Source organism: Schistocerca gregaria, chromosome 5 (genome assembly GCF_023897955.1).
Source record: "Schistocerca gregaria isolate iqSchGreg1 chromosome 5, iqSchGreg1.2, whole genome shotgun sequence".
Lineage (NCBI taxonomy): Eukaryota > Metazoa > Arthropoda > Insecta > Orthoptera > Acrididae > Schistocerca > Schistocerca gregaria.
The window spans coordinates 385,765,063-385,909,241 of NC_064924.1; the positions used below are offsets into that span (position 1 = coordinate 385,765,063).

General features: G+C 41.4%; 1 protein-coding gene across 1 annotated transcript; it reads left to right on the forward strand.

Annotated features, from left to right (window-relative positions):
* The first annotated feature begins 38,772 nt into the window (after positions 1 to 38,772).
* Positions 38,773 to 101,233, forward strand: LOC126272950 (uncharacterized). The gene is made up of 5 exons (XM_049976249.1): positions 38,773 to 39,038; positions 39,800 to 39,890; positions 46,533 to 47,185; positions 69,699 to 69,750; positions 100,991 to 101,233. Exons 1-5 carry the CDS (start codon positions 38,957 to 38,959, stop codon positions 101,151 to 101,153), a joined length of 1,041 nt encoding a protein of 346 aa, XP_049832206.1. The 5' UTR covers positions 38,773 to 38,956; the 3' UTR covers positions 101,154 to 101,233.
* Positions 101,234 to 144,179: the final 42,946 nt, after the last annotated feature.

Consider the following 144,179-nt stretch of genomic DNA (forward strand, 5'->3'; position numbering starts at 1 on the left):
ATGAATAACACACATGTAACTGCCAGAGGATCGGTAGTCCAGATGGCCAAAAGTCTACTTTCGGCACGAAAGGTTGAGAGAAGTCTATGACATAAAATTTATGCAAACAACATCAAATCCTAATTTGGACTAAATGGGAATGTCCTGACCTGTAAAAGTGAAAGATGTTATGTCAACGACAAAGCTAATACATACAGAGAAAGACTGTGTCAATGTGCACTTTTGTCAGTTTAAACAGAATAAGACTCTGAAATCTGAATATGAAGATGGCATAATAATTTGTTTTGTTCTTGTAAAAAAATTGATATTTAGTGTCTTAAGATTACGGCTGTGCAGCAAAGATGACTTCACGGAATCATATGAATATTAATATCATGTGAAGCTAAAATATGTTACAGCTAGCGGACACTGATCACTACAGTGAGTGTGAACAAATGTAAATCTGCCTTTGGACACTAACCGTAGTGACTCATTAAATGTTTTACAACTATGTACGCACGTGTTGTGAATAACGCTACAGAGTTAGAATTTTATGTAAAGTGACTACAGGAGTTTACAGGCCACTCTAAGAGTGCTTAATTTTGATAGTTACGAACCAATAGACTGTGTAATTCTCAAAGGAATTAAACAGAGTATACATCGTGTTCCGAAAACTGGACTAAAGGTTGCTCGGAAAATTAAATACATTACAGAACATTAAAACGAATATTTATGTGCGAATATCGGATGAATGGCCCACTAATAATTCTCTTTTCCCACTAGCCAGTAACTTCTGTTACGTAAATAGTTAAAAGTTCTTAGTTATAGGGGACAGGTGACCTCACAAGTTAAGTCCCATAGTGCTCGGAGCCATTTGAAGTATCATTCGAAATGTGTGTTCCAAAGCGGAAAGTGCTCAGGTTGTCACCTAGAAGACTGTCTTATTTCTATTTGTGTTATCATAATTTCACTGTTTTCTCGTGTTGTATTCTTTGATGTGGTTCGCTTGGAAAAGTAATGATAGCGTGGGTTATTTCATGTTCAAGCGTCAGCAACGCACGCGATGCTGAGACGGCGCGAGAGAAGAGGCGAATCAGCCGATCGGAGAGCCAACGGCCGCCCAACAATAGCCTGTAAGCTCGTGGGAAAGGCGCCTGCCAGCTACGTCACTTTCTGTATAGTGATAACAAGCTTCCGTAGTATCATACGAGCCGTCCGGGGTGGACGAGCCGTTCTAGGCGCTACAGTCTGGAAACGCGCGACCGCTACGATCGCAGGTTCGAATCCTGCCTCGGGCATGGATGTGTGTGATGTCCTTAGGTTAGTTAGGTTTAAGAAGTACTTAGTTCTAGGGGACATGTGACCTCAGAAGTTAAGTCCCATAGTGCTCGGAGCCATTTGAAGTATCATTCGAAATGTATGTTCCAAAGCGGAAAGTGCACCTAGAAGACTGTCTTATTTCTATTTGTGTTATCATAATTTCACTGTTTTCTCGTATTGTATTCTTTGATGTGGTTCTCTTGGAAAACATTCGATCAACATATTACTGACTAGAAGCAAAATGTAAATTAGGTCCTAAGACCCTTGGCCGGTTTTTAACTCCCGGTTTTCCCACGCCCGTGAACCTAAATATGAGGGTTATCTCAAGTCATTTACGGGTGAGATTTGTTAATACCTTTCCAGACTGAAACTTCAGCCACATGGGTAGGGAAGTATTGTAGTTACCCACCCTTAGAATTAGACAAACCAATTGTGTTACTTATTATTGTGTGCAACCTATATTTGCAAAAGTCATCTAAGACACACACGTACAATGTTGCGAAAATTGAAACTATAATCGAACAGTACTGTGGTCTGACTGGTACGCATAAATAATTATGTCCCAGCCATCCCAGGGGGCAATTGTACTGAATTACCTGGGGTGGTCATGAATTTGAAATTTATAAGTGCCATGTAGTGATAATCATTGTGTGAACTGGCGACTGTCAGAGATTAAACAAATGCATTGTGTTGCAATATATTCCAGAATCTGACTGAACTTTTATTGTTTTCTTCTGTTCTGGGAATAGAGGGAAAAAAAGGATTGTCTGAGGTTCATCTTGCTGTAACAAGCAATGTAAGTTGTAAACGAAACTAAAATATAGCTCTTCATGACTTAAAATTTGTGTACAATATGTAATGATTTGTAATGCTAAACCATTAGTGTCCTGAGTAGACGTGGCCCTAACGTAGCATTGCCCATTTTCAGGCGGCATACTAGAAAATAATTAGTAACTGATGAGTCAGCACAGCATGGAATTCAACTTTTAGACAGCGACACAAGCTGAGCACAATAGGCTGTGGGGTGTAGGACTGGACCAATTGACACATCAGGCAATCACCATCGACAGTCGCAATGAACATTTATTTGGCACATTTAAACAAGACAAATAACAAATAAAACCATCAACACATTTTTAAAATTACCGTTTAGGTGAGAGCAAGTTACTTCAAAATTTAAACATTCATAAACCACGGCATTTATGGTTTATTACACAATTAGTGAAATGAGTTAAAAATTATTTACTCAGAAACTATGATCAACTTGAAGAACAATTTATTAAAATTAACGAGGAAATGTAATCTGTCGTTACTGCACTGATTGGTATTACCAAAGTAATTCAGAGTATAGGCAACAACAAATCAGATACCATGGCACACAACCACGTTACTTAAATGGCAGGCACGCAACAATGTGGGATATAAAATTTCCACATATTGTCATTGAAGGAATTCTTGTTCTTTCATTAATAGAATCAGTTTCAAACTATTTAAACACACAATAACAACTGGCTTCTCAGTAACTAGTAAGAATTTATGAAACTACTCATTTAGAATTAGACACGTGTCTGTCAGACACACTGTCACTTCAGATAAAAACGTAACAGTAATGTTATTGCAATTCGCAGCAAGATATATATCCAGTGAAAATTTTATCCACGTATATCTATAGCAATTGTTCGCTTAACTCCGCCGTGTGATATAAATACAATAATCAAGCGTCACTTAGACAAGGACCAGCCAAACTGTTTTCATTGGCGGTTAACACTAATAGAAGTAATATACAAACAAAATGTATCAGCACTCCAGGCCCTAGTAAATGTTAATCATCACATCACATACAGCTCTCACTAGAACCTTGCGTGCTAAGCAAGTTGAAATTAACACATTCGGATAAGAAAATGAAGTAAACAGCACTTAACCTATTAGTCGATTCCGGCCAAAATTTAACTGCACAAGCAAAGCCCTTACCCTCTTGCTTGTTCGACGAAGCCAGCCGCGGCAGATCCCGGAGCTAGGAGATATGCAGGAAGCGAAATACACCAACGACTTCCTAGTAACGTGACTGCTTCGACGCCGGCGATATTTGCTACGGCGCCGTCACCCCGAGTAAACAGCCGCCTTTAGATGTGCTCTTCCTGCTGCCTCGCACTGCGCCTGTACTGTCCGCCAGACTTACTGCTAGGCATCCCTCGCAGCTTACCCCTCGCTCCCCCAGCGCCACCGCGTGCTTTGCGCTCACCACCGGAAAGATGACCCACAACGGTGGCGGGAATATCGCTGATCGAGCCACACGGCTCAGCAATTATCTTTTAGCTCATCTTCCGGATATGCCGCCGGTTGAACCCTAACCTTTCTTTCAGATCCACACGCTATGCGGCTGCTACGGATAATTTAATATATTTCATTTAAGGTTTTCTCAAGGTTGCAAGATAACATCCCAGGCAAAAAAGGGCTGGGCACAGGATTCTAGTTCTAGTATAAGGTTTCATCTGCAAAAGATAACGCTTCTTATCTTATGTTGGTATTCGAAACGAAACCACGATCTGAAGTTACGGGTTTTATTACTTCACATTGAACTGATCTACGAAATATTATCTGGTGCTATAAATACATGAGTTATAACTATACTTTTGATATATGCTGAGGAATATCTGTTATGACTCAAGAAAGAGACAATTAATTGTTTATAATCCCGTAACCACCCTGATTACTAAGCTGGTTCGTTGATTGTTGATCCGTGTGAGGGTAAATTAAATTACATTGCACTTTTCACAGCATTATTAGAGTTTATTCTCTTTTGTTTTGGCGTCAATTTGTTAAAAGCTATCAAATTAATTACACTGTAACTGATGTAAGTAAGGTGGTGATATCGAAGACCCAATTGCAATCGCTGCACGTGACTCATCACGTGTCGGATGGCACATTATCCCCAGCTAGCCGTAACAAGGCCAGTCCAGATGATAAGGAGAGAGTTATAAAAGTTTCACACGAAAAAAACCATTGTTTGGTTTCACGTGAAAAAAAACTCTTCGCTTACAGTTTAAAGTATAAACATTATACGGGGTGGTCTGAAAAGCTTGTAGGGATGTTGCAGTATAGAATCTGATGAGAAATAGTTGCTTAGAAAGAAATTCTATACGTCGCACCGTTGCCGAGATAATTAGCATCGAAGTTGGCCAATCAGACTGTTGCGCGCGAAAATTCAAGAGGGGCCGACAAATAAAATTAGTGTCAATTGTTCTCGTAGCGTAGATTATAGCACACGAGACTGCCCCGCCTTTTGCTCGAATTCAGTCCTTACTGCCGTTCCATATCCAATTTTTGTAACGCTGTCTTGCTCGATTCTATCATTTGGCGACACCGTCTTTGGCGGGCCTCTTGAATTTGCTCGCGTGACTACATAATTTCAGTGTCAATTAATTCGTAGACGGGGCAACGCATCGAATTTTTATCTTAATTATTTCTCAGCACAACCTACCATGCAACATCCGTACAAGTCTTTAGACTATTTCTGGCCGCCCTGTATATGCTGTCGGTAAACTGTGAAATCAGCATTTTATGGAACGTGTAGGCAATATACAGAATACGAAAAACCATTAGGCAGGGAATGAAATGCATCATATTTAATAGTTTATCTAGGCATTTAATGGACTGACGCTTAGGTTTATGGCAAAGTATGCAAAAAAACAATTTAACAATTTTGACAGGCACAAGATCCACAGACACCACCGTTGTAACAGTTTCAGTCCAGTTCGGTTAGAGTTCAGTTGTGTTAGAGTCTCTGCTATAATAGCGGCTGCACGCGTCATGATTGTTAAAATGTTGTGGTTGATTAAAGTGCAAATGCAATGAAACACAGATTTTTACAGAGAGTTACAGATGATGGGCAGTCGTTCTTCAAAAAACAGTGTTTTTGTAACAGACGATCACTGTAAGAAAACAATAAGGGACGTGAATGCGGCTGAGACTGCGGAAAAGAACCAACATGGTTAGTACTGCTTAACGAAGAAGTAATGAAAGTCCATGTGAAACAGAAGAAATTGATGGAACCGCTGAATGAAATATGTGGTGCAGTCAAATTCTACGTCCCAGATGGTCAGTTGTTTAACATACTTTATGAAACCTATTCTGCTGCTGGCCATGGTGGGCGAGATGGGATGGTGAAGGAGATGTCTACTAGATACGTGAACACAAATAAACAGTGATCAGCCAGAACATTATGACTACCGACCTACTATCGATATAAGCCCGTCCAGACGATAGCGGCGTCACCTGGCGAGAAATGCAGCTAGTCAGGTACATGTACGGTGCATGTCGTATCAGTGAGCGCTCTATCCGTGTGTAGAATGGTGAACGCTCGCAAATCTATCTGAGTTTGACCCAGGGCAGACTGTAATGGCCTGGAGGCTCGGCACCAGGACTTCGGAAACTGCACAACTTTTCGAGTATTCGTTTCGTGCTGTGGGAGTGCCTTCAATAGGTGGTAAAACCAAGGTGAAACCACGTCTAGACGTCGTCGAGTTGGGCGGTCACCGATAATTACAGATGTCGGACGTCGTAGGTTGAGCGGACTGGTAAAACAGGACAGTTGGAGGAACTAACATCAGAGTGCAAGTGTATTTGAACACACGATGCACCGAACAGTCCTAAGATAGGACTCCACAGCCGATGACCCACACATGTGCCAATGTTAACACCACGACATCGGTAACTACGACTGAAATGGACACGTGGCCATTGGCACTGAGCATGGCTACAGTGGCAGAGCGTTTCCTGTTCTGATGAACCTCGGTAGCTTCTTCCTCATGGCTATGGGAGGGTGTAAATCCGTCGTCTTCCATAGGAACAGCTCCTTGACACCTTTACTGCGGTACGAAGACAATCTGGCGGCGGCTCCGTTATGCTCGGCGGAAAGTTCACATGTACGTCCATGGGTCCAGTGGAGCTCATGTAAGACACCGTAACGGCCAAGGAGTATCGTACACTGTTTGGAGACTACGTATACCCCTTCATGATGATCGTGTTTCCCGACGGCAGTGGCATTTTTCAACAAGATAACGCGCCATGTCACTTGGCGAGAAGTGTGATGGAATGTTTCGAGGAACAGAGTGGCGAGTTCCAATTGATGTGCTTGCCCCTCAACTCGCCAGATATGAACCCGATCGAGCACATCTTGGCTGTTATTGAACGTGGCGACAGAGCCGATAGCCCTCACCCCCCACCCCACCCCCTCCCCGGAATGTACAGGAATTATGACTTATGTGCACATGTAGTGCCAACTCCCTCCAACGACCTACCAAGGTTGCTTCCATGCAACAACGCAGCACCGCCGCTGTTATCCGTGCTGAAGGTGGACATGTCCGCTATTAGGTAGGTGGTCATAATGTTCTAGGTGATCAGTGTTACTCGTGACACAACTGCGTGAATCCTGCTGTAGAAAAGAGATGGTAATAAAACCACTGATTTCCTCTGAATTTGCTTATCGATGCCGAGTTGACCTAAATTATTTTCAAACTCATCCAGATGGTTAATGTAAATTATTTCTAGCATATCACGATACCTGGCTAAGTTTGTTGTACTTAAAGTCCTTAAAACAAAGACAGCTTACGACGGAAGAGAGTTTGCCAACAAACTTCTTTCTAACTTAGAGAGTACTGGTCCCAACAGAAAACCATACATGAGAAACCTTGTCATAGCTAGTCCAGAAAGCGTTGAAAGAGAAAACCAGGATGTGGAGAGTATGATGACAACATGATGCAGATCGAACAAAATCATCATTGTAGCATGGTTTCATTAAATACATAAAATTTTAATTTGAACCAGCTATTTCCTTGTAATTTGATACACTATCCGTGCTAATCTCTCATTTTACGGAATACACTACTGGCCATTAAAATTGCTACACCACGAATATGACGTGGTACAGACGCGAAATTTAACCGACAGGAAGAAGATGCTGGGATATGCAAATGATTAGCTTTCCAGAGCATTCACACAAGATTGGCGCCGGTGGAGACATCTACAACGTGCTGACATGAGGAAAGTTTCCAACCGATTTCTTATACACAATCAGCAGTTGACCGAAGTTGCCTGGTGAAACGTTGGTGTGATACCTTGTGTAAGGAGGAGGAATGAGTACCATCATGTTTCGGACTTTGATAAAGGTCGGATTGTAGCCTATCGCGATTGCGGTTTATCGTTTCGCGACATTGCTGCTCGCGTTGGTCGAGATCCAATGACTGTCAGCAGAATATGGGATCGGTGGGTTCAGGAGGGTAATAGGCAACGCCGTTCTGGATCCCAATGGCCTCGTATCACTAGCAGTCGAGATGACAGGCATCTTATCCGCATGACTGTAACGGATCGTGCAGCCACGTCTCGATCCCTGAGTCAACAGATGGAGACGTTTACAAGACAACAACCATTTGCACGAACAGTTCGACGACGTTTGCAGCAGCATGGACTATCAGCTCGGAGACCATGGCTGCGGTTACCTTTTACGCTGCATCATAGATAGGAGCGCCTGTGATGGTGTAGTCAACGACGAACCTGGGTGCACGAATGGCAAAACGTCATTTTTTCGGATTAATCCAGGTTCTGTTTACAACATCATGATATTCGCATCCGTGTTTGGCGACATCGCGATGAACGGACATTGGAAGCGTGTATTCGTCATCGCCATACTGGCGTATAACCCGGCGTGATGGTATGGGGTGCCATTTGTTACACGTCTCGGTCACCTCTTGTTCGCATTGACGGCACTTTGATCAGTGGACGTTACATTTCAGATGTGTTACGACCCCTAGTTCTACCCTTCATTCGATCCCTGCGAAACCCTACACTTCAGCAGGATAATGCACGACCGCATGTTGCAGGTCCTGTACGGGCCTTTCTGGATACAGAAAATATTCTACTGCTGCCCTGGCCAGCACATTCTCCAGATCTTTCACCATTTGAAAACGTCTGGTCAATGGTGGCCGAGCAACTGGCTCGTCACAATACGCCAGTCACTACTCTTGATGAACTGTGGTATCGTTTTGAAGCTGCATGGGCATCTGTACCTGTACACGCCATCCAAGCTCTGTTTGACTCAATGCCCAGGCGTATCAAGGCCGTTATTGCTGCCAGAGGTAGTTGTTTTGGGTAGTGATTTCTCAGGATCTGTGCACCCAAATTACGTGAAAATGTAATCACATGTCAGTTCTGGAATAATATATTTGTCCAATGATCACCCGTTTATCATCTGCATTTCTTTTTGGTGTAGCAATTTTAATGGCCAGTAGTGTACCATGGATCTTATACATTTCCTGGGAAAAGTTTTAAATTTGAACAAAAAGTTCTAGGAATTCTATATACTGCCTTGTCATTCTATACAATGCCTTGATTTGACACTTTACCAGTAGCACATAAACTTCCAATACCTGTCATGAAACATGAGCCTCTTTTTATCATCATTGGCAATAAAAATAATTCAGTGGTATTGTTTCTTCGCCATGCCTTTACCTGTTGTAGTTGTTTCAAAACACGCAATCTCAGAGATATCTGATAGCTGCCGAAGAAGTAATATTCTTGTGCTTATGAAGATAGATAGAGGAACGTATAGCAACGTCCTGCAATTCAAACGTTCGCAATGTCTTTATACGTGTTGATTCTCCAATTATTTCCAAGAAAAAAGGGAGAAGCATTGTTTTCCACGACTTCTGTGAACACTTCACATTCTGTAATTGGCGTTAGAAAAAGATCCCCTAATTCTGAATTACGGAAATAATCCTTAAATGCACTATTAGTCTCCATGTTGTTGACTACTACATGTTGTTTACGACTCGTTACGTCACCGTGGTGTTTGCGACCACAAATGTTTTAACCGATGCTTTTCCGAGCGCCAAAAAAGCCACTACAGTGGGGAAGGCTCTGGTCGAAAATGCCATGGTTAAAAATTGTTTGCTATTGCCCGTAGCTTTCCCGGCCGTTCTGTGCAAAGAAAATCCCTTCGTATTTTATCCACGCTTAGGGTTGGCTACACACGTTTAAACTTGCTATAAGGGATATCAAGCAGCAACGATACGTATTCTTGTTGGTCAGAAATACTTAACCGCTTTCTTATTGAACTTCACGTAGCGTAATGAATAATCCATTAAATTTCGGGTATGCAACCGCGAAAATACTGCTTCTTCAATTGATATTTCGGCCGAGTATCGTCCTGCCATCGTCATAGAGTGTCGCGACTCACTCTGAGGGTGGCCAGACGATACGCGGGTGAAATACCAGTTGAAAAAGCAATATCGCGCGCCGACATGCCCGAAATTTATTGGATTTAACCGTTCATTTCTGAATATGACGCGATTTCCGAGGGTCTGGTGAGGCAGGACCCTACAAGTAAGGCTTAAATTACTGCGAGAGAAACGAGAGGCAACGGAATTTGTCTTCTTGCTGATCAGAGATATTTGCCTGTTTATTGCAGAATATGTAGCAATTTCCGGGCGTGTGGATGGGCAGGAACCTATGAACACGACTTACGAGCAGCAAAAGCATATATGGTATATTCGTGCTGATCACAAATACTTGGCTATTTATTCCCGAGTATGTCGCGATTACCGAGGGTGTGTTTGGCAGAGACCTAAGAGACATATTAGTTTTCTATGACTGAAAAATATAGTTACGACATTAATATTCTTGATGGTCAGAAATATTTGGCTGTTTATTTACGACGTTGTCTCGATTTCCGATGATGTAGGTAAGCAGAAAACTAAAGGTAAATCTTAAATTAATCCGAGGGAAAAATCAGCAACGCCATTTATACACTCCCTGGTCACAAACATTTGACTGTTTGTTATCGAATATGTCGCGATTTCCGAGGGTGCAGTCAGGCAGGAACCTAGGAGTTCTGCTTAAATTGCTGTGAGTGAAACAAGCAGCAATTACAATCATATTCATGCTGGTTGGAAAAATTTGGTCGTTTCCTCAGATTATTTTGTGATTTCCGAGGGGGCGCTTAGGCAGGAACCTAAGCGTACAACATTTTTTTTTTAAGTGAAGCGAGTAGCGACTCACTGAGGTGACAAAAGTCATGGGGTACCTCCTAATATCGTGTCTGACCTCCTTTTGCCTGTGCTGGGCAGCAATTCTACGTGGCATGGGCTCAACAAGTCGTCGGAAATCTCCTGCAGTGCTGCCTCCATAGCCATCCATAGGTGTGATCCCTGTGTGCTTCTGGTAAAAAGCGTCCAATATACGGAGTACATAAGTTTCACTATCGTTACTTGGATATGGATGTAATAAGAAACATTATACTACGTACATGTGGACATCGCATTTCCACTGCAAGCTAGAAACAATCGAGAAATCCTCACTAATAACTATGTTTTAATTGTTCGTCGAAATAATGGTTGCATACACATTATCAGCATTAATAAACTAATTACACAACAGGCTACACAAATGAAAAATATGGTCGGTATTATTACGAAAGTACGAGTATCGTGAAAGAGTGTGGTGGTTAGTATATTTAATTTGTTGAAACATATTGCTGAAAAAGGCAGATCTACTTTGATGATAATGTTTTTCGAATGACGTGAACTCCCGCTCACAAGGCAAGCTTCCGCATTCCTGTCGCTCGGTATTCTCAGCTGCTGATAATACACTGACCATTGTGTTGTGCGACAGAACAATTGTTTATTTTTCTCAATAACAACTATGCTATTCGCAAATCACACATTGTCAGTTTGGTAAGCCGTAGGTGAGGAACCATCATCTGGCATGTGCCTATCATTACGCTGAAGGGAACGCTCGTCATTATTTTAATACATCTCAGATCAAGAAAAGGAATAAAATATTTCGGTAAGTTTCCATTCCAGTCGTTCAGCGTTAAAAATACGATGGGTTAAGGGGATTCAACCAAAATTCCAACAGAATTGGCAATTTATTTTTGTGTGAATTGTTAACCTTTGTAAGATAGCAAGAACTATGCCCCTTACATGAAGTCATTAAAGATCACCTAACTCACGTTGAGCGAACAGTAGGGCTGAACAAAAATTACTGACAAGACACAATGCATCTTGTAGAGGGTATAGTATGGACGTATTGGAATAATTAATGTCGGGTGATGCTTTTAAAGTAATTCACAACACATGAAAACTTTGTGGAAATGCGTCGATTTACTGGAGGCTAGTTTATCCCAGGGAAGTATTCGAGTTGACCATGGCCGGCTGGGGAGCGCCGATGGGAAGCGACAATAGGCAGCTTAGGGCGGCTCAAGCTCTGAGAAAGCCGTAACGGGGCGCGGCCTCCAGCTGCCTTAAGATGAGTGACAGTGAGCGGGTGGTTGACCCCATGCTGGTGTACTGGGAAGCAGACAGAGAACTTGTACGCCTGTTGATAAATGTCCGTCGTCCCATTTTCAGTGAAACATACGAGTAAGCCGCACAAAGCTACAGTGGAGCGGTCAACAGAGGCCAAAATATGTGTGATCGTGACTATAGCAACTTCGCACTGAATTCACGGTCCACAGAGTCTGAAGTAAATCAGGTGAAGAGCGACAGAATGAAATACGCCGGCCTCCAATGGGAACGTAGGACCGAGGAATTTGAAGTACTCTCCTGGGAGTCAGAATCCCGGAAAAATTGGACTTTTGTGCAGACGCTAACCTTCACGGGTGGCCTGGGAGGAGCTAAAGAACAGAAGTTGAGAGAAAGGGAAATTTTGTGGGAAATTGTTCACTTCCCAGAGCAGGTATTGGTCGGCACTGGGAAGCGACGCATAATTAACGCGACTTGCGCTGCAATTGGTGTAAGTGATTTTGCTGGAGGGGGAAACCGAGGCGAAGAGCGGACTGGGAGAAGTCCCCGTAGTGGTCTTCCGTTCCCAGCTTGCCTAGAGTGCGGACGTGGCGTTCTTTACTCAGCTTGCCTGAGAAAGAGTGAGCATCTCTGCAGTTTAGGACTTCGAAAATGGAATGATTGAGCTTGTGGATAGGAAGTTTTGGTTCAGCTATGTACTGAGCAAGATAGCTAGGAGTGAATAGATGAGCGCAGCCTTGCAGCACCACGAGGTCGGCCGACGTCCACACAATGATGCCACTCCTCCATGCTGTATTCGGTGATACTGCGCCCGCTCCGGCCACTGATTAATTTATTGGATGACGTCGGCAAAATTTCCACGAGGGTTTCATGAGCCATGTATTGTAGAATTCTTCTCGCACTTCGCATTACGCCTGGGTCAGTCGATAAGAATTACTTTTGAGTTATCGCGCTTTACTCCACGCAAACGCAATTTATTACCACTGCCTGGTAGGAGAGTCATGTAATGTGATGATTGAAGGTCGTGCGTTAAAATAAATTTGTGCTAATCGACTGCATCTTTTTTGAATCAAGTAGTTGAAATCCCAAGTCACTTCCTTAATTAATTTTATGTTCAACATTTGAATCTGGTGTTCAATAGCTGAATATAACATCAATGTGCACCCCTTTTTAATTAAAAGGGGTCAATTCTGAATCAATTAATGTCAACGCTGCCACCGCAGTTCAATCAGGAGTCACAGGGCCTTATTACTTCCTTTGCGTTATCCGATATTGCGGCAGTTTTTCACTCTCTGTTGATCTGTTAGTCAATAAGTTGGGGTGAACACACGCCAAAACCAGATAAGTGATGGGTGGGGTGGTGTTAAACCTTTTCTCATTCGAATTTTGTTGACAGGTTTAACTGTACTTCCTTTGCCAAAACACAGTATAATTTGCACAAACTCATCTTACAGCAGCTATTGCAACAAAATTCTGGAACAGAGTGCGTCTTTAAACGAGGAACTGGCAATCAGAGAGCTCAATAGCTTACGAAAAACCTCGTAGTGTCGGTTAGCAGTAACATAGAGAAGAAATTTCGCGTTTATTTTCATACTAGGAAACGCTTGTTTCACTAGCTGTCGATAACTCTTAAGAAGTTACAGTCGCTGGAATGAAAAAAAGAAATAAAAAAGGAAATGTAACTACTGATATATTGCCATAGATAATAAAGTTCCATCTGTTTACGAATTGGCAAAACACTCTCCTCCTTGTGTGCTATCATTCGCTAAAATCTTGTTTCGATGTCTCAAGCTGTTAGGAGATATGAGAGAATATCTCATTATCGCGGGCGTGAGATCGGAATGAGCACGATACTTAGGATCCATTTTCTTGAGGTCGGAAGCAGATAGATACCTCCTCCCAATTTCAACATGTTAGCTAAATTTCATATGCAGCAACATATGGTGTAATACGCACCAAAAGCAAAATCGTAGAGACCCCTATTTTTCATTGCAAACGTTTCGAATTTTGCGTAGCTTCTTGCTAAAATGTGTATATCACAATAAATATGACGACTAGCAGGGCGATGGGCACTTCTCCACGAAGCTGACATGCAACGCTACAGACAAGGCAAAAATCAAATATTTTTACTGAATAGTTTCCGTAAAATCGCTTGAGAAAGATTACAGGGTGCGCAAAGCGTCTCCAACAGGCGCGTGCGAAGTATCTGTACGCGTATGAATATGCGACACGAGCGGAACGTCGCCGTTGTGCCGTAATGTCGCGTCGCGTCGCGTCACTCAAGCTGTACGCGTCTCAATTTGCGCTTAGCCTAGATCGGCTCATATTCGTGTTGGCAGCTGGAAGAGCTTGAAAGGAGCATGTGGAGGGCCAATTTCACACCATGCTCCACAGATGGGGTTGCATCTGAACTTGCACCGGCCCCCAAGGTAACAGCGTGACCGGGAAAACCCAGTCTTGGACAGCACAAGGGCTGCCCATTTCTCATGGCCGGTTTTCGCGTCCAGTGCAAGATTAAAGCTTATCCCAAAATTAATGAATATCGAACTATATGTGTCACTGAGAAGCCAATAAGCTCATTTGAAGGCGTATGCGCCTTCGATATCCGCAGTAGTTCATACGTTATTCTAAGTTTAAAGTTATTCCCAAAATTTAAAAGTGAATATCTCGGTAACGCACTACCCGACTGCAACAAACGCGGTGTCTAGGTATACATCTCGTAGAACTGAATCGGACTGTGATTGTAGATATACTGAAATTGTTTAGATATTTAAATGAGAGACCGAAAAGTGGATTTCGCACAAGCAAAAAATACCCTTTCTTACTAAATAAGTAGAAAAATATTAAAACGTAACGGCAGTACTGTAAACTTTAGACATATAGACAATTATTTAATGTATGATTTAATTTGTTTGTCAATATTTATTTACACTTATAAATCCGAAAACGGAGGAAAACCATAGAAATTGTTGTTTAAAAATAAACTATAGTAGTTGAAAGAACACTTATAACAGCATAATATTTACCGGAAAATTTCCGTGTGATATCACGTATCATACTGGTATAAAAGGTTTATAATTAAGAATTTAAGCAATTTTCAAGTTCAGTAGTTTAACCGACTTCAGTGGTGCTTGACCGTGGTTTCCTGGCTGAACAGCGGCAATTTGGAGGGAAGTCTAGGTTCTGACGCCGTTGGAAGCGATCAGACGACGTTAGTCTGTGTTAGGAGAAAGTTTTATATGAGGAGCAGTGAAATAGCCGCTAGTTCGCATGTGCGAATTATTCAGGGTTCCTACTTTCGGACATAAATATTTTTCGGCATCTGATGAACCTGTTACTTCTTGGGTTACGTGTAATACAACCCGCACTTACAAGGTTTCAGTGTGTGTCCCTTGTGGAATTTATAGCTTGATATACTGTGTAATTTTAACGGTTTCCTAAACATAACACACACAGTTAATCGTGGTTTATTCAACCGCCTCCAAGATCGTCAGAAACTCGGTCAGGTTCTGAAATTAATTTATTGTGAACTGAGATTTTCGATTTTTCTGTCTTCTTATTGGAAACAAACTCGAATTTGTACAACTTTAAAAAATACATTAATTCGTACATGATTTTGCATATCAAATCCTGCCTGAATTTATATTAAATACTTCTGTGGAACATTGACGAACGTGAGACGGCGCCCCATAGACGAAATGCAGCAAACTTGTAAGTCCAACAACATTCATGGGGCCGCATTGAAGTGCTTGTGCTGTGTAATGTGAGGGTAAGACTTTTAGTGCAGTAGCAGGTGGCGGCTCTGAGCGGGTATAAAACTTGTGACCAATTTAGAACTTTGATTTTTCGTCGAGTTGATGCCAGAGATTGTATTTTATTTCGTCACCAACACCAAATGCACATTCCCATACAACCTGTGCGGTCGCAAACCTAAGAGCAGTGCTTAAATTCCTGCAAATGAAATCAGCAGCTATGTCATACATATTCTCGGTGGTCAGTTGTTCATTTACGACTATATCATTATCTTCGAGCGCTATATATGGTAAGGCAGAAAGTTAAAAGTACGGAATAAAAATTTTTTCTTGTGAAACGAGCAGGCTTGACGTTTCTACTCTCACTGGTCACAAATTTTTCGCTCTTTCTTTCCGAATAATGAATAAGAAAATAGGAATGTGGGTAAGCTACTATGATCAGCATAGTGAATGCATTATTGTAGCGAAGACAGGCATGAAGCCCGCACCCACCACAGCAGTCCAAGGTTAATATGCCAAATAGCTCCGCAGAAGATGATGAGACTGAAGAACTGTATGACTAGATAAAAGAAATCATTCACATGGTTAAGGGACAGGAAAATTTAGTTGAGATGAGGGACTAGATATAGGAAAAGAAAGAGAATGAAAAATCGAAGGTGAATATGGACTGGAAGAAAGGAATGAACGAGGAAGCCGTCTGGCGGAATTTTGCACAGTTCTTAATTTAATCATCGCCAACATTGGTTTAAGAAGCATAAAAAAGGTTGTAAACATAGAAGAGACCTAGAGGCACCAGAAGATTTCAAATTGATTATATAATTATATATATTTATATTATATAAATTGTAAAACAATCACATGAGCAGATTGTGACTCTGACCGCAATTTATAGGTTATGAACTGCACATTAAAACTGAAGAAATTTTAAAACAGTAGGATATTTAAGGGGGTGGGACCTGTATAAGCTGAAAGAACCAGAGGTTGTTGAGAGTTTCAGAAAGAGCATTAGGCAACGATTGACTAGAACAGGGGAAAGGAACACAGCAGGAGACGAAGGGTATCTTTAGAGATGAAATAGTGTAGGCAGCAGAGGAACAAGTAGGTGGAAAGACAAGATCTAGTAGAAATCCTTGAATAACACAAGAGAAACTGAATTTAACTGATAAAAGGAGAAAATATAAAAATGCAGCAAATGAAGCAGGCGAGAAGGAATACAAACGTCTAAAAATGAGATTGATAGGAAGTGCAAAATGGCTAAGCGGGAATGGCTCGAGGACTAATGTAAGGATTTAGAAGTACATATCACTAGGGGAAAGACAGATACCGCATATAGAAAAATTCGTTGGAGAAAAGAGAAGCAACTGTACGAATACTAAGATCTCAGGTGGAAAACCAGTCCTAAGCAAAAAAGGCAAAGCAGTAAGATGGAAGGAGTATACAAAGGATCTATACAAGGGTGATGAATTTGAAGGCAATATTATGGAACTGGAAGAGAAAATAGATGAAGATAAGATAGGAGATTTGACAATGGGGGAAGAAATTAATAGAACAGTGAAAGACCTGGGTCGAAACAAGACCCTGGGGGAAGACGACATCCCGTCAGAACTGCTGATAGCCTTGAGAGAGCCAGTCATGACAAAAATGTTTCATCAGGAGAGCAAGATGTATGAGACAGTCGAAATATCTTCAAGGTGAAAATCAATAAAAGCAAAGCAAGAATAACGGAATGTAGTCGAATTAAGTGAGGTGATGCTGAGGGAATACATTAGGAAATTAGACACTTGAAATAGTAGATGAGTTTTGCTATTTGCGCAACAGAATAACTGATGATGGGTGGAGGAGAGAGGATATAAAATGCATACTGGCAATGACAAGAAGAGAGTTCCTGAAGAAGAGAAATTTGTTAAAATTAATAATAAATATAAGTGTTAGGAAGCCTATCCTGAAAGTATTTGTTTGGAGTGTAACCATGTATAGAAATGGAACATTAATGATATACAGTTTAGCCAAAAAAAAGAAAAGAAGCTTTTGAAATGTAGTGCTGTAGAAGAATACTGAAGATTAGATGGATGGAACACATAAGTATAGCCCACGACAGCCTGTATGGCCTCTCGGCTGGAGATATGCAGTAGACAGTTGCACAGTGAGCCAATCAGCGCTCAGTCTGTTTCCGCATTCCGACCTGTATAAACTTCCGTCACATCTGAGCGTTATAACGTGCGCGAAATGACGATTGACTGATTTATGTGGTATTCTGTGCATTGTGTGAGTTTTCTCATAATGGCTGAAACACCTAGAAGGCGCCAAGTGTTTCACGAACCAGTAAGGGACCTTATTTTTAAAGTGTACTCGTTCTTATAATGTGAGGCAATTCAGGCGAGCTGATCTGCGACATTGACAAGGTGCAGGAACGTAAAGTAGTTACTGTCTCATTTTTTGTGAGCTGCGCGGCCAAAGGACATAAGCGGTATCGCCGACTATAATGAGGAAGTAGTGAACAGAACTAGGAAGGAAAGAAATTTGTGGCGCAGTCTAACTAGAAGAAGAGATCGGTTGGTATGACACATACTGAGACATAAAGGAATTACCAATTCAGTGCGGGTGGGTAGAGGGGAAGGGGGACGGGGGGGGGGGTAAATTGGTATAGAGAAACCAAGAGATGAATACAGTAAGTACGTTCAGAAGGATGTGCTTTGCAGTAGTTATTCGGAGATGAAGAGGTTGCACAGGATAGTGTAGCATGGAGCGCTGCATCAAACCAGTCTTCGGAGTGAAGATTAAAACAACATTTCCGAATAGTTTGTGATTTCCGAGGGTGTGCTTAGACAGGCTTCTAGGGGCATAGTTTAAACTGCTGTACATGAAACAGCCAGCAAGGCCGTCTATATTCTTGTTGGTCACAAATATTTGTTTATCCAGAATACCAACGTGCGATTTTGTAGGGTGTGCTTAGGTAGGAACCTAATAGTACAGCTTAAATTGCTGAGCACGAAACGAGCTACAATGGCATTTATATTCTTGCTGGTCAGACATATCTGACTGTTTGTTTCCGACCATATCGCAATTCCCATGAACGTGATTAAGCAGGAACCTAAAAGGACAGCTTGAATTGGTGCGAGTGAGATGAACAGCGATGACATTTGACTGGGTTTTTTTCAGAATATGTCGCGATTTCTGTGGGTGTGGTTAGTAACAACCCTAAGACTACAGCTTAAGAACTGCTCCGATTGAAACAAGCAGCAAAAACATTTATAATCTCGCTGGTCACAAATGTTTGGTTCTTTATTTCCGATTACGTCTCAAGTAGCAAGCCTGTGCCTTGGAAGAAGCCTAAAGAGCACAAATTAATTTGCTAGGAGTAAACGTGCAATTATTACATTAGCAAGAAATCTCAGACTACAGTTTAAGAATTGCTCCAAAAGAAACAAGCAGCAGAAACATTTATATTCTTAATGGTCACAAATATATGGCTGTTTATTTCCGAATATGTGTGATTTGTGAAGGTGAGTTTAGGCAGGAACTTAAAGCTGGTATTGCACGACGCACCTAATGTGTGAAAGTCATGTGTACATGGACTGTTATCTAGCGGTAGAAAGGTTGAAGCTGCAGTTTTAGCAGACGGTGCTCCGGCATGGAGAAATAGGGCCCATTCTATTCTGCCGTGGATCCGCGTACACTGAAGCGCCAAGGAAACTGGTATAAACATGCGTATTCAAATACAGAGATATGTAAACAGGCAGAATACGGCGTTGCGGTCGGCAATGCCTATTTAAGACAGGTGCCTGGCGCAGTTGTTAGACTGGTTAGATTTGTTACTTCTGCACAATGGCAGATTAGCAACACTTAGTGAGTTGAACGTGGTGCTACAGTTCCCACATGAGCTATGGCATACATCTCCGAGGTAGCGATGAAGTGAGACTTTCCCGTACGACCATATCACGAGTTTACTATGACTGTCAGGAATCTGGTAAAACATGAAAGCTCCATTATCGGTGCGGCCGGAAAAAGATCCTGCAAGAACGGGGCCAACGATGACTGAAGAGAATCGTTCAACGTGACAGAGGTGGAAACATTCCGCAAATTGCTGCAGATTTCAATGCTGGGCCATCAACAAGTGTCAGCATGCGAGCCATTCAACGAAACATCATCGATTATGGGATTTCGGAGCCGAAGGCCCACTTGTGTACAATTGATGACTGCACTTCACAAAGGTTTGCTGCGCCTTGCCTGGGTCCGTCAACGCCGACTGGAAACATATTGCCTGGTAGGATGAGTCTCGCTTCAAATTGTATCGAGCGGACGGACGTGTACAGGTATGGAGACAACCACGTGAATCCATGGATCCTGCATGTGAGCAGGGGACTGTTCAAGCTGGTGGAGCCTCTGTAATGGTGTGGGGCGTGTGCAATTTGAATGGGACCCCTGATACGTGATACGACTCTGACAGGTGGCACGTGCGTAAGCATCCTGTCTCATAACCTGCTTCTATTCATGTACATTGTGCATTCCGACGCACTTTGGCAATTCCAGCAGGACAATGTGACACCCCACACGTTTAGAATTGTTGTATGGTGGCATGAACATTATTGATCATATCTGGATGCCTTGCAACGTGCTGTTCAGAAGAGATCTCCACCCCCTTGTACTCTTTAGCGAGTAATTTTTTTATAAATGCAGTAATAAAACAAATCAAAGTTTCTTTCTGTATTTCTGTTGAGAAAAGCTGCATTTTTAATGATAGCTTCTTACTGTATAAAAGGAAGGAAACAACAAAACTATAAGCTTGCTTATTAAAGCATACAACAAGGAAAGGTGTCTATATCATCCTCTACATACGCTGTACGATAATAAGGTACATCCACAAATGTTTAATTCAGAGTTTATATATTTTACGAAAATGTGCATGTAATTTTAGTTTCGACGTGCGTACATATAACCTTAATTGGCGAAAGTACTGCATGTGTTTGATTTGATTGCATCTTTTGCATTATAACAGCATACTTGGAAGGGTACTTTTGAGAGAACTGCCATAGGGCCAGTCTGCTGCAACCAGTGACGACCGTACAAGGTGTTTTGCATGTCTGTGGTCTCACTGTTGTGAAATAGCTTCCCTCACTGCTATCCCACTTGCACGAATCGCGTCATGTACGATCGACAGCAGCTTATCTAAACAAGGCACATCCAGTTTATTTATTTATGCATTTATTTTACCTGGCAAGATTAGGGCCTTCAGGCCCTCTCTTACACCTAACCAGGCATACTCAGATGGAACGAGTTACAGTTTCTACATAACATTAAGGACATATAACGTATTATGCAGTATTGATGTTAAAGAAAAAAATAGAGATTATAAAAGTAGTACAATGATAATTATAACAATAAAAAATAATTATAACAATCAAGAATAATAATGATAATAATAATTATAATTATAATAATAGTGACTATGTATATGAAAGTAAACATTCTTTTCTTTTGTGAATGTCAGTTCCATTGTTAGTTGGGAATTTTCTCGTTATATTCTTGCAGCTTGTGAGTTATTCTCATCTAGCAGAGACATAAGACGATAGAATGGGGTGAAAGAGATGTATAAGAGGTAGATAGGTTAGAGGAAGAGAAATAGAATGGTAAAATTCGAAGCTGTGGTGGAGAGGAGAAAGAAAGAGATGGGAGGGGCACAACAATGGTGGCTATACCGTCCCTAATATGTAAGTTTTGAGTTCCCTCTTGAATGTTAAGTAGTTCTGGATAAGACGCAGATCACAGGGGAGTGCGTTCCATAGTCGTATGGCTGAGATGGAGAATGACACGGAGAAAGATTTTGTGTTATGTAAAGGTACAGCCAAGATGCTAGACGTATCCGATCTGGTATTGCGATTGTGGAATGATGATAGGTGTTTAATGTGAGAAGATAAGTATTGGGGGCACCAGTGGCTAAGAAATTGATGAAGTAAGCACATCGTGTGGAGATCGCGTGCCTTATGCGGGCGTATCCAACCTAGCTGGGAGTATGAAGGACTGATATGATCATACAACCGAATATTGCACACGTATCCAACGCAAGCATTCATCACTAGCTCGAGGCATCTAGAATTTTCACTATTTGTGCCGTGTTGAACTACATCGCAGTAGTAAAGATTAGGCAAGACTAGTGTTTGGACTAATTTTTGTTTAACATGGGTTGGAAATATTTTTCTAAATTTTTGAATTGCATGTAGAGAGGACAGCGCTTTCCGGCAAGCTGTGACTGTTTGTTCTTCCCAGTTTAGGTGTTCATCCAAGATTATTCCAAGGTCTTTTACTGTTTTTTGGTATGGTAGTTGGGTACCATTGAGGAGTATTGTAGGGACTGTTTCGCGAAAGTACCGGCTGATTAACTTTGGATGAGATATAAGTATGACCTGGGATTTCTTGGGGTTTAGTTTCAGACCTAGGTTCTGTGCCCATCGAGAAACAGAGCAAAGATCTGCGTTCATACTCGCTACTGCGCCAGCAATGTTTTTGGGGCTTGCACTTATGTACAGTTGGATGTCGTCGGCATATAGATGGTAGGTGCAGGAGTGAATCACTGAAGAAATGTAATTAATGTACAGTGAGAAGAGTAGTGGACCAAGGACGGAGCCTTGGGGAACTCCAGAGCGCACACTTTTCCATGATGACTTTTCCGACCCACAAATGACTTGTTGACTTCTGTTTTTGAGGTAGCTGTCGAACCAGTGTATTGCGCTGTTTGAGAAATTCAGCTTTTTCATTTTAATTAGTAATATATCGAAGTCAACTGTGTCAAAAGCCTTGCTAAAGTCAAGCAGTGTTAGGATAGTATCTTCACGTCTGTCCATAGCATGTTTAATGTCATCAGTTACTTTGCTTAATGCAGTTGCTGTACTATGGTGCTTTCGAAAGCCTGACTGATATTCGTCATGGATGTTATGAGTTTTGAGGTAATCCGTCAGCTGTTCATGGACGATGTATTCTAGGGCTTTAGATATTGCAGGTAGTATGCTGATCGGCCTGTAGTCACCTGGCGACTTAGGGTTGTCAGTCTTGGGTAGAGGCTGAATTAAACTTTGCTTCCACTCAACAGGATATGTACTGCTGACAAGAGACAGGTTGAAGATGTCTGTGATAACTGGCATAATAGTGTCTACGACGTTCTTAATCATGCCAATGCTCACTCCATCATTTCCTACTGCCTCGGAAGAGATTCTCATAATTGCCTTGTGTACTGTGCCGGTAGTGACATGTTTTAGGAAAAACTTGTCTCTCGAGAGATTGATATCTTGGGGCTGGTAATTTGTCGCTGCGTGGCAGTTTACAGCTGTTGAGAAGAAATCGTTTAATTCTTCTGCAGATGCTTGATAAACAGCATCAGATCTTCGCTTCCCTATACCGAAACTGCGCAGCTTTTTCCACAGTGCAGCAGGTTTTAATATGCAGCATACGACAAAGCGGGCATGTCTGATTTTGGCATTCCTCACGCATTTTGGCAATGTTCCTAAATTTCTGATGATCTTTGGTCCTCAACTCCTTCATTAACAGGGAGTATGTGTCCCTCCCTTCACCCCTCCTTACAGCCAGGGTCGAACTAAATTCCTACTCCTGGCATTACTGGCATTACAACTTCGTTCTGCCCTTCACCTAATAACTAAGGCTGACACCATCGCGCTTCATCTGATCAGAATAGCAATAATTAGCATAACAAAGTAAGACAAAGCAAAGATGATGTTCTTTACAGGAAATGCTCAATATGTCCACCATCATTCCATAGCAGTAGTCGAGGAATAATGCTGTGAACAGCACTGTAAAGCATGTCCGGAGTTATGGTGAGGCATTGGCGTCGGATGTTGTCTTTCAGCATCCCTAGAGATGTCGGTCGATCACGATACACTTGCGACTTCAGGTAACCCCGAAGCCAGTAATCGCACGGACTGAGGTCTGGGGACCTGGGAGGCCAAGGATGACAAAAGTGGCTGCTGAGCACACGATCATCACCAAACGACGCGCGCAAGAGATCTTTCACGCGTCTAGCAGTATGGGGTGGAGCGTCATGCTGCATTTTGGTTCTAATAAAACCCCATGTCATTCCAAACATGTGTGTCAATTTTTACCTCTCTATCTACATTATTCCGTTGTTTATTAAGTTTTCAAATTTATACTGACTTTTTGATCACCCGGCAGTAGGAATTAGTGAAGTTCGCTTTCAGGAGGAACAAGGCTTTTGATCAGGCGAATACAGGGTTATAAATACAAAATCAAATAGGGGGAATGCAGGAGTAGGTTTAATAACGAATAAAACAAAAAGGAGTAAGAGTAAGCTACTACAGACAGCACAGTGAACGCATTGTTGTGGCCAAGATAGACACGAAGCCCACGCCTACTACAGTAGTACAAGTTTATATTGCAACTAGCTCTGCAGATGACGAAGAAATTGAAGAAACGTATGATGAAATTAAAGAAATTATTCAGATAGTGAAGGGAGACGAAAATTTAATAGTCATGGGTGACTGGAATTCGATAGTAGGAAAAGAGAGAGAAGGAAACGTAGTAGGTGAATATGGATTGGGGCTAAGAAATGAAAGAGGAAGCCGCCTGATAGAATTTTGCACAGAGCATAACTTAATCATAGCTAACACTTGGTTCAAGAATCATAAAAGAAGGTTTTATACATGGAAGAACCTGGAGATACTGACAGGTTTAAGATAGATTATATAATGGTAAGACAGAAATTTAGGAACCAGGTTTTAAATTGTACGACATTTCCAGGGGCAGATGTGGACTCTGACCACAATCAATTGGTTATGAACTGTAGATTAAAACAGAAGAAACTGCAAAAAGATGGGAATTTAAGGAGATGGGACCTGGATAAACGACTAAACCAGAGGGTGTACAGAGTTTCAGGGACAGCATAAGGGAACAATTGACAGGAATGGGGGAAATAAATACAGTAGAAGAAGAATGGGTAGCTTTGAGAGATGAAGTACTAAAGGCAGCATAGGATCAAGTAGGTAAAAAGGCGAGGGCTAGTAGAAATACTTGGGTAACAGAAGAAACATTGAATTTAATTGATGAAAGGAGACCATATAAAAATGCAGTAAATGAAGCAGGCAAAAAGGAATACAAACGTCTCAAAAATGAGATCGACAGGAAGTACAAAATGGCTAAGCAGGGATGGCTAGACGACAACCGTAAGGATTGTAGAGGCTTATCTCACTAGGGGTAAGATAGATACCGCCTATAGGAAAATTAAAGAGACCTTTGGAGAAAAGAGAACCACTTGTATGAATATCAAGAGTTCAGATGGAAACCCAGTTATAAGCAAAGAAGGGAAAGCAAAAAGGTGCAAGGAGTATACAAAGGGTCTATACAAGGGTGATGCACTTGAGGACAATATTATGGAAATGGAAGAGGATGTAGATGAAGATGAAATGGGAGATACGATACTGCGTGAAGAGTTTGACAGAGCACTGAAAGACCTGAGTCGAAACAAGGCCCCGGGAGTAGACAACATTCCATTAGAACTACTGACAGCCTTGGGAGAGCCAGTCCTCACAAAACTCTACCATCTGGTGAGCAAGATGTATGAGATAGGTGAAATATCCTCAGACTTCAAGAAGAATGTAATAATTCCAATCCCAAAGAAAGCAGGTGTTGACAGATGTGAAAATTACCGAACTATCAGTTTAGTAAGTCATGGCTGCAAAATACTAACGCGAATTCTTGACAGACGAATGGAAAAACTGGTAGAAGCCGACCTCGGGGAAAATCAGTTTGGATTCCGTAGAAATGTTGGAACACGTGAGGCAATACTGACCGTACGACTTATCTTAGAAGCTAGATTAAGGAAAGGCAAACCTACGTTTCTAGCATTTGTAGACTTAGAGAAAGCTTTTGACAATGTTGACTGGAATACTCTCTTTCAAATTCTGAATGTGGCAGGGGCAAAATACAGGGAGCGAAAGGCTATTAATATTTTTACAGAAACCAGATGGCAGTTATAATAGTTGAGGGGCATAAAGGTAAGCAATGGTTGGGAAGGGAGTGAGACAGGGTTGTAGCCTATCCCCAATGTTATTCAATCTGTATATTCAGCAAGCAGTGAAGGAAACAAAAGAAAAATTCGGAGTAGGTATTAAAATACATGAAGAAAAAATTGTAATTCTGTCAGAGACAGCAAAGGGCTTGGAACAGCAGTTGAACGGAATGGACAGTGTCATGAAAGGATGGTATAAGATGAACATCAACAAAAGCAAAGGGAGGATAATGGAATGTAGTCGAATTAAGTCGGGTGATGCTGAGGGAATTAGATTAGGAAATGAGACATTTAAAGTAGTAAAGGAGTTTTGATATTTGGGGAGCAAACTAACTGATGATGTTCGAAGTAGAGAGGATATAAAATGTAGACTGGCAATAGCAAGGATTAGATGGGTAGATCATATAACTAATGAGGAGGTACTGAATAGAATTGGGAAGAAGAGAAGTTTGTGGCACAACTTGACTAGAAGAAGGGATCGGTTGGTAGGACATGTTCTGAGGCATCAAGGGATCACCAATTTAGTATTGGAGGGAAGCGTGGAGGGTAAAAATCGTAGAGGGAGACCAAGAGATGAATACACTAAACGGATTCAGAATGATGTAGGTTGCAGTAGGTACTGGGAGATGAAGAAGCTTGCACAGGATAGAGTAGCATGGAGAGCTGCATCAAACCAGTCTCAGAACTTAAGACCACAATAACAACAATTTCACTATTGCTGCACTACGAAGCTACACCTCTCAGAAATGTCAATACGAGTAAATAGCAGCTTCGCTAAAGTATTAACTTTCACGCTCAAAAGCGGCAACCATTAGGCTCACTTAACTGCGTAGACGGCAAACGACTTTAAATAAATTACTCGGTAAAAAAAAAGTGTTTCTCAGGCATTTCATAATTTTATTCAAATGGTTCAAATGACTCTGAGCACTATGGGACTTAACATCTGTGGTCATCAGTCCCCTATAACTTAAAACTACTTAAACCTAACTAACCTAAGGACATCACACACATCCATGCCCGAGGCAGCATTCGAACCTGCGACCGTAGCGTGCACGCGGTTCCAGACTGAAACGCCTAGAACCGCACGGCCTCACCCGCCGGCCCTAATTCTATTCGTCAGCTTCATGGTGAACTGCTTATTAATTATTTAATCGTCATAGTTATTCTCGTGCATTTCATAACTTTGTGCGTCAGCTCCATTATGATCCGCTTATCACGTCGTTAATCGTCATAGTTATTGCGATATTTCAAAATTAATTTAACTACTGCAACAAACTCGAATAGCTTTCAATGGAAAGTAGAGGTCGCCGCGAATTTGCGTTTCGTTTTCGTTAGGTAGCACGTTGCTGCGTACCAAATGTAGTTAACATATTTAGCTATTCTTTAAAAAAGGATGAGCTCTAGAATTCACTCCATTTTGAAGAAAATGGGTTCTATATAGTACACTCCGTTCCGCACGTGCGACCAGACGATAAAGTGACACTGGGACATCTATAACATCATTGTATCTCATACATGCTTTGAGATATCGAAACACGATTTTTGCAAATGATAGCACGCAAAGAGGAGATCGGTCGCCGTATGTTTAGTGTAAGTAACTTCCTTATCTAGCGCGCTAAATTAGAAGTACCGGTAACTCCAATTTTTTCAGCGGAATAATGCATTTTTTAAGGGTCATTGACAACTGATGAATTGAAAATTGTTACAGATTCCTAGAAACCAGAAGAAGTTTTCTTGACACGGCTCTGGCATTCACAGTGGGATTCACAGCCGTTGTAACAATTATGCAGTCAATTTCCAGTGTTGCGGGGTTTCCTCCAGCCACTCCACCTTCTGAAGATGGTTTTCTAAATACTGTAAATGATTTAACAGCACAAGAACTTTCCTAATGTAGTCGGCGATGCTGAAAGAAACCACATTTGTCTAAAATTCCCAGAAACTTTTTATAGTTATAAACATTTTCAATCAATCATACTACAAGCAGTTGCGGGTCTTCAAGGGAAATTCATTGTAATCGATAGTAGGTCAAAGGGAAGGAAAGCGAAAACTGTAGTTAGTGTATTTCGCATAATGCTGCAAGGGGAGATTCATATTCCGCCAGATTCTCCACTACCAAATCTGTTATATTGCCTTTCGTACTCGTAGGAGATTACGTATATCCACTGTTGAGGCATTCAGTCATGTATTACAGTCGATGGGTTTTAGATCCAGGGAAAAAAAATTTCAACAAACATTTTTCTTGCAACGACGATTAAGTGAATGTCTTTGGAAGAATGGGCGCTAAGTGGAGCATATTTTAGGAGTCAATAAAACCTTCACCAGGATTTGCTGACGATTTGACCTAGAGGAACCCATGCGTATCGCTGAGTAACGTACAGTAGAAATCAATTAGCGTTCTTTGGAAGGCACTTTACAGACACGTCAAAACTTCAATAAATCTTCAAATGAAGTTGTTGTAATGAGATGGTTTTGAGAACTTTTCTCACATAATAAAATATGATTTTCATTGGTTTGTCTGCTATCCTACTCCCACTCTATTACCGCCTCTCATTTTAAGACAATGAAATATACGTATAAGAGAATAAGGAAATGTATTCTGTACTTGTAGTTTGTAATTCTGCTGCCACCTCATCAGATAACTTGCCCAAAATGAATCAGCTGTGAAGACGGCTGTTTCGCCGCTTCCAGAAAAGGACACCGAGCAAAAATTGCTGCTATCGAGGCTCCAGCTGATGCCATTTTCTCAACAGTCTAACAAGAGCCAGCAACAGTACCGCCTCTGCTGCCCACGACAGCCGAAAGCTGGCGACGTTGCCCGAGTACGACCGGAATCACTCGAACACTCTGGCGGCAGCGCTCAGAAACAAACTCGCTCAACGCCGTCTGTGCCGCTCTGCTCCGCGCCTTCCTGATTGCACTGAATCCAAACACACCGACAGTGAGCAGCACTGGTTTGTTATGGCAGCGCTGCTCTGCTCTTACCGCACCGCTCCAGTATAACCGCAGCCAAAAAATATATCGTGTCATAGGGCAAACCAGAAGTTGGCAGCTCAAGACCTGTACGCGTGTTGCGCTGTGGTAGTTTTTATATGATACATGTGCCGTGCAATAACGGAGGAGGACATTAGTGTTTAACGTCCCGCCGACAACGAGGTCATTAGAGACGGAGCGCAAGCTCGGGTGAGGGAAGGATGGGTAAGGAAATCGGCCGTGCCCTTTCTAAGGAACCATCCCGGCATTTGCCTGAAGCGATTTGGGGAAATCTAGGAAAACCTAAATCAGGATGGCCGGAGACGGGATTGATCCGTCGTCCTCCCGAATGCGAGTCCAGTGTGCTAACCACTGCGCCACCTCGCTTCGGTCGTGCAATAACCGTTTAAGAGTCCAACCGAAAATGCTCTGCCTGAAACGAGCAGCAATGATATTTGTAACCACGCTGGATACCATTATTTAAACATTTATTAACGAATGTGTAGCGATTTCCGAATCTGTAGTTAGGCCGCGAACTACGAATACGGCTTAGCTGTGAATAAAACAAGTAGTAATTACAGTCTTATTCTCGCTGGCCATTAATTTTTGGCTTTTTTTTTCAGGACATGTCGGGGTTTCCAACGTTGTGGTTGGGCAGACACTACAGCTTAACACGTGCTGCATGTGAAACGAGCTCCAGTGGCATTTACATTGTTTTCATTCACAAACATCTGGCAGTATTTCCGAATATGTGGCAATATCCGATGGTGTGGTTAAGCAATAACATAAGATCACAGCTTAAACTGCTACGAATGAAACAAGCAGCAATAGCATTTATATCCTTGCTAGTTGCAAATATCTGGCTACTCATTTACGAATACATCGCTTTTTCCGAGCGTGTGGCAATGCAGTAACTTAAAGGCTACTGCTTAAATTGCTGCGATCGAAACGAACAGCAATGACATTTACATTCTTCCTGCTAGCAAATACTTTGCGTTTATTTCCGAATCAAATGTGATTTCTGACGGTGGAGTTAGGCACGAACCTAAGACCACAGCTTAAATTGCTGTGAGTGAAACAGCCAGCATTGATATTTATAGCCTTGCTGCTCACAAACATTGGGCTGTTTATTTCCGAATATGTCGTGATTTCCGAGGGTGTGGGTGGGCAGACACCTAAGACTATGGCTTTTAGAGTGCTGCATGTGGAACGAGCCGCTATGACATTTATAGCCTTCCTCGTCGCAAGTTTTCGGCCAGTTACTTACGAATATGTCTCGATTCTAGAGGCTGTGGTTAGGTAGAAACCTAAGATTACAGCTTAAAAAGTGCTATGATTATGTGTGGATTAGGCTGACTGACATTAATATTCTTGCTAGTCACAAATGTTTGACTGTTTATTTGCGAATATTGTGCGATTTCCAAGGGTATGGTTACACAGGAACGTAAGAGTGCAACTTTAAATTTGTTGCAAGTGAAACGAGCAGTAATGAAATTTATACTCATCTGGTCAAAGATATTTGGCGATCTACTACTGAATATGTCGCAATTTAGAATGACATGGTTATTCAGAAAGGTACGAGTACAGTTTAAATTAGTGCGCATGAAACCAAGAGATGTATTGTTTATATTCTTGCTGGTCACAAATATTTGGCTGTTTATTTTTGAATATATGTATCGATTTCCGATGGTGTGATTAGTAGGGAACGTAAGTGCATAGTCTAAATTGTCCAACAAAGCGGCGACAGTAGGTGTACCCACTGGTCGGAAATACCATGGTGAATTATTGGTTGGTCGGATGTGCCATGATACCTACGTCACCTACAAAAGGATATAGTCGTAAATTCCACGTAGCTACCTCCATTCAACATTACCTAATTTGGTTCCATCCATACCATTAGTGTTGTAAGATATTCAGAACTTGAAATCTATCGATGTTTCCTTGTTCAGTTTACTAGAAGCGAGCTTCTATCAGTAGATTCTTGAATCTTGTGGTCTGTTCGTAATGGTCTGCAAGTCGACAACATAATTTTTTGATAGAAATGTTTATTAACTTTACAAATAACAAACAAAACTTTGAATAAGGTTGGTTTATTATTGTTCAGTACAAAATCAAAGAAATCTTGCCACATGTGATGAAATAAAATAGAAGAACCCGAATAACTAGCCTAACTATCTCAGTACTCTCCAAAACTCTCAACAAAACTCACACATTCAGCTGATACTGTTTCTTTTATATTGATAGCTTGTTTCATCATTCTCATGATATCAAACAAGCTTCCCATCAGAATAATTGTGATATATCTTATGAATCAAATTAAATTTCATATAATTTTCTATTATGCCAATGGCTGATTATGTGGATAATCCAGTGCACATAAATAACATTCAGGGTCCCTCACAAACCATAGGTTTTTTTTTCTTATGCAGGTCTGATTCATAAAATTCAGAGTGTCATTATAGCCTTCCTAGTTCCAATAAGTGAGTCATGAAGCTCTGCTTTGCATCTTACCAGTAACAATATTCTCTTCACATTCTTCTTTAAATCGTGGAATGTATGTACAAGGTCAAATTGACAAAAGGTATTTTTTGAGGAAGAAGAAATGTAAGTACGTACCATAAAAATACTTCAATCTCAATTCTGCCTTCATTGTTTTCTGGCAAGAATATCCTGTGATTTATTTAGTAGTTTTGTAGTTTCAGGTTCAAATGTGTATTAATTAATAAAGGCTTCTCATCTTGTGCCCTTTTAACACTTTGAATAAATGGTACTGGTCATTCTGTATGAGATCTGTTCAAAACATTCTGGAACATTTGTAATTTCCAGCCAGTGTTGTGCTGGAGCGAAATGCAGTTAGTAGTAGAGCAACCTGCATTTTACCCCTGCATGGTTGCCAAATTTATAATCCCCATTTAACCTATTGTTCTCCTTTGATTGACAGGTCAATAACTCATTGTTCCACTACACAGATTATGACACCCTGGGTGTCTGCCAGACAAAGCAATTTGTATAATATTCTTTATTTAAACAATTTAATTGATACAAGGTGGTGTATGGAATATAGTTCATTTATTTACCTAAAGAATTTAGCGGAAAATCTATTATAGTGTAGAGAATATTGTTTTAACAATTTCCGGTAGACAAGGTAATGTGTATAATGTTGTTTTTTTAAACAATTTATGGGATACAAGGTAATGTTTAGAATATAGTTTATTTATTTATTTAAAGAATTTATAGGGAAATTGATTGCAGTGTATGGAATACTGTTTATTTAAACAATTTGTCAGTGACAAGGCAGTATGTAATATTTATACAGTTGCGACGTTTTTTTATTCCAATCTTGCATGGAAACGCTGAGTAGACTTAGTTTATATTTGCTGCTGGAGTGAGGTATGTTAAGGAACTCACTTTTTTTATTTTCCTCACTTTTCGAAGCACACTGGTGCCTAAGCATGCACAGGAAAATCAGATCAATTACACATCTAAAAGTTCATGAGATATTTCGAAACCCACGGCAGACTGGATGTCTAAAAGATACTTCTAGAGTTCGATACACTGTCTTACAGATTAGGACAATGACTGGAATTTGAAATGAATTTTCGATGTTCTACAAATGCTGGTCTGTATATATTCTAAAGCCACAATAGTGGGTGGGGAACAGCATGCAACCTGTCTGAACCAGAGGAAGCTAATCTGCTTTGACTTGTCTCTAAACACTCGAACAAAGAAGTCATCATGTGACTCTCTGCTGTCATGGAACTTTCTGTATATACCTTGCTCTGCCCCTGTCTGATTCCAACCAGTCTGTAGACACTCCTATGCCTCCCCCCCCCCCTCACACACATACATAAAGGATGTCTTGTGACACTCTGATGTCATGCAACTTCCTGTGAACAGAGAATTCTGATTGGTTCTTGCCGAAAATACCCACCAAATGGCTGCTGCCAGTGCTGGAGCAATGTCTCCCACTTTCTACAGATGTACAAATTAGGAGGCATTCAGTGGGAAACTATTTTGTACAGATCGAGAAACATACTGAAGTCATATTGCACTGACAACAATAGTGGTCTACAGATTATTAATGGAATGAAGTGCAGTATAGTAGCCACTGTTTTGGGTCTCCAGGTCCCCGCCAAGAAGGTCAAAACCACCCCTTGTCCTAATTATTGATCACTTCACTAAATACCGCCGACCATGGACTGAACAACCACCTCCTTTGATCTTGTGGCCGTCCAAATGAAGAATTCTGTTGATCGGCAAATTCCAGACTCGCTTCCTGCCTCTGTCTCTCACAAGAGGCCACTCCCTGTTTGTCTGTATGAACCATCGTCTCGAAAAACGCAGACAGTGGTTTTCATCTCTTCACGCCGGTGCCCGAGCGGTTCTAGGCGATTCAGTCCGGAACCGCGCGACTGCTATGGTAGCAGGTTCGAATCCTACCTCGGGTATGGATGTGTGTGATGCCCTTAGGTTAGTTAGGTTTACGTAGTTCTAAGTTCTAGGGGACTGATGACCTCAGATGTTAAGTCCCATAGTGCTCAGAGCCATTTGAACCATCTCTCCTCAGAATACTGTGCTCCCATTGGCTAATGCTGGAGACAAAGAGAGAGCTATCGCAATTTCGATATCAAAAATAGAATGAAATAATCCATTTACATTACCCTATCAAATCAACTGTTTTCAATTTACAGAGTTAAATAGATCGCTTAAAACGCTCACCTCCATCTTACGATGATCCTTCTTCACACTAAAATATATTTTCGATGTTTAAGTATCAGGAGTAAACATTATGCAAATCAAGTAAAGAAATTTTCTCCATAAATATACCGTGGCGCTTAAATATATGCGAGGTCTTGCATGAACCAACTTTTGAGAGCACAAACATCCTCCTCCACTACAATGTTTGCACTAAATATATGAAGGTCAAAAAATCCAACTGATCCCATAAACTCGTAACTGCAAAGAGCGCTCCCTGTGCGCGACTGCCAGGAGCCACGGTCGCACCATCCACAGCCAGCAGCGATATTGCATCGTTTCATGAGCGCGAGTGAGGGAAGACCTGCACAAATATCGGCTGTGTTGGCAGCTACACGCACATCCCCCAGCATCAACACGCCCACCATACCGAATGCTCAGATGTCGGAAAAAGACTGTCATCAAGCAGTCAACCGATCAATCGGTGGAGTAATCGTTTAGTGCAGACACCATTTTGAATCTTCTAATGCAACACACACGTCTGCTTCTGACACCATTAACCCACCACACTGGACACTTCACTAGCCCCCGCTGGTGCAGGCAAGAGCAGAAAGGTCGGCGCATTCTTGGTACCTAACCGGCCGTCACAGGCTGAGCTAATCCGTTACTTCCGGTCGCCGACTCATCGTGATCACTCCTGCCACGGCAAACTGTCAGTGAAACAGCAGCAGCCTGGATGTATACAATAGTTCTAACCAATGTCACCCCAACAAAGAGCCCCCAGTTTAAAAAATCCACTTTACCCAATCCGAGACAGTGATGTTGTTGACCATACACCTCTAATTTCTCAGGCGAAATGTAGATTTCTCCCTTTTATACCTTTTCGAAGACACAAGAAATTGGGGCATACGCGCGTTTTTACATCGTTAAAGTACCGTTATTTGTCAAAATCCTGTACATCACAATGGCGTAGGTTACATTTCCTCTAAGTATTCTCTCACCATGTAAAAAATCAGCTTAATATCTGTTACATCTTGCATCACAGAACTAGAATGTTAAACTAATTTTAGCTCATGTTGGAGTGCTAAAATCTACCTCTGTCACAGGATGCCTCCTCCCTTTCGAACTCCCTTAAAGTAACAAAATGCTTCGCCACATACGAAGGCTCTTAAAGGTAACAGCACAGACACGTTGTGAATATCAAGTTTGTACTTCGTATCACTTTATAAATTCGGTAATACATCTGATTTTATTAGGACGGTTGTCTCTCCCTGTGTAGGTGGAAGATTGAAATTTTATTAAAAGAGATGCCCGCAACTGTTTACTGCTCCCAGTCCCGAATCATATCCGTGGTATCCCAGACATCGCTTCCACCCGCCAAACGGCACATCATTGATATCAAATTGATAGGCTAATTAAATACTTTGATCATGAGAGTCACTATGAATGGCGAGTAATTTATCCTTTTATTCAGCAGTCGGATTATACTCACCAGGTAGCTGACCACAGAAGGTTTCTACCGCCTGCAACATACATTTCGCGTAAGGACCTCGCTATTAAACACGATCACAACGACTATATTATTGTCATCCTCCATAAAACATGGTCTTTGTTCTACAGGCAGAGACATGAGTCGCTGACGATATCCATGTTAAACACTATACATACTTTAAACTCGAAGTACGGTGTTACTTCCAAATGAAGTAGTCTTCCACACAAATACTGTAACATGGAATATAGACGACGATTGCTGGGGTGTGTAATAGACCAAAAGTGTGGGTGCACGTCGCCAGCTGTCTAAGCTCGTAACAAAATTATATTTATCACCGAATTTAGAGAGTGATTCTGCTAAGCAACTTCGTATTAAGCCTATATTTGCAACTCCCTCATACCGCTGCTAGACATTTCCCACGCTAACACAACGGTGTATGTAACGCATTCTATCTTGACGCCATGTAGACAGTGTAACAGAGATCCTCGTTATAGGCGAGGGAGGCTGGTGGTTGATTGAGATTGATCACGTACAGCAGATGATGTGCTATGTGAGGAATCACTTAAAAAATGCAGTGCTAAATTTAATTCATTAGAAATGTACAGCATTAACTCCATTGATGCCTATACTTCTGTCACCACCCACGGCTGGGTTAGACCTGCGATCGGCCTTGCTAGCAGCAAAGCAGTACTTGGCTGCAGTGCAAGCACCAGATACAATTGCGCCAACAGCCTGGAATGCCTACCACACAAGCTCACTCCATACCTGGTGTCTGCAGGCAACAGCTTAATGCCGATGCTCAGCCACTGAAGATCATGGGTACAATGTACATCTGTGAACATAGAAACAAGATGTATTCTACACTGGATTAAATAAATAAATCAACTGATACCAAGCTGAATGATACTACCCACTAGAGAACACTGTACCAAGCAATTGATTGAACCAAATTGAAAGGAGAGTGGTAGAAGGATTAAAAACATATAAATGTAAATCTCAACAGAAAAGATGCCAAAATAAAATCAAATGGAGTGTTACTGTGATCTATGTCAAACGATTTCTTTTAATTACAGGATCACAAAACTGTAATTGGTGTTTCCCCAAGCATAGTATCGTGACAGTTATCGATGTATCTATATAGATTTTTTGATTATTTAATAATAATTAAATATCGTCTTATATGAAAAACTAGTTATCAGAGTCGATTTACATTGAGCATGGACTTCGTCTGAAATACACCAGTTTCTGAAAAAAGTTTTCTAAGAATGTGTCAAAATTAAGATCAATAGTGCTCTCATATCAGGTTACACAGGATTAGTTCATGAAAACTATCCCCCACATGACCTATTACATCACTGTGAATAAGAGGCTGTTCTGATTTCGATAGATGTTAGTAAAGCTGGAGATAATTTCTAAAAGAGAAATCAAATACGAAAACTCTAATAATACAAAGAAAGCTGATAAAGTAAGCACAAGTAAAAATATTTATACGCAAAGCGTCATATACTGTCTATACACTGGACGGAAGTGTCTCTTTTGTTACATCAGAATCATTATTTATTCCACAGACTTTTAGGTTACAATTTACAAAGGAGTTTCCATCTAAAGTTATTGATTAGGAATAGATCAAATGGTCGCAATCCAGAGAGAGAAGTACCAGCTCATGTAAATATCAACCTACAAATTAAGCAACATTGCTAAATGATCCATATGAAGCGTCTGATATTTCCAGTCAGTAATACATAAATGTAGTGGATGGGTTGGTCAGAAACGAAACCATCCAAAGAGTAAATAACATAAAAAGCTCCAAAATGGTAACGGATTGTATATTCCTATCATTTACAAGTGAGTCAGAAGTCATAAACATAATTAGATCCTTCAAAAAGAAACATTTAGATTGATTGGATAGAATATCTCTTAAAACAATTAAGCATATTTCTAAATAGATAAGTAAGTCTCTCACAGTCCTTATAAATCAAATACTACAGGAACAATATTTCCAAACTGCCTAAAGAAAAGAAAAGTGATCCCCATATATAAAAGAGGAGACAAAGAGAATCCCATCAACTACAGACCTATTGCAATCACATCTATACTGTCTAAAATTTTACAAACAGGCATAAAGGATAGAACAGTAAATTTCATTGAGAAACATAACATAATAAATAGTACACAGCATGGTATCTTAAAAGATAAACAGGAACAAGTTAGTTTATTCCACGACCTATCAAAAGCTTTTGATTGTGTATGCCACAGAATTCTGTTACACAAACTAACCATCGTGGTGTAAGATGCAGGGAAAACAATATTATCAAAACATTTATCGAAAGTAGGCAACAACATGTAAAAATAAAATACAGAAAGGGCAACACATTCGAAAATATGTTCTCAGCATTCAAAAAGACAAAACATGGTGTACTGCGTGGCTCAGTACAGGCCATTTTACTTCTAAATGTAAATGACATGGCAGAGGCTGTAAATCTAGTCATGATGCACCTCTACCAATCACAAACAAATTTTCAAAGGATCTTGAAACCAGGATATGTTTAGAGATAGAAAAGGCATGCAAATATTTTTTCTTTGGGAGGGGGGGGGGGAGTGTAGCCTTTTCATAAATGGAGGTAAAACAACTTCCAGGAGTATACAAGCAAATGGGGCAATCGAAGCAGATGAGCTTGACATCAAGCTAGGGGAGTGCTAGTCCTGCATGATTAGCAGGAGAGCTTCTTTAAAGTTTGGAAGGTAGGAGACGAGGTATTGGCGGAAGTAAAGCTGTGAGGACAGGGTGTGAGTCATGCTTGGGTAGCTCAGTTGATAGAGCACTGGCCCGTGAATGGCAAAGGTACCGCTTTCGAGTCTCGGTCTGGGACACAGTTTTAATCTTCCTGGAAGTTTCAAAGTAAAACCTAGCGGAATTTTTTGTGGTGTGAAGAAAGTGGCATCTCTTAAGTTGTTCCACTAAGAATTGGGAGTTCACACATGCAACTGCAGTATGCCATTAGATGTGGCAACATTTTTGTTGCATATGTGAAAATGGCTTAGTGTGGAGTGGCGCGCAATGGTAAACGCATTTGTAAATCGTCTCTTAAGTTGCATACAGGATGCCGAGAGTTCTCCATAGTTGCACAGCTTTCAATAGAGCGTTGGGTGAAATCATGTGAGCGGATACTAATGTTATAGTGTAGGTATGGCCTTTTAGATCTGTGAAAGAGTTGAATACAAGAAAGACGAAACCCAAATGTTGGATCAGAAAATAGATTTCGCACACGGATAAATCAGGCGCCACAAACATCTTTATAATCGAAGTAACATTCAGAGACGAAAATTCTGTCTGCAGTGGCAAACAAACCAATAGCTGGTGTGTAAATATCGTCTGCTGACACACCAATCTTCCAAAATTTTAGAATTTTGTACATTGGTTAATATACTAGGCATTTCAAACAACTAACTTTTAGTTTAACAGCTGCCACATCGAACACTGGAGCTATTTCCTGCATATAATCCACAATTTATAGGATCTCTGGTCCCACGAAGTTTATACAACTCATTTTTTTAGTTACATATATTAAGTGTATATATTTACTTATACAAAAATCTATTAAGGTTGTGGTGTACGTCATTGGTTTGGAAACATTGCACACACACACACACACACACACACACACACATACACACGCACACACACTGCTGGTACAGAAAATCAAACATAAGTAGCTGTTTTTGTAGTTCCAGAAGTGAACTGTTTTCACTTTTTTTCAGAAATAAAATAAAAACTCACTGTAATCGAATGGAATGCAGGAACTGCGACAGAATGCTCGCGGTTCGAAATACAACAATCAGGGAGCAATGGTGGTAGGAAAGTGGTGCAACAAACTATAACCAAGCTGAACTTTTTGTGGCGTGACAAAAGTTGCGTCTCTTAAGTAGAGCCACGAAAAGCTGGGAGTGCACACATAGAATAGCCTTGCAATTGCATTATGCCATTACCTATGACGACACTTTCGTTGCGTGTGTAAACCCGACTTAAGGACGCTACGCCAAAACTTGTGAAAGAGTTGTCATTGTCTGACAAACATAATGCATCTCCAATAGGACATAATCGTCAAAAGTGATTACATCACTTGGTATTTTCCTTACCAATAATTGCCGTACAAAAACACGCATACTGCATTTGTTGTCGAATATTATTGTATATTTTTATATCTCTTCTGTCATCAGTGACGGTACCGTAGTGGCGCGCATGTTTAATCATAATCTCTGGTAAAGTTGGCGTTTCATTTCCCTCAGTGTACTTCGTTCTGTTAAAGACTCGACCACTGTTAACTGTGTAATTTCATTTGCAGAAAAAAGCGTAGAATTTTAAAACTGAATTTTATATTACGCACTGTATTTTGTGTTTGCATGGATAGTTTTATCTGTCATGAGTAAAGGCGGTGAACAAAATGGTGTGCAGTATGTGGTATCCTTGCCGGCGCAGGAACAGCATCTGAATTTGAAAAAAGGTAGTTTTAGATTGTTTTAGCAAAAGACGCGAAATATTTAAGGAAATGTGTCTTGTGACGTATCATATCTTGGCATGTGTTTGTGTAGATGTATTGTTTATTTTACTTCGACTTTCATACGAAATAATTACACTTTTTGGTGTAGAACTTAGTTCGAATGTAGAGTAGGGAAATTGCACAGAAACTTCTCCGTCGGTTTCTGTACAGAGACAAAATTTACCACTGTGTGACACATGCTGTAAAGTTTAATTTCTGTTGTATTTGAATTTCGAGCAGCACAAATAATTCAGTTGTCTTATAACAACATAATTTGTTATACTTTCCCCATGGTTAGGAATCTTCCAAATGTTCCTACAGGGGCTTAGTGAATGACTTTAATAAGTCGTAGCAACAAATATTGTAAAATATGATCCATGGGCTAATAATCAATTTTAGTACAAATATGTAGGTGGCATGTTTTGTTTGTAAACTGCACCAGAAGGCTACGTATACTTCCCTTATTTATAATATCTATATAGTTTTTTTTTATTGATGTGTAGGAAGTACATGTGATAATTTGTTGAAGGTCTGTTGTAGATAAAGCAGTTACTCGATTTTCGTGGGCTCCGTGACAACTGCAGAGCCGTTGAACAAAAAAAATCGCGGAAATGTTATTAGACTTTCAGATTGGGTCTCCAATGAGCTGCTATTCTGTAAATAAATCTTAAGGCGCCCTGGACGTGTATAGTAGTTTCATAATAAAAGTTGTATTTTGTTTACAGTCAATTTGAAGCATATTCCAACATCGGCAGTGACACAGATAGTTAAATGCACAAATCTGGTAACATTGACACATGGCTCAAATTCGTCCAGGTAAGATGCTGCCTAGGTGCTTATCATATGGCTAAAAAATTATTACCATCTTTAGTATTTCTCAGTTCAGCTTCTTTCCTCCAACTCGTTCCTTGCTTTGTGTTTTTTCTGTTTCACTTTGATTTTACAAAAGGGTGCCAAATGTTGTACCTATTGTTATTAGCAAAATTGTTTTAATCATGAATACATGTTCTGTTAACCCTATGCAAAATAATTATAATGTATGTACATACAAAGTTCAGAATAGATTAAGGCCTACATTAATTCATAGTGTCATATATGATAATCATGTACTGTTGTGCATTATTTAATATACTAAATAAAATAAGCTGCTACCTCTTTGTGGTATATACTGTTATAATTTGATCCTATCAGAAGACAATAATGCTGAAACTAAATAGTGTATTACGGGGTAAAGTCTTATTGAAGGGCAATACAGAGGCAAAAATTTTGTTTTATTAAGCCATGCCATTGAGGTCCCCAGTGGTAGATCACATTATCATGTAATGAAAAGACAACTAGCATAAAATATAGAGGATCCGCTTTTGGAAGAATTTCTTGTTAGCCCCCACGGCATGGCTCATGTGCAGTGTTTTTCATCCTATCTGGGAAAGTGTTTGTACATTGAGGAGTGAAATGTGAAGCAATTTGGGGCAGAAAAAAGTAGGCCAGCAAAGAAATGCACCTTACAAAATTCAGGATACTCTTCTTGTGATTTTTTAATTTAAAAAAAAAAAAAAGAAAAAAACACCTTAAGACAGTAATTGCTAAGTAATGCTATTGTAAATCCCGGTACTTGCAATAATAGTGCAAAAACGAAGTTGCTTGAAAGTTTGCCATCTTCAGTGTGAAAGGGAAGTTTGCAGTAGATACTACACCATGTCTTCCTTTTATGCAGATAGACAGTTCAATTGTGTGCTACCAGTTATTTGCCTCCACCATGTGATAAACTGGAACTTCAACAGCAACCTACGGCAAATGATCAAAACTCTCCAGACCATCGATCTTGAAATTTTGTGAGTGATGTAAAATGGTACTGAGGGAAGTTGGTGATCATTGCATAGCCTATGCAACTTTCCAATAATACAGAATTATGTACACTACAAATAAGATTAATGGCTAGCGGGGAAAACTCCATGAATATAGAGCTCCTTTAGCCATGTACCACATAGTGTCCACTACATTGTAAAGCTGTTAATGGTTGCTTCTGTGTCATTTTCAATCAGTTGTGAGGCTTCATATGTACACAGTCCACTGCAGTGGACACTACCTAGTGATGTGCCCCGAATGTGTTTGCTGCCTTATGACTGACTGAAAATGCCAACAATTGATTCCCCACGTGTTCTTTATTTTAGTCTTAAGAAATTTGCTATCACAGCTGTCGCACAGTGTAATGAAGTACTAACCCTGTTAACCTTCACAAGGTGTCTTAGATAAAGCAGCTGTTACTAAGATTGTAACACGGCTTTACCACACACTTACTCTCCTGGGAAATTTTAAGGTGCTGTAGAGTTAGCAGGAAACTAATTAAACTGTTTGTGTCCCTTCCCTGTCTCCCCTAAAGCCCACATGAACTCTCTAAAAAGTGCCAAAATCCTGTCAGTTGGCATGCTTCTATGGTCACGCTGACTGCAAAGTGGCAAAACTGACTTGAGATAGCTAAGCTCTAGAAATTATCAATTATCAGTGTGTGAACTGGTCATTTTTATTTCAAGATCTGAGATTGAGTTGCTCTGACACATGTGCTGACACTTCTGTGAGCATAGCTCTATCAATATTCAACACTGGTCGTATGTCTTGCCAAACATTTTGGGTTTTGGCAGGTTAGTGCAACTTTAGTAAACTTGTCTGAAGCCTTACTGACGCATGCGAGTTGTTAAGACATTGGTATTCTATGAGGGTGTGCTGACAAGTTATGCCTCCAAATTTTTTGTGTGATAACTCTGAAGGCTTTTAAATGAAACAGATGTTATTAACATTCTACATCTTTATTCTTCATGCCTATGTTTTTGCAGCCTTTTCCCAGTAATGGGTTCCAAATTGTACCAAGTATCATGTCAGTGTACAATGCGACTATGTTGGTGTATAAGAAACAGCATGCTGTAATAGTGTTTCAAATTCTCCTTCAACATGACAGTGCCAGACACATACAAGCACTGTGACATCTGCAATTACCCATTGCCCTGGGTTCACTGGCATCACTCATCTTTCATACAGTCCTAACGTGGTGCCATCTGTTTCCAAAACTTAATACCTTTGATGACTTCACTTTGATAGCGGTGAGGCCATCCAAGCAGAGGTGAGTTTTTTTCTCCATCAGCAAAGACATTCATTCTGTAGTGATAGTATGAAGAAACTGCTATCTCGTTGGGAGAAATGGGTTTGTCCCCAAGGTGACTTACGTTGAGAAATAAAAATGTAGACATGAATAAAGATGTAGAATGTTAATAATATTTGTTTTATTTAAAAAGCTTCCTGAGTTTCATATTAAAAAAATTCGAAGCCATTACTTCTAAGCACGCCCTCATACATTAACGTCAGTACTCGGGAAACCACAGTGAAGTGCTTGGCAGAGATGCTTCTCATTGTACCACTCATAAGACCATTCATGTATGCTGTGAGGGATGAAGGGTGGGTCTTTGTGGTCCCTACGTACACTCTTAATATATTCTTCACTTCATACTGGTTCTCAAGACTTTTGTGATTTAGTAGGTGTCTACCTTCAAGTTCCTGACAGATCAGTTTCTTCAGCATTTCCATGAGACTGTCCCATGGCTCAAACAAACCTGTAACAATTTGTTCTATCCCCTCTTTGTCTGTGTTCAATGTCTCTGGCAAAAAAAAAGAGTAGACAGGAAGTGCAAAATGGCAAAGCAGGAATGGCTAGACAAGAAATGCGAGGCGTAGAAGCATGCATTACTAAGACAAAAGATGTCACCTATAGGGAAAATTAAAAAGATCTTTGCAGAAAAGGGAGACAGCCATCTGAATTACGAATGTCAAAATTCATTTGGCAAGCAGGTATTAAACAGAGGAGGGAAAGGTGGAAGGAATATGTAAAAGGGCTGTAAAAGGAAAATGAACTTGAAGTTAATATTATAGAAAGGGAAGGGGAAGTAGATGAATATGAATTGGGACGTACGATACTGCAAGTGGAATTTGACAGAGCCTAAATTGAAACAAGACCCCTTGAATAGACAACATTTATGGAATTAATGAGATCCTTGGGCCAGCCAACCATGACAAAACTATTCCATTTGGTGTGCAAGATAGAGAGACCGAGTGAAGTGGCTCAGTGGATAACAAAGTGTACTTGCATTCCGAAAGAAGACAATTAAAATCCCCATCCAATGATCCAGACGAAAGTTCTCTACAATTTCCTTAAATCACTGCAGGAAAATAATGCAATGGCTTCCTTGAACAGGACAAGGCCAGTTTCCTTCCAGACTTGGAGGTTGTGCTCTGTCTTTACCATTATGTCGACAGGATGTTAAATTACTATCATCCCTTGTACTTTTTAAGATAAGTGGCAAGTGAAATACCCTTGAACTTTGAAAAGAATGTAATAATTTAAATTCCAAAGAAGATAGTTACTGGCAGGTGTGAATATTACCGAACCATCATTGCAATAAGTCATGGTTGTGAAATACTGACAAAAACTATTTATAAAAGAATGGAGGGACTAGTAGAGGTGACGTAGGGGAAAACCAGTTTGGGTTCCGGAGAAATGTAGGAATGCTTAAGGCAATATTAACCCTATGACTGAATTTTAGAAGATGGTTTAAGGAAAGGCAAGTCTGCATGTAAGCATTTGCAGATTTAGATAAAGCTTTTGGCTGGAATACACTCTTGGAAATTCTGAAGGTAGCAGTGATAAAATACAAGAAATAAAAGGTTATTTAGAACTTGTACAGCAGCCAGATTACAATTAAGTCAGACATGATAGGTAAGCAGTGGTCAAGAAGAGAGTGAGAAATAGTAGTAGCCAAGCCCATATGTTTAGTCTGTGCATTGAGCAAGGAGTAAAAGATACAAAGGGGAAATTTGGAATTACAATTAAGGGATAAGAAATAAATACTAAAGGTTTTCCAGTGTCATTATAATTCAGTTAGAGGCAGAAAAGTACTTGGAAGAATAGTTGAATGGAATGGACAATATCTTGAAAGGAGGATATAAGATTAACCTTAACAAAAGCAACTCGAGGGTACTGGAATGAAGTTGATTTAAATCATATGATGCAGGGGGTATTAGATTAGGAAATGATACACTGAATTTTGCTATTTGGGCACAAAATAACTGATGGTGACTAAAATAGAGAGGGTATAAAATGCAAACCAGCTATAGCATGTAAATGATTTCTGGAAAAGAGGAATTTGTTGTCGTCTAATATAAATATAAGTTTTGCAAGTACTTTTCTAAAGATATTTGCCTGGTGTGTAGCAAACTTAATTGCCGGTATGAAATATACCGAGGAATTTCAACAGCACTGTAGTATCTCACATGTTCAGTGGCGTTATTAATGTTTTCTCACTAAGGGACAGTAATGAAAGGAAAAGCTATCCAGCATATACTTCAATAGCTATATACGGCCATAAAAAAGTAATATAGTGATAACTGCAATACAGAACTGATGGGAAATAATGTATGAGGGTTATAATTTTTATAGTGGCAACTAGTTATTTACACCTCGTACAAAATAATTGTGTGTTTCAAAGTTTTACTGACCTTCAAAGTAGTCACCAGCATTGTGTATAATCTGTTGCCAGTGATGTGGAAGTCGTAGGATACTCTTAGCAGTGCCAGTTGTGGCGACAGTTCGAGCGGCATGGTTTATTGCACAACAAATTTGCAGCAGTTCTGAATCGAGTGCCGTGAAGCATTTCCTTCAGTTTAGAAATAGAGTTGAACTCACGAGGGCTTAAGTCAGGGGAGTGCAGTAGGTAGTATAGTACTAAACAGCCCCTTTAGTCAAACAAAGCAGTAACAGCTTGCACTGTACGTGCTTGAGCCTTGTCCTGCAAAATAATGGTCAAGTACTTGCAGAAAGTATCGTCACATCTGTCTCTATGCTGTTTGTTCGTTTGCTGGCAACTACTTTGAAGGTCAGTAAAACTTAGAAACACATATCTGTTTTGTATGAGCTGTAAATAAATGGTTGCCACTATTAAAGTTCCAACCCTCATTTATATAAAAGGCAACTTACTGACTTGATTCATCATCGCCCAGCCTAAACTGCTAAGGATAGAAACTTAAAATTTGCAGAAGGTGTGTCTCTTATACTGTAGGTGTCGTTACAAAGAGATTTTTCGAAAAAAATAATCACGCTATAAAGGCAATTTTGCAGCTAGACCTGTGAAAATTGGTATTTGGCCTTGTGGTCAGAAATAAAGAAATATGTGTTTCAGCATTTTTTGGAATTTGATCTAATGGGGTGAAATAGCGGGTGAAAGCTTTTTTAAATATATAATCAATAAGGAACTGTTAAAAGTATTTTAAAGATAGCATCATTGTGCAAGCATTTTTTAAGGTAAATATATGAAAATTTGTATTTGGCTTCTCTGTTACAAATAAAACAGAAGCATGCTATTGTTTTTGGAAATTCATCTCCTAAGGGGGTGAAATTGGAGGTGACATGTTTCATAAAATATTTCATTGTGAAAGCATTTTTGAAGTTAAATCTTTGAAGATTGGTGTTCGACATCTCAGTTAAAGATGAAAAACTTAATAAGTTTTTCACTGTTTTTGGAAATTCAACCCCTAAGCAGATGGAATAGTCAGACTGATTCACTGACTCATCATCGCCCAGCCCAAAGTGCTAAGGATAGAAAACTGAAGTTCGGAGAGGATGCGGATCTTCTACTGTAGGGAATGAAAGCTTTTTGAAAGTGACACTAGTAAGAGAATTTTGAAGCTAAAACTGCAAAAACGTGGCATTTAGTTTCTCAGTCAGAAAATAAAATAATGTGTGTTTGGTATATGATTTCTTGACTAGAAATTTTTTTTAAAAAAAGTGTGTTTATTTGTGGAAATTCAACCACTAAGGTAATGCAATAGGAGATGAAAATTTTTAAGAAAATATTTCATTACATTAAAAAAAATTTAAAGCAAAATTTATGAAAATTGGTGTGTTTTATCTTGGTTAGATATAAAGAAATATTTGTTAGGGGGTGAAAGTTGCTATAGAAATATCTCCACAAGAATGCAAAAGGCATGATTAACAAAAACTTTGGACTCCAGCTACCAGAATCACTTTTTAGTCAGAAGTACATTCGAAAAAGACCATGATTATGTAGCCTTAATTAGTGCAAAAAGCTTAAAAGGTGTTGCAATTTGTGAACAACATAAAAATTTCATTAACCATGAACAAAAAAAAGTCTCAAAGCCATACAGTCTATGCGAGTGAAGCAGTGGACACAATGCCAGTAATCCATAAAAAAATAGTGTTCTTTCTAACATAACTGTACATCCTTTTTAGAGATCTAGTGAACAACTGAAAAAATAAAATCTACAAAGTTCATTGTGTTTGACTTCTTTATGATGTGACACAAATTGTGTTTGCAACAAAACTGCAAAAAAGTGAATTTATTAAGTAACACATTCCTGTATTTTATTGCTGATAATATTTCTTCCTTTTGTTTTCAGTGCAAACATTAAAAGGAGTATTGACAATAATGAAAAGTTAACAGTAGTATCAGAAATTGATCATCAAGGTGAAGTTAGTGGAGATTTGCGTGAAAATGAAGTGCTTAATATAGAACAAGTGCCAAAGAGATTGAAGACTGATGTATCAATGCAAAGCTTAAGAAAAAATGTGAGAGATGAAACAGATGTAAGGTCTGAAGTAATAACTAATGATAAAATATCAGATGGTATCGGAACTGATGATGAATGGGATGAAGATACTTTGGAAGAGTTTGATGATGTAAGTGATACTTACATTAACAGACCATCACAATTTAAAACAGGAAGAAAAAGAAGCACATCAAAGGATGAAGCGCACTACTATACCAGTAGTAATTCATTTAAGTCCAGAAGAATACGTGACAGTGTAGATAAAAAGAAAGGCAAACCAAAGTTATTCCGAGCTGAGTGGTTGAATATTGATATATTTAGAGATTGGTTAGCTAGAGATCCAACTAACCCAAGGAAGGCAAGGTGCTTAGCATGTAATACAACAATGAATGCAGGTAAAAGTGAACTTGAGAAACATGCTACTGGGGCAAGGCATTGTCAAAATGTTCAAGTTATGCAGAATCAGCAGATGCTTCTATATCAAGAAGGTGATGAAGTGTCAGGTAGGCATTAGACATAAAGTTAAGAAAACATAGTAATAACTGTTACATCGATTATGGACTGTGTTGTGAGGACTAATCTTAAAAATATTACAGTTTCTGTGCCAGTCATAATATTTTTAATGTCTACTAAGCAATTGGATGACCACGCCACCATCAAATGGTAGGCATCTTCTACATAACTGTTTTAGATGTAAATCACTGATCTCTTGCAACAGCATGTGTGATGACCAAAAGCTTATGTTGTCTTGGATGTGCTAGAAATAAGCATACATTAGTATCCTCCAATCTGTATAACATAGCATATGCTTTTATTTTTACATGAATTGACATAATTTAAGTTTGGAAAGCAAACTGTTTTGTTGAACTAATATTTCTTTATTATGAACCAGTTTCGAGCTTATTTGGCCAAGACTTAGTGTACGAGAAAGCAAACTTTTAAAACTAAAGATATTATTAGCAAGCAGAATTTTTGGTCATTACGTAGGATGTGTTGAGAGCTCATCACTTAGGTCACATATTAATTGTTTTGCATTAGGCATGCCTTAGTTTGGAACAACTTGATGGAAAAGAGGTAGAGAGTGGATAAATTGCAATGTAAATAGTTGTCATTGTACAAGAGATTTTTCAGTGCCAATATCACATTTGCTCTAATTGCTAATATACAGAATAATATCATGAAAAGGCTAGTTGCTACTTACCATATAGTGGAGATGCTGAGTCACAGATAGACACAAGAGAAAGACTGTCATAAATTAAACTTTCAGCCAATAAGGCCTTTGTCAAAAATAGATCAGTCACACACACACACACACACACACACACACACACACACACACACACACACACACACACACACACACACACACAATGCAGGGATGAGGTCGAGAGAGCATAAGGCAGCTAGGTGCTTAAGTATAATGCAGCACAGTGGTTGAGAGACAGGCAGAAAGCGTGTGCGAACGACAGCAGTTGAGATTGTGGAAACTAGAGCAAATGAGTGTGCGCAGCGTGCTTCAGCAGTGGACACAAAATCAATACCTCATGTGGTGGCACTATGGTCGGCAACATCTAAAACGTACACTCATGCCCATAATTAAGGATAATGCTGATACATGGTGAAACAACGCTCTGGTGGGCGGTTTGCGGGTTTAAATCGCCTCTGGGTATGACAACGCTGTGCATTTGACCTACGTCGTTGGTGCATGTCAGAGTACGGTGCAGTGAGTAAGTGTGCAGACGTTCTCAGATGTGCTAATGGTGACTGTGTGTTGACAATGGCTCAAAGAACACACATTATGAGGGGTAGAAAACTAGGGCGATTGGAGGCTGGTCAAACACAGCAAGTCGTAGCATGGGCCCTCTGTGTGCCACAAAGTGTAATCTCAAGATTATGGCAATGATTCCAGCAGACAGGAAACATGTCCAGGCACTAAAGTACAGTACAAACGTCCACAGTGTACAACACCACAAGAAGACTGATATCTCACCATCAGTGCCCACAGACGGCCGTGGAGTACTGCATGTAGCCTTGCTCAGGACCTTACCACAGCCACTATAACAGTTGTTTCCAGATACACAGTCTACAGACGACTGAATGGACATGGTTTATTTGTCCGGAGACCTGCAAGGTGCATTCCACTGACCTCTGGTCACAGGAGATCCCGTATAAAGCCTGGTGTCAAGATCAACTGTGATGGTCATTGGAACAGTGGTCCCAGGTTATATTCATGGACGAGTCCAGGTATAGTCAGAACAGTGATCCTCGCCGGCTTTTCATATGGCGTGAACCAGATACCAACCCCTTAATGTCCTTGAAAGCGACCTGTACGGAGGTTGTAGTTTGACGGTGTGGGGTGGGATTACGATTGGTGCACGTACATCCCAGCATGTCTTTGACAGAGGAACTGTAACAGGTCAGGTGTAACGGGATGTAATGGGTCCCACCTTCCGCCTGATGGATGATAACGCTTGGCCCCACCGAGCTGCCATCGTGGAGGAGTACCTTGCAACAGAATATATCAGCTGAATGAAGTGACCTGCCTGTTCTTCAACCCTAAACCCTATCGAGCATGTCTGGGACGCTTTCGGTCAATGTATCGCTGCACGTCTTCCAACCCCTACGACACTTCAGGAGCCAGGAGCTCTGACAGGCACTGGTGCAAGAATGGGAGGCTATACCCAAGCAGCTGCTCGACCATCTGATCCAGAGTGTGACAACCTGTTGTGTGGCCTATGTACATGTACATGTGCATGGTGATCATATCCCGTATTGATGTCGGGATACATGCTCAGGAAACAGTGGCGTTTTGTAGCACGTATGTTTTGGGACGGTTTTCTCAACTTATCACCAATACTGTGGACTTACAGATCTGTGTCGTTTGTGTTTCCTATGTGCCTGTGCTGTTAGTGCCAGTTTTGTGCAGTGCCACATTGTGCAATTATCCTTAATTTGAGCGTGTGTGTGTTTGTTTATGTATGAGAGGCTATGATGGGAATAGTTTACGCTAGTCTCCAAGGCAATGAGAAAGATCTTCATACTGTGCAAGCGCTAAACACAATTGTACGGGTATTGGTGGATGTTGCGTATCTTTGTGCCGCTCGCAGTAGAACACAGAACTATTGAAAGAACATATTTTGAGTATGCTGGTACTATTTATTCTTCTATCCTGCGCCGCTCACAGTAGAACACAGAACTATCGAAAGAACATATTTCGAGTATGCTGGTACTATTTATTCTTCTATCCTGCATGGTTAAGATTATAACATGGCCAGGTAACTGATGGCCTATGTAGCAGCAGAATCTACTTTTTAAGATTGCAAAGTAAGTTGTAATTGTCTGAAAAAGTACCATGAAATGAACAAGAACATCAATGATTAAGAATTGATGCTTATATTAATTCTAGAATGCCAAAAGAAAACACGAAATGATAGCAACAAAAATATGTGAAATGTTGGGAGACTGATCCAGAACTCTTTTTTTAACACATCGTAAATTGCAATCTAATTGAAATATTATATTATCCTCTGTCCGAGAAAAAGAATAACTGAATGTGATCATGGACAATGGGGATATTTCTATCGGCACAGCATTTTGAATATTTTCATGCTTGTGCTTGTGACTTTTGATACAGAGGTGGTGTGAAAGCTCTTTTTAACTAATATTTTTACATTCATTCTATACCCCAGCCAGTTGAGGAGGTCTTTGCAACTCATTAAAAAATTGCCTAAAAAAGACACACAAACACAGACACAAAAGTCAAGCTTTCGCAAACCACGGTTCCTTCATCAGGAAAGAGGGAAAGACGAAAGGATGTGGGTTTTAAGGGAGAGGGTAAGGAGCCATTCCAATCCTGGGAGCGGAAAGACTTACCTTAGGGGGGAAAAAAGAACAGGTACACATTCGCACGTGCACCCACACACACACACACACACACACACACACACACACACACACACACACACACACATATTCATCTGCACGTATACAGACCAAGTCTGAATATCATATTATTTATATTACAGGTTGAATAGGACCTGATCCAAATGATTCATGCTCTGTGACTTGCAAGTACTGCCGAATTACATTAAAAGCGCACAAAAAGGATCTCGTGAGTCACGCAAAGACTGATAAACATAAGAAGGCTGTAGCATTCGAGAAATCTACAGTCATGCAAAACTTTGACTTCAACGTTTAAATCAGTTTTGTCGGAAACAACCAAGATCACTGAATTGAAAATTGCTGCATTCATCTCAGAGCACAACCCATTACAGACTGTGGACCACATGATTGAGATACTACCACAACTATACCCTTCGTCTCCTACAATTTTGGATCTAAAACTCCATTGTACTTAATGTTCGATGTTAATTAAAAATGTGCTAGGTCCATGCATGCTTCAGGATTTGGTAGAAGCCAATTGGAGACGGTCCGTATTTGATCGTAATCAATGAGAGCAGTAATCTTTTAATGCAAAAAGTTTTGTGTGTTATGCTGTGATTTTTCTGTGCAAAGAAAAGGCACTGATCACAACTTTCCATAGATTGATAAAAATATTTGATGCTGATGCAAAAAGTATGCACGGTGCCATTAAAACTCAGTTAGGAGATGGTTTGTCAGTTGAAAATATCGTTGGGATTGCCATCAATGGTGTGTCGTGGTTGGGAAACACAGTTCACTCATGTCTCTGTTTAAAAATGAAATAAGTGACATAACTGTCATGAGGTATGTTTGTCATTCACTCCATCTATGCACTGAAAAGGCATCGGAGAGATTATCACGTCAGTGGAATTCTTAGTACAGGAAACACATAATTGGTTTTCCTGTAGCTCTAAACGAAGAGAACAGTATAATATATTGTACCAAACTATGAATGGTACTGGAAAACCAAAAAAGATTCAAGGCCTTAGTGACCCCCTGCGGGTTCGGGGGTTAGAATAGGCCCGCGGTATTCCTGCCTGTCGTAAGAGGCGACTAAAAGGAATCTCAAACTTTTCGGACTTGTATGATGGTCCCCTGTTGGGTTTGACCTCCATCTCTCAAAATTTTCCGAAGAGTGAGCCGATTGGGGAAGGGCGCCTTACTTGGTGCATTGTGTCCATCTTGCGATCAGACCTTTCGCCAGCTTATACACCGTTGAACTGCAGTCCTGTCCGCTCTCCATCTCTTGGGCATGACTCTTTTTCTGCGTGCAGATAACACCTTGCACTGTGCAGTGCCTCTTTCTGCACCAAAGGCGACCATGGACCACATGTTACCTAACATCCAGCACGGTAGCCAGTCCGTTGTGGTGGGGCCGCCATGTACCCTGTTGGTTGTAGCCCCTGACAACACAGGGATCGCTCTACTGATGCCTGCGCCGTTAACTCCCCACGTATGCCAAGGAGTAGATGCCTATCCTCCTGGGGTATCGGGACTCCCGGCAACGGCCATCCTGCCAGGTGGCTCTTGCCGTGGCTGGGTGGCGCCCGTGGGAAGGGCCCTTGGTCAGAGTAGGTGGCATCAGGGTGGATGACCCGCAATGAAACGTGGTACATCGTCTCTCGCTGGTGGCCAGCCGCCAGCAGTCTCTAAGCGTTCTCGGGCTCAGTTTAACGCTCAGAAGTACGATCCGAAAATGTTCCCCTTCCTGGCCACACCGTGGGAGGAACGTAAGTCTCAGGATGGCAGTAGCAGTTACTCGCCCCGCTTCTTAGTTTGTACGAGGGTTGATGGGGAGTCTTTTCTCTCCACAAAGCCTCAGTTCTTCGTCAAGCATTTAGAGGACAAGTTTGGGGAGGTGGAGGGCTTGTCAAAAATGCGCTCTGGGTCAGTCCTGATACAAACGGCATCCTCTGCCCAGTCACGATGGTTACTCACTTGTGACAAGTTGGGGATGTTGCCGTTACGATCACACCCCATAAGAGTTTAAATATGGTCCAGGGAGTTATTTACCATAGGGATCTTCTTTTGCAGTCTGATGAAGAGCTGCACGCCAATTTAGAGCGCTGAGGTGTACATTTCGTCCGGCGCGTCCATCGGGGTCCGAAGGAAAATCAGATTGCTACCGGTGCCTTCATCTTGGCCTTTGAAGGGGATACATTACCGGAAAAAGTCAAGGTGATGGTCTACCCATGTGACGTTAAGCCCTATATCCCTCCCCCTATGCGGTGCTTTAAGTGCTGGAAGTTCGGCCATATGTCTTCTCGCTGCACTTCCAGCCTCACATGTCGAGATTGCGGACGCCCATCACATCCCAATACTCCATGTGCCCCGCTTCTCATCTGTGTCAACTGCGGGGAGCACCATTCACCTTGCTCGTCAGACTGCCGAATTTTCCAGAAAGAGCGTAAAATCATGGAATACAAGACCCTGGACCGACTAACCTATACTGAGGCCAAGAGGAAATACGACCGACTCCATCCTGTGAGAATGACATCTTCCTTCGCTGCTGCTACAACACCTGTGCTAGCCCCGTCTGTTTCTCCAATTGTGGCCGGATCGACGAGTAGTAAAACTCCTCCTGCCCCCTCGCCAGTGGGGGGCTCTACCTACCGGTTGCTCCTGCGCCACCTACCTCAGGAGCAACACCATCCCACCCATTGGGGACGTCCGTCCCCACTTCTAAGCCGGAGAAGTGTCCAACTTCTTTGGCTTCTCACACTCGCAGCGGGTCCCTTGGGTCCCTCCCTTCCCAGATTTCCGCCAGCGAGAAGCCTGACAACCGACAATGGCGTAAGTGCCCGCAATCAGCTGGTCGTAGGGCTTCACGATCCTCCTCTGTCCCGGAGACTGAATCGATGAAGCCCTCCCAGCCGGTGCGACCCAAGGAATGGTGTGAGAAACCCAAGAAGAGCTCTCAGCCCAAGGAACTTACGGTGGCAGCCATTCCACCGCAACCTTCCAGCTCTGCGTCTGAGGATGCGGTGGAGATTCTGGCGTCCGCTGAGGACCTCAATCTCACCATGGAAAGCACTATCACAGGTGTTAAATCGGAGCAGGTGACCCAGCAGTGTAATCTCCCTTCCCAGTCCCGTCGAGCCTTTCTCAGCCATGGACAACACCATCCTCCAGTGGAACTGCAGCGGTTTCTTCCACCATCTAGCTGAGCTCCGCCAACTTATCAGCCTTCACCCTTTCCTCTGCATTGCTCTGCAGGAAACTTGGTTTCCGGCAATCCGAACCCCCGCCCTCCGTGGCTGCCGGGGTTGTTATAAGAACCGGGCAGCTTATGAAAGGGTGTCTGGTGGCATCTGCATCTATGTCCTGAACTCTCTTCACAGCGAGTCTGTACCTCTCCACACACCTTTAGAGGCTGTCGCTGTTCGGGTGTGGACGCCAGAGGCTGTTACCGTCTGCAGTCTTTACCTTCCACCGGATGATGATGTCGCGCAGCATGTCCTGGCTGCTCTGATAGCTCTATTGCCTCCACCTTTCCTGTTACTGGGCGACTTTAACGCCCATAACCATCTGTGGGGTGGGTCAGTGGCAACAGGTCAAGGCGCCATCATTGAGCATTTATTGGCGCAGCTCGATCTTAAATGATGGTGCCTTCACACACTTCAGTGTGGCGCATGGCACATATTCCGCCATTGACCTTTGCATCTGTAGCCCTAGCCTCTTACCGTCTGTCCAATGGAGAGTGCATGACGACCTGTGTGGTAGTGAACACTTTCCGATCTTTCTGTCACTGCCACAGCGTCAGTCCTCTGGGCGCCCTAGCAGATTGGCTCTGAATAAGGCTGACTGGGACTTGTTCTCCTCCACTGCCGCTATTGAGCCTCTCTCTAACGATGCCATTGATGCAGTGGTTCAATCGGTCACCACCGGCATCATTACTGCCGCCCAATCTGCCATTCCCCGTTCTTCTGGGTCCCCCCGGCGGCGGACTGTGCCTTGGTTGTCGCCTGAGATCGCTGAAGCGATTAAAGCTCGCTGGCGGGCGCTCCAGAGTCACAAGCGACATCCCTCAATCGACCACCTTATCGCCTTCAAACAGGTGCGTGCACGAGCCCGCTGCATTATCCGCCAACGCAAGCAGGAGTGCTGGGAGCGGTATGTGTCCACCATTGGCCTCCATGTCACTCCATCGCAGGTCTGGGCCAAGATTCGCCGCCTCTATGGCTATCGGACCCCTGTCAGTGTCCCTGCGCTCTCACTGAATGGAGCAGTTTGTACTGACTCCGACATCATTGCAAACTGCTTGGCAGAGCACTTTGCTATGAATTCCGCTTCTGCCAACTACCCCTTGGGCTTCCGCTCCATTAAGGAGCGGATAGAACGTCGGAGTCTTTCTTTTCGCACTCACCATCCTGAATTGTACAATGTTCCATTCAGTGAGTGAGAATTTCGAAGTGCCCTCGCCGCCTGTCCTGATACCGCTCCTGGGCCAGATAGCATCCACTCTCAGATGCTGAAACACCTTTCAGTGGACTGCCAGTGACGCCTCCTCGATCTTTACAACCTCATTTGGGTCGAGGGTGAGTTTCCGTCGCAATGGCGGGAAAGTCTTGTTGTCCCCATTCTGAAACCAGGGAAGAACCCTTTGGAGGTGGACAGCTAGCGTCCCATTAGCCTCACCATGTTCTTTGCAAGTTGCTTGAACGGATGGTGAGCCGGCGCTTGAATTGGGTACTAGAGTCTCGGGGCCTTCTGGCTCCGTCTCAGGGTGGGTTCCGTAAAGGCCGCTCTGCTGCTGACAATGTGGTGAGCCTGGAGTCGGCCATCCGTACTGCCTTTGCCCACCGTCACCATCTGGTTGCTGTCTTTTTCGACATGCGGAAGGCGTATGATACGACATGGCGTCATCACATCCTTTCTACGCTTCATGGATGGGGTCTTCGGGGCCCTCTGCCGATCTATATGCGCAATTTTCTGTCGTATCGTACCTTCTGCGTGCACGTTACGGCCTCATATAGTTCCTCCCAAGTCCAGGAGAACGGTGTGCCACAGGGTTCTGTTCTCAGTGTGTGTCTGTTTTTAATAGCTATTAACGGGCTCACTGCGGCCGTGGGAAATACTGTCTCCGCTTCCCTGTATGCTGATGACTTCTGCCTTTACTACAGCTCTATTGGCATTGCAGCTGCTGAACGTCAGCTACAGGGCGCAATCCGCAAGGCGCAGTCTTGGGCTGTAGCGCATGGTTTTCAGTTTTCCGCAGCCAAGACCTGCGTTATGCATTTCTGCCAGTGACGCACTGTTCACCCAGAGCCGCAGCTTTATCTTGATATCTTGATGGCGAACTTCTTAAAGTGGTGGAGTCACATAGGTTTTTGGGGATGGTTTTTGATGCCCGGTTGACTTGGCTGCCTCATATTCGGCAGCTTAAACAGGCGTGTTGGCGGCATCTAAATGCTATGCGATGCCTGAGCCACACCAGGTGGGGCGCCGACCGATCTACTCTCCTACGGCTTTACCAGGCATTAATCCAGTCCCGTCTGGACTACGGGAGTCTGGCTTATGGCTCAGCATCCCCATCTGCGTTGCGGGTGCTGGACCCAATCCTCCACAGTGGGATACGCCATGTCACTGGTGCTTTCCGAACCAGCCCTGTGGACAGCATACTTGTGGAGGCAGGTATCCCTCCACTGCGGTTACGACGCCAACAGTTACTGGCTGCTTATGCTGCCCATGTTTTTAGCTTGCTCGGGCATCCAAATTATCGTGTCCTCTTCCTGCAGTCAGTCGTTCATCTGCCAGAACGTCGGCCCCGGTTGGGTTGTCCGATCGCCGTACGTGTCAAACAGCTTCTTTCCTGGCTTGGGTGTTTCCCTGTTCCACCTCCTTTCCGGGCCCCTCTGCGTACACCCCCGTGGTGTGTGCCTCGCCCTTGCCTTCGGCTCGACTTGGCACATGGCCCGAAGGACTCTGTCCCTCCGGAGGCCTTCCGACGCCGCTTTTATTCCATCCTGGCCACGTATCAGGGCTCAGGCATTGTCTACACCAACGGTTCGATGGTTGCTGGTCTAGTCGGTTATGCACTAACTCTAGGGGACCATTCTGAACAACGTTCGTTGCTGGCTGGCTGCAGTGTTTACGCTGCTGAGCTGGTCGCCATCTTTCGTGCCCTAGAGTATATCCGCTCCTGCTCAGGTGAGTCCTTCGTTATCTGTAGCGATTCCCTGAGCGGTTTACAAGCTCTCGACCAGTGTTTCCCTCGTTCTTGTCTGGTGATGGCTATCCAGGAGTCCCTGCATACTCTCGCCCGTAATGGCAGGTCTGTGGTCTTTGTTTGGACCCCAGGCCATGTTGGTATATCCGGCAATGAAACTGTTGACCGACTGGCGAAAGAGGCCACCAGTGCGCCAACTCTGGAGATTGGCCTCCTGGCGGCTGATTTGCGGGCAGTCTTACGCCGCAAAGTTCTCTCGTTTTGGGATGCTGAATGGCGCGGTCAAAACAAAAGTTTAAGACAAATTGTACGTGGTCTTTTTTAATGTATAATCTGATTTTGCAATAAAAAATGGGGATCCCCATTTGAAATTTTTAAGTTTCCTCCCGCCCCATCCCCAGGGGGCTGCGGTGGCGGGCTAATTTTAGCATAAGCAGATGTCCCCCCCCCCCCCAAAAACAATCAACTTTGGAGTCTACACATTTTTTTCGTGTGAAGCTTATTTTTTGAGTTATTCTGGTTTGTCAACATAAAATTTACACCCTGTGTAAGAAGAGAATGCCAACATCACAAAAACTTGTTGCAATTATGCCTGAGCAAATTGGTTTTGAAGGTAGTAGTTCGTCAGTGTAAAGAATTATTAATACATTGGTTTTAAACATGTTAAGAAGAGAGTTTTCAATGGAAAGAAGAGACACAGAAGCAGCACTAAGAACATTTGAAGTACTTAGAAGTATAATGATGGTAAGATTTACATTGCAAAGAGACTGCAGTTTGTGTGTCATTCGTTCCATCCACTCGTATGCTTGAATTATTCAGCGTCAATATGTATGATCAGAAACATGCAGGCAATAGTAAAACACAACATGATACTCAAGCATTTGACAAAATATTCAGTGTTCTGTAAGGCGAAATGAGAGCACATTTTTATCATTCCTGAAATATTTTTGTTTCATGTTAAATTAGAATAATTTGTACTGTGTGTTAATTTTTTCCCCCTTATCATTATTGTCTTAACTTTCAGATTTACTAACCCCTAAGTTAGTTAACAAACAGCATTGAGTTTTTCAAATAATGGATCACCCATCCTTACATAAAAATGTATATTTTTATATAAATTAAATTCATCACAAAGAATTAGTCGAAAAAATTTGCCATTGTCTGTTTATCATAATAGGGTATGTAGATTGTAAGTTGTATTGTTTAAAATAAGACTGTGTAAATAAAATCATCATTTCTTCCTACCCGAATGTTTTTTATTAATAGTTAAATGTTTCTATCAAACACAGATGCCTATTTGGAATTTTGGGCAGTTTGAAGGAAGATTTAGGGGGATTTCGAATTGATCCTAGGGGGAGCGTTTTTTAGGAGTTGGCAACACTGGTTTCATCAAGGTTAATACACTGTAGAACTACCTCCTCTTGTATCGTGAATCTTTATAACAAATGTTCTTAGTGCTGCTTCTGTGTCTCTTCTTTCCATTGAAAACTCTCTTCTTAACATGTTTAAAACCAATGTATTAATAATTCTTTACACTGACGAACTACTACCTTCAAAACCAATTTGCTCAGGCATAATTGCAACAAGTTTTTGTGATGTTGGCATTCTCTTCTTACACAGGGTGTAAATTTTATGTTGACAAACCAGAATAACTCAAAAAATAAGCTTCACACGAAAAAAATGTGTAGACTCCAAAGTTGATTGTTTTTGGGGGGGGGACATCTGCTTATGCTAAAATTAGCCCGCCACCGCAGCCCCCTGGGGGTGGGGCGGGAGGAAACTTAAAAATTTCAAATGGGGATCCCCATTTTTTATTGCAAAATCAGATTATACATTAAAAAAGACCACGTACAATTTGTCTTAAACTTTTGTTTTGATTCTCGGTAGTTGGCACTGTTATTCAAGAAAATCCATGTTCTCATTTTTGCATGGAAAATGGTTACGGATAAATAAAAAATGCTTATTTACTTTGTAAATTTTTATTTGTTAAAACTAAATTCTCCCTCTCCCCGCATAGGATGGGGTTTGAGAGAGAGTAATTAGTTTTATAAATGTTGACCCAAATATTAATTTTTTCCGCAGATTCAGATAAGTTTTGTTTGTTTCTTGGTCATGAGGCCACACAACTTTTAATTATCAAACAAATCATCTGACTAGCTAACTAACTATCCAAACATCCTACTTACTAACGAGTGAACTCATTGACTAACAGAGTAAACAAACTAAAAGACTAACCCACTCGCTAACTAAAAATGAATGTATTCCCATTTAATATTTGGTGGTCCTGAAAAGGAACAATTTGTTTTCTTTTATTGTTGATTATTTTCAAATACTTGTAAGTAAATGGATTGTTTGTTTCCATAGAGTCCCCTCGCCTCTCATTTTCGGCCTGCTTGTTGTCTGTAAATCCCTTGCATCTCACCGTTTTATGAAATCAAATGTTCAGACTGATGACCTCCAACTTCAATGCAGTTATTGACTCATGCTGTAAATCCCTGCACACATCTTGATAACATGTCTGATGTAATTTGCAGCGCAAGCATCTCTTACTCTTTGCATCATGTTTTCGGGAGTGGTAGGCATTTCCTGATAAATGATACCTTTTAGATAGCCCCATAAGAAAAAATCTGGCAAGATATGGTCAGGCGATCTGGCTGGACAATTCACAGGACTTGCCCTGGCGATCCAGCGACCATGGTAAAGTCGATCTAATACACTGTGCGCTACTAATGAATAATGCTCTGGACAACAATCATGTTGAAACCGCATGTTTTGCCCAAATGCGATGCTCAGGTCTTCAACTAGATCTGGCAGTTCATTTTCAAGTAGGTGTTGATATTTGTTGCCATTCAAACTACCGTCGATAAAATATGGACTGATCAGTTTATCGCCAATTATACCACACCAAACGTTGACTGACAAAGGTCGCTGATGGTTGACTTCTCGAAACCAGTGTGGGTTCTGTTCACTACAGTGCTGCATGTTATGGCTATTAACCGTGGTTTGTGAATGTTGTCTCATTGGAGAAAAGTACTCTAGCAAAAAAGTTTTGGTTTGTTTGCATCTGTGAACTGCCCAGTGGCAAAACGTTAGACAGTTTTGGAAGCCATCACTGTGTAGTTCCTGTTGGATGGATACAAGGTATGGGTGAAATTTGTGGAGCTTCAGGATTTTCCAAACACTCAGGTGTGAAATTCCAGATTGCCTTGCTATTTCTCTTGTGCTCGCATGTGGATTAAGAGCCACAGCAGCTAGGACTTCCACTTGATTGTTTTCTCCACAAATCGTAACTGCATGGGTTCTTTATTTCTGGTTCACACTACCTTATGCAGTAAATTGTTTAATAACTCTAACAAAACAGGACCACGATTGCACTTGCCCAGGAAAAATGCTGCAGATAATGAATGACTGCATCGTCAAAAGTTTTTCCCACTTTCTCCAAAAATATACACCATCTCAACATTTTCGTTCACAGAAAGATAATTCATAATGACATATGCCACCTATTAATCTCAAGAGGGGAAAGAAATAGGGGGTTGTGAGAGAGGCAGGTTAGAATTTCTATGCGCAAGAAGTGGCCCGCTCGCTGTAATTCCGCCTAGCAGTACTAACTCAAAATCAAACATGACTGGTAGCGAGCATAAACCGCGAATGCCGTCACACAAGGTAATCAAACATAAGTCACCCAAAAGACAATCGTTATAAATTATGTATTGCTGTCTGAATGCTCAGATGAGTAAAAGATACAGTGTGTTTATTACATTAATACTTATAATTTCTAAAGCTCAGTCTTATTACGAGGAAACCGAGTGAGGTGGCGCAGTGGTTAGACACTGGACTCACATTCGGGAGGACGACGGTTCAATCCCTCATCCGGCCATCCTGATTTAGGTTTTCCGTTATTTCCCTAAATCACTCCAGGCAAATGCCGGGATAGTTCTTCTGAAAGGGCACGGCCGACTTCCTTCCCCATCCTTCCCTAATCCGATGAGACCGATGACCACACTGTCTGGTCTCCTTCCCCAAACCAACCAATCAACCAATCTTATTACGAGAAAAGGCGGGTATCTCATCCCTGTGTCACCTATCGGTGGCACTCCGAAACATTACGCCACTCATCAGTAAGGGCTGGATAAGAGCATCGATTATCGATCAGGGCTGAGTGGGATATTGATTATCATGTATAATTCTAAAAATGTAAATGACATAACAGCCGCGATATTCCGAAACAAAGTAAAGGTGTGAACAATATGTGATTTAAGTCAATAAATTTATGAATGTCATTTCTAGGTTTTTACACCCAAAATTAAAAGACTCAATTTAACTAAGCACCCCAGTTGTGAGACACCTCAACAAACAAGAATGATTACTCTGGATCTAATTAAATATTAGGTTTGTGAGTCAGTTTTTTAGTTAATGAGTTCACTCATTAGTAAGTAGGATGTTTGGTTAGTTAGTTAGCTAGTGAGATATTTGTTTGATATTAAAAGTTGTGCGGCCTCATGACCACGAAACACACGCAACTTATCCAACTCTGCGGAAAAAAATAGTGTTTGGGTCAACATCTGTAAAACTCTAATTCCTCTCTCTCAAACCCCGCCCTATGGGGAGAGAGGGAGAGTTTTAGTTTTAGTGAATCAAAATTTACAAGGTAAATAAGTGTTTTTATTTATCTGTAACCATTTTCCATGCAAAAATGAGAACATGGATTTTCTTGAATAACAGCGCCAACTGCCAAGAATCAAAACAAATGTTTAAGACAAAATGTACATAGTTTTTTATGTAGAATCTGATTCTGCAATAAAAAATGGGGTTCCCATTTGAAATTTTTAAGTTTCCTCCCGCCCCACCTCCAGGGGGCTGGGGTGGCGGGCTAATTTTAGCACCAGCAGATGTCCCCCCAAAAATAATCAACTTCAGATTCTATGCATCTTTTCATGTGAAGCTTATTTTTCGAGTTATTCTGGTTTGTCAATTGAAAGTTTACACCCTGTATGCTTTTCAGACTAGGAGTGCTTTAAAACATCATTGTCAAAACCATCTATTTGTCTAACAGGTTTCATGCAATTTTGATGATTTTCAGGTGACACAAAAACAAATTTTTGTGAGGATTCTACAGTTCTGACATTCTTGCTTACTATTCTCTTTACAGTTCTCTTGCCGACGCATGCTTCTGCAGTTCATTCTTGAGTCTTCAAAATGTCAATAATAGAATTGTCGCTTTCAGATTCACATTTGGAGAAGTAATAAATGCAGGACATAAACTTCCTTGACTGCTACTGAAGCATCTACATCTACTTGATTACTCTGCAATTCACAATTAAGTGCCTGGCAGAGCAATCATAGAACCACCTTCAAGCTACATGTATTTCTCTACCGCTCCCCTCTCGAACAGTGTGCAGGAAACATAAATGCTTTTATCTTTCCTTGCGAGCTCTAATTTCTCTTATTTTATTATGATATACATTCCTCCCTATGTAAGTGGGTGCCAACAAAGTATTTTCACAATTCTTAAAATACATCATAGTCGCCGTTGACGTATAAAATGTTTATTATTACTACTGCAATTTCGACCTTACGGCCATTTTCAAGTAACACTGCAAAAGTTACATTCTGTCAGAATATAAGACTATCTGACATGAGTACATGTTCTCGTCAAAATGTAGCCTTTTGACTGTGAGAGAGTCCCACAAGATCCGATTAGTACGACACTTATAGCATCGTAATATGTTGTTAAATATATACAGAACTGTCAGTGTTACTGTTGTTCTAATAATCTGTCACTCATACAAGTTCAGGTGCACTGACAACATGTGGAGTTAAGTCTGTTGGTGCAACTTTTCATGCCAACAGACTTAGTTCCACATGCTGTCAGTGCACCTGATCTTGTATGTGTGATAGATTAGTAGAACGATGGTAACACCGCTGATACCTACGCCGTTAACTCCCCACGTATGCCAAGGGGTAGATGCCCATCCCTCTGGGGCATCGGGACTCCCGGCAATGGCCGTCCTGCCAGGCGGCCTTTGCTGCGACTGGGTGGTGCCCGTGAGTAGGGTCCTTGGTCAGAGTGGGCGGCATCAGGGTGGATGACACGCGATGAAGCTTAGTACATCATCTCTTGCTGGTAGTCAAACACTAGTAGTCTCCAAGTGTTGACAGGCTCAATTCAAGGCATAGAAGTATGACACCAAATCGTTCCCCTCCCTGGCCACACCATGGGAGGAACGTCAGGATAAGGATGGCAGCAGCTCTTATTCGCCCTGGTACCTTGTTTGTTCGAGAGCTGATGGGAATCTTTCTTGACGATGAAGCCTCAGTTTTTTGTTAAGCATTTAGAGGACAAGTTTGGGGAGGTGGAGGGCTTGTCCAAAATGATATCTGGGTCAGTCTTGATCAGAACAGCATCCTCTGCTCAGTCATGGGTGTTACTCGCTTGTAACAAGTTGGGGATATTTCTGTAACCATCGCGCCCCATAAGAGCTTAAATACGGTCCAGGATGTATTTCACAGGGACCTTCTTTTGCAGTGTGACCATGAGCTGTGCACCAATTTAGAACAGCGAGGTGTAATTTTGTCCGGCATGTCCACTGGGGTCCGAGCTATAATCAGGTTGCCACCGGTGCCTTCATCTTGGCCAGAAAGGGTGATACATTACCTGAGAAGATCAAGGTGATGGTCTACCACTGTGATGTAAAACCCCATACCCCTCCCCCAATGCGGTGCCTTCTGACCTGAGGCTAAGAGGAAATTTGAATGCCTACATCCAGTATGCATGACATCATCTTACGCCTCCGCTACAACAGTTCTAGCCCCATCAGCTCTGCCAACCCCAGTCACCTCTAAGAGCCAGAACACTTCACCTGCCCCCTTGATGGTGGGAGGCACTTACTTCCCTGTTGCTCCTGCACCACCTACTTCAGGAGCAAGACACCCCCACTCCAACCATTGAGGATGTCCGTCCCCACTTTTATACCAGAGAAGCATAAAAGTTCTTTGGCTGTTCTCACTAGAAAGTGACCCTTTGGGTCACTCCCTTCCCAGGTTTCTGTTAGTGGGAAAGATGACACCCAACAGTGGCTGAAAAGCCCAAAAGCAACTTGTCGCAGGGCTTCAAGCTCATCCTCAGTCCGGGAGACTGAATCAGTGAAATCCTCCCAGTCAGGGAAACCCAAGGAACAGCGAGAGAAATACAAAAAAGAAGGTCCCCAAGACCAAGAGAAGTGCATTGGCAACCACACCAGTGCTACCTCCAAGCTCTATGTCTGCGGATGAGGTGAATATTCTGGCATCTGCTGAGGACCTAGATCTCGCCAGACCCTCAGACAAAATTTATGTAGACTGCTCAGGCAAAAGGTCGGTGGCAGCAAGTGACCCTGAGATGTAAACTGCTTCATTGAATGTTCCATGACTTCCCAGTCTCACAATGATGTCAACCTCCAGTGGAATTGTGGCAGTTTTTCCACCGCCTGGCTGAGCTAAGGCAACTGTTAAACTTTTACACCTGCTTTCTGCAATGCCATCCAGGAAACCTGGTTCCCGGCAATGCGAACCCCTGCCCTCCGCAGTTATAAGGTATACTACAGGAACCATAGCGATTGTAATAGTGTGTCAGATGCAGTTTGCGTTTATGTCCTAAACTAAATCTGTAGTGAACCTGTGCCCCTTCAAACCCCTCTTGAAGCCGTGGCTGTCAGAATAAGGACAACACAAGAAATAACTGCAATTTATATCTTTCTCCAGATGGTGTAGTATCCCTGAATGTAATAATTGCACTGATTGATCAGCTGCCTAAACCTTTCCTACTTTTGGGAGATTTTAACGCCCATAACCCCTTGTGGGGTGGCACCATGCTTATTGGCCGAGGCAGAGATGTCGAAACTTTACTGTCTCAGTTCGACCTCTGCCTCTTAAATACTGGGGCCACCACACATTTCAGTGTGGCTTGAGGTAGCTACTTGTCCATTGATTTATCAATTTGCAGCCCAGGACTTCTCCCATCTATCCACTGGAGAGCATATGACAACCTGTGTGGTAGTGATCACTACCCCATATTCCTCTCACTGCCCCAGCGACAGGCACACGGACGCCTGACCAGGTGGGCTTTAAACAAGTTGGACTGGGAAACTGTTGAATCTCTCTCACACAGGAACATTGATGTGATGGTTGAGAAGGTGACTACAACAATTGTTTCTGTGGCAGAAAACACTATCCATCGCTCTTTAGTGTGCCCCCGGCGAAAGACAGTCCCCTGGTGATCACCAGAAGTTGCTGAAGCAATTAAGAATTGTTGGTGAGCTCTACAGCAGCATAAGTGGTATTCCCTGGAGCACCTCATAGCCTTTAAACGATTCCGTGCCCGCGTTCGCCAGTTTATCAAACAACGGAAGCAGGATTGTTGGTAGAGATCTGACTCAACCGTTTGGTGCCATACGTCACTTTCCCAAGTCTGGGCAAAGATCAAACATGTTTTCGGGTACCAGACCCCACCAGGTGTTCCCGGTGTTAACATAAATGGCGTATTATCTACCGACGCAAACATGATTGTTGAGCACTATACTCGAGCCTCTGTGTCGGAGAATTACCCCCCCCCCCCCCCATCCTTCCGCACTCTCAAACGGCGGCTGGAAGGGAAAGTCCTCTCATTTACTACACACCACAGTGATTCCTATAACATCCCATTTACAGAGTGGGAACTCCTCAGTGCCCTTGCACATTAACCCGGCACAGCTCCTGGACCAGATCGGATCCATAGTCAGATGATTAAACATCTCTCATCTGACTATGAGCGACATCTCCTCGTCATCTTTAATGGATCTGGTGCGATGGTGTCTTTCCATCAAAATGGTGGGAGAGCACCATCATTCTGGTGCTCAAACCTGATAAAAACCCGCTTATTATGGATAGATATCAGCCCATCAATCTCACCAACGTTCTTTTTAAGCTGCTGGAACATATGGTGTGTTGGCAGTTGGGTTGGGTCTTGGAGTCACGTGGCCTACTGGCTCCATGTCAGGGCAGCTTCCGCTAGGATTGCTCTACCACTGATCTTGTATCCCTAGAGTCTGCCATCCGAGCAGCCTTCTTTAGATTCCAGCATCTATTTGCCATCTTTTTTGATTTACGAAAAGCATATGACATGACCTGACGCCATCATGTCCTTGCCACGTTATACGAGTGGGGTTCTACGACGCCCACTTCTGATTTTTATCCAGAATTTCCTGTCATTTCGTACTTTCCATGTCAAAGTTGGTGCATCCCATAGCTCCCCCCATATCCAGGAGAATGGAGTCCTGCAGGGAGTGTCTCTATTTTTAGTGGCCATTAAAGGTCTAGCAGCAGCTGTAGGGCCGGCCTCTCACCCTCTCTGTACACAGACGACTTCTGCATTTCATACTACTCCACCAGTACTGGTGTTGCTGAGCAGCGCCTACAGGGAGCCATCCACAAGATGCAGTCATGGGCTCTAGCCCACAGTTACCAGTTTTTGGCCGCAAAGTTGTGTGATATGCACTTCTGTCGGCATAGTACCGTTCATCCAGAACCAGAACTTTACCTTAATGTCGATCCACTCACTGTAGTGGAGACATATCGATTCTTAGGACTGGTTTTTGGCACCCAATTGACTTGACTTCCTCACCTTCGTCAGCTTAAGTGGAAGTGCTGGCAGCACCTCAGTACCCTCCAGCCCTTGTTCAATCCTGCCATAACTGTCGGAGTCTGATTTATGGTTCGGCGGTGCCCTCAGCTTTGCGTTTACTCCAGTGCACCACTGTGGTGTTCCCCTAGAGACAGGAGGTTTTAGGACGAGTCCGGTGACTAGCGTCCTTGTGGAAGCCGGAGTGCCTCCATTGCAGGTTAGCCATGCACAACTGCTGCCCAGTGATGTATCACACATTCATAGTTCTCCTGAGCATCCAAATCACTCTTTCTGAAGTGGAGTCCTTGCCTTTACCACCTATACTTGAGGTCCATTCACATACACCTCCATGGTGTACACCTAGGCCGCAGCTTCACCTGGACCTTTCACATGGCACTAAGTACTCTGTTAACACCGCAGCTCTCTGCTGCCACTTCCTCTCGATTCTTGACAGGTACTGAGGCCACGAAGTGGTTTAGACTGGTGGTTCGATGGCTGATGCTCACATCGACTTCACTTACGTCCATGGAGGACATATTGAACAGCATTCCTTGCCTGATGGTTGCGGCGTTTGCACTGCCGAGCTGTTGGCTATATCTCGTGCTCTTGAGCACATTCATTCATGCCCTGGGGAGGCATTTCTTCTGTGTACTGACTGAGCAGCCTACGAGCTTTCAACCAGTGCTACTCTCATCATCCTTTGATAGCGACCATCCAGGAGTACATCTATGCCCTGGATTGGTCTGGTCATTCAGTGGTGTTTGTCTGGACCCCAGGTCATGTCGGAATCCCAGGCAATGAGCTTGCCAACAGGCTGTGTGGAAACCACTTACGGAGATCGGCTTCTCCGCACGTGACCCACGTTCAGTACTACGCCCCGCGTTCAGTACTGCGCCCCAAGGTTTTGCGGCTTTGTGAGACGAAATGGCATAACCTCAGCACGCACAACAATCTGCGTGCCGTTAAGGAGACCTCAAATGTGTGGCAGTCCTCCATGCGGGCCTCTCGCAAGGACTATGTGGTTCTGTGCCGGCTCCGCATTGGCCACGCTTCGATGACACATGGCTACCTCCTGCACCGTGATGACCCACCTCAGTGTCGGTGTGATGTCCGGCTGACAGTGGCCCATATCTTTGTGAGCTGTCCTCCTTTGGCTGCCCTGTGACGGACTTGTTGCCATTAATTTTAGCTATCAACACCTCACTGGCTAATTTAGTTTTACAGTTTATACGCAGTGGTGGGTTTTATCATTCTATATGAGTTTTAGCGCATGTCCTTTGTGTTTTCCACTCTAATGCTTTGAGGATGGATGTTTTAATGTGTCGCAGAGTGGCTGGCTTTTCCTTTTTATTGTTGTGGCCAGCCAGTCACACTCATCTGCTCTCTTTCTACTCCTTCTACCTGTGTCTTGCTTCTCACTGTGGTTTTCTTTTCCTGTTCTTGTCCGTAGTAGTGTTGGTTGTTCTCCTGTCACTCTTCTGCTTCTTCCTTTCTCTTGTTTTTGTGCTGTACGTCTCCTTTCTTTTCTTCTTTCCATTGTGTAATTATTTTACCTGGAACAAGGGACCAATGACCTCACAGTTTGCTCTCTTCTTTCCCTCTTTTTAAACCAACCAACCAACCTGACTGTGTCAATAAATTTGCCAAGTATTAGTATGACAGGGTCATCTGCTGGAATTTACTTCCTCAATGAGCTCGTTCACCACTAGATTCCACAATAAAGGGGACTAAACTACTACTTGTGGACAACCTGTAGTGGTGTTAATTACTATATTTTCATTCATCATGGTGGCCTCTACCTTACCTCCACTAAGCATAACCCTAGTCCACCTACATACATATTGGGGTTTTAACGCTTTATAATATTTGTTACATTAAACTTACAGTTATAAATGATATGTCAAATGAAAAAGCAACTTGAACAGTTGTGTTTGGACCTGTGTTTACGCACAGCGCGCAATATTTTCGCCACAATCCGCTAGACAGCAGTAGTAGCGAAGATGGCAACTAGTGAACAGAAAACATTTTGTGTTTTGCAGCTTGCAAAGACCGAATCTGTAGTTACTATGCAGTGTGTGTTCCGGCTGAAGTTCGGTTGTGATCATCTAAGTGATTATAACATTCATAGATGGTATCATCAATTTGAAGATTTGTAAACAGAAGAGCAAGGACTTTGTCTCAAAGCTAAATATTTTAGCAGTCTTTTCCATTGTGCCTGTCTGTGGCTCACCCCTTGCTCCATGCTGTGAGTAACTATCTATTCTTTACACTTTGCTTTATAGGATGCTGTAGAAATTCATTTCATATGTGGTATAGAATGATGATTGCCCATAAAACCAAACAAATGTACAGAGGAAAGTTTTGCAGCAGATATAAGGATGAGAATAAATTTATCATGACAGACAGAAAATTGAGAATTTGGGTTACTCAGTACACAGTGCTGGTGAACATTCTCAACAAATTTCAGAATCCAGTTCTGCCAATGCATTATCCGTTGCAGCTCTGCAGTGCCAAACATTTATGAGACATCGGTCAACCATGATGATGTTTTCAGCTGCTGTAGTTGCCACTTCTGGAACAGTGAAAATCACTACAGCATACTTGCCTGATCACTAATAATTATCTGTCAACTTGTGGTGTTAAATTTTACAAGATCAACTAACATGACCTTATTTTCTGTCATCTCATTTGCATGATGTACATTACCTGACATTTGAGATAAGTTTTCACTGTTGGAGACTGAACCTCTTAGTGGCCATGTGACATGGTGCAGCTTCAGCAGATCAGTGCACCATCTAAGTTGAAAATAATGTGCATGTGAACAGCTGAACAAGAGGTACCCTCATCATTGGATTGTAAGTCCAGATTCTATCCAAAGATCAGCATGGTCGCAGGATATTACTCATGGATTTTTCCTATGGGAAAACCACAGTAGAAAATTAAGAGGAATTGAGTGGTAGGGTACTACGTCACTGTCAGAGAAAGTGACATTTGAGTGGGTGCAGTAATCTTTCATACACTTGTAATGCACGCAGTGAAATGTTTACTGTGAGGGTAAATTATTTCTATAAGGCATAAACTTGTTATGTACATTTTAAGCAAACAGGTGTGCAACACACTGTGTGTGTGTGTGTGTGTGTGTGTGTGTTTGTGTGTTTGTGTTTGTGTGTGTGTGTGTGTGTGTGTGTGTGTGTGTGTGTTTGTCTACTAAATGTTTTGACAGTATTGTTCAATTGCTATAGTTTATTGGATAAATATATTTCACATTTTAATTTATGCATTTCAGATATGATGACCAATGTTGAGGTGTCGCTTAGTGAAGAAGAACCTGTTGGAGGGTGAGTGTAGCATAACTTTAATAGTACAAAGCTGCTTCTTCAGATGGGTCATTCCATCTCAGTTCAACCAAGGGCTCCATCTCACAGTCTCAGATAGGACTGAAATTCAGTACACAAATTCTACCACATGTGGAACACTCGTGTACAAAGTACTGGTTTCCCGTGCCAATTAGTTCCAGAATTATGACCTATCAAAGAAGGTGGCATGACCCGGAAATTGCAACCCGCTTCTGGCAATCTATCTTCAGACCCAACTTCAGGTCTTAATAACTTTGGAACTATTCCACACAGCCCAGTGAAATTTTTACAACCCAGTAACATCCATTTAGAGAGCACGCTCCATGAATCAAAACACCATAAACATATTTCTGAGGGAAAATAAAACATTCCAAAATGTGATTTAAAAAATGTAATACGTTAAAAGTTACATACTGTAGGTGCCCTCTATGCCAAATATAATTCACTAAAAAAGGGTATAATTTTTTTTGTGATAAGCTTCATGTGGCCTAAACACACACAGAACTCATCATGCCCAAATCAGTCACAAAAACTGAGTTACATGCACGCAAAATGCAAAAATTTGAAAAATTACCTGAAAAACAATTTTCACACACTGCATAAGTAGACCATAATGATATATATCTCAAAAGTTTAGCATGTTATTGCAAGACATTTGTGTACAATGGAAGTTGACAGATGTATTTGGTGATGTGGCCATTGTTCCACAACACAATTTTGTAAACACATATCGTAAACTGTTCTGCCTCTTCTTATCCTCTCCCACAACTGTTTAATCACTAAGAAAAAACATATAGACAGATTAACACAACCTATCATTAATGTTTACTGCACCTTAACGGCTAAAAACCAGTCGATTGTGCTTCGAACAGAAGTTCTCCCACACTTTAGCTACTGTACTCTGTACATTGAGTGGCAGATTGTACTGCCTTCCTGACACTGTGGTAGGAACTGGAACTGTCATAAGAATATGTTTGAAAGGAATCCAACACCTGTCTGCCAAATGTGGCCAATGAAATGATCTTGCTGGTCCTGCTGCTGCCATGAAGTTCACAAATACATCACCTTCTGCTTCACAGCATTCTGCAACACATCCTAAGTACCATTTGTCATCATTAACAGCAATAACATAGCAACCTGGTTGTATGTTGCTGCTTTTGCTTCTGAATCCTGAGTCACACACACTGTGAAGACACACGTGCATGAACCTATAGTTATAACCGGACAGTTTGCTCATCTCCACATTGTCAGAGTCCGCTGGAGAGAAGTGATGATGGCTCCTTGTGCCTGCAACAGTTTTAACGTGTTCTAGTCTGCTTTTTAGCAACTCTTTGACTGATTTCACCTCATCTTTCGAAACGTAGAATGATTGTATGCCAGAGATGGTTTTCTGTACCCAGGTAGATAATTGAAGAGGTGTTAGAATGTGACCTTCTGTAGGGTGCTGAAGACTAGCTCGTGGTGCCATGCGCTTAATGGTAGCACCAATACCATCACATACATTTTTACCATGACTTGATGCGCAAATATTCAATTCTGTGTGAATCTGAATCATGGTAATTCATGCATACATTTTTGAGATTTTTACAGTTTTTGTACTGACTAGCTGCCCCATCACTGAAATATTGTGCAAAATGTATGTGTGGCAGCTTGTTTTTCACATATGCTATGACAGCGTGAATGTGGGCATGAACTGTAATGGCATCAAGAATTAAACAGTCACTAAAAATGGCAGGTCCATGACAGACCCATCACCTGATTCACCTCTATAGTGAATCGCAAATGGCTGGAGAGTTTCTTGACTGTTGTCCTAATGATATCCTTGGATGGCATCTTGAACTATAAATGCATAATTTTCAGAAAAGTTTAGTAATGCTATAATTTCATCTTGTTTCAAATTATCCTTACAAAACTGGAGATAAGCCGATTGTGCTGTTGCTGTGAAGCTGTGTGGGGTCAGTTTGTCTGTTTTTTAACAACACATTTCAACAAAATCTTCCACTGTACTTTGCTTTGTTTCAAGACTTGTGCAATCCATGTGTGTCCATTGTTTATAAGAAACAAGTTCATCGTCATCCATAAGGAGCTCACCATAAAGTTTGTTATTAATGTGTTCTGCAAGATTTGCCTTACCAGTACACTTTTCACACCTGTGTATCATGCACTAGTAGGAACTGATGTCTCACACTAGCAGCTTCATTGTACCTTTGTAATCCAGACCAGAATCCTTTATAGCAGCAAACATCAGCTTAGCATTTTGATGGGTCTCACATACTCAAACATTGTGTGTGCCCCTTGCACTTGCAGGCACAATCCATTTTTGCCAAAGATTGAAAAAAGATGATAAACCTACTTTGGTATTGGGATACTTTTCCTTGAATTCTACATATAGTTCTGATATGTTGCATAGCAACAGTCTTTTTTTGCATCTGTACATGTACATTTCACATTTTCACCGTTACATAGTCTTTTCCTTCCAGGCACTATTCGGCTGTAGTCATTATTTTCATAAAACTCCAACACTAGCACCTTTATTTGTGAACTCAATTGCTTACCCTAAGCCTGATGAAGTTGAGGGAGCACTCCTTGGATTGCTTTTATTTTCTTAGCTTGCTTTACCATATATGTAGAACATTGAATTCCTTTGCAGTGTAGTCAATAGAATAGGTGAAAGGGGCAAGGGTAAGAATAGCTACTTTTTTCTGGCGTGTGGATATGGCACATTTTTCTTTCAAATCATGCACAATTTTGTCCAAATCGGAGCATTTCTGGCACGATTTCTGTTCCTTTGGAGCAGATAGTTCTTCCTCTTCCACCATTATTGTGTCAGCTATTTTGTGTTTTAATTCCATTTGAGCTTGTTGTAGCTTTCTTTTACTATATCTGGGCCTGTCTCTCTTCCCAACTTTGTGTGTCTTCATGGGAGACAATCCAAGAGCAGAACCTCGTCACCTACCTTCGAATCCCCCAGGCTGCGGCTAAGCCATGTCTCCACAATATCCTTTCTTTCAGGGGTGCTAGTTCTGCAAGGTTCGCAGGAGAGCTTCTGTAAAGTTTGGAAGGTAGGAGACGACGTACTGGCAGAAGTAAAGCTGTGAGGACGGGGTGTGAGTTGTGCTTGGGTAGCTCAGTTGGTAGAGCACTTGCCCACGAAAGGCAAAGGTCCCGAGTTCGAGTCTCTGTCCGGCACACAGTTTTAATCTGCCAGGAAGTTTCATATCAGTGCACACTCAACTGCAGAGTGAAAATCTCATTCTGGAAACCAAGAGCACTCATTGAAGTATTTAATTGCTCATGTGCTGTGGTTGTAGGTAGCTGATACTCTTCGTCACTGTCATGTAAATTATCAGAATAGTCTTCATTTTTAGCAGTGTAACACACCTGGAGCATAACTTTTGTCCTAGTTTCATGTTAAGCCCCATGCACTGATTCACTTTCAATACTAATTTTATATTAATTTCTCTGAAGCTACACTTCGCTGTATTCTTATGAATCTGAAATGGATCAAAACAACTTCTTTGTAGGAAAGAATGCTTATCCAGAAACACTTTCATATGATGATAACAAACACTTAAGGTTTCCTGGAGCTGCACTTCTTGTGCCCACAGGGTGTATCCCAGATCTCCATAGCAACAAATCTTGGTCCAATTCATCCAGATCATACAGTACAAAGTGATTGCCACATTTTGTTCCATATGTTGTTTTACGACATTCAGATGCTTTTGCTGTACCAATACTGCAACTTGTTTGAACAAAAGCACCATTAGTACACTCTTCTGCCTCCATACTGACTTTCCACAACAGTACTGACCAGTATGAACTAGAATCTTAAAAACATGAGTAACCTGTAATTGTTGCTTTTTTCCTTTGTTGTTCCTGCCTAACAATGACTCATTCTGTCCCTGAAAACTACCATTTTATGGTCTACTTCTGCAGTGTTTGAAATTTGGCTTGGATATCACTTGTTCCTTTTGTGCTACCACACTTAGAAAATCCATGTTTTTCAGGAAATGTTTCAAATTTTTGTATTTTCGTGTGCATGTAACTCTATCTGTGTGTCTGATACGGGCAAGATGAGTTCTGTGTGTGCTTAGGCCACAACAACAAAAAATTGTATACCCTTTATGAGTGAATTATATTTGGCATAGAGGGCACCTACAATATGTACCTTTTAACGTATTACATTTTTTAAATCACATTTTGGAATTTTTTATTTTCCCTCAGAAATATTTTGTTCGTGTTTTGATTCATAGAGTGTGTTCTCTAAGTGGATGTTACTGGGTTGTAAAAATTTCACTGGACCTTGTGGAATAGTTCCAAAGTTATTAAGACCTGAAGTTGGGTCTGAAGATAGATTGCCAGATGCAGGTTGCAATTTCCGAGTCACACCACTTTCTTTCACAAGCCATAATTCTGGAACTAATTGGCAGGAGAACTTAATTTTGTACATGAGTGTTCCACACTTGGTGGCATTGGTGTGCTAAATTTCAGCCAAATCTGAGACTATCAGCTGGAACATTTTCTCAAATTGGTTGAATTGACATGGAATGACCCAGATGTTTTTGAATTAGTCAGTACTCACTATTAAGTATGTGTAGCTGTTACTTATTCATCTTTCTTAAAGATAGGAGTGCCAAATTTTTAAAGTAATTTTCTGAATATTTACCTTTATGTGCACTGCATATGACTGACTCCAAAGAGATTTCTTTCGTGCACATGCTGTTTTGGGGCATTTAATAGCACATTTCTGCTTTTTAGTATAGTCACAGTACAAAATTAAGCGTATTGTCATTTGCAACTCCGACTCAAGGAAAAAAGTGGTGCTACACATACACCAGGATCATTTAATATACTGCGCACATCATTTCATGTAAATGAATTAGCCAAAATTAGTTTCAGACCCACCATCTATTTACCACATCTCACAGAACAAAGAAAACTCAACAGATATTGGCACCAAAGTAGACTCAGCTCAGACACATAGTATGTATGTGGAATGTATTTACAGGAGAAGTACGTAGCACTTATGCAAGAGGCAGAGTGTGAGCAGACATGGAAACAGGAATGGGGTAGAATAGCTTCAGGACAGGAAACAGCAAAAGTTGGAAGAAAATGAACCAAATAATAAGTGGGGAGATAAAAAATCCTGGTGGATCCAGATGGCAGACATTCTTAAGTAGGCCTTAAAGTCAGTTACTTAGGCTGAGTAGAATGCTTCCATAAAGAAGCCAAGCAGACTGTTGGCTACAGTTTGGTAGCTCGTTCATTGGATGTACTCTTAATTGTTGATCATACATAAAAATGTGGTGGAATATTTACAATAAAATTGTTAGATAATGTAATTGCTTTCAGAGATGGCCTTCCCTTTGATGAGGTGGGGTGTATCCTGGTTCTAGGAGTATTGAATTTGTGGAAGGCTAATGTATTGGACAGGAAGTTCCCAGTTGTGTTGCTTACTTTCCCTTAAAACTATTGAGAACTTTATCTATAAATTACATTACTGTGGATGTTCTTGCCCACTTTAATCTGAGCATAAGTGTTTTAAACAGACTTATAGAATTCTGCCCCCTTAAGCAACAAATAGCTTGTTCTGTAATTTACTTTACTTTTTTGTGGGTCGTTCCCCACTTAAAGGTTCTGAAACCTACCAGGTTTGGTAAACATAATTTCTCCAAGAGCTTCAAATCCGAGTTTACAGCAGTGAGCCATTAACAAAACTTGACACATTTGCAGTAAAACAGTTTGGCTGCCAGAGCTAATGGACTCATAGCAGTCATTCTCAAAAATTTACAAGGTTGTGAGCCTTTATCAGAGAAACTTCCTGGCAGATTAAAACTGTGTGCCGGACCAAGACTCGAACTCAGGACCTTTGCCTTTCACGGGCAAGTGCTCTACTATCTGAGCCACCCAAGCACGACTCACACCCCGTTCTCACAGCTTTTCTTTTGCCAGTACTTTTATCAGAGGCTTACAAATTGAGTCTTTGGAGGAAACCAGTTGTAATAAGAGAACTTTACAAAGTACACTAACACCTCCGTTCAAGACAACTGCATGGAATGTGAATACAACCAATAATTTTTACCCAGACTTGGTAACGCAGAGCATGAGGTATGTTCTGTAAACTGGTGCATGCTCAGTTTTACTGGGCTAGTGTCAATATTTTCAGGCTGTTGGTGCTCCCAACCACCAGTTAGCCCTCACCCTGCACTAAATAATTTCTACGAATACACAATTATGTGCGGGATTCTTAAACAGACAGAGAAGCACAGTCAATTTATACTTTGAGACAGATACACAAATCTCAAATGACTTCTCAATGGTATAAGCTGGTAACAAGGATAAAATCTTGAATTGGGAACAATCACAGAAAAGTCCCTTCTCTCCATATCATTCAAAACACCTCAGAAAACAGTTTTATTGATTAATAAATATAGCGCAGGCTAGACTAACACTTCCAATGAAAGTAACGCTTTGTCCACACTAGAATTCTAACCCAAGGACTTTGTGCCACAACCAGTAGGCCACACAAGTGCTGGCTGCCCTCTCTATCAGAGGTGTATGCTGCAGTCAGAGGACAATCAAAGGCTTCACTGGTGCTGCCTAGCTGTATTGGACGTGGAAATTCCATGTGACCCCGTTAAAAGGAACACGGCTTACTCCTTTTTGTATGGAGTACCAATGAGTATCATTGCGCCTGAGCTCAACTGCGGAGAGTATTCAATATGTACACATTAATATCCTCCTCAGTTTTTGTTCAGTTAGATAGTTGGAGAATCCAAATACTGCAACAGGATAATGACCATAATTCCTCATATAAAGCAAATCATCAACGAAATGAGGAAAAATAAATTTGAACTTAAATGTAAGAGGGATAAGTAGTTAAAAATTTTTGTAATAATGGACTGTTACATGTTAAACGTGTGGAACAATCAAGAATTTCAATCAAACACACTTTTAGTCCGATTTTTGCTCTATATCTCATTTTCACCCCTAGCTTAAACATGACAATCAAAAAGTGGTATGGCAACAGAATAATTAACTTGTAACAAAGAACAAAACAAAAATAATTTGAGAGAAATTTGGAATTTCAACTGAGGAAAATAGTGTGAAATTTCCAAGAAATAATTTGAAGCAATAAAATAAGAACCAAGAAGAGGCAGTATTCCAGGAGAATATGGTTTTGTTTTTCTGATATCCATATAAGAAACACTTCAGCCTGTGCCTTAGAGCACATAGTGCGTGAGAAATGTCATGTTTGGTGGAAAAGAAAATTAACTAAATTAGATGGTCCACAGTGACCATTGAATAGTCAAATGTAAAGGACAGCAGGCAGTCACAGAAAACTGTAATTTCTCCTGTATAAACACTAGTGTCAATTGTCACATGTTCATGCCGTGGCATGGTTATGCCTGTATGACTCTTCTGGTAATCATTGGTGATGACTATGTTGTAGTCGAAATCTAGATCTGCAACTGATTGCTGTCCTTCTTTACATTTGAAAAAGAAAATTGTTAAGTGTATTGTGACTGTTAAGAAATTGGAAATTCATTATTTAGTAAGTTCAATATCAAATAGTTACGGGTTAGTGGCCATCCTACTGACACACAGAGATTCATCTAATGCTCAAATTGGTCATAGTGTCCATTTTCTCATCATTTCTCCTACTATATGTATTCTCTAAATATTCATCTTGTTGTGCAGATGAAATCTAGTACCTATACCAGCAGTTCTCAAACTTTTTGAGCTTCAGGTGCATTTAAAGGTCACAAATAATTCTGGGCACGCTATTACACATTTCTGAGGAATATTTTACAACAGTCAAAACAGGAAATAAGTGCTGTGATAAAATATCAGTTAAGTCATTTTATTTAGAATTTCACATCCAGACTACAGAAAATACAAGTTACATTGATAAAAAAACCATACATTATCACAATATGAAGAAATAATTTTTGTATAAAAAGTGAGAGAGATTCATCAAGCACGATTGTCACCCAAATGCGACAACCAAGTGCCGTGTTGCCTCCTACCCTGCCAAGACGAAGGGTAAGAGAAACTGTTAAGTGAAATGTATTGAAATGAAATAATGCGATAAAACTAACCATTAATTCAAATTATAGAGAAAAGTAATAATACGAAACAAATGAAAGATGCCTTATGTCCTCTCCTTCTAGTGTTTATGAGAAACATGAGCCTGATGTGTCCTCACGATTTCTTCAGTGTTTGGAGATATATGTGAAAGACAAACTCTCATTTCCTCGTCAATACGTTGAACTGTTCCTCTCTTTTTATATTTAATTTTGTTGAGGGCAGAAAATCCTAATTCACATAAATATGACGTCAAAAGTTGAAGTAAAATGTTCAGAGCCTTTTTAGATATTGACACACATTCTTCTTTTCTAGAAATTCGGAGGGCTTCAAGAGACAATTCCTTATGCTTAATCGTCAGTCAACGATCAGTAGATATAGCTGCCAGTTCTTCTTCTGTTAATGTTAAGCTAAAATCACCTGAAGTTTCCATGAATGGGTTTCAAATCCATTTGTACTGTTTGGTGTTGAAGGATGGAAAATATGAACTCGGTTTCTCTTCTAAACTTATTAAATGATCTTCTACAATTGGAAGTATTTCATTTATGCACGCGCTCCTTACCAACGGGAGTATTTTCAAGTTACCTTGAACAGCTTTTCTTTTCCATATTTGTGGTCACCTGTGAAATGCTTTAATTTTGTCAGTGGATGTGAGGATATTTTCTTCTTTCCCTTGTATGCTAGTGTTCAAAATATTATACTGCAGTCTGGCACTCCAAAATTCACTCTGGAGGAGGTTGCACAAATGTAAATGTTTCATGTCTTTGAAAAAACATAAGTTCTTGTCATACCTCGTGCACATGAGTAAGTACTTTCACCCTCAACAATCACCTGACTTTTGTGTGTGATAGCAACCATCTGCATTCTGCCTCCATATTGATGCAAAGTTTTTCAAATAAAAGGATTTTGACAGGTCTTGTTTTAATAAAATTTACTGTCTGAACAACTTGCTCTGAGACTTCTCTCAATTTTTCTCCCAGTGTGTTTGCTGTTATGCCTCCCTATGAAGAAAGCAGTGATTGTTAACTGCCACTTATTGAGACATGAGATAATCATTTAAATTGTTGAAAACGTCCTCACCTTTAGTACACACACTTAATTCTTTGCATAAAAGAAACTGATATAATGTTTGATTTGATTAATGAAACAGACAAGTGCTGAGAGTTAAGATTGGTTGGTAATGCCTGTTGAATCATCAACTTGCAATGCGTAAGACTGCTTGAGTTTATTACTGCATCCATTTTTTTCAATATCAGTAGACATTAATGTGCCTGTGAACTGTATAATTCGACAAAGGAATCTAGCTTATTTGTCATAGCTGCTTCATTTCCTAGCATTGTTATGACCCTCCCTTTTTTTCCCCTTAAAGTGGGCACAATAAGTGACTCACCCATAGTATGAGTTATTATACTCGTTGCTATTAGTTCAGGGACTTGGTAGGTAGCAATCAGAGCTTTATCAGAAACTGACATTACACTTTTAAAAGAATTTGCTGCCCTTGTTTGCTGTTCCGACAGTCTCTGGAAATAGCTTACAGGTTTATCTTGCAAATGGGAATGCATTGTTTTAAAATGTTTGCTCAGCTAACTAGGAAGCAGAAATTCATATTTTATACCCACACACGAAGCATAGTGGGAAAGGATAATTTTCACTCCCAGTCCAAGTGAAACCACAGCTTTAAAAAGAAGTAGCTTTCATTGTACTCATGATTAGGCCGCTGTTTTGCTTTTTTTCCTTGCACTTAGCATTTGTTCACTTCCAGAATCGGATTCTTTGAAGGCATGCTTGTCTTTCAGATATCCGTCCATTTTATTCAATTGTATTTTGCACACGAGATTCACTTATAACACTTTGAAAATAAGCTGTACACTGTACACAACACATGAACCCCTCTAACACTAACAATTCCTCTCTGACATATCACCTGAAAAGCTCTGTGATAATGTCAAGCGCACAACAATGGAAACACGTTTTACTTCTGGTCCTGGATTTTTGTGCCTCCATGGGTTAACAGTGCTGCCAACGACAAATTTTCAAGTTCCGTTAACCTTGCTGGAAGCTTCTGTCATGAATCTGCTTGATCACTAAACTGCAATGGAATTGATGCTCAGAAGTAGCAAGACTTCGTGAACAATGACAATTATATTCACTTGTGCTGCTCATCTGTAGCAAAGAACATGAAACAAAATTCTTTTAGTCACAGACAGCTAAAGTTCAAACAATAAGCAGCTCGTATAGATACTTTCCTCTCTCTGTTTCTCTTTTCAATGATATTTTACTGACAACAGAAAGGTAAGCATTTTTGATAAAATAATATTAAAAAGTGACTGGTTGCGGATGTTATTTATAATTTTTTGATATACCGTTGTGGTACCTAAATAGGTCATAATGGCTAGTAATAATAATAATAATAATAATAATAATAATATGCAATTCACTTCCTACGTGCTGTTGCAGCGCCACTAAGAGTTAGGTGGAATAGATACGCAATCATTGGGAAACTTTCAGAATTCTATGGACAAGTTGTGATCACATGCATAGTGCACAAGGCTCAATTTCAGCATGGTTACCATCATAAAAGTAAATTGTCCATAGGCAAATCAACCGCGAAATAAAAGCATGACACGGTCAGATAATATCCGTAAATGTTTCCGTTGTAAAAGTCTGGCAGTTGTCAAATATTTTTTCACCGTTTTCTCCTGATTCTGGACGTTTGGATCTGATCAGAATGTCATTAATGCTTGATAACACTGTGGATTAGCTCAATGTTTATTTACAAACTCGAAGAGTGACACAAGTGTCGTACCGTTTGGTTACTGAAAGAAGGCATGAGATGAGGCATGCGAAAGTAATTTGCATGCGCCTACAGGGTGAAGGGTGGCGAGAGGAGGGGATGCTTAGGAAAATTTCAAGACCAGTGTCTGTCATCCACGGATGCCTATGTTCCTGGTACTGACCAGTGACTAAGATAGTTATATTTTATACAAAAAAAAGTAAAAATGGTTCACTAAAACCACATTATTTCTATCAAAACTTGTGAAATTAAGGTAGGCCTGTTGTAATGGAGTTCTAGTGCAAGGAGTTGAAGAAAATGGCATTTGAAGCATTTATTAATTATGAATGACCATGAAGCATTATGTTGTAAGAAACTTACAGTCCATGGCTGCAGTCTTGGACTGCAAGTTTTTTACACCATATCAAATAAGTTTCTGTGTTGACCACACCAAACTTTATCATGGATAAAGTGTTACATTTATAAATACAGTTACAGTTATTGTTAAATGAATTAATCACACCCATCATTGCATACTGTCATGATTGTAGCAATGTGACAATTATCTCACCATTCTGTTTCTCCAGGCCACAGCATTCTGCCATAGGCCGCAGAATTCTGCCATACCAATAATTATTTTTCTTGTCCTACTGCGAGTTACACTTTCCCTAGAATTTCTTACACTTCTCGGTGGTGGAAGGGATGTCCTCAGTGGACCAGCAATGACTTTATCACCACTCATTATTTTGAAATATCTTTGCCCAGTTCCCAAATAGCCACTACTTTTGGATAGCTAAGATTAGCCGCACTGGAAGAGAGAAGACAGTCAGTATCAAACATTCTGAATACTGTTGACACTGCAAGGAGAATAAGCCATTTTATTTTCTTAACCAAACTGAACTATTCAACAAAGCGTAAGGACTCATTCCATATTATACCTGTCGTAAAATGGGTAAAATTGAGGAGCTATGTGTTCTTTTATATTTGGCAATATGTTTTCCTAAAATATTACAGCATGCACCCGTAAATGTTCTAGAGCACAACAGTGCGCCTTGGCACACATTTTGAAAACCATTGACCTATACAATAGCTGTTATGAAAAGAATAACTGTGAAATCATTGGCTACCAAATCCCATGATTATCTTACCAGTGGCAGCAATCATAGGAGCCAACAATAAACAATTGAGTGCACATACAGTGGAAATGCCATACACATTGCAAACAACATTTCATTTCAATTTGAAGAGGATTTAAAAGATATGTATTTTTGCATTGTAAAAGAGTATTTCTTTCGACCACTGTTATATTTTAGCAATTAAAATTGATGGTGTGTGAAGAGGGAGGGTTATTAAATGGTGGTGTGCATGACATGTAGCCGGGTGAATAGATGATAGATGGCTGGAGGAAATTAGATGCTGGAGTCCACATATTCACCCTGTCCAGGACTAATACAGTGTTAGTAGACAACATGTACTGCTCGAGGTGGTAATGCAGTGCGAAATTTGTAGACAGCCTCAAGCCAACAGTTGATGTTGAATGGCTATTGTTGATTTTATATAAATAGTAATTCACAATATATATCGTGCTGTTGCATACTAAGCAACCATCAGTTTTTTAACAACATTCACATTAAAAGTATTTGTCTCATTGCTATAATGAGAACTGATAGTGAACTCCCCGCACACACAGAGCAGAAGCTTAGTTTTTGAAACTGTTTACTTTTCTAAAAAGCAATCCTGCACATTTTTCCGCCTATACTCATTTTTCTTGCTGCCTGTCCAGTCACTGTCTTCAGCTACAGTAGTTACATAAAGTTGTCAACTGGTTTAGTGATTTCCTTATTAATTTGAACAAGTTTTTTTCATGTGTGTTAATTATACATTCTGTTAGTACTTCAGATGTACTTCAAAACTTAGTATGTTTCCTGATTACATGGACATCTTATGTTCAACAAGCCATCTTACGATGTGTAATACAAGGTACTTCATGTACCCCTGTCAGTTCCCCCCCCCCCCCCCCCCCCTTTTTCTCTTCCTGGCACAAACGATGTGCTGCAAGAATATTGTTGTAAGACTCTGTATGACATTGATTCTTTCTAATTTTACTCTCATGGTTTTTTGCAAGATGCTTCTAGAAAGCAGTAATATTTTAGTCAACCCTTTGACAAACTTACACTCTCTGGGTTTTAATAGCAAACCACAATGCGATAAACCATGCCTTTCTTGTTGGATCCACCACTGGAAGTTAGGTAAGCAACTTCATGACACTTCACGACTCACTAGTCTTCCAGACTTAAAAAGACCTTGACAAAATGTGGTGCTCTTTTGTTGGTTTCCCATCTGGTAAGGATCCTGCACTGAGGAGCAATACTCACTTCTCAATTGAACAAAGGTTTTGTGAGGTATGTCCTTAGTGGGTAGACCACATGTCGTGAGGACACTTCCAATGAATCTGTCTGGCACCCCCCTCTCACCACCACCACCACCACCACCACCACCACCCTCACCCGTCTCCCCTGTGCCAGTTTGGAACAATGGGGTTTGTGTTTTGCCTGTCGTCTTTAGCAAGGGACCAAAAGACAGTAGGGTTGATATTTGGGCCTTCATCTTGGCCTTTGAAAGCAACTCGTTGGAAAAGGTAAAGGTGAGTGTGTTTTAATATGATGTGAAACTGTGTCTCCCCTTTCTCAGGCCGTACCTCAAATCCACACTATTCGGACAAATCTTGGTGTTGTAATGCCAGACCTGTCTGTCAGGATTGTGGATATCAGTTGTACACAAACCACCTTTGTGCCCCTCCCCCTTCTTTGTCACCTGTGGAGAGCACAATTTTCTGTGTTCACCAGAAATGAAAATCCAAAGATAGAAGACTCTCGAATTACTCTGGAGGCTAAGAAGAAATATGATCGTTTGTGTCCTGTACATTTGTCAGTGATGTTTGCTGTGGCTATGATAGTGTTATCCTCTCTAGTGACAGTACCCTTGTTCTTCGTACCTTCTGTGTCCTGCCCTTGGGGCCCCTCAATCCCTGTTCCCTGGTGGATGGGGGCCCTCCTACTGTTTCCCCCACAACCACTTCTGGAGTGTTGTCTCCCCACATACCAGGGATGTCGATCCCCAACCACCAGCCAGAGAAGTGAAACCTTCCCCCAGCCTGTCACTAGGAAGAGGTTCCTTGGAACATTCCTCTCCCAGTCTTCTCTGATCTGCAATGGATACCAGCCAGTGGCCGAAAAAGCCATAATTTGCTGGCCATAGGGCTTTGCGTTCCTCCTCTGTCCCTGAAACTAGGGTAGACAGGCCCTCACAGACCTCGAAATCATCCAAGAAGAGGAGGTACAAAAAGAAGGCCTTAAAGACGGAAAAGGTTCAAGTGGCCCCCATGCTACCAAACCTCTCATGATCCAATTCTGTACTGGAAGTAGAGATCCTGATCACTCCTGTGACACTGGGTCCCTCCACATAACCTACTTCAGAACTGCTTTGTATTTAATCCACCAGGCAACCCTGGGGCATGATCTGCTTCCTTGGTCCCTCAACACCTCCACAGGATACAGAAAGTGGGATCCTCTCAGTGGAACTACAGAGGTTTTTACCGCTACCTGGCTGAGCTAAGATGTCTGTTACACTTTTCCCAAGTTTTCTGCATTGCCCTCCAGGAAACTTGGTTCCCGGCATTGCAAACACCTATCCTCTGCAGCTAACGGGGCACACCCTACTTTCTGGGTCCAACTTGGTGTTACCCTTAGCACTCACTACATACAAGATAATGGATAAGGGCTCTGTATTGAGTGTGCCCTTTTTTCTAGTGGCTATCATTGGTCTAGCTGCAGTGTCCCTCTCCCTTTATGCTGAAGATTTTCACTTTTAAACAGCTCCTCCACTGCAGGTGTTGCTAAATGCTGACTACTGAGTGTCATATGAAGGGCACAGTCCTGGGCTCTCGCCCATGGCTTCCAGCTTTCAGCTCTCAAGACATGCATCATTCACTTCTGTCCCTATCATACTGTCCATCCATGACCAGAACTCTATCTCAGTGACAAGGTGCACAATGTGGTGGAGTCTTATCACTTTTTGGGACTGATCTTAGATGTCTGGTTGACATGGCTTTCTCATCTTTGCCAACTGGAGTGAAAGTGCTGGTCATACCATAATACTCTTTGCTGCCTTAGCAACAGCAGCTGGAGTGCAGACCACTCTACACTTCTGTGGCTTTACAAAGCTCTGACCTTGTCCTGTCTGATTATGGGTATCTGGCATATAGCTCAACATCACCATCAGCATTGTGGATGCTGGACATTGTATACTGTCGTGGAGTCTGACTTGCGACAGGTGCCTTTTGAACCAGCCCAGTGGAAAGCGTATTTGTGGAAAGTGCAGTCTCTCCACTACCAATCAGGCATCAATAATCCCTGCTCAACTATGTGATACACATTTGCTACTCCCATGAGCATTTAAGCTACTGTGTCCTTTTTCCCTGTAGGGAGACACACCTCTCTCAACAGAGGCTCAGGACTGGAGCATGATTGCAGTTCACATACAGTGTTTATACTCTGCAATTCAACTTCCCCCACTGTTGTCTCTTGTCAAGGAGCAATCACTTATGCCCCCATCATGTGCACCCCATCCTTAGATTTAGCCTTTGGACTGAAAGACTCTGTTGACCCCATGTTTTTTGCTGCCCATTCTTAGCCATCCTTGATGTATTTCCCAGTTTGGAAGTGGTATACAGAGATGGCTTTATGGTTGATGGACGGTCCGATTTTGCCTACATGCAAGGTGCAGTGAACTACACTTCCTGTCGAACAGATGCAGCGTACTCACTGCAGAATAGGTGGCTACTGCTAGAGTCCTCTGTCATATTAATTCTTGCACCAGCAAAACATTCATAATCGGCAGCGATTCCCTGAGTAGTTTTCAGACTCTTGACCAATGCTAGCCACGACACCCATTGATTGTGACTATCCATGATCTTTCCAACCTGCATCCAGCTGGACAGTCAGTCATCTTGTTTGGACCCCAGGCCACATTGAGGTCCCATGGAGCAAACATGCTGGTCAGTTGGGCAAGTTGGCTACCAGGAATCCTACTTTGAAGGTGGGGGCACCAGAACTGGATCTTCGGTTGAAGCTGTGGTGTCAGTCATTGGAGGTTTGGAAAGCAGATTGGTGTTTCCTGATCTGTCTGAACCAACTTTGAGCAATAAAGGGGACCATGAACATGTGGCAGCCCCCCCCCCCCCCCCTTTCATGCTTTTCACAGAGAATCTACCATTCTCTATCGGCTGACCCAACGCCACATCCTGCAATGCTAGGATCCACCCCATTGTTGGTGTGATGCATGTCTGACTATGGTCCACATCCTACAGGATTTCCCTAATTTGGCCACCTTATGGCAAACCCTTAAATTTGCTGACACCATCTCTAGTGTTTGTGGACAATGTCAAATGGTTGATGGTTTCGCATTTTACCCCTGAAGGTGGTTTCTACTCATCTCTGTGAGTTAGGACATATTGAGGGATTGCAGGAATGTCTCATCATATTCTCCGACCTGAACTTGTTTTTCTGTTGGAAGTTTTCTCTTGGTGAAGAAAAACAAGCTGTGTTATGTTTGTTAGAAACTTGTCAATCTAGTAGCAAAGTTGGTCTCGCATACCATATGCTTGTATTTTTTTCATTAGGTGTCAATGTGTAACTGTATCAAAAACAGCCCAAGAGTTTCAAAAAGCAGCATCAACATAAGCATTGGTGTGAATTTTAAAAAGTTTCCCGGCGAATTGACTGGTCCAACAAATTTCGGGCTTGCAGCCAGTCGTCGTTCAATACTTCACACAATGTTTCAACTGGTCACCTGCCAGTCATCTTCAAGTGAGCCGTCACCTGAAGATGACTGGCAGGTGCCCAGTTGAAACATTGTGCAAAGTATTAAACAACGACCGAGTGGAAGCCCGAAATTTGTTTGAACAATAAGCATTGGTATCTACTGCCTTCTTATTATTTTGTTGGTAATCTGGTACCTTATTTCATCTTTGTCATAGCCATCTGTGAGGTGTGGACTATCTCTGAGTTGTTCTTTTGCCTGTGTATGTGATGTAATGCTAATTTGTGAACACAGTTGTTATGAACAGTATAATTAGTATTTATTTTTACAATCATAAACACCAGCACATTCTAGAAGGTATACACCCAGGACATAAAATCTGTGCTGTAAACCACGTATGTCATCTTGGTATGTATATATATAATTTGTGTTTCATCAAACTCATCAACATTTTGAACTCCGGCGCTTTGGAAGAAATGATCTATGTAATTTAGTGCCTGTGGATTAGTTTCCCAATATGTCTTCAAATCAATTAGATGAAAACTGCTGCTCCAGCTTGTACATAAATTAAAAGACAAGGATGATTATGAAAGATGAAAAGTTGAAATGGAACTAATTGTAATGCTGAGAGTTTGTGGGACTCTTTCATAGGTGCAAGTGCTGCAACCAGTGCAGAGAAGGATACATTCATTTGCATGTGAGTAAAACTCTGTACACACATGTGGACACCACATGAACAAAATTTGAAGGCAATGTTCAGAATTACATAACTCATATTCTGAATATAGCCAATAAACTGCAGAGCTTGGACAAACCAGTTGATGGTCTAATTGCACTGATTGCACTGAGAGGTCTACCAAAAACTTGTGTGCCTTATTGGATAGGTAGTTTCCAGAACAACAGATGAAAATTTTGCATTAGAAAACATCAAAAAATTGTTGCTAAATGGATGTGTAGGAGAAGATGGACAAATATGGTGGTGATAGTGCTTTATTCACAGAACATAAGAAATCACATCAGGAATTTTCTAAAGGCAAACATGAAATGAAGAAAATATAAAGGTGGAAGTGTGGTCGCTTGAAGTCTGTCTGCCCCCGAGAAAAAAGTGATCAAAGAAGGATTCCAAGGGAGTGGGAATATATTGTTTTGTGCGTTTGGTGTGTTGGATTTCAACAAGAATGAGCGCTTCATTGATTCGGCAAAATCATTACTTAACTTCAAGAAAGGAACAGCTCAAGGATTTTGTATCAAGAAATTACAAACAAAAAATTGTGAAGTGTGCAGATAAAGTTGAATTAGGAAGTGAAGGGATAGAAAATATTGCTGCCAATTCACCAGGTTTATATTCAATCATAAATGTTACTCTTGTTCCTGCCATAACCACCAAACTGTCAGAAGTTTCTGGTTTCATTAAGAAAGGCACAAATGTTTCGTAGTGAGCTTCTTGGTGAACACCAAGTTGTTGTTTCTGTTTAATGCACTATATTTTGATGACTGACGTAGCCCTCTTCTTCAGGTGCTGCGAGTTTTGCTGTTACATGTACTTGTTGTGTGGACTCCAACCACACTGTGAACTATTGTTGCTCTCAGGCCAGTATTTATAGCAGAGTTCTTGATTCCTGATACCCAACCTTCTCTTTGATGCCTTTTCACTTTTCAGAGCTGTCACTGATGTTCTTTGAATATCTATGCTATCAATATCTTCCAGCTGTCGTACATGTGATGGCTGGTAAGATCCAGTAAATTGAGCACCAGACCTCAAGCATTATTTAAATTGAAACCATTATCCCTGTTTATTAGATTTTCTGATATCCTTATTTCAGTATACTCTTAATTATGCCCATCTGTGGTGTCAGGGGCTAGAATAGACCTGCTGCCCTTCCTTGTCTGTCCGAAAGGGGACTGATAGGAATCTCTTTATTTTGCCACTTTTTTACCTTGGTATTTTTACTATAATTTGGATTTTCGAAGGTTTTTGCTATTTTCACTTTTTTTTTACACTTTTCCCCTCATCTTTTTTGCCTTTTTAAATTGTGGTCCACATTTTGGGTTTGACCTCTGCTTTCCAAATTTTACAGAATTGCAGGCCATCTGGGGAAGGATGCATTAACTTTCCTTGTGCACTGTTATATTTCCCACCTACCAATCAAGTGGCTCTACCCCTGCAGCCGAAATCCAGTGTGGTAGCCAGTCCATCATTGTGGGGTTGTCATGTACCCTCTCAGTGATAGCCCCCCCCCCCCCCCCCCTCTCCCCGACAGCGCAGGAAGTGCACTGCCGATGCTTGTGCTGTAACCTCCCTGTGTCCGTCAAGAAGTAGGTGCCTATATACTTCTGGGTACTGGGACTCTGGGCAACAGTTACTGTGCCAGGTGGCTTTTGCCTTGGTGAAGTGGTGCGCACAGGGAGAGCCTCCAATTAAAGTGAGTGGTATTGTGGCAGATGATTTGCAATGAAACGGTTCAAACTTAACAGTGGCTGTGCCAGCATGGCCGTCTCAACAGTCAGGAAAAGTGGTTTTAATGAAGAGGCGTACAATCCTATGCATTTCCATCTTGACCATGCCTCAAGACAAAACTTGGGTAAGGAGAAATGGAAGTAGACAGTTTAGTGAATTCTTGGTTTGTTCCCAAACTGACAGAGGATCTTGCGTTACAAAGAAGCCACTGTTTTTCAATGAAAATATTGAGTTCAGTTTAGGGAGATTTTAACAATAGAAAAGATGAGAAATGGATCTTTGCTGATCAAAACATCGCATGCCAACCAGTCACCATTTTTCGCATAACACGCTCAGAAGAATTCAAGGTTTTAATTTCCATCGGGACCGAATGCTACATACTGATGAAGAGTTGCATACTTATGTGGCACAGTATGGAGTCCATTTTGTTTGTCACATCTAGAAGGACCTAAGGATAATAGAGGGGACACTGGCATTTTCGTCCTGGCCTTAGACTGCAACATTTTGCCTGAAAAGGTTAAGGTGATGTCTTGTAAGTGTTATGCCAGGCCTTATTTTCCTCTTTCTTTGAGATGTTTTAGGTGCCACAGGTTCGTACATGTCCCCCCATTGTTCTAATGAGGCTATCTTTCAGTTATGTGGATGGACGTCCCACGAAGGCAGCCCTTGTTACCACCCCTCTGTGTGCCAAAAGTCTGGAACTGCACCCTCCTCATTCACTGCAATGCTCATTGCTTAAGAGGGAGAAGAGAATTCAAGAGTATAAAACACTTGACCATCTGTCTAACCAAGAGGCGAAGAAAAAGTTTGAAAGACTTCATCTGACTGACAAGGTCTCAAATTTTGCGACTGTTGTGTCACAATCTACACATCACATGATGAAATGGTCTGGCGCGACACATCCTGACCAAGGTCGTATTCCAAGCCTGCCCCATTGTTGGGGGAGGGAATGTCAGCTCCCACACCCCCTATCCATGTTGCACTGCTGGTTCCCACACAATCTCTGTGGTCAGAGTTACCTAGTCATCCTCTGGCATCATCAGGGAGGAGGTTACCTGTTAAGGTGCCCTCTCTCAAGACAAGGACCAGCAGCCACAGGCTGCAGGTTGGAGAAAAGTATGGTCCTTTTCAGTCTTGGAAGATAAAATGGGGAAATCTTCAAGTTAATCAAAGGATAAGAAGGATAAGTAGAAAGATAAACTACTTTCTGAGGCTTCGGATGTTCTGCTCCTCACTCCTGCAAAGATTGAGCCAATGCACCTTGACCTTGTAGCTCTCAATCAGGCCGACTGTGACCTGGTAGCGAAGTAATCACACCCATCTTTTCAATTGGCCACTTTCTCAAATGTGATGTAAACACTCCTTCAATGGAACTGTAACGGCTACTATCACCATCTGATCGAACTGTCATTTACTGTCTACTTATTCTGTAATTAGCTTAGCACTTCAGGAAAAATGGTTTACGGCGACACATCTCCCTGTTCTGGAAAAACTACTAGCCCTACTGTATGAATCACATTAATGACAAGAGACCGTCCGGTCGGGTTTGTACCCTCATAACTCTAATATTTTCAGTGAGCAGGTCCCCCTTACCTCTGAGCTAGAGGCTGTGGCCGTTAGTGTCTGCCTGTCAGTTCAGATGACTATATATAATGTTTATCTACCCCGAGACGGACCTTTCTATTATCATGAGCTGTTAGTTAGTGGATCCACTATCTTCCTCTTACTGGAGATAATCGGCGTTGAGAATCGAACTTGGATATAAATAGCAGTGTGATATCAGCAATAGTTGTACGGCTGGGGTCCAGGCAGTGAGTACATGTACAGCAAAACTCACTGCATCTGAAGAAGACTACTGAGTTGGTCATCAAAATACTGTAAATAAAATGAAAACAACTCTGCAGAACACTTTTAAGTATAATTGTAATCAGTTGCACCTAAAAAAAAGACAGCATAAATTTTGTTTTCAACAATGTTGGATGTAAAAGGCATGAGCTGCTTTGTTCTGGATCAAAGTAAAATGGTATTTATAAATTAAAAACGTGTTGAATCTGTGTTGTTGAGTATGCTGTAGCTTTTACAAATTTTTCTAACGTGGAGCACTTACGCCATCTAAACTTGATGTTAGAGCTGATAGTAGACTTAGGTTATGTTTACAGAATAGAGGCATAAAGCTGGAGTGTTGTTATTCTGAACTTGTGAAGTATAAATCGTGTGCTAGGTAAGTTGTTTAAATTCCGTTTCCTGAGGCTGAAGGATAGTGTTCATAAGATGCTTGGGCTTGTTACATGTAGATGTGTCCCCATGGAGCAGATGCATAGCTAAGTGCATGTATGTACTAGTTGATAATTATTCCAGTAGGACTTCCGTTATTTTCTCCAGAATAAAACTCAAACACTTAATTTTTACTGTGGGTTTATAACTTGGGTATACTGTGAGTTTATAACTTGGGTAGAAAATGGGGTTGATGCAAAAATCCAAGCTGTTAGATCAGACAATGGCAGTGATTTTGTGCACTCTAAAGTTGATTAAATTTTCAGAGAGAACTGGAGTGAGCATCAGATTAGTATGGCCTGTAGATAAGAACAGAATGGTGTAGTGGAAAGGACAATCAATTTGTGAAGTGACACACTGCATGTTATTTGAATCTGATCTACCTAAGCAGTATTGGGTGGAAGCACGCAGTACAGCTGCTTACATAAAGAAACACGCTCTTCTACATCTACATCTACATGACTACTCTGCAATTCACATTTAAGTGCTTGGCAGAGGGTTCATCGAACCACAATCATACTATCTCTCTACTATTCCACTCCCGAACAGGGAGCGGGAAAAACGAACACCTAAACCTTTCTGTTCGAACTCTGATTTCTCTTATTTTATTATGATGATCATTCCTACCTATGTAGGTTGGGCTCAACAAAATATTTTCGCATTCGGAAGAGAAAGTTGGTGACTGAAATTTCGTAAAAAGGTCTTGCCGCGACGAAAAACGTCTATGCTGTAATGACTTCCATCCCAACTCGTGTATCATATCTGCCACACTCTCTCCCCTATAACGTGATAATACAAAACGAGCTGCCCTTTTTTGCACCCTTTCGATGTCCTCCGTCAATCCCACTTGGTAAGGATCCCACACCGCGCAGCAATATTCTAACAGAGGACGAACGAGTGTGCTGTAAGCTGTCTCTCTAGTGGACTTGTTGCATCTTCTAAGTGTCCTGCCAATGAAATGCAACCTTTGGCTCGCCTTCCCGACAATATTATCTATGTGGTCCTTCCAACTGAAGTTGTTCGTAATTTTAACACCCAGGTATTTAGTTGAATTGACAGCGTTGAGAATTGTACTATTTATCGAGTAATCTAATTCCAACGGATTTCTTTTGGAACTCGTGTGGATCATCTCACACATTTCGTTATTTAGCGTCAACTGCCACCTGACACACCATACAGCAATCTTTTGTAAATTGCTTTGCAACTGATACTGGTCTTCGGATGACCTTACTAGACGGTAAATTACAGAATCATCTGCGAACAATCTAAGAGAACTGCTCAGATTGTCACCCAGGTCATTTATATAGATCAGGAACAGCAGAGGTCCCAGGACGCTTCCCTGGGGAACACCTGATATCACTTCAGTTTTACTCGATGATTTGCCGTCTATTACTACGAACTGCGACCTTCCTGACACGAAATCACGAATCCAGTCGCACAACTGAGACAATACCCCATAGGCCCGCAGCTTGATCAGAAGTCGCTTGTGAGGAACAGTGTCAAAAGCTTTCCGGAAATCTAGAAATACGGAATCAACTTGAGATCCCCTGTCGATAGCGGCCATTACTTCGTGCGAATAAAGAGCTAGCTGCGTTGCACAAGAGCTATGTTTTCTGAAGCTATGCTGATTATGTGTCAATAGATCGTTCCCTTCGAGGTGATTCATAATGTTTGAATACAGTTTATGCTCCAAAACACTACTGCAGACCGACGTCAGTGATATAGGTGTGTAGTTAAATGGATTACTCCTACTACCCTTCTTGAACACTGGTGCGACCTGCGCAATTTTCCAATCTGTAGGTACAGATCTATCGGTGAGCAAGCGGTTGTATATGAGTGCTAAGTAGGGAGCTATAGTATCAGCGTAATCTGAAAGGAACCTAATCGGTATACAATCTGGACCTGCAGACTTGCCCGTATCAAGCGATTTGAGTTGCTTCGCAACCCCTAAGGTATCTATTTCTAAGAAACTCATGCTAGCAGATGTTCATGTTTCAAATTCTGGAATATTCCATTCGTCTTCCCTGGTGAAGGAATTTCGGAAAACTGCGTTCAATAACTCCGCTTTAGTGGCACAGTCGTCGATAACAGTACCATCGGCACTGCGCAGCAAAGGTATTGACTGCGTCTTGCCGCTTGTGTACTTTACATACGACCAGAATTTCTTCGGATTTTCTACCAAATTTCGAGACAATGTTTCGTTGTGGAACCTATTAAAGGCATCTCGCATCGAAGTACGTGCCAAATTTCGCGCGTCTGTAAGTTTTAGCCCATCTTCGAGATTTCGCGTTCTTCTGAACTTCGCATGCTTTTTCCGTTGCCTCTGCAACAGCGTTCGGACCTTTTTTGTGTACCACGGGGGATCCGTTCCATCTCTTACCAATTTGAGGTATGAATATCTCAATTGCTGTTGCTACTATATCTTTGAATTTGAGCCACATCTCGTCTACATTCGCATAGTCAGTTCGGAAGGAATGGAAATTGTCTTTTAGGAAGGCTTCTAGTGACACTTTATCTGCTTTTTAAAATAAAATTATTTTGCGTTTGTTTCTGATGGATTTGGAAGAAATGGTATTGAGCCTAGCTACAACAACCTTGTGATCACTAATCCCTTTATCAGTCATGATGCTCTCTATCAGCTCTGGATTGTTTGTGGCTAAGAGGTCAAGTGTGTTTTTGCAACCATTTACAATTCGTGTGGGTTCGTGGACTAACTGCTCGAAATAATTTTCAGAGAAAGCATTTAGGACAATCTCGGAAGACGTTTTCTGCCTACCACCGGTTTTGAACAAGTATTTTTGCCAACATACCGAGGGTAGGTTGAAGTCCCCACCAACTATAACCGTATGAGTGGGGTATTTATTTGTTATGAGCCTCAAACTTTCTCTGAACTGTTCCGCAACTGTATCATCGGAGTCTGGGGGTCGGTAAAAGAAGCCAATTATTAACTTAATTCCGCTGTTAAGTATAACCTCCACCCATACCAATTTGCATGGAGTATCTACTTCGACTTCACTACAAGATAAACCACTACTGACAGACACAAACACTCCACCACCAATTCTGCCTAATCTATCTTTCCTGAACACCATCTGAGACTTCGTAAAAATTTTGCAGAACTTATTTCAGGCTTTAGCCAGATTTCTGTACCTATAACGATATCAGCTTCTGTGCTTTCTATTAGCGCTTGAAGCTCAGGGACTTTTCCAGCGCAACTACAACAATTTACAACTATAATTCCGACTGTTCCTTGATCCAAGCACGTCCTGTAATTGCCGTGCACCCTTTGACATTGCAGCCCAGCCCGTACTTTCCCGAGGCCTTCTAACCTAAAAAACCGCCCAGTCCACGCCACACAGCCTCCGCTACCCGTGTAGCCGCCAGCTGAGTGTAGTGAACTCCTGACCTATTCAGCGGAACCCGAAACCCCACCACCCTATGGCGCAAGTCAAGGAATCTGCAGCCAACACGGTCGCAAAACCGTCTGAGCCTCTGATTCAGACCCTCCACCCGGCTCTGCACCAAAGGTCCGCAGTCGGTTCTGTCAACGATGCTGCAGATGGTGAGCTCTGCCTTCATCTCGTAAGCAAGACCGGCAGCCTTCACGAAATCAGTTAGCCGCTGAAATCCAGAGAGAATTTCCTCAGATCCAAAGCGACACACGTCATTAGTGCCGATGTGTGCCACCACCTGCAGCTGGCTGCACCCTGTGCTCTTCATGGCATCCGGAAGGACCCTTTCCACATCAGGAATGACTCCTCCCGGAATGCACACGGAGTGCACACTGGATTTCTTCCCCTCCTTAGCCGCCGTATCCCTAAGGAGCCCCATTACGCGCCTAAGATTGGAGCTCCCAACTATCAGTAAGCCCACCCTCTGCGATTGCCCGGACCTTGAAGGCTGAGAATGATCCTCTGAAACAGGGCAGGCAGCTGCATCTGGCTCAGCCAGAGACAGTGCCTGAAACCAGTTTGTCAGACGCACTGGGGGGGCTTTCTGATCAGCCTCCGGGGACGCCTTTCGCTGCCTGCCACGCCTTGGAACGACCTCCCAATCAACCACAGGCGAGGGCTCAGCCCCACTGCGGGCAGCAACCGGGGCAACCACAGCGGCAGACCGATCTGGGGACAGACGGGACGAGGTTGACATCCCCGTGATACCCAAGTCCGGCTCCCCACTGTGGTGCCCATTGGCAACAGCCTCAAGCTGCGCGACCGAAGTCAGCGCCGATTGCAGCTGTAAGCGAAGGGATGCCAAGTCAGCCCTCATCCGAACACAGCAATCGCAGTCCCTGTCCATTCTAATCGATGTTGAACAATAGTTACTGAAACACGAGTCCGTGCCTAGATAACGCAAGCGAAACACGCAAAGAATGTATCAACTAACCTGTACAAATGTCTAACGACTGCGCTACAATCTGCTGAATTTATGATTACAGTAATTAAAACTCGAAATTGCACCTCCTATACGAAACTCACACGCAATTTAAATAAGAATCTACCAACTAAACACTAAAGCGCGATGCTACCACTGTCAAATACTATAATACGCCCGAAATATATGAATTAAACAATGCAAGTACCCAAAAACATGCAAAGAAATTAATTAAACTATCTAACAAATAAGTAAGCTAGGGTTATACGACTTGCTGCTGCAGCTGCTTATCCAATGGCGGCAGGGAGCACAGAACACTTAATGGTAAGACTCCAAAGGATAAAGTATCTTCTTTGAAAAATTTAAAAGTACTTGGTGGTCAAGTCTGTATCCACATACCAGATCAAAATAGAACAGAGTGGGATGCAAAGGCTAAGAAACTCATTTTTGTAGGGTTTGACGAAATGATTAAAGGCTACAGACTAAGTGATCCACAAAAAGCCAAGAATATTGTGAAAGGCTGGAGTGTTGTTTATCTGGAGAATGAGTGCAAGACTGACATTACCTGGATATGAAGATCTCATATGAGGAAGAGGAGGTAGTGGAAGTCAGCTCTGCTGGGAGTGACAGTGCAGACACCAATCAACACCTAGACTATATTGCGGATGCTCTGTCAGTGGTAGACATAGGGTAGACTGAGATGCTGCCGAGGGACCCTGATGCTCCAGATGATAGCCAGCCAGTCAGAAGGCCAGCCCATGTACTCAAACACAAGGAGTACCGAGATGGTCATGTTTTGGTAAGTGATGTTTCCAGTTTGGGCAAAGATCCTGTGAACCTGGAAGATGCCATGTTAAGGAGTGACAGAAACTGGATGAAGGCAATGGAAGAGGAAATGGTGTTTCCAGAATAATGGTGTTTGGGAACTTTTGGCCCCACCAAAGTGCAAAAGTATCTTTGGCAATAAGTGGCTGTTCAAGTTGGAAAGGGATGCAAATGATACAGCACTCTATCTTGTTAGAATTGTTGGTAAGGGATTTACTCCAAAGTTTTGTATAGACTATGATGAAACCTTTTCCCCACATGTGGGAGATAGTACTCCATGATCTCTCTGTAGTTTAGCTGCAAATCTTTATGTAAAGTTTAATCATCTTTATACTAAAACTGTTTTTCTATGTGGGATCTTGGAGGAAATCCATTTTCATACAGCAACCAGATGGTTTTGTAATGAAGGTAAACTCTATAAGCTATCAAAGGCCATTTATGTTAAAAACAGTCATTTAGACAGTGGAATGAGAAGGTAAAAATGTGTACTTCAAGCCTAGTTTATGTTGTAAATACTGATGAAGATTGTCAGTTCATTAAAAGGTCAGGTGAAAATCTTGCAGTTGTTAATTTTTATGTATAAGATTCGTGTACCTTTTTTGGTAATAGTATGGCAAAAGACAAGTTGCATCGGAAATGATGAGCACTTTGAGCATAAGAGATTTAGGAGAAGCAAAGCCCTGTCTGGTGTACATTTAATAAATGCTCAAAATACGCCCTCCATTTACTTAATATAGCACTGGGGTCTGTCAGTATTCCCCCGGCATCCCCTCGAAGTGCATTTGTTCTAGCCTTGAACCCCTTCCTATACACATTTATGTCTAGGTAAAGTTCCCTAATGTTTTTTGTTTTAACTTGACTGTTCAAATAATCCCTCTTCTTTGCCCGTAGCCTACGACCAACTTCCCTTCTCATGTTCAAGAACTCCTCTCGTTTTCTGTCTCCCATTCTACCGTAATCTGATAGTGCTTTTCTCCTTTTCTCTACCAATTTCTTGCATTCCTCATCAAACCATGATTTCCTCCTGTTCTTCTTAATTGTACCTACTGTGACCTTTGCTGCCTCTTTGATCCAGTGATCCACTGTTTATTTACATTCTCGCCTTGATCTTCGTTTGTCCTGGGAGCATCAAATTTGAAATTTCTGTGATGTACGTCTTCTAAAGTTTTCATCATTTAGCTTGTCAGTGTCAAACCTAACAAGTTCTGCATTGTGACACCTTGATGTTGCTGTAGAGGCAGGAAATAAGCAGGCATACGAAATACATACATCAGAACACCAGATACCTGAGCCCACCTTAAAGGAAGTAAGAGATGCAATCAACAAATTGAAAAATCATAAAGCACCAGGATCAGATTGCATAACTGCAGAATTAGTTAAAAATGGGGGACAGAAATTGGTGAAGTAGTTCACAAAGCGATAACTAAAGTATGGAACTCGGAGATGATACCTGAAGAATGGCAGGAGCCGATTCTGATCCCAATTTTTAAGAAGGGCGACAAAATGGATTGTAGTAATTATAGAGGGATAGCACTATTACCAGTATGTTCCAAAATTTTCTCGAATATTCTGCTAAGTAGTCTTACACCATATGCAGATGAAATTGTGGGGTATTACCAATCTGGCTTTCAGAGGAACAGGTCAACTATAGACCAAATATTCACCCTGTGTCAAATTTTGGAAATGAAATGGGAATACAATAAACCAGTTCATAATCTTTTCATAGATTTTACAAAAGCATATGATTCAGTATTGCAATCAAAATGCTACAGAATTCTTTTGGAGCTTGGAATACCAAATAAGTATGTTAGACTCATAGAAGCGAGTTTGAAGAACACAATAGGTAGAGTATGCGTGGGGAAATTGGAGACAGAAGAATTTGTAATAAAGAAAGGACTTGAGCAGGGAGGTGTCCTGTCTCCGCTACTTCTTAAGTTAGTCTTAGAATATATTGTACGAATAGCAGCAGATAATTCAGAGGGTGTGGAGTTAAATGGAAGTATTAAGATATTAGGGTATGCAGGTGATCTAAACATCATTAGCGATAGGAAAGAATCTCTAACAGCAAATGCGAATGCGTTAATCAAGGCTAGTGAAGATGTAGGTCTAAGGATAAGTGAAGACAAAACTAAATACCTGATTACTACTAGAATGCCAACAGCAGCAGATCAGGAAATGTTAAGAGATGGAGACATGCAGTTTGAAAAAGTGAACATGTATAAGTATCTAGGCATGGACATCATTTCGAGAAATGAGATTGAATCTGAACTGAAGAAGAGATTACGGGCGGGAAACGCGTGCTACTTCTCACTGAATAGATTACTTTCATCACGGATATTGTCTAGGAATTTAAAGATTAGAATATACAAAACTATTATTCTCCCAGTTATGATGTATGGGTGTGAGACTTGGTCTCTCACTGTGCAAAATAAAAAGCTGTTTTGAGTATTTGAAAACAAAATTTTGAGGGATGACATTAGCGGAGAGTGGAGAAAACTGCATAACAAAGAGGTTCACGAACTCTATTCAAGCCCTGACATAATCAGTATTATTAAATAATGTAGGCTGCAATGGGTGGGTCGCATAGCTCCAATGGATGAGGGCAGGGCAGCATGCAGAGTACTGGTAGGGCACGTACAGGGAAAACGTTCTGTGGGGAGACCGAGGCGTAGATGGGAGGACAATGTGAAGGCTGATTTGAGGAGCCTAGGTATTGAAGATGAATGGAAGGAAATAGCCCAAGACAGGGACAGATGGCGAAAATACATTGCTGCGGTAATGAACTCTCTAGTCCGGTATGACCAGTGAGTGGGTGTGAGTGAAAGCCCTGTCTAGTCCAGTCTTTTCTGGTGAAAGGAAGAGGGAAATGTATCTTTTGGCAAGTAAAAGTAGGGATCCTACAGTATTTGCACACTCAAACTACTCAAAGTTAGCAAGAAGGGGTATTAAAAAAGTCAGGAAACATGTACGTAATGTCAGAAATCAGAAATTTTGACAAGAGACTTAAGGCCTTGTGGAACCTGGTGAAATGAGAGACAGGGCAACCAGACACAAAACAAGATATCAATATTGAACTCGCTGGAAGGGCTATAAATGGTGACAGGTAGCAAACGGATTTAATTATCATTTCTTAAATAGAATAGAAAGCATAGGGACAAAGAATTCAAGAGAAAAATCACAGGAGTATGTTGAAAAGGCAACTCTCATAAAATTCAGTCATATGCATGTAGCACCAGCTTCTCCTTCTGAAATTAAGAAAATTATACATTATCTCAAAAATAAAAGCTCATCTGGTTTTGGTGGTGTCTCTCATAGAGTACTAAAGATTTGTTACCATACAATAATTCCGGCGGTCTCCAAAGTATGTAATGCATCACTAACTCATTGCATTTTTCCAGAGAGACTGAAATACGCCATTTTTGAACTCCTTTTTTAGAAATGTGATAGGAGAGATGTCAGGAACTGCCAGCCTTTTTCACTGCTGACAAAATTTTTGAGAAAGTGATGTATTCTAGAATAGTATCTCACCTTAGCAACAATAATATCCTCAGCAAATCATAGTTTGTGTTTCAGAAGGGTTGCTCTACTGAGAATGCTGTTTACTTGTTCACTTGCCAGGTTTTCCAAACATTAATGAAATAGCACTGTTTGGTATTTTGTGTGACCTATCTAAGGCATTTGGCTGTGTGAATCACAATATTTTTCTAGATAATTGAAGTCTTGTGGGATTTGTGGTGTAGCCAACCAATTGACAGTGCCATATTGAACCAAAAGAATACAGAAAGTTTTAGTTCAACCAACATAGTCCAGGGACATTAATTGTGAATAGAAGAGTAATCACGTAGATGTAGATGTCTACTAGTTATGAATATCACACATATATGAAAAGCATAATCACTCATATTTATGAATGAGGGTTTCATACCTTGGAGCTGTGTCGTTCAAAAGTAACAATTCTGTAGCATACAAATGTGGACGATAAACTGTTTAGACGAGAAGAGAATAGAAGCTTTTGAAATATGATACTACATAAGAATGTTGAAGATTAGCTGGATAGATCACATAACTAATGAGGAGATACTGAAGAGAATTGGGTAGACAAGAAATTTGTGGCACATCTTAACCAAAAGAAGGGCTTGTTTGACAGAACACATACTGAGACATCAAGGGATCATCAATTTAATACTGGAGGGAAGTGTGGGGGATAAAAATCATGGAGGGAGACCAAGACATGAATACAATAAGCAGATTCAGAAGGATGTAGGTTGCAGTAGCTATTTGGAGATGAAGAGACTCACACAGGATAGAGTAGCGTGGAGATCTGTATCCAGCCAGCTGTATCTTAGCTCAGAAATGTTAAGAAACTAAATGATAGGAAAACTGAAAATATTAAAGAATCATTATTCTGTTGACAGTGCTTATTTAAAGAAAGATGTTGATTTGGACAACATGATATAAACTTTGTTTTGTTAAAATAAGTCCGGGCTCTCTAAATTTTGGTTCAGTGTGTGTAGGGGAAAATGCTTAAGACTTAATTTCACTGTTTTAACTGACTTACTGAAACACACAAATAATATTTACTGCAGCTTTTCGTTTTCTATGTTTTACAGGGATGACATCCAGAGCCATTATCAAGAACAACAATTGGAAGCATTGAATAAGATAGCTGCTTCAGTGGATAACCTTGCTTCAAATGTTACTATCTTTTTTGAAAAAATGTGTTCCAATCAAGAGACTCTAATCCAAGTTCTTCAACAACTAGTTTCAAAATGAGTAATTTTTAAGTGACCTTTGTTTCTGTATTATGTACTATGCAGCAGAAAAATAAAATGTTTTGTAAATTTTTGACAACAGTGAGTGTAGTTATTTTTACAGAAAGTTTTTTTACAATATTTTCAGAGACATTTATGACAGTTGACATTGCACAAATATACTTTAGTTTTCAGTCTGGTAATAAAATCTTCAAGAATGTAAGTGCAGAAATGTAGTTATGATACTTCATTTATTGTATTAGGAAATTAAATTAATAATCAAAATTAAACAGAATAAAAAAACTGTCTCCCAATTTTCTATGCGTCCCGAGATGAGAGTGAGATGGAAGTTAATTAATATTATTCTGTTCGTACTGGAGGAATTTTAGGTCAGGTAAATTTTAAAGAAACTCCAGGGTTTGAAGGATGACACCAGCATTGCAGGAATACTTTCCTGGGAGGTAGTAAGTGGCTGGGACCAGCCAAGTAATGGCAGCCTAGCAGAACTGAGAGCTCCCTCAGAATACTCTGGTAAGATACGAGGGTAATCCCAAAAGTAAGGTCTCCTATTTTTTTATACATACAGAACTCTGTGTGGCAGTTGGTCACACTGTTATGAAGAGTGCTTCACGCACTGTGTGTAAACATGGGCACATCGCACTGAGGCACTCAGTCTTGTCTTGCCAACCGTAGAGAATGGAACTCCTGTTGGATGTTACTGCCAAGTACAAATTGTGTGTGGTTATTCGGTTTTTGAATGCAAAAGTCACTGTGCCAATTTAAATCCATTGCCAGTTGACAAAAGTGTATGCTGATCGTGCATGGATGCCAAAAATGTTCAGTGATGTAGTGAGTTTGCAGCTGGTCAGATCGAAATTTACGATGAACGACGGAACGGGAGACAGTCAATTTCTGAGGAGACAGCATTGAAGTATGAGCAAAGCATGCGTGAAGATCAGTGGATCATCCTAGATGATCTTTTCACATTGGTTCCTGAGGTTTCCCAAAGCACCGCTCACAGAATTTTAACTGAAACATTGAACTACCGGAAGGTGTGCACAAGATAGGTGCCACGCATGCTGACTGAGGACCACATGCGCCAACCCACCCTATAGTCCTGACTTGGAGCCCAGTGACTATCACCTGTTCCCTAAGTTAAAAGAATATTTGGCTGGAAAGCGATTCATCTCTGACGACGAGATGAAAGAAGTAGTTCATAAATTTCTGAACAGCATGGCGGCAAGCTGATTTGACATGGTCATGAAAAAACTGCCACAGCATCTACAAAAATGAATCGACAGAAATGGTGATTATGTCGAAAAATAGCTAAATGTTCAAGCTGTAAACTGATGTAAACCATTGTAGAAATAAATAGGTCTATGTACTTATAAAAAAAAATAGACATTACTTTTGGGATTACCCTCGTAGACAAAACTTTTGTAGTAGTGGCCACTTAGGGTGGCACAATCATCTGGTGTTTTCTTGCTGGGATAAAGTTTTTAAATAGATTCCATCAGAGTCACTATTTTTCAGTATTGGAGGTGTTCTGGATCAGTCGACATGTAGTGTCTGCCTCTTTCACAGAGGAACTTGTGGACAACTGCCAGTCACTGTCAGCACAATATGATGAGATGCAGTGGCCTCTTTGCTTGCATTATGCAGTGGCCTCTTTGCTTGCATTCTCTCACTCGCCTCAACCTTGTAGGGGTTTCATGACTACATTTTTGTAATTTTATTTCATCTGATTCTGGATAACGTCTAAATTTCATATTGAACACTAGTGCGCTCTTGCCTGCCAATTTCAGTATTTAATTTCCTGTTGCTTTGTAAATTGTGAATGCAGACTATATCGCAATCAAGAAGTCTGACTTGGTCTTTTCCCATGGTTAAGATTGTGCTGCAGCCCTTCCTGCTCAGCTACATTGCTGTGATTAACTTTATTCAAAGTGACTACTTGATTCATACCTGCAAATAGGTTCGAGTCCAACGTTTCCAAGGTTGCATGATGTAGCATTACCTTTATTGTGTTCCTTTTGTTATTGGGTGCAGTGGGCAGCTGAGGTGTAGCAACACAGTCTCTGTGAATAGGCTCATGATTATAGGTGCAAGAGGAAAACAAAGAACTTAAAACCATTGTCAGATGACGACAAAAGTAATGTGAGTACAGTCTTGAAAGTAAAAAGTGTTCTACTTAGGGATATCAGTGCACTTCGCGCCCTGTAGGGAAGTACCACACATCCACCAGCCAGTATCACCATGTTCCAAAGACATGTAAACAATTATTCAGAAGTGTTGAAAGTTCCAGCAATGTGTCAGACGACACCTTCACAGACAAACCTTTTCAAGTGGCTCTGTGCAAAGGCTTGTTGCTGTGTAATTGAGGCTGGTGGATGAATAATGCTGTACGGCACATTTTGCAGTTTTTGGGAATTTGACGAAAACTGTTAATTCCAGATTAATTTAAGCAGACAGGAAATTATTTTGGCTGAACCTCTCCTTGCAGTGAATTCGTCCCACAAATTTAGTATGTTTCCAGCAACAAAGCTATGAACCATGAAATTATGACGACAGCTGTCTCTGGCAGAATACAACAGAATGCGTCAGTGTAGTAGAACAAAATAAAACCTGTTGTAGGTCAACACAAGACATGTATATTGTTGTTCCTTTTAGTCATTTCCGCAACAATTTTTAGCGCTTTGTATGCTTGGTCTGCTTTTACATGATGCAACTGACTCTCAAGTTCGATGTTATGCATTTCTGTTTCATCTGAAACTGCAATTATAAACAATCAATACCTTCTGCAGAGGCTGAGATTGGGGTACAGACATTCTTTTGAGGATTTATTCTCATCTGCTTTGGGAAACTTGAAATATGTTCCCAAATCAGAGCCCTGTCGTCATTTGATATGGCATACAACCTATTGAAATGTGTTCCTTGACTGTCTTTAGGAGTGGTCATTCCACCTTTCAGTTTACATTGAAGAGTCTGTATTAGTTGCTGGGTGATACAAAATATGTCAAGCAATGGTTTTTAACACAATTCTTTTCACTGGACTTGGTATTTGAAAGTAGCTTGTTCGTCTGTCTAACCTTCCTTTCATCTGGCTGGCACACCTATTTCTGTGGAGTTTGACAAGCAAATGAACTGCTCGCCATGCGTCAAGGCATGATATTCTTTGTACAGCTTGAAATTAATTTCTAGTTCTCTGTCCTTGCGTTGGTCTTTACACACACACACACACACAATGAACAAAACACACACACAGAATTACTAGCTTTCGCAACCGATCGTTGCTTCTTCAGGAAGGAGAGGGAAAGACGAAAGGATGTGGGTTTTAAGGGAGAGGGTAAGGAGTCATTCCAATACCAGGAGCGGAAAGACTTCCCTTAGGGGGGAAAAAAGGACAGGTGTACACTCGCGCGCACACGCACACATATCCATCCGTTGATGTGCGGATGGATGTGTGTGTGTGTGTGTGTGTGTGTGTGTGTGTGTGTGTGTGTGTGTGTGTGTGCGCGCGAGTGTACACCTGTCCTTTTTTCCCCCGTGTGTGTGTGTGCGCGCGAGTGTACACCTGTCCTTTTTTCCCCCCTAAGGGAAGTCTTTCCGCTCCCGGGATTGGAGTGACTCCTTACCCTCTCCCTTAAAACCCACATCCTTTCGTCTTTCCCTCTCCTTCCTGAAGAAGCAACCATCGGTTGCGAAAGCTAGTAATTCTGTGTGTGTTTGTGTGTTTTGTTCATTGTGCCTGTCTGCCGGCGCTTTCCCGCTTGGTAAGTCTTGGAATCTTTCTTTTTAATATATTTTTCCCATGTGGAAGTTTCTTTCTATTTTATATATATATATATATACAGATTGAATAACATCAGAGATAGGCTACAACCCTCCCTCTTTCCCTTCACAACCACTGCTTCTCTTTCGTGCCCCTCGACTCTTCTGTCATCTGGTTTCTGTACAAATTGTAAATAGCCTTTTGCTCCCTGTATTTTACCCCTTCCACCTTCAGAATTCGAAAGAGAGAATGCCAGTCAACATTGTCCAAAGCTTTCTCAAAGTCTACCAATGCTAGGAAAGTAGATTTGCCTTTCCTTAACCTACCTTCTACAATGAGTCGTAGGGTCAGTATAGCCTCGCGTGTTCCAACATTTCTACGGAATCCAAACTGAACTTCCCCAAGGTCAGCTTCTACCAGTTTTTCCATTTGTCTGTAAAGAATTTGTGTTAGTATTTTGCAACCATGACTTATTAAACTGATAGGTGTTGTGAATGCTTGCTTTCTTTGGGATTGGAATTATTATATTCTTTTTGAAGTCTGAGGGTATTTCTCCTGTCTCATACATCTTGCTCACCAGATGTAGGCAGTATCTATTTTACCCCTAATGGTATATGCTTCTTTATCCTTACATTTGCCCTCCAGTCATCCCAGCTTAGCCATTTCATTTTTGAGACATTTGTATTCATTTTCACCTGCTTCATTTACTTCAGTTTTACATTTTCTCCTTTCATCATTTAAATTCAATATCTTTTCTGTTACTCAAGGATTTCTACTAGCCCTCATCTTTTTATCTACTTGATCCTCTGTTGCTTTCACTATTTCATCTCTCAAAGCTACTCATTCTTTTTCTACAGTATTTCTTTCCCTGTTCTTGTCAGTTGTTTCCTAACGCTCTCTCTGAAATTCTGTACAACCTCTGGTTCTTTCAGTTTATCCAGGTCCTATCCCCTTAAATTGCTACCTTCTTGCAGTTTCTTCAGTTTTAATACCCTGTTCATAACCAATAAATTGTGGTCATCGTCCACATCTGCCCCTGGCAATGACATACAGTTTAAAACCTGGTTCCTAAATCTCTGTCTTACCATTATATAATTTATCTGAAACTTTCCAGTGCCTCCAGATCTCTTCCACAAATATAATCTTCTTTCATGATTCTTAAACCAAGTGTTAGCTATGATTAAAGTGTGCACTGTGCAAAATTCTATCAGGCGGCTTCCTCTTTAATTCCTTACCCAGTCCATGTTCGCCTATGACTTTTCCTTCCCTTCCTTTTCCTACTATTGTGTTTTTGTCTCCCCTAACTATCTGAATAATTTCTTTTATCTTATCGTACATTTCTTCAATCTCTTCATCTGCGGAGTTAGTTGACATGTAAACTTGTACTACTGTGGCAGGTGTGGGCTTTGTGTCATCTTGTCTGCAATAATGAGTTTACTATGCTGTTTGTAGTAGCTTATCTGCGTTCCTATTTTTATTCATTATTAAACCTATTCCTGCATTACCCATATTTGATTTTATATTTATAACCCTGTATTCACCCGATCGGAAGTCTTTTCCCTCCTGCCACTGGACTTTGCTAATTCCCACAATATCTAACTTTAATCTATCCAGTTTTCTTCTTAAATTTTCTAACCTACCTGCCCAATTAAGGGATCTGACACTCTACACTCCTTTCTGTAGAATACCAGGTTTGTTTCTGCTGATAATGGCGTCCTCCTGAGTAGTCCCCACCCGGAGATCCAAATGGGGGACTATTTTACCTCTGGAATATTTTACCCAAGAGGACGCCATCACCATTTAACCATACAGTAAAGTTGCACACCCTCGAGAAAAGTTACGGCTGTAGTTTCCCATTGCTTTTAGCTGTTCACAGTACCAGCACAGCGAGGTTATTTTGCTTGATGTTACAAGCCAGATCAGTCATCATCCAGACTGTTGCTGCTGCAACTACTGAAAATGCTGCTGCCCCTCTTCAGGAACCACACGTTTGTCTGGCCTCTCAACAGATACCCCTCCATTGTGGTTGCACCTGCAGTACGTCTATATCGCTGAGACATGCAAGCCTCCCCACCATCAACAAGGTCCATGGTTATCTTGTTGAAAAATATCACTGCCGTTGGGGAATATGATCGTCATGAACAGGTGTATGTGATCTGCAATCAGTGTATGATACTCCTTGGCTATCATAGTGCCGTGTGCAAACTCCACTGGACCCGTAGATGCCAACGTAAATATTACCCAGAGCATAATGGAGCCACTGCAGAGCTTGTCTCTGTCCTGCAGTATGGATGTCAAGGAGCTGTACCCTGGAAGACAACAGATGTGTGTCCTCCCATCAATATGGTGAAGAATGTATCGAGATTCATCAGACCATGTAGCACTGTGCCACTGCGCAAATTTACGTTACTGATGGTCATGTGCCTTTCCAGTCATTGTTGCTGACTATATGCCATTGGCACATGCATGGACCATCAACTGCAGACACCCATCATTAGGAGTGTTTGGTGCACTGTGCACACACACACACTTGAAGTGAAGTTATAGAAATTCCATCTTTATTTCTCCATTTTTTTTTTTTTTTTCCTCTCCCCTCACCTCGCACTCCCACGCCACGCCTAGGCATTGGTGTCAGTCAAGACATCTTTAATTAGTACCTTTTTTTGTTGGTGAAAGGTCTGTAGCTAATCCTGTATCAGAAAATATTTTAAAATGGGCATAGCAGAATGAGAACAGTTCTGTTGTCAATTACAATGGAGTTTCTAGGATGGTTGGGTGTGGTCAGTGGTTCTCTGCCAAAGATGGATGCAGGAAAGGACAGTTTGTAGATACAAGACCTTCTTATTACTGTTCATTTACAATCATTGGACTTTACAGCTGCTAGTGTTGATGGTGAGCGAGACTAATAAACATCACAGTGTCTTAGGCCTGGTGTCGTTAGGTGATACTGCTGAGTGTACGCCTCTGCTACATCAAGAGGAAACTCACATTTCCTAGCCTGTTGTGTACTGGCCCAACATGGCTGTTCCACTGTGAATACATCGGACTGCAATGAGTCCAGTCCTCCGTTGATATCTCAACAGAGGCGGGGATGACTGGTCCCCCTACATTGATAGTCCTTAAAAGGTGGCAGAGTGCTCGGGCACCCAGATACTGAGGCAGCCAACAGAAACATAAACATAAAATATGCACACACAATTCACAAACACATTGCATCTTCAGCTATCTTCCAATCCTCTTATTAGCTGATTATTCCTGTTCATGGCCTGAGTTCATAGCAATGTGCCAGATTGACTGTAGGAGTGTCTTGGATTTATTGCCTAATTTTAGTCTTCTTTTCTTTTTTTCTAGGTGCTTCCCAACCTTCTTCTGGAGATGCTGCTGGCAATGGAGAAATTGATTCAGGGATTCTTTTAATTGGTTGTATATGACATACTTGAACTACCATGGCTCAAGTAGGAAGCGCAGTTTAACATTAACAGGTGATATCATTTTTATCACTTGATAGGGTCCTTTGTAAAATGTAACAGATAAGGTATTACAAACTTTAGTGCCATTTGTTAACCATCACTTAAACCACTGTTTCTGCCTGCTGGCTAGGCACTGCTACCGTGGACACAAAATCTGAAAAATGATCTATTATCATTAGCACATAAAGGTCTCTGCTGGTGTTTGAGCATACGGTTCGAGTATATCAGTGCCAATCATCTGAAAAGGTTTATCTGCATCTGTTAACCTCTTCAGTGTAATCTTTTGATGACAGAGTTCCACTCTTTGAGTGCATGGGCCTCAGTTCTTTACATAATGTTTGACATCCTTTTTGTGCGTCATCTGTTAGTAATTCTGCACCACTCTGCATATTGTTGCTCTGTGACCACCATGTCCAGCTAGAATTGAACTCCATCCTCCATGCTGAATTGTGATTGTTTAGCAAACCAACTGCTCACTCACAGTCAGTACTCTGTGCCTCTCTCCATGCTTCCATGCCAATACAGGCACTTTCCATGTTGACTACATTAATTTCAGGTAGTATCACAGTTTCTACTGCTTCATTCATAGTCTTTGGGAATTCCATATGAACCTTAAGTGACATGTCTGTATGTAAACCCTGTAAAAATGCATCAGGTGTTCTCCGCCCAGGTTCCTGTAACATGCTCTTATTTGCATTATCATTCTCATTGAGCACATATATATTGATATTAATCTTGTGAATGTACATCAGAAAACTACAGATTTCCCGTGATTCTGGGGTATCCCTTTAATCTGCTCAAAGTAGTGTATAATGTAACTATTATTTTTCTACCAACCCTGTCCTAAGATCATCAAATGGCTGTGGTTCTCTTAATTTCTCATGGCACTTTACTTATGCCCTAATGTGTCTCATTAACTTTGTTGTAGCTAAACTTAGTAATTGTTCATTAATCCAATTTCCCAATCTAACGTCTGTATCCAGATCATCAAAATGCTCTGACATCGTCTCCTAATTACCCAGAAAATGGAATGAATAAAAGAGCAGTTTAATGTCAAGGATAGGTGCACTAAGATGGTGACCTTTACCTCCTTTTCTCCCTTAGTCCTCCTCCTCCTGTCTGCAATTGAGCTACTTGATCTATCAGATGTTGAATAACCAAAACATACTTATCCATATCGCCTACTTACCACTGACAGACGTTTGCATTAGACCAAAATAAAATGAAAAGGGAGGAGAAAGGATAGGGGAAACAATCATAGAGGCCTATAAAACTTTAAATTTGGCATGTCCCCATATTGCTGTGTAGGACATCCCTGCCTGATTGTAAGCCTTCATCTTCAGCAGGATGAGATATATTTTTGACGTCAATTATGACAGAGTTATCTGCCAAAGATTGCTGTAGGAGCAGCAGGAGAAGACAGTTTGTAGTTACAAGAACTTTTTTAGTAGTTTGTTTACAATTATTGGACTCTGAAGCTGCTGGTGCCTGGATGATAAAGAGGCACAGAAAGATAAATTCATAGCAAAACAATTTTGAAAAACTTTCACATCACAGGATTAAATTTAAGGTTACAGCTATCTGTTGTTCCAGTCTGTTTCCAAATATTTGTAATATAAAAGATCGTGCTGAGAGAGAAATACGTACCAACACATCTTTCCAAATTTTTCATATCACAATATCCAACTGGAGATTATAGTTACATTTTGTTTCAGTTCATTTCAAAATTTACAAAATATTAAAGCCCATGCTGAAAGAAAATTACAGAAAAACACATTTTCCAAAATTCTTCACACCACAAGATCACATGGAAAATTACAGTTTGATGTACTTTCAATCACAATGCAATTTCAGAGAACGTGCGTGCATCAGTTCACAAGCCCGCTTACAGAGGCCACTTGGGTTGGCCCTCTGGTGAATTGCCAAAGAAAGCACTCTCAAACAAGTGCTTGGCCTATTCTTTATGCTGTGTTAATGCTGTCCAGTCAGTGAGTTCAATATTACACACAACCTTTATCTCACATGTTGCTCTATAAAGCACTGTATTCCATAAATAGTGTTTGTTCTTGCTATGACAAACCTGGTGAGGAGTCGGCGTTACGTTTTGTCCATGCGTTAGTGTCAGTGCTAAGTCACCTGACAAACAACTTGATGGAAGAAATACTCCAATACCTCATTGCCCATCAGCAAGCTTTTATGGAATGACAGCAGACTCTCACCACCACTCTCAATCAAGTGGCATCTGCATGTTCGCGGCAGGCTACTTTCCCGTCAGTGCAACTATCACTCTTTCATCTACATCCATACTCCGCAAGCCACCTGATGGTGTGTGGCGGCATCTGATGAATTGTCTGAAGACAGGGGCTTGTACAAGACATGGTTATGCCAACATTTATTGGTTTTCTGCATGGGTGATGCAAAGCTGTGTAGAGCTTTCTTTCTTTCCTGGCTTTCACTGTGAATCTATCAGTTGTTGTGCCAACTTGCGCCTTTGCAAGAACCAGCCAGCTTACCATTTGATGAAATATGCAAGCTTCTCTCAACCTACTACTGTGACAGAATGCATTTCATTGCAGTGTGTGTAGAATTTTACTTTTGTGAGGAATGCCGGAACCAATTTGACAAACCTTGGGCTGCAGAATTACACGGGTTGAGCTATTGCTGTAAATTTGTCACTAGTACCCACTGGGAATCCTATGCTGATGAAATTGTGTATGATGATATTATTATTAGTCTTGCCCTGGATAGGGAAGTCCACAAAAAAGATCTTCAGTGTGAGAATCAGATGCTTATGGAAGTGCTCAGTGTAGCACAGTCCCTTGAAGTGTTGCAGACCACAGGCAATCAGATTGAGGCATGAGGGATGCATCAGAAGGTGCTCAGTCAACCTATGTTAGGCCAGCTGCAAGTGTTCAGGATGACGGGGAAGCTGTTGCAGCAGTGCAGCCTTCAACTCAGCATCGCATGGAGCAGTGACAGTTGCAGCCGTAACAGCAGTAGGCCACGTCACAGCAGCCCCCTCCTGTCTTGATTGTACTGCTGCATCCAACACAAGCGTGCTGCATGCCCCAAACATTGGGCGGTTTGCAACAAATGTTGAAAGAAAGGCCACATTGCATCGGTGTGTAACTCCTCTTCAAATGTGCCGAACAGAGGAATATTGATGGACATTGACTGTTTCCCCAAACAAATGGTTTATTGACTTGCATATTTAATAAACTGCTAAAAATGCAAATGGACACAGGAGCTGCAGTGACATGGTCTTGGGCTGCCCTCTCCTTTTACAGGTTTCACGGAAGTTGGTTAGCTACAGTGAGCAGGAGATTGTAATCCTGGGTCAGTTCTCTGCTCCCCTCTCTTAAAAATCTGTTGTTCGCTCTCTCGCCTTCCTTGTTATGGATCATTCCCACACTGCAGACATTATTAGGTTGGATGCATTTAATGCTTTCTGTTTCTCCATTGTTGATGAGGTAAGTTTAGTGTCAGATCAAGTTCCGTATCAATAACTGGAGCCCCTCTCCTTTGTGTTTTCGTCTCTGTTTTCCCATGGGTGAGGTTCCATTATTGGTTTACATGCCCACATTACCATTACCATTACCATGAAAGAGTCCACCTAACACCCCCCCCCCCCCCCCCTTGCGACAGATGCCTGTTGCGTTGCGCGACTTTGTCAAGGCTGAATCAGACCATTTGATGTCACTTGGTGTCATTTGGCCTATCTCTCCCAGTGAATGAGCTCCACCGACGGTCATTATTAACAAGCCAACAGATAATCTTTGCCTCCGTGGCAACTTCAGTGTCACGATTAATGCAGTCCTTGATACATACACATGCTTTGCCCCACCCTGATGGGTTGCTTGCAAAATTGACAGGGGCCACTTTTTTCCAAAGACTGATTTGTGGAAGCATACGTCCAGCTCCTCTTCTATGAGGACACTAAGTGCCTTCTCATTGTCAATGCACTTTTCGGCTTATACCAATATCAACACATGCCTTTTGGTGCCACTAGTGCACCCACAATTTTTCAGTGTATTTTAGAGCAGCTGACACCCTTTGTACCTGGCTGCATCTGTTACAAAAACAATATCGTTGTGTCTGGCTGTTCTTTCTACAGAAGACACCTTAGCAATATCTGATCGTTGTTTTCTCCTTTGCAGTCTGCAGGTCTCATGTGCAATCTTGCCAAATCTCAGTTTTTTCAGCCTCAATTGAGTAACTAGGTTTTGAGATTTCTCAACAGTTGCCTCACTGTGTTGATGTGATTGCAGCTTTGCTACGGCCGACCTCCGTTAAGGGACTGTAGGTGTTTCTGTGTAAAGTTGTGTACTACCATAAGTTTTTGCCAGACACATTCACTGTTGCTCAACCACTACATGTGCTTTTGCATACAAATGTGCCTTTTCTGTGGTCCCCAGTTTGTGACTGAGTGTTTGCTTTGCATATATCTAAACTTCAATCTGCTTGTATCTGGCTCCTTTTCAGTCAGCTCAGCATCTCGTATTTGCTGCAGATGCCCCTCAGCACAGTCTTGGGGTGGCGTTGGAGTACAGTACTTGGATGGGTCTGAAAAACCCATTGCTTATGCTTGAAGACTTTAATGCCCGCTCAGCAGTAGTATCCTCAGATTAAAAAGGAGGCTTTAACAATGTTGTTGGTCCTACTTTTATGGTTCCAAGTTCCATTTAATCGTGGATCGCATGCCATTTTTGCTCTTTTTTTAACCCTTCAGCTTCCATGCTGGACAATACAATGCAATGTGTGCAACGGTGGGTTCACTTCGTCTCCTATTGTCAATATCGGATCCATTACTGGCCGGCGGTGCAACATGCCAGCGCCAATGCCTTATCTCGCCTTCCAATCAGTCTGGACCCAGCGTTTGATCAGGATGAGTTGCTTTGGTTGTAGATATTGAGAACTAGAATGCGGTTGATGATTTTCCCATCACCAGTGCCATGATAGCATCAGCTGCATATCCTGTACCTAGTCAAGTCCTCTCTTTTGCGCAGCCTAGTTGGCTGGAAAAACTCCCAGGCTATGCCTCAGAACCCTTGCATAATTACTTATCCCTCCATCACCGCCTTTCTGTGTTTGATGGGATTCTTTTGTTAGCTACGGAGGATGCTGCACTCCAGGTTGTGATTCCTGCTTCCTTACCCTGTAATGTGTTGCGGCTTTTGTGTGTCGGTCATAGGGGGACCTCTCACACCAAAGCTTTTGCCTGCCAGCATATGTATTGGCCGGGCATAAATGGGGACATTACATGGCTTATCATCAATTGCATTCACTGTGTTCTGTAACAGGCAGATCCATGGCTATCTTTTTTTCCCCCTTGCCAACGCCACTCCACCCCTGGTAGTGTCTAGAAGTCGATTTTACTGGGCTCTTTGTAAATCAGTATTGGATCATTGTAGTGGACACTTATTCCAAGCTACCCTATGTGGCACATTGTCCGTCCATGTCCACGGCAGCCACCATTTTGGCCCTGTCTAACAAGGAGACGGCATGACCGTGGGGTCGGGGATTTATCCGAAATTTTATGTGGTGAAAGAGGACCCCTAACACCTCACATGATTAAAATATTAGGACACACTACATGGAAAATCCTGAGAAAAATCGATCCAAAGTTTCTTAGATGCCTATGAGTATAAAATGTTTGCCGTCTGGCCTAGGTGGTAGCCGGCACGGTAACTTAGCGTGTTCGGTCAGAGGGCTAGCTGCTCTCTGTAATAAAAAAACTGAGTTAATGGTTCAATAACGAACTGAAATGGATGTTTTTCGACGTCCGTCCCGAGCAGATACAACAAACGAAATGAGATCGCACTCATACGTCAGAGGTCTCGGGTTCGATTCCTCCTCCGGACCTTCTATTTTTTCCACCAATTATTCAAAAAGTTTCTCAAACCTACATTATAGTAGCTCAAGAATGTAAAGCTTTTCATTCACTGAAAAATATTCATGCTCATTGTTCTATTTCGTTTTATGGGGTTTCAAGGGGCTTTGTAATGGTCCCCTTGGGATTATAACGGTCATCTGCGCATAGGACAGTGCGTGCGCCGTGAGAAGTAAACAACAGTTTGTTTTTCGATTTTGTCATGAACAGACATGCCTGTTTCAAATTTCAACGTGTTATTCCAATCCGAGGTTAAACATGTCGACTGAAGAAGTTGCTGGTTCATCTGGAATAGGAGAAGAAATTCCTGAAGAATCCATTCATAGTGATCCATCAAAATTACGATTAAAGGACGCAGTGGTGTATTATGAAAAGCTGTCGATGGAAAACAATTTAACTGCATCGACATCTTTGGAAGAAATCTCTCGTGATGCTATGTTATTGGCTGGAAAACTTTATAATAATACACTGGAACTTTTGGGTGAAAAAACATTCGTAGCTGAAGAGGAATTAATTCACACTCATGAGGATTGCGAAGAATGTGAGGAGAACGACGAACAGTTCGAAGTGCCACAAAGTGATTCATCTCCAGACGAATATAAACCGCCACCGAAAAGATTTAAAAGTGACATGATTCCAATTGCCTACAAAGTCAAAGTTGTGAATATTGCTAAAGCGCACCCCACATGGTCCTTGGCGTTACTGAAAAAAAAAAAAAAAAAAAAAAAAAAAAAAAAAAAAAAAAAAAAAAAAAAAAAAAGGATGCCGCCAATTGAAGAGAAAAGAATATCTTTCACAAGGGAGAAAGATATTAAAAGTGGTTGTATGTGAATGGATACATTTGAGGCAATAGATTCGTGGACCTAGACCATTTTGTGGAAGCAAGACAGCAATATCAGCAAGTCACGACAAGAAATTTATGGGCATTGGCTGCGGCTGCACAATTTGTCGATTTCAAATTCAAGGCGTCTGACCGAAGGGTCATGGCATTTAAACAGAAGCACAGACTTTCACAATGCAAGATCACGAAAATGGTTTCGAGAAAAGAAGCAGCGTCAATGGAGGACATCCAGGCATCTTTGGAGATCTTTCGTCCTCAGACGTGCTGTTTAATCCCTCAATACCATGAGGATTATGTGATAAATACTGACAAAACAGGTAAATACATGTTTTCTGCGTACAAAATGTTTTTACCGATGTAAAACATATCAGTTCAAATTTAATTATAGAAAAAGATATTTACATACACATTCGAATATTGTTTGACATTAAAAATACTATTGTTTCAGGATGCCAATATCAATCTGTTTTGAACAGGACTCTCACTGAAAAAGGAAGTAAAACAGTTTTCGTGAAAAAGTCGGATTTGAATAAAGTGATGCATTCGTACACCGCACAATATTCAGTAACATTATCCGGAAAACTGCTGCCACATGTCTTCATATGTTTACAAGAAGCGACCAATCATTTCGGAGCTTGTATTCACACATTAATAGATGGATATGCCAATACTTATACGAACGTCATCATAACATTCGTAGTATGGAAAATTAACAACAGTTTTATACATGGATTTTCTCTGGAAATGTTTAAAATCTTACATCGAGGAGAATAAATATTCACTTCTCATTGACTCTGTGGGAGGTCAAACGAATCTGAAGATATATGATGCAATTTTTCAAGATGATGAAAATATGCCAACTTGGTCCGTAAAAGTCATACCTCCAAAATGCACTTCTTTGGTGGAACCTTGTGATGTTTACTTTTACAAGCAAGTTAAAAGTTTCATAAAGCGCTTGCAAAATTGCAGCGCATTGTTACAGGAGAATTGTGAAATTAATTCCCAGGAAGATTGTATAAAAATTAATTCTATAATTCACTGTGGCGTCTTCGGTTATCGTCCAGCACCTTGACATGCTCGGGTGTTTGAAACTACAGTGCTGTGACGCTATACACAAGCAACATTTGTTCTGTGTTTTATTCTTTGATTGTTGATTTCTGTTTCGTGTTCTACTCCGTGGCAAAAGCATTAATGCAAAAGTGTTAGATATGGAATAATTTACCGTACTGAACTTTTCTCATGCATTCGCACAAGTTATTGGTTGCAGTGTAATATTGTCTGTTCTGACCACAGGGTTTTGTAAATAAATTATTCCATCAAGCTGAGACAAGCCTACTTCTCTTATTCAGCCTACAAGCACATGCAGATGTTAAACCGTCAATCGTGGTAATTCAAACTGGTACCGACAAGGTGGTGACCCCGACATGATCTCCTGCATGCACGCTGAATTTATGAGAAGTCCTTGCAAGAAATTGAGATGGCGAAGCCACCAGAGCTGACAAATACTTCTATGGCACATCTAGCGGTGCGACTACCACCCTTCTGGCCGCGCAATCCATCCCTGTGGTTTGCGCAAGTCGAAGAAAATTTTTCCTATGCAGGTATCATGGTCGATGCCACGAAATTCCCACTGGTGGTCAGCCAACTAGATCACCAGTACGCTGCTGAGGTTCAAGACATCATAATTAGCCCACCAGGAATGAACAGCTACAACTGATTGAAAGGAGAACTAATTCGGCTCGTGTCTGCTTAGCAAGAAGAACGGATCCGGCAGGTGCTTACCCAAGAGGACGTCGGCAATAAGAAACCTTCACAGTATCTACGTCATCTGCAGAGTAAAGTAGACACAGGTACAGTCCTGGACAGCTTACTTTGTACGATCTGGAGCAGCCGGTTGCCACCACCAGTGAAGGCAATCATGGTGTCACAGACTGACGCATCTTTAGATGCAGTGGCTGATTTAGCCGATAAGATCCACGAGGCAATGACACTGTCAATAGTTAGCTCCGCCACTGTGGCGTGTGCCTGCATGGCAACAACTGTTGTGCAGTTTATGATGTTCTCGCCAACAAAGTGCTCATTCCGAGGCCCACTACAGCCAAGGAACTACGGCATTTCCTCGGGATGTTAAATTTTTTCTGTCACCATTCGCCACACACTGCAGAGCTACAGGAACCTTTAGCCACAGTGCTAGCTGGTTCGGAAGCCAAGGAGAATGCGCCCATAACTTGGACTCACAAAATGACTGTCAGAACAACGTGAACTGTTCCCCCAGACAACACAACCAGCTCATGTTTATTTCTCAGTTTACCACTGATATACGTCATGTGTCTGGAATCGACAACGTAGTGGCTGATTGTTTGTCCAGAGTCAGCAGCATCACCAATACGATCGATTACGCCAACCTCGCTACAGCAGTGCAAGCTGATGCGGAATTACAAGCAATTCTGTCAAATGGTGAATCAGCGCTGGACCTGCAGCTGGTAGACATTCCTGGAAGCGACGTAAAGCTATATTGTGACATGTCCACATTGTGGCCGAGACCCTTCCTACCTCTGGAATTTCGGAAGGACGCTTTCCATTCGCTGCACAACTTATGTCACCCAGGAATACGAGCTACGACACGCTTAGTTACAATGCATTACATGTGGCCTGGAATGCAAATGAACTGCCGTGAATGGACGAGATGGTGCTTGAAATGCCAGCTTAGCAAGATAAATTGCAATGTCCACTCACTGGTAGGAAGCTTTCCAATCACAACAGCACGATTCACGCATGTCCACCTTGACATTGTTGGCCCACTGTCATCATCCAATGGTCACTGTTAATGTACTTACGATGATTGATCGGTACATTCGATGGCCAGTAGCTGCACCAGTGGACAATTTTATGGCAGAAACTATCGCATTCACCTTCATCACACACTCCGTGTCACGTTTTGGTTGCCCACTGCACATTACGACAGACAGGGGACGTCAATTCGAGTCCGATTTGTTTCGAGAGTTGCCAAAATTTTGTGGCACACTTCACCACCGGACGACGAGCTATCACCCTGCCAGCAATGGTTTAATAGAGTGATGACACTGTACCCTAAAAGTTGCCCTAATGTGTCATGACACTGGATGGACCAAAGCACTTCCTGTGGACTCCAGAGCACATTCAAGCCAGATCTGGATGTTTCTTCAGCCGAATTGGCTTATGGCAAAGCATTACGCCTGCCAGGAGAATTTGTAGCTACTGACGCTCTGCCAAACTCTACGGGTGACCAGCCGGAATTTCTCCGCCAACTGCGACAACATGTGGCTCACCTCCATCCGCAGCAACATGACCTACATGGGACTCCTGCCACATTTGTCCATCGTGACCTATCCTCCTGCACACATATCATGTTACAAATGGAAGGTATTAAACCCTCACTCCAACCACCATATTCCAGTCCCCACCATGTCGTAACCAGAAGAAGCAAGACCTTGGACATCTTGATCAATGGGAAACTGACTACAGTCTCCATTGACCACGTGAAACTAGCATACGTCTTTCCGGAAGCAAAAATGCCTGACCTACCACAACTTCTGCCTCACTCAGCAATCACTCCGTCAACATTGTCGCCAACAAAGCTGGGGGCCGCCGTTGACCCACCACCATGCACCTTAAGATATGGATGAAATGTCAATTTTCCAGCACGCTATTTGGAATGATGCTCTGCTTCCACCATGGGGGCTGCTTCCACCATGGGGGCTGATGTGGCATCTTCTGTCATTATACAGCGCCATGAAATGCTCGGCTGTTTGAAAGTACAGTGCTGCGAAACTTTCCCGCTGGACGCCAGAGACACTATACACAAACAACATTTGTTCTGTGTTGTATTCTTTGATTGCTGATTTCTGTTCCATGTTCTACTCTGTGGCGAAAGTGTGAATCCAGGTGTGTTAGATACGGAATACTTTACTGTACTGAACTTTTCTCACGCATTCGCATGAGTTATCGGTTGCAGCGTAATATAGTCTGTTCCGACCATGGGGTTTCGTAAATAAATTATTCCATCAAGCTGAGACAAGCCTACTTCTCTTATTCAGCCTACAAGCATATGCAGATGTTAAACCGTCGATCACAGTAATTCAAACCGGTACAGACGTTCACCACCAATTACCATCACCAACATTCCAAGACGTGATTCAATATGCCTGGTTTGCCTCAAAATTATCAGAAACTCTCAACATTTTCATAAATGTTAATGGGTCATGTTTTTGTGCAGATTTATTGCAATCGCCCTGTGATTGTAAAAATTCCACTTTTATATTTTGCGTAAGATGTCACAAAAATTATTGCTTTTGTTTGTTTTTACAATAATTACCACTGCGGTTCTTGTTTATAATTGTTATATGTATAAAAATTGAATGTTTCCCAATCTACTTTGTTATTCTGATTAAAAACCCAATGTTTCTCCTCATATACTTTACAATGGAAAATGGAAAACCCACAGCCATGAATTGTGTTGTTCTACAAAAAGCAAATAACTTTTATTCAATAATGTAGCTAATTTGTTAAAGATAACATAGGTTTTGGAAACTTTCTGAATAACTGGTGGAACAACAAAAGAAAATGAAACAGAAGGAAAAAAAAGTGCCAGAGGAGGAATCGAATCCAAGACCTGTGGCATAAGAGTCCGAGCCCTAACCATCTGGGTGACATAGCGGCTCAGCAATGGACTAACATATTATACTCATAAGGCACCTAAGAAACTTTGGATCGATTTTTCCCGGGATTTTCCGGCTACTCCGTCTTAATATTTTAACCACGTGAGGTGTTAGGGGTCCTCTTTCGCCACACAAAATTTTGTACAAATCCCCGACCCCACAGTCATATCTTCTCCTTGTATGACTTTCACAATTGAGGGATTTCCATGTACTGTGATTACCGATAATGACCTCAAGTTTGTTCCTCAATAATTTGCATCTTCTTGCCAGGCTAATGGTGTACGCCATCTCACAGCTCACCCATTTCATCTTCAATATAATGGTGAGGCCAAACAAATAGTTTGGATGTTTAAAACTCAGATGTGAAAGTACATATATGGCAGGTCCTCTGAAGTTGCTCTAAACTGCTTTTTGAGTTTGTACCATTTCACTCTGTTGTGGGGAGACAGCCCAGGGAGCTGCTACGTGGATACCAATCACAGACCTGCGTTCATGAGCTGCATTCTATACTGCATCCACCAGTGACATTGGCTCCGCGACAGTCCAGTTCATGCTGCAGAGGGAATCACTGCATGACAGATCACTGTCTGGGGTTCCTGCCTCTGCAACCAGTCCTCAACTGTCATACCCATGCAGTCACTGCTGCACCTAATGCCACCACTGCCTCCGTTGCTGGGTCTAGTGCAGCCGTCATCTCTCCAAAACCCCCGTTGACGCCTCCAGTGCCAACCACTGACTTCAACGAGGATGTCACTATAGACATGCCATCCCTGGTCACGCACCACTTCTGCCCCTACTCACAGGAGCCTGCCCACCATGCTACAGCAGCCACCATCATCATGCAAAGAAATGGACGTCAGCACCATCATTGGTGTTTTTCGTGACTCATAATCTCAGTGCCTTGTGAGATCAGTCCCCCCCTTCCCCCTTCAGCACCAGTGACTTTTTAGTACCAGTGCTTTTTATTCTGTACCATGCATTTTTCTGAACCTAGCACTTTTATGTATGTATGTATGTGGTTTTTCCCATTCCTAGAAGGAAGGAGTGATGTAGCTGCGTCCATGAGACGCATGATTTCAGAGTACGTGCATCCATACAGTTCACAGGTCACCTGGGTTGGCCCCCTCACATGCTCTTGTGAGATGGCAAAGAAACAACATTATTTAAGCACACACAAACGAATGTTCAGCCTATTCTTAACACTGTATTACTGTTGTCCAGTGAATGTTTTCAATACTACGCACAACCTGCATCTTATGCGTTGCTCCCTAAAGTACTGTGTTCCATAAATTATGTTTCTTCTTGCTACAGTTAATTATATGTTGATTCAATCCATCTCAAAATGCAGAAATATGGAAGTCCATGCTGAAACAAAAATACACAGAAACATATCTCTCAAAATTTTTCACCCTACATTTTATTACTGACTTTAACCATGTAGTCCAGATAAGTTAACTATTTTAAGTGCCAAAAGTTTTTCTATGACCAAAAAAAATCTGTTGTTGTTGTGGTCTTCAGTCCTGAGACTGGTTTGATGTAGCTCTCCATGCTACTCTATCCTGTGCAAGCCTCTTCATCTCCCAGTACCTACTGCAACCTGCATCCTTCTGAATCTGCTTAGTGTATTCATCTCTTGGTCTTCCTCTACGATTTTTACCTCCACACTGCCCTCCAATGCTAAATTTGTGATCCCTTGATGCCTCAGAACATGTCCTACCAACAGATCCCTTCTTCTAGTCAAGTTGTACCACAAACTCCTCTTCTCCCCAATTCTGTTCAATACCTCCTCATTAGTTATGTGATCTACCCATCTAATCTTCAGCATTCTTCTGTGGCACCACATTTCAAAAGCTTCTATTCTCTTTTTGTCCAAACTATTTATTGTCCATGTTTCACTTCCATACATGGCTACACTCCATACAAATACTTTCAGAAACGACTTCCTGACACTTAAATCTATACTCGATGTTAATAAATTTCTCTTCTTCAGAAACACTTTCCTTGCCATTGCCAGTCTACATTTTATATCTTCTCTACTTGGACCATCATCAGTTATTTTGTTCCTCAAATAGAAAACTCCTTTACTACTTTAAGTGCCTCATTTCCTAATCTAATTCACTCAGCATCACTCGACTTAATTCGACTACATTCCATTATCCTCGTTTTGTTTTTGTTGATGTTCATCTTATATCCTCCTTTCAAGACACTGTCCATTCCGTTCAACTGCTCTTCCAAGTCCTTTGCTGACTCTGACAGAATCACAATGTCATCGGCGAACCTCAAAGTTTTTATTTCTTCTCCATGGATTTTAATACCTAATCCGAATTTTTCTTTTGTTTCCTTTACTGCTTGCTCAATATACAGATTGAATAACATTGGGGAGAGGCTACAACCGTGTCTCACTCCCTTCCAAACCACTGCTTCCCGTCCATGTCTCTTGACTCTTATAACTGCCATCTGGTTTCTGTACAAACTGTAAATAGCCTTTTGCTCCCTGTGTTTTACCCCTGCCACCTCCAGAATTTGAAAGAGAGAATTCCAGTCAACATTGTGAAAAGCTTTCTCTAAGTCTACAAATGCTAGAAACATACAGGGTGTCCAGAAAAGCGCTCCCTGTTTTCAAAATTAAATATCTCAAAAACAAAGATCGGTAGAGGAATGCAGTAAACAGTATGTTTATTGTGAAGGCTGTAAGAAGTTTATACAGCAGTTTGAAATAATAGTTGCAAAAGCTGCTAACAGATGGCGCTGTACTCTATACAGCTCATATCAGCATACACAAGTGAAATAATCGTATGAAAACTATCTTTGCAAACAATCACATCACAATGTTTTCAAAATGTTCACCATTGGCACTACAGAGGTGGCGCAAACGAAGAATGAAATTCACCATCAGATTTTGTAGTGTCTCGACCAAAATGGATTCACATGCCACAGAGATCGCCGATTCAAGCTCGTCCAGTGTGGCGGGATGCTTCGGGTAGACCATGTCGTTCACTGTGCCCCACAAAAAAAAGTCACAGTGTGTCAAATCCAGCGAATATGGAGGCCAATCCATGCCTGCACCAGTAAATTTGGGATATTCTGAAGCAATGACTCGATTCCCGAAGTATTCCCCAAGAAAGCGAAACACTTGCTCGGTCTGATGTGGTCAGGCTCCATCTTGCATAAACCATTCAGTACCTGGTCGATCCTCCAACGCTTGCTCTGTGGCAACAAATTGTTCCAAAATTGCAACGTAACGTGCACCAGTGACCGTTTCTCAAATGAAAAAAGGGCCAATAATGCCTCTGCTGCATACTGCAGCCCACACAGTAACTTTAGGAGAATTCAGGGGTTTCACTTCACACCAATATTGCTTTTCGGAACCCCAAAATCACCAGTTCTGCTTATTCACGTATCCATTCAGGTGGAAGTGTGCTTCATCTGTAAACCAGATGCAGTCAACATCAAATCCTTCACTATCAATCATTGTGAGCATCTCATTAGCAAAGGCAACCTTTGTTGCACAGCTCGTACGGGTATGGCCTGGGGCATTTGAATTTTGAATGGAAACATGTGTAGGCTCTTTCTCAGTATTTTCTGCATGCTGGAACGCTTCAAACCAGTCTCAGATGCAATTCTACGGACGGATGACATTGGATTTCGCTCAATAATTCCAGAAACTGTGGCGATATTTTCAGGTGTAACTTCGGTTTGCTTGCAGCCAACATGCCCCACTAGATCATCAGTTACGCTGCATGTTCGTTGAAATTTTGCGAAGATCGTACGAATGGTTTTCGTATCGGGTCCTTTTGGAACATTGAATCGTGCATGAAAACTTTGCCTTGTTTCTGTAGGACTCTCTTCTAAGCTGTGTTACTCTAGCACCAGAAAAATGCATTGTTCAATGGAGTACATGGTTTTAATCTCTTCCTTCGGTACGCTAACCTCCTTTCACGTTTCAATAGTGGAACTGATCGCTCTGGGCTTCGGATCACTATTTATACTAGGCATTACGTATGGCGATTACAGCGCCATCTGTTAGCAGCTTTTGTAACTATTATTTCAAACTGCTGTATAAACTTCTTACAGCTTTCACAATAAACATACCGTTTAGTGCATTCCTCTATCGATCTTTGTTTTCGAGGTATTTAATTTTGAAATCAGGGAGTCCTTTTCTGGACACCCTGTAGATTTGCCTTTCCTTAATCTATCTTCTAAGATGAGTCGTAGGGTTAGTATTGCCTCACGTGTTCCAACATTTCGACGGAATCCAAACTGATGTTCCCCGAGGTCTGCTTCAACAAGTTTTTCCATTCGTCTGTAAAGAATTCGTGTTAGTATTTTGAAGCCATGATTTATTAAATTGATAGTTCGGTAATTTTCACATCTGTCAACACCTGTTTCCTTTGGGATCAAAATTATTATATTCTTCTTGAAGTCTGAGGGTATTTCGCCAGTCTCTTACATCTTGCTCACCAGATGGTAGAGTTTTGTCAGGACTGTCTCTCCCAAGGCTGTCAGTAGTTCTAATGGAATTTTTCTACTCCCGGGGCCTTGTTTTGACTCAGGTCGTTCAGTGTTCTGTCAAATTCTTCATGCAGTATCATATCTCCCATTTCATCTTCATCTACATCCTCTTCCATTTCCATAATATTGTCTTGAAGAACATCGCCCCTGTATAGACTCTCTATATTAGCTCTCGTCTTTTTACCTACTTGATCCTCTGCTGCCTTCACTACTTCATCCCTCAAAGTTACCCATTCTTCTTCTGCTGTATTTCTTTCCCACATTCCTGTCAATTGTTCCCTTATGCTCTCCCTGAAACTCTGTGTAACCTCTGGGTTAGTCAGTTTATCCAGGTCCCATCTTCTTAAATTCCCACATTTTTGCAGTTTCTTCAGTTTTAATCTACAGTTCATAACCAATAGATTGTGGTCAGAGTCCACATCTGCCCCTGGAAATGTCTTACAATTTAAAACCTGGTTCCTAAATCTCTGTCTTACCATTATATAATCTATCTGATACCTTCTAGTATCTCCAGGCTTCTTCCATGTATACAATCTTCTTTCATGAGTCTTGAACCAAGTGCTAGCTGTGATTAAGTTATGCTCTGTGTGAAATTCTACCAGGCTGCTTCCTCTTTCGTTAGAGAGAAGCTTTTGAAATTCAATAAACTTGAACAAAACATAAATTAAATATTTAATTTCACTGCAAAGAGAAAAAGAAAACATACCATAAGTAAAAAATTATATCACATATTTATGAGCACATTTTTACATTGCATAGATAAATGCTCAAGGAGGCACTACTGGGATATCAAAACAGGAGCCGCACATACGGCAACACTTAATCATTGTGATGTGCTGTAAACTGTTTCCTTGCATGCTACCTGAGTATATCACTGTGTTATCTAGCTGTTACTCAGCAGGTTGCTGATAGCTGGCCCACACCTGCTATTGTCAGTTGGTGAGGTTGATTTCCACACTCACTGAAGGCATCTGGCCAGTGGCCGAATTCTCCGCCTCCCAACGGCTTCTTTAGGTGCCCCCTGAACTCTTGTCAATGGCCAGGCTGCTCTCCAGTGTGCCGCTCTACTGTTGAATGCCATGCTTCACCATCTCTCAACATGCAACACCACTTTACACTGTGTGAGCCACAGCTCCTTCACATCAATCCTCCACAGCCACTCACATCTGCCACTCTGCCTAATGAGTGTTGCAAGTGCTTTGCTCACTCTGGCTATCTTTTTAAATCACTGTGCCTTAATGCAAAAACCTGAATTAGTGGCTGCATAATTGAATGCATTCAAAGCAATTTTAATTAACACACAACAGAGGTGTACTTGTCATTAGCACAGTATAGAAACTCATATCAATGTCCAATGTAAAGAAAAGATAGACCACTACTCACTGTAAAGATGACATGTGGAGTTGCAGACAGGCACAACGAATAGACACATACAAAAGAAAGGCGATGTAACTTACCAAACGAAAGCGTTGGTATGTTGATAGACACACAAACACAAACATACACACAAAATTCAAGCTTTCGCAACCCATGGTTGCTTCATCGGGAAAGAGGGAAGGAGAGGGAAAGATGAAAGGATGTGGGTTTTAAGGGAGAGGGTATCCTGTCACAAGTGGGGCACTTTTGGGATTCTTCTGTGGGAGGTTCTGGGTTTGGGGGGATGAGGAAGTGGCTCTGGTTATCGGGAGGGTAGTTGCGGGATGCAAAAGCTGTTTTCAGGTTGTTGGTGTATTGGTTAAGAGATTCAGGACTGGAGCAGATTCGTTTGCCATGAAGACCTAGGCTGTAGGGAAGGGACTGTTTGATATGGAATGGGTGGCAGCTGTCATAATGGAGGTACTATTGCTTGGTGGTGAGTTTGATGTGGACAGATGTGTGAAGCTAGCCATTGGACAGATGGAGGTCAATGTCGAGGAAAGTGGCATTCGATACTTTCCAGGACTGGATCAGACTCTGAATGTGGCTCTCCAGCAGGGACACGACTTCCTCAAATCCTGCCCAGATATGAGATCCATCCTTCACGAAATCCTCCCCACTCCACCAAGACTGTCTTTCCACCGTCCACCTAACCTTCGTAGCCTCTTGGTTCACCCCTTTGAAATCCCCAAACCACCTTCCCTACCCTCTGGCTCCTACCCTTGTAACTGCCCCCGGTGTAAAATCTGTCCCATGCATCCTCCCACCACCACCTACTCCAGTCCTGTAACCCGGAAGGTGTACACGATCAAAGGCAGAGCCACGTGTGACATCACCCACGTGATGTACCAACTGACCTGCCTACACTGTGAAGCTTTCTATGTGGGAATGACCAGCAACAAACTATCCATTCGCATGTATGGACACAGGCAGACAGTGTTTGTTGGTAATGAGGATCACCCTGTGGCTAAAAATGCCTTGGTGCACGGCCAGCACATCTTGGCACAGTGTTACACCGTCCTGGTTATCTGGATACTTCACACTAACACCAACCTATCAGAATTCCGAAGATGGGAACTTGCCCTTCAATATATCCTCTCTTCCTGTTACCCACCAGGCCTCAACCTCCGCTAATTTCAAGTTGCCGCCACTCATACCTCACCTGACATTCAACAACATCTTTGCCTCTGTACTTCTGCCTCAACTGACATCTCTGCCCAAACTCTTTGCCTTTATGTATGTCTGCTTGTGTCTGTATATGTGCAGATGGATATATGTGTGTGTGTCCGAGTGTATACCTGTCCTTTTTCCTCCCTAAGGTAAGTCTTTCTGCTCCTGGGATTGGAATGACTCCTTACCCTCCTCCTTAAAACCCATATCCTTTCGTCTTTCCCTCTCCTTCCCTCTTTCCTGATGAAGCAACCATGGGTTGCAAAAGCTTGAATTTTGTTTGTGTGTTTGTGTTTGTTTGTGTGTATATCAATATACCAATGATTTCGTTTAAGTTACATCATCTTTATATATGTGTGAACTGTCACATAGAATTGAAGCAGCAATGTGGAGAGGCAGGAAAGGGGAAGGGATAGCAGGGTATGTGTGAGTGGGGAGAAGAGGGCTGTCTGGCAGAGCATGCAGAGACTAGACTGACAACAGTTGCAGTGTTGGGAGGCTGTGGGACAGGGAGTTGGGGAGGAGAGAGGGAAACAAGGAGAGAAAAATGAGAGGAAAGGGGAAGAGGAAGACGGGTGGGTACGTTGGGAGAGGATGGGACACGAGGAGGGTGGGAGACAAGAGTAGGGAGGAGGTGATAGGACAGAGAGGGGTGGAAACTTGGATGGAGGGCTCGAGAACAATAGGTTGTCATAGGTTGAGACCTAGATAATTTCGGGATTGGAGAATGTGTTAGACTGATAACTCCCATCTGCAGAGTTCAGAGAAACAGGTGGTGGAGGGGAGGATCCAGAGGCTTGAGTAGTGAAGCAACCATTAGAATTGGGAATGTTATGTTCAGCTTCATGTTGTGCCACAGGGTGTCTACTTTTCTCTTGGCCACAGTTTGGCGGTGGCCATTCATCCTGGTGGACAGCTGGTTGGTAGTCATACCAATATAAAAAGCTGTGCAATGATTGCAGCAGAGCTGGTATATGACATGGTTGCTTTCACGGGTGGACCAGCCTCATGGGGTAGGATAAGGCCATGACAGGATGAGTTGGAAGTGCTGGGTGGATGGATTGGGCAGTGGATGGCAGAACATCACTTTAGTAGGGTTGGGAAGAATCTTGGGTTGGATGCCCCTCATTTGGGGGTGTAATGATAGGTAATCAAAGCCCTAATGGAGAATGTGGTTCAGTTGTTCCAGTCTAGGGTGGTACAGAATGATGAAGGGGGCATTCTTTTGTAGCTGGTTATTGGGGGTGGTGAGAAGATTGAGGGTGTGAGGGGAAATGGCATGGGTGATCTGTTTGCCGATTAGCTCTGGGGGTACTACCTGTCTGTGAAGGCCTTGGTGAGACACACAGCATACTGGGCAAGGGAATTCCTGTCACTGCAGATACACCGTCCCCAGGTGGCCAGGCTGTATGGGAGGGAGGTTTTGGAGTGGAAATTATGGCAGCTGTTGAAACACAGGTACTGTTGGTAGTTGGTGTGTATAATGTGGACAGAGGTGTGAATGGATCCATCAAAGAGGACGAAATCAATGTCCACAAAGGTGGCACGCTGGTTTGAGGAGGATCAGGTGAAGCAGATGGGGGAGAAAAGGTGTTACAGTTGTGAATGTACATAATGTGTCTTGATCCGAGTCCAGAACATGAAGGTATCATCAGTGAACCTGAATCAGACTTGCAATTCAGTGTTTTTGGAAGCTAGGTTGGTATCTTATATAGATGACCCATTACAGGTTGGCATAGGAAGGTTCCAAGCATGTGCCTGTGGCTGTGCTATAGATTTGTATACCTTCCCTTCAAAGGAAAAGAAGTTGTAGGTTAAGACAAAGTTGGCACCTTGTATGAGGAATGAGGTAGGGGGTTTGGAGTCTGAAGAATGTTGGGAAAGGCAGTGTTTAGTAGCATAAAGGATGTGGGCATGAGGGAAGTTGGTGTATAGGGAAGTGGTGTCTGCTGTGACGAATAGGGATCCTGGAGGTAAAGGGGTGGAGATGATGGTGGATTGTCAGTGAAGGAAATGGTTGGTATATTTGACATGGGAGGCTAGATAACAGGCAATTGGTTGAAGGTTTTGGTCAATGAGGACCAAAATTCTTTCAGTAGGTGCACATTAACCAGCTACAATGTGATGAGGATTGGTGGACTTATGGATATTGTGAAGCACGCAGAAGTTTGGTGTGCAGGGTTTCATAGGGGTGAAGAGGGAAATGGATTCAGGGAACAGGCTCTGGGAATGGCCTAAAGCTTTAAGCAGGGACTGGAGGTTATGTTGGATTTCTGGGATGGTATCACTTTGGCAGAGTTCGTTGGTGGAGGAGTCAGATAATCAGCAGAGGTCCTAACACAGGTATTCACTGTGATTCATAACAGTGCAACCTTGGTCTTCAGGTAAGATGATTAGGTCAGGCTTTGTTTTGAGGTTAAGAATGGCTGTCCTTTCTTCTGCTGAAAGCTAGGTGTTCTTCAGAAGGGATACGAGGAAGGATGGTGAAGCCAAGTTGGAGGTAAGGAATTTCTGAAAGGTGACCAGTGGGTGCTCAGGTGGGGGGGGATCATGGTTCGATGGTGGTATGAACTGGGAGAGGCACGGTACAATGTTGGAATGAGGCTGGCTTTGGTTGGAGGGATTGGTGGGAAAGTGTTTCCATCGTAGGGGTTTGGAGAAGGGCAAGTCCAGCATATTTAAATTTGGGTGTAGGGCTACAGGTAAGGTCTTTGGATAGGACTGAAACATTGCTCACACACATATGCATTCTACTTGCATTTTAACCCTAATGCAACTTTCAGTATAATCTTTCCACTGAATACTTCACTTTTACACACAATATATGGAGCACAATTTCCACAAACATGCCCTGCAGGATTGATCAGGCTCAAGTGACTCACTCCTTCACTCCAAAGGATCTCCCAATCATCAACCCTGCTAGAACAATGAGGAATTCCAGTCAGTGATGCCACTGCACCATAGCGAAAGAGCATAATGGTACATCCGATCCTTCAAGCATAGGACTGATACCTGTACCATTACATGGTCAGCACATATCAGGCAGCGAGCGCTTATGGCCTGCATTGGCAGCCTGAATATTGATATCTCAACTGTTTAATTTTGTGGACAATAAATGTTTAATGCTGTAGTCAAGTTTTAACAAAGCTTTCAGCTGTCAGAGAGATATCCATCCTCAGAGTTGGCATACCCACATTCCTGAGTGGTGCTCTGTAATTCATCTGATCTCATTGCACCTCCTACCATAATGTACTACCCCTTGGGCGTTACACTACTAATTCAGTTTTGTTACTGATGATGAGCTATGATGCCTTTGCATTAACTCATTGAGAAGAAGCTGATGTTTGAGCTGCAACAAAAGACATCTTATCAAACAAAGGTAAGAGTGAGCAGATAATATTATACATATGTTATCACAAAGTAGGTTTCATGTACTGTGAACTGCTCCCCAGTAGTGTATCCTTCACAGCTAGCGTTTGTTGCCAAAAACTGTGATGCCTTTCTATCATGTGGTAAGATAGATTCTTTATCAAGTATTGTTACTGCACTCTTTTGATTCTTGTTAAGTCATCCCACCCACACTTATTCTTCTGACCTTGCACCCTCAAATGTTTACCTTTAACAAACAACCATCAAGAAAGTCCCTTTTGCACAAAAATGCACATCAAACCTCACTTAATGATATTTTTTATTCTGATCCAGTAGATTCGTGCAGGCTTGAAATTGGTTACTAAATGAGTGTTGTCAGACTGTTTTAGATAATATGAGAGAATATGTCATTGTTAATTAATTTTTCTGTTATGTTTACTGTCAACTGCACTTTACTATTATGACTTTACCTTGATAATCTTATAACAAAGAAGTTTTAAAAAAATATAAAGTGTTGATAAAAAGTGTTGTGACAAAGCAAGCTGGGATAATTTTACTTCCCCTCTTGTTTTGCCATCTGCCCCCCATGAACCATGGACCTTGCCGTTGGTGGGGAGGCTTGCGTGTCATTGTTAATTAATTTTTCTGTTATGTTTACTGTCAACTGCACTTTACTATTATGACTTTACCTTGATAATCTTATAACAAAGAAGTTTTAAAAAAATATAAAGTGTTGATAAAAAGTGTTGTGACAAAGCAAGCTGGGATAATTTTACTTCCCCTCTTGTTTTGCCATCTGCCCCCCATGAACCATGGACCTTGCCGTTGGTGGGGAGGCTTGCGTGCCTCATCGATACAGATAGCCGTACCGTAGGTGTAACCACAACGGAGGGGTATCTGTTGAGAGGCCAGACAAACGTGTGGTTCCCGAAGAGGGGCAGCAGCCTTTTCAGTAGTTGCAGGGGCAACAGTCTGGATGATTGACTGATCTGGCCTTGTAACAATAACCAAAACAGCCTTGCTGTGCTGGTACTGCGAACGGCTGAAAGCAAGGGGAAACTACAGCCGTAATTTTTCCCGAGGGCATGCAGCTTTACTGTATGATTAAATGATGATGGCATCCTCTTGGGTAAAATATTCCGGAGGTAAAATAGTCCCCCATTCGGATCTCCGGGCGGGGACTACTCAAGAGGATGTCGTTATCAGGAGAAAGAAAACTGGCGTTCTACGGGTCGGAGAGTGGAATGTCAGATCCCTTAATCGGGCAGGTAGGTTAGAAAATTTAAAAAGGGGAATGGATAGGTTAAAGTTAGATATAGTGGGAATTAGTGAAGTTCGGTGGCAGGAGGACAAGACTTCTAGTCAGGTGACTACAGGGTTATAAACACAAAATCAAATAGGGGTAATGCAGGAGTAGGTTTAATAATGAATAGGAAAATAGGAATGCGGGTAAGCTACTACAAACAACATAGTGAACGCATTATTGTGGCCAAGACAGATACGAAGCCCACACCTACTACAGTAGTACAAGTTTATATGCCAACTAGCTCTGCAGATGACGAAGAAATTGAAGTAATGTATGATCAAATAAAAGAAATTATTCAGATAGTGAAGGGTGACGAAAATTTAATAGTCATGGGCGACTGGAATTCGGTAGTAGGAAAAGGGAGAGAAGGAAACGTAGTAGGTGAATATGGACTGGGGCAAAGAAATGAAAGAGGAAGCCGCCTGGTAGAATTTTGCACAGAGTACAACTTAATCATAGGTAACACTTGGTTCAAGAATCATAAAAGAAGGCTGTATACGTGGAAGAAGCCTGGAGATACTGACAGGTTTCAGATAGATTATATAATGGTACGACAGAGATTTAGGAACCAGGTTTTAAATTGTAAGACATTTCCAGGGGCAGATGTGGACTCTGACCACAATCGGTTGGTTATGACCTGTAGATTAAAACTGAAGAAACTGCAAAAAGGTGGGAATTTAAGGAGATGGGACTTGGATAAACTAAAAGAACCAGAGGTTGTACGGAGTTTCAAGAAGAGCATAAGGAAGCAATTGACAGGAATGGGGGAAAGAAATACAATAGAAGAAGAATGGGTAGCTTTGAGGGATGAAATAGTGAAGGCAGCAGAGGATCAAGTAGGTAAAAAGACGAGGGCTAGTAGAAATCCTTGGGTATCAGAAGAAATATTGAATTTAATTGATGAAAGGAGAAAATATAAAAATGCAGTAAATGAAGCAGGCAAAAAGGAATACAAACGTCTCAAAAATGACATCGACAGGAAGTGCAAAATGGCTAAGCAGGGATGGCTAGAGGACAAATGTAAGGATGTAGAGGCTTATCTCACTAGGGGTAGGATAGATACTGCCTACAGGAAAATTAAAGAGACCTTTGGAGAAAAGAGGACCACTTGTATGAATATTAAGAGCTCAGATGGAAACCCAGTTCTAACCAAAGAAGGGAAAGCAGAAAGGTGGAAGGAGTATATAGAGGGTCTATACAAGGGCGATGTACTTAAGGACAATATTATGGAAATGGAAGAGGATGTAGATGAAGATGAAATGGGAGATACGATACTGCGTGAAGAGTTTGACAGAGCACTGAAAGACCTGAGTCGAAACAAGGCCCCTGGAGTAGACAACATTCCATTGGAACTACTGACGGCCTTGGGAGAGCCAGTCCTGACAAAACTCTACCATTTGGTAAGCAAGATGTATGAGACAGGCGAAATACCCTCAGACTTCAAGAAGAATATAATAATTCCAATCCCAAAGAATGCAGTTGTTGACAGATGTGAAAATTACCGAACTATCAGTTTAATAAGTCACAGCTGCAAAATACTAACGCGAGTTCTTTACAGACGAATGGAAAAACTAGTAGAAGCCGACCTCGGGGAAGATCAGTTTGGATTCCGTAGAAACGCTGGAACACGTGAGGCAATACTGACCCTACGACTTATCTTAGAAGCTAGGTTAAGGAAGGGCAAACCTACGTTTCTAGCATTTGTAGACTTAGAGAAAGCTTTTGACAATGTTGACTGGAATACTCTCTTTCAAATTCTGAAGGTGGCAGGGGTAAAATACAGGGAGCGAAAGACTATTTACAATTTGTACAGAAACCAGATGGCAGCTATAAGAGTCGAGGGACATGAAAGGGAAGCAGTGGCTGGGAAGGGAGTGAGACAGGGCTGTAGTCTATCCCCGATGTTATTCAATCTGTATATTGAGCAAGCAGTAAAGGAAACAAAAGAAAAATTCGGAGTAGGTATTAAAGTCCATGGAGAAGAAATAAAAACTTTGAGGTTCGCCGATGACATCGTAATTCTGTCAGAGACAGCAAAGGACTTGGAAGAGCAGTTGAATGGAATGGACAGTGTCTTGAGAGGAGTATATAAGATGAACATCAACAAAAGCAAACCGAGGATAATGGAATGTAGTCGAATTAAGTCGAGTGGTGCTGCAGGAATTTGAATAGGGAATGAGACACTTAAAGTAGTAAAGGAGTTTTTCTATTTGGGGAGCAAAATAACTGATGATGGTCGAAGTAGAGAGGATATAAAATGTAGACTGGCAATGGCAAGGAAAGCGTTTCTGAAGAAGAGAAGTTTGTTAACATCGAGTATAGATTTAAGTGTCAGGAAGTCATTTCTGAAAGTATTTGTATGGAGTGTAGCCATGTATGGAAGTGAATCATGGACGATAAATAGTTTGGACAAGAAGAGAATAGAAGCTTTCGAAATATGGTGCTACAGAAGAATGCTGAAGATTAGATGGGTAGATCACATAACTAATGAGGAAGTATTGAATCGGATTGGGGAGAAGAGAAGTTTGTGGCACGACTTGACCAGAAGAAGGGATCGGTTGGTAGGACATGTTCTGAGACATCAAGGGATCACCAATTTAGCATTGGAGGGCAGTGTGGAGGGTAAAAATCGTAGAGGGAGACCAAGAGATGACTACACTAAGCAGATTCAGAAGGATGTAGGTTACAGTAGGTACTGGGAGATGAAGAAGCTTGCACAGGGTAGAGTAGCATGGAGAGCTGCATCAAACCAGTTTCAGGACTGAAGACCACAACAACAACAACACCAGATATAATTTTGTGCTTAGTTTTGTGTATATAATTGAATTTCTTATTTATTTTGACTCTGCCTAGTTAGTATCTTTTGTTATAGCATGAAATCAGTAATTGTTTTGTAACTTAAATTCTGTTGTTGATGTATAAACAAATATAAATTCTATACTACTTATAAACATTTGGAAGACAAACTAATAGTATTCTTGAAGTATATATATTCGAAAACTTGTTAGCAAAGCCAGCCCTTTAATTAATTCCAAAGTAATTTCCAGTTTTGTCAAAAGTATTGTTTGCATAGCTACATAAGTTAATTTCGTCATTTAAACAAATAGTTTGGGCTAAAATTTGTAGTAGAAGAAACTGTTAAAAAGACAGAACTTTGCAATGTATTCAGTTAATTTAATGAGTTAAGTTTTAATTTTAATTTCTGTAAGTTTAACTTTGAACCTTGTGTAGTTTAAGTACCTATTATTGTAAGGATATACAAGGGCCTGATTTTTGGCCCCGAGACCGTCAGTCCACAGTTGAGTTTCAGACGAGAAATCTGTGGTGATTAGAACAACAACAATTCTACAACTTTAACTATGGAATAAGTGGTGCACAATTAGGCCATGTGTTAAAACAATGACAGTGTCTGCTCCACACGTATCTTTCTATTCTTCAAGAATTGTGAACTTTGTGGTTAGGTTTTTACTGCTCGTAGATGTTCAATAATAAGCTATTGTAGCAGTATGTGGAGGTTTGCCTGCAAACTATTAATGAGGCTTATGGAAAGTCAAAACAATAGTTCACTGGCCATATATGACTGTATTTTTGGGAGGTTGTGAACAGTGAAAGAAAACTAATGTGAAACGCAATTGTCCACCTGTCGGCTACATTATTTAAAGTAGTCAGTGTTGTACATCCACATGCCATTTTTCAGCCAGTATCACAATACAGTACGCCAACACTGAGGACAACCAATGAAGAAATAAAGAAGACAAACCATCACAGTGTGTACTTAAGTTAGCACACGGGTCAGTAAGATATTACATTATTACCAAGTGTTCCATTTGAATGTTATCCAAGAAGGGCACAGCGGCATTCCGAACCACACTTGGGTAGGTAGAAAGGAAGGCAGGCTGAGCATTCTAGGTGGCTGATTTAGGATATATTGAAATTTTAGTAAGCAGATCTGTGGACGGTAGTTTGGACAGTTAGAATGATGATGGAAAAGAATTTTATGAGAGACAAGAGAAATCACAATGCCTCAAGTAACCAGCCCACATCTCATGGTCGTGCGGTAGCGTTCTTGCTTCCCAAGCCCGGGTTCTCGGGTTCGATTCCCAGCGGGGTCAGGGATTTTCTCTGCCTCGTGATGGCTGGGTGTTGTCTGATGTCCTTAGGTTAGTTAGGTTTAAGTAGTTCTAAGTTCTAGGGGACTGATGACCATAGATATTAAGTCCCATAGTGCTCAGAGCCATTTGAACCATTTGAATCTCAAGTAACGCATTGGCTGCTTGAGACCACACGTCGCTACAGTCAGTGCTTCTAGATTCCACACAAGGTTTGATTCTGCAGCGTTGAATGGAGACATTGTGTCCTCATTGACACCTACTAGCAGTTCAGTTTTAAGCTACCAGAAGTGCCAAATCATGTTGAGGTTATGGTAACGAGTAAGTTTTGTATGCATCATGTCCTGACTTAAGCTGCTGGTAGTGGCACATCATGTGACACTATGATAATTACTCAGTTTTGTACGTCTGACGTCAAGCCTACCATATAGGGACCAGTGGCCACCATTTTCAAGTGACAACAGCAATCATACTGTTGATTTTTTTTTTTTTTTTGTCTTTTTGTAGAGCTCATTTTGTCAAAGGAATGTCAGATGAAATAGAAAACTGAGTTGTGAAGCATCAGTGTGTTGCATCCAAACTTGAGCAAACTAAAACTCTAACACATTAGTTAGTTATAATGTTTTTGGAAAATCTTTTCTCAATAAATGTTGGGGTCAAACCAAGCAGATTAGATTGCAAAACCAGTTTTTGAATGAGCCTGTCCACAAAAGTGATTAGAAAACAATGCATTTTTTGTACCAAAATTAATTGTGCACACTAGTCCGCCTCAATAGACAGTTATAAATAAAATAGAAAGAAACTTCCACATGGGAAAAATATATTAAAAACAAAGATTCCAAGACGTACCAAGCGGGAAAGCGCCGGCAGACAGGCACATGAACAAAACACACAAACACACACACAGAATTACGAGCTTTCGCAACTGGCAGTTGCTTCGTCAGGAAAGAGGGAAGGAGAGGGAAAAATGAAAGGATGTGGGTTTTAAGGGAGAGGGTAAGGAGTCATTCCAATCCCGGGAGCGGAAAGACTTCCCTTAGGGGAAAAAAAGGACAGGTGTACACTCGCACACACACACACACACACACACACACACACACATCCATCCGCACATACACGTATGTGTATGTCAAAGGAATGTCAGATGAAATGAAAATTGAGTTGTGACGTATGTGTATGTGCGGATGGATATATATGTGTGTGTGTGTGTGTGTGTGTGTGCGTGCGTGTGTGCGTGCGATTGTACACCTGTCCTTTTTTTCCCCTAAGGGAAGTCTTTCCGCTCCCGGGATTGGAATGACTCCTTACCCTCTCCCTTAAAACCCACATCCTTTCATTTTTCCCTCTCCTTCCCTCTTTCCTGACGAAGCAACTGCCAGTTGCGAAAGCTCGTAATTCTGTCAATAGACAGTTAGGCGTGTTAACTGAGATTTGCAATTCAAAAAAGACATCCACCTAAATGACTGCAGTGGGATTTGATTCGTGGTCCCACTGTTTCAATTGAATCATTCTCTAATGAAGTGCTAACATTGGATCAGGAGTGGTATTTATAGGCCTCAATCACCAATAAACAAAATGATAGTAATGATAGTAAGGACATTACACTCCTTGATGAGTATTCTTCATAAAACAGAGATGCGAGAGCGTGTAAACAAGTATAGCAGCAGATAAATATTGCCAAAGGCAAGAAAGTTATAAATATTGATGATTTTCACATCAGCAGATTATTTAAATGGGTTAAATGTAAGGAGTATTGCAACACAAGTGAGAGCATTGGCATCACTAGTTTTTTATGACATATATATGCGTCTGTGTGATGTGGAGGAAACTTGTGTAAATAATGTATGCTGTAATAATGATTATTATCAGTTCAGTAGCAACAAAAAGATTGATAATGTAGATGTAAAAACATCAAGGCAGTTTCTGTAAGTAATAACATTGTGTGTGATGTGGAGGTCACCAGTAATTATTATAGGGATGTGCAAAGTTTCAGAGCTATCTGTAATTTTAATGGTTTAAAGGTGCCAGAGAAAGCACAAAGTGCTATTGTGGAGTCCAATGCAGGTGAGGAATTATCAGTTGTTGTTAGTGACAGATAGAAGGAGAATGAACTGCCCACAAATTTGTTTATGGGAGATGGAATCCACATTTCACTGGACAGTGATTTGTTTAATATTGGATGGAAATAGATGAGTGACAGTATAATGTGATATGTTGGAGGAATAACAAAAATTTTATAAATTATAGAGTGTGGGAGGAAGTGGAGAAATTTTAACTTGCCAGGAAGCTATTAAAGATAAATGTCACTAAAAAATATAACAATACTTTTATGAAACTTTTTGAGTCTGACAAAAATGTAGAGCCTGCATGTTATATGAATGTTAACAGTATGCAGAGTGACCATCGAGTATGATGTGCAGCATGAAATAGAATTATTGAGAAAAAGTGCTGCCAATTATTGATGTGTGTGATGTATGCATAAAAGCTTTGGTTGATACTGAGAGCAACGTTTGTGGGTTGAGTGAAAAGTTCTGTGATCACATTAAGGGATTTCACATTAAGGAACTGGTGGTGTTTCCTGTAACAAGTGTAACATTGCTATAGGTCAGTTGAGTAAGCCACTTAGAAGATAGTTTGCAGTTGAAATTGTTGTAGATGGGGAGCTATTTGAGGAGAATTTCAAAGTGATACGAGCTTTAACAATGGACGTAGTGCTTGGGATGGATTTTCCGACCAAGACTGTGTGACTATTAATTGTATGAAAAAGGAAACTGCATTTGTCTGTGTGTGGAACAGGATGAGGGTTGGATTTCAAACTGTGTTGTCTGTAGATGAAATAATGCCTAGCCTGTGTGCCACAAAGGAAGCAAATTATGCATAATTCATAAAATGAATGAATTTAGGTATAAAATTACCAGTATTGTGTGAGGTTAAGTTTATAGTATTTTTCTGTTTTGTTTGAAGTTGGGTATTATGTTTATTATGTTTCCATCTGTCATATGAAGGGATAATATATCAATGAAGTTGATAAGTTTTTTATCATTAGATACATTTTTTATTTTGTTGAACCAGAGACTGAACATGTGTGCAGTGAGTAATACATGGAGGATGAAGAAATTTGTGAAATCACACTATCATTTACAAGTATACCATAGTCTGGGTGTGAGGGGGTGGTGATGCCACTGTTTGATAGTGAATTAGTAGTTAAGGGATGTTTATGAGAAACAGAACCAATTTGGAAATTGAATGTATGTTGGTTTAGCCAGCCGCCTGCAAGCATTTATGCGACAGCTGTTTCAGAGCGGTGAATGATATAATATCCACATTTACCATTTAGTGAGCAAGGGAAAGGTATTGATACATCAACCATAAGTCACCAGGAGACTAATAGCATAAATTCCCAGTCTGGCTCTTTCTTTTCATTTGTTCTAAGAGACTTGGGAGCTTGGCTGGCAAGAACAACAAATTCAGTCTTACAGTACAGCACAGTCTGGCTGCATCTAAATGGCTCTTTGCATTCTAGTACTGACCGACAGACAGGCAGGACACTGCTACAAGACATATTCAGAAAGAAAGTGTACACTGGCTATATAACAGGCTGTGGTTTGCTGCTTTTTGAGGTTAGGCAACACTGAGTGGTATGGTGGTTCCCTGATCTGAGTGAGCATTGCAGGAACACAATAGTACATACACTAAGGTTGTTGTGTTCACCAACCAAAACTTTTTCACAAATCAAAACGATTTATGGCAAAGGCATCATGAACAAAACAACTGTGTTTAAGTGGTGTAGGGAGTTTAGTGGAGGCACGAACAGAGGGATGCAAGACCTTCCATTTTGACTGATGAGTTGTTGAAAAAAAGGAAGCAAATTGATCATGAAGACTGCTGAATGACTTTGGATGAAATTTCTGTGATGTTTCCACAACTCTGCATAACTCTCTTATAGGAGACACTCTTAGAAATACTGGGACACTAGAAACTGTGTGCAAGATGGGTCCCAAAACAGCGGCAAAGCAACACACAAAACATTGATCAGTGGCACCTGTGAGAGAATTGAGTGATTCGAATTGGAGGTTGAGAATCAATTCCCCATCTGCCAAAAAAAATTCAAAACCGCAATTACAGGGAAAAAAAATCATGGCCTCAAAATTCATCATTTTTGGACTTAAAAATCATCATTTTGGTTGAATTTCTGTCTCCATGTGAGACCATCATTGCAAATGATACTGTGAGACCCTAAAAAAACTCAAAACCCCTAGCCATTAAGACACTCTTGGACCCATTTGGTTGGGATGTTCTGAACCATTCCCCATATTGCACCTTCAAAGTATCATCTTTTCATCTCCCTGAATTTCCACAAATTTATGATTTAAAAGATTTATTATTCTGTACACAATGATAGAACAAATCACATTCAGTGTAATCTTAATGTGTACTGTAAGTATCACACTTTTTGTTTATTTTAAGCTTTCCCTAATAGAAATGATAGAATTAAGATTATTTTATTCATAGTTGATTGCTGTTTGTCAGAAGTCCAGAGCTTTTAAATTTCACATTGATGCACATAGTGTTTGTGAGCAGGTCAGATTATATGGACTGTAGTTTTAAGTGAAGACTAATAATTGTGTATATGCATAGAGGTTTTTGCACAATGTGACAAAGAAATGTACAAATACTCCACAGAGACACAGCAGTGGTTAAGTGTACTGGTAGTAAGTGCAACATATGAGGGGTGGCTATAAAATGAGACTACTGCTGTAAAATTAGTTATTGTCATCCTCAGTATACTTCCCTCGTTTATCCCTATGATTCTCCATGTGAATTATCCATTGATAGAAACAAAGCTGGAAGTCTTTTTCTACAAGCTCCTTGATGATACATGCCACTCTTTCTTTTACTGCTTCAATGGACTGAAATCTTGTTCCATTAAAAGGAATACATTTGTCCTTGGGAAAGAGATAAAAGTCATATGGTGCTATGTCAGGTGAACAGTATGGATGGTCTAACACTGGGATGCTGTCCTTTCCTGGGAATCTGTTAACAGAGAATGTGGTATGACCTGATGTGTTGTCTTCACGCAGAGCCCATGACTTGTTCTTTCACAATTCAGGTCACTTTTTCTTAGTTCCTCATGAAGTTGAGTGAGAACTTCAAGTTACAATTGTTAAGTAATAGTCTGATCTTCAGGAACCCAGTGAAGATACACAGTTCCCTGAGTATTGTGTGTGTGTGTGTGTGTGTGTGTGTGTGTGTGTGTGTGTGTGTGTGTGTGTGTGTGTGTGTGTGTGTGTATCATCACTGCTTTGGATTTTTATTTGCTGATTCGAGTTTTTTTTCACTCTCGGTGAAGTTGGGCCCTTCCAGTGTATGGATTGGCACTTAGTTTCTGGATCACAAGTGAAAAACCAAGATTCATCACATCACATGTTATAACTCTTTCCAAGAAATTATGATAAATTTCAATGAATTCAAAGTGTCAGTACAGACATTTTCACGAGCTTCCTTTTGTTTGAGCATGAACAATTTCAGCACCAGTTTCACACACACTTTTCTCATAATAAGTTGGTTATGTAAAATTTCCCTTATGCTTCCTTTGTCAATTCCTACAGTTTCACAAATCTATCAGATATTCAACCAATGGTCAGATTGAATCTGATTACCTAGTTTTTTGGTATTTTGTTACATTTTGATGTTGATGGGTCATCCTGGAATGAGTCATCTTCAACATCATCTTGGCTATTGTGCAAATGCTTAAACCATTCAAAACCCACATACATGATAAACAGATATGTTTCAGTAGCAGTTTTTCTTAGTTTCATGTGAACCTCCCCAACAATTAGTCACTCTATTATTACACTAATTTTTCTGGCAAAAGAAGACAACAGCTCTTACACAAATGAAGGCTCTGGTCACACTGATTTGTCTACAGATGCAAGAGATGCCACATTTGACTGTGAAGGTTTCACAGTTCACATGTATTGGTTGTTCATCTGTGGCACATGTGTGCTTTCTCTGTGACAGCATCAGTCGCATTATTTTATAGTCACATGTTGTATGCTAGAGCAAAATTTTGAGTGGTTATTTCAGGTAAGGCTATGAGCTTGGTGCTAATGCTCTTACTATGTATACTTTGTGGTGAACACAAGTCAATTTGGGGTATTGAAAGCTAACAAAGGAGAGCCCAGTGGCATTTTATGCAGTGTGATGGGAGGCTGAGAGAATGCTGGACTGAGCTCTCAATACAGCTTATTGTGCCCTGGAGGTGTCACTGGCACCAGTGAGACGCATTTTTTAAAGTGACTGCTAAGGAGAACATGGGTTACTTTCTTAAAACAAAGGGGGTCACTCTCTTTAGGCCTACCAGAGTTAAACAGCTGATCATATTTATCACATCTGACATTCTAAAGATTGCATCAGTGTGAAGGGGATGCCTGTTTTAAAATGATACAAAAGGGCATTGTTTTCTCCACTGACAGGTGCTGATTACACTGTTTCAAATATTATGAAAGTGGCATATCTGTAAGATGCTGCAGGATGACTAGGCTGTGCTGAAATGATTTTTTAAAATGATTTTCAAAAGGACATTACTCCTCAGATTCTGAAGTAGATTCATGATTTTGCTGCTCGATGGTGGGAAACACAATGTGTGTTAGTTACCTAAAATGTATGCTGTTTGTTTGATGTTGGCTGGAAGTGGGGACTGCAGTCTGCAATTTGAGATAGTCCAGACGTTTCTGATCAAGGGATTGAGATCCTTGATCGGGGGCTTAGAAAGTGTATTTCTGAAGTTTCCAAGCTTTGCTTTTTCTTGAGAGTGTACTATGATTTAGAAGATTTCTGTTGGGCTGAACTGTAGAGCTATGAGCATTCAAGGGGTTTATCTTGTCTTGGAATATTTACACCGGTGGTGCTACATCTGAGTAGCAAAATTTTGTTGGTAAGTCTAGTCAGACTCAAAAAAAGTTAGAATAGTTTTCTCAAATTGTAAGTGAGACTTTAAGTCTGTCTGGAAAACTGGATAATGCTGAAGTGACTGAAATAATTAGAACCACTGATAAACTGTTAGTATTAAGTAAAAGAGCATTTAAACAAGTTCATTGTGTAGCTTAGTTTCCATTGTGATATCTGACTCCAGCTACACAGGTTTGATTATGAAACAACTTGGAAGTCTGCTAGGACACTATAAAATTGAGATCATCACAAAGGGAACTTTTTTCCAGTGGTGTACAATTGGCCCTAGACAAATTCTGATGAGACACAATTAAGATATAATCCAATTGTACATTGCCATTCCCTTCCTTAGGAGGAGTTGTACTTCATGACAGGGAATTGTACCTCACAAGCATTGCAAGTTTTTTTGCCCTGACACTGTGGCATACTGAAAGTTTGATCTTTATCCACCTCTGTAGCTCAGTGGTCAGTGAGTCTGCATGCTATGTGGAGAACCTGGGTTTGATTTCTGGTACCACCAAGGATTTTTCCTTAGTGGGAAGACTGGAAGTCACTTTACTTAGCCTTGTGATGCCAATTGAGGACACACTTCAGTGACAGGTTTTACCTCCAAGGTGAAGAAAGCTGACAATGGCTAGTAAAGCAGTGTTCTGATCCCTCCCTCGTCCATACCACATCTGATGATGCCACTTGCAGAAGATGACATGGCTGTCGGTCCGTCCCAGTTGGACCACAATGTCCAGAAGGCAGAGCTTTGCTTTGCTTTTTGATCTGACTACAGCTTTACTGTATGATTAAATGTTGATGGCGTCCTCTTGGGTAAAATATTCTGGAGGGAAAATAGTTCCCCATTTGGATCTCTGGACAGGGACTAGAGAGGATATAAAATGTAGACTGGCAATGGCAAGGAAAGTGTTTCCGAAGAAAAGAAATTTGTTAACATTGATTATAGATTTAAGTGTTAGGAAGTCATTTCTGAAAGTATTTGTATGGAGTGTAGCCCTGTATGGAAGTGAAACATGGATGATAAATAATTTGGACAAGAAGAGAACAGAAGCTTTCAAAATGTGGTGCTACAGAAGAATGCTGAGGATTAGGTGGGTAGATCATGTAACTAATGAGGAGGTACTGAACAGTATTGGGGAGAAGAAGAGTTTGTGGCACAACTTGACAAGAAGAAGGGATCAGGCATCAAGGGATCACCAATTTAGTATTGGGGGTCAGCATGGAGGGTATAAATCATAGAGGGCGACTAAGAGATGAATACACTAAGCAGATCCAGAATGATGTAGGTTGCAGTAGGTACTGGGAGATGAAGATGCTTGCACAGGTTAGAGTAACATGGAGAGCTGCATCAAACCAGTCTCAGGACTGAAGACCACAACAACAACAACATCTAGATTTGTCATAGAAAAGGTAGAAAGCTGATTTCCATCAAGATTTGAACCTGAGTCTTTAAAGTGTGACACCATTTCCACAGAGTTAGCCCACAACTGTGTTGTTTGTTGCTCCTCATTGTGCTAGTGGTAGATAAATCACAATGTA

Coding starts and splice junctions, on each gene's coding strand:
- LOC126272950 (XM_049976249.1), top strand. CDS start 38,957: ATGAGTAAAGGCGGTGAACAAAATGGTGTGCAGTATGTGGTATCCTTG. Junction 39,891..46,532: donor CATGGCTCAAATTCGTCCAG/GTAAGATGCTGC, acceptor TTTTGTTTTCAG/TGCAAACATTAAAAGGAGTA. Junction 69,751..100,990: donor GAAGAAGAACCTGTTGGAGG/GTGAGTGTAGCA, acceptor TATGTTTTACAG/GGATGACATCCAGAGCCATT.